Below are 144,179 nucleotides of genomic sequence, written 5' to 3' on the forward strand. Positions count from 1 at the left end.
GTGCTACATAGTAATGTATACCTGTTTCAAAAGAAAGGTTGACAACACCTTAAACTTTTTTCTACCGGGAAATTATACATAAGATTAAATATCATCTTAACTCTTTGCTGTTTATTGAGAGAATGGCAAAACTACAGATAAAGGACAGACTCAAGGAAACAGATAATAGACAAAAAGAAAAAGAAAGATATACTGTAACATTTGTGTCTTTTTCATGCTTGTGTCTCACCACTCGAGGGGGCTTCAGTGAGCAGCATGGGATGAAATGCTCTTTGCCTGGCTGAAAGGAGTGGCCTATGACTCTGACAGTCACACACCAGGGTGGACACAGCAGTGGCTCCTCTATTTGCTTATTGTCTTGCAGCACCTGTTGCATGGAATTGTTCTGCTTGTCAACAGAGAGGGGAGACAAATTAGAAAAGGCCTCTGCAGGATTATTAACTGACATATTTTTTGAGACATTTATTTCAAAAAGATGGGCACCATCGCTTGATGTGATGGAATTGTTACTGTAGATAATAAATATTACCTTATAGAATGCAAAGCACTCAAGTTGTGCTGCGTGGAGAGTATTGAACTGCTTGGGGTCATAGGTCACTCTGAATGAGGTGGACTTCAGTGGAGCCAAGTCAAATGCCAAAGGAGCTACAGAGAACGGAGAGTCTTGGGGAACAGTCCACACCAGGCTGAAGCAGAATCACATGCAACAGAAATCAGACTGAGCAAGAAAAACAATAAAACAGAAATTCTAGTCATGTTTCATATAGAACATGTGTGCCATAGTGAGAAGCCACAATCATGACATGCAAGGGTACCTGAGTTTCCCCCTGGTGTGGTTGGTGATGGAGACTGACTGAGAGGAAGTGGATGAAGTCAACAAAGAGGAGGACATTTTGTGATTAAATAGTAGCTCACTGGGCACCATGGATACATGTGGAGAAAATAAAGAACCGCAGGAGAGGGGATCCATGTACCCCATGCAGGTTTCGTAATATTCCTCCATGGGAGTTCTTGACATAGAACCAGCACTGTCTGGTCTCTGGTGTGACTGCTAGAGAATGACAAAGAGAAAGAGTCACAATACTAGACCTATACTGCACCCTTTCTTAGTGACATCTGCTGTTCATAAGCAAAATCTGCATATATTTCATCTGCCTTTAACACTTTACCTCCTCCAGGGGGCAGAGCACTCCCTGTTGGTCCAAGGGGACATTATGATCTGGCTGCATGGCACTGGGAGTGTCTGGCAGGTCCTGTCTGCGGTACCAGTGGAGCTTGTACAGAACCAAGTGTTCAGGTTTCAGTATGGCTGGTTGCTGATGCTCTGAGTGACAGGTACCAATCAGGTCAAGGAACATGGGGTCCTACAAAGGAGATGAGGTAGGTCAGTAGAATAAATAGTCTTGATGGGTTTTGTGCATGCTGTGAGTGTGTATGCATCTTCATATTGGCTCCTACCCTGTGCAGTATGAGACATGCCACTCTCCTGTGATGTGCAATAGGATATGTGGGCCTATAGACTGCCTTCAGTGTAATATGGCTCTGTGGGCGTAAGGTACCATTTGCTGGATGGATGCTGAAAACACTGTGCCCGCTACAGTCCAGGTCCCATTGGTAGATAGCGTCAACGGGCGAAGAATTAACCAGCTCCACTGTCTGTACGACTGCTTGTCCTTCTTCAACACAGCCAAAGTCCACCACAGAGGATGACAAGGAAACTTTGACACCTCCTTATAAAAAGAAATATTTGTTTCATACACATGTATCTCATTCTAGACTCTGAGTTAAAGTTGAAGAACTTGGTAGTGGGGTTTAGATTGTTTGACTTTCTGTGTGTCCCGTACCTGTACAGTTTCCAGTAAGTTTAAGCAGATTTTCATTGAGTGCCCCTCTACATTTTAGAGACAGGTACTCTACGGCGACAGTATCAACCACAGCAGGAGTATAGGTGACTGTAGCCCGTAGTGAGCCACCAGGCGCCACCTTACCCCTGGTGACATCACATCTGAACTCTGACCCCAATAAAGGCACCCCATTGGACAGGTGTAACAGAGAGAAAGACGCAGTTACCTGGAGGAAAGGGGCGAAAAGAGAGATGAGAGAGAAGGCCATTGAGAGTGTACATTTGAATTTGTGTATCTTTCTGCACTACTCACAGGAGAGGGGTTGAAGATATCGAAGTGTTTCTGCAAACTTTGGCCGACTGCCACGGAGCCAAAGTGCAGCACTGGACTACACTGTTCTTTTTCATCCTTGGTACTTGGATTTCTCAGCTGAAGACATGGGTACTTGGCTGAAAAATAAATTAGAGGTAAGATAAGAATCAAGTACAGTCAGGTAGTCAGAACCACATACATGGCATCCAAAATCTGTAGATCTATTAATCTCATTTAGTCCTGGCCCAGCTGTGAGTTACAGTACCTAGTCCCTGTAGGAGTACAGTGCAGCAGCTCTCTGCCTTGTCCCCTTCTTCTCCAAACCAGCAGCAGGCCTGTTGCTGGCACACCAGTGCCTCTTGTGGTCGGAAGATCACAGTGATGGGACACTCTTGGCCGGGCTTCAATAAGCCTTGCTCAGGGGCTAGCTGGAACGGTGCTGTGCACTGCCACTGGAAGCATGTCTGGAGTTTACTGTGGGAAGAAGAGTATGCAGAGAAATGTGGAAGACACACAAGAAGGAGAGAGGGAGAATGGGATTTATTAACAAGAGTACAGTGAAGTCAAAGGGGAGAGAGTGAAGAGTATGACATCATTTGTTTACCTCCTTGCTGAAAAGCACAAACACACAGGTGAGAACATGAACACACAAATACTTAAAATAATTTGTACAAAACATTTTTCATCCCTTCTTTTCTTCTGCATTAGTTATATGCACCTGACATTCTTGAGCAGGAACGTAGTATGTGAGGAGTGCTGAACAGCACAGAGTGGCAGCAGCACAGAGTCGGGCAACTCCAGGGCATGGCAGGGAATTATGGCACGGAGGCATACTTGGAAGCTGCCATCTTTACCTTGAAACTCAATGCTGTCTTCATACTCACACTGTCCCAAGCAGATGAAGACATTAAACAGGTGAAGTAGATCATGTTACATGTCTTTAATTATTAATTTTAACTATGAATAACAATCTGTATATGCCATATATATCTTTCTCTGCTCAACAAAGAGTGTAGATCCATAAAAAATAATAATGGGCTAGATTTTTGTTACTGAAAGTCAAATTATTTAGACTTACAGTACCTGACCATTTTTAATGAAGAGACTGCAAACGTATTTGTCTGGAAAAGTCAATTCAGCCCACATATAAAAGCCTTGGGGGAACAATACTTTCAAACTACTGATAAGATCTACTAATAGTGTGTAAGTTTGTGATGTGTTACCTTCTGGAGTGGTCTAAAGATGACTGGCATTGAAAAAGAAGTCCCTGGGCTGAGAACAATTGTCTGGGGAATCATGGTGGTGAAAAACTTGGACACAGGAGGCCTGTAAGGGGGCAAAGATAAAATATGATAGATTCTGGATACTCTTAAAATGTAGAGTGCAGTGTTTGAAACTAGTGTGTGTTTGTAAGACCTGACGTGTAGCTTCTGCAACTTGCTATGAATATTCTTTAACACTAATGTCTTGGTGAACTCTCTTCGCAGGTCCCAGTCCTCCCAGACCAGCTCTGGCTTAATTTCCAACCCTAAGAAGCAGCTTCTTTGGCTTGACGCTTGTCGCTGGTGCTTTCCACCCTTTTGCCTCTGGTGTATCCCTGGATCCTGAAGGGTGGGGCGTTGCAGAAGATGTGAGTTTAGAAAAAGATAAATAACTTTTCAAGTAACTGCAGAAGATACCCTGCAGACATTATAGATTGAACATGTAGTATTTCATGTTTATTGCAGAGCTTACACGGCCATACTAAGAGTCCACATTCTCTAGGAGCGCAGAGTTATGTAATTCAGACTCAAATGTTTTGTGCTAGCATGATATTGTGGGAGAGACCAGTAAGGAATCATAAATCAATCGATGTGTCAGAATAACTAATAATTAATACGCAGATTAGGTCAATTTTATTTCAGTCCACCAGTTAATGTGAAGCTATTGTAACTGCTTTAGGACATACAAAATATACGTTTGCTAACTGTGATCAATTTCATTAAGGACTTGTATGGTGCATCCTCTCTGCCACAGGCCCTTCAATACCATCCTAATTATAGGCATATAAACAGGCAGAGAAAAAAGACAGACAGCTTTATAATAAAATATAGACTTAATAGATTGCTGTGGCTAATGGACCGTTTCGGTTATTCAGAGTGTGATATAGCTATAAACGGATATAAACAAATTTAACACAGAAGTTCAGTGAAACTTCAACAAAGCATCTGTTAGGAAAAACGAGCTACAAGTTCCTAATGATACCAAGCTGTTTAGATTCATATGTGAGTTACTTTGATATCTTTCCCAGAGGTGGAGGGCGTCCACTGTGCTCCTGAACCCCGAGCCTCAGCTAACATGGCTGGAAAAAAGAGAGAATTTAAACATTTAACACATTTAAAACATATAAGACACAGAGGAAAGTTTCTGGTTGCTGGCGTGTACCGTCGTTTTGAGAGTTTGTAACGTTACACAGTGGACATAACGTTATTTATACCAGCCCCACAATAAGAGCTGTCTAAATCTAACGTTAACTTACATTTAAGACCACGTTGACAGGAGTGTTTACGCTAACTATTAGTGAACAGATATTGCTGAACTAAACAGAACTGGTCAAACAGACTCGCGTTAGACTATTTCTAATTCTTACCTTCTTTCAAAAGTCAAAGAAAATAGCTTTCAAACTACTTTTTATCCCATCTGAGTTGTGAAAACACCGCTAACAGTCACCTGTATGCGCAAGCGAAGTTTTGTCTGCCACAATGTTACCTTGGCAACAAGCAATTGTTTGCGTCGCCATAGTTATTACGGCAGCCGAGGAGGGCCACTTGCAATTTGCGAAATGGTGCTACGCAATGGAGAATGTAAATATATGGAGCATGATGTGAAGAGTTAGAATTATTAAGAATAGTAATAGTAATTATTGTCCTTAATTAATGGCGTTATTACCTTCGAACCAGAAATAACCGTTTAATTGTAAATTACATATATTGGCATTCACTCTCTCAGTCTGAATTTATTGGACATATAGAAGACGGGCTCAACAACACATGAACTCAGCTTTATTTTTCTTCAAGTTGTTCCTCTCCACACAAAAAAAAAAACTACTAGTGTTGATTTTAAAGTGAAATATATTAAATTCTATAATGTTAAATTATATTGACAACATAACACGCTTAATATGAGTTCACAAAATACAGGGAAAATGCCATATTAATAGTAACTTTGAAATACAATACGGGCAGACATTTCTTTGTGTGTGTGTGTGTGGCTTTAACTAAATATAACATGCAGTTTCAAGAACATAATACAAAACATAGAGTTGAATATTGTACAACAAAAGTTCATGACCACATAGTCAAAACAGTATTACAATAGCCACTGTAGCGTTTTTCTTGCCACGCATAATGCCCTAGAACTTTAACGGGGTGAATATGAATCCATTATTTTGTAAATTCTTCTTACAGATATAAAAAGTTGAATATTAGTGGAATATTTGTCCAGCATTTGTAACAGACCAGGACGCACTGATAACAATGTAACACTCTTTACAACATGAGTCTCCAAGTTAATTTTTATGTCTCTTTTTCCACTACCCTCCATGAAAGTGCTATTACCCCCCAGTACATACAGTTTAAGTACATTTACATTCATAGATAAATTAGTCAATTGCAGAAAGGAGCATAAGCTTTCAGTTTGTTTTTTTTAAATTACAAGTAAATCATGCACAAAAATTCCCGTTGTAAGTCTTAATTATTTTTGGATTCTGAAGTCATAACTCAGATGAATTACTAAACCAATAAATGTCAAATTTTCATATCCAGCCCAATGTGTATATCTTTTTGCTAATTTGGGAGCTCCAGATACACATATGGCACTTTGGATTGGGCTGTTAACTATGAATGATCCTCTTCATGCCACAATGTTTGTGCACCAGATTGCACTGTGTATTGTCTTCTCAAGAGTAATAAACATAAAAAGACGTATAATAAAAGCATGCTGAACTTTATAACTATGGGAAAACCCCACATCTTGTTCTTGGGCCACCCTCCTCCAGCTCCTCCTCTGAGTAAGAGCTGTAGTTCCCTGTTCCTCCTCCAGCATGCCTCATGAAGCCTGCAGAGCCTAAAGAACCTGCTCTCAGCACCTCTATCTCCTCTTTTTCATCTTCATCCTCCCCTTCAACCTCCTCTTCGTCCTCTAGGCTTGAGCAGTGTGAATCACTCTGAGGCTTGGCGTTATGTATATCCATCCCTGTTCTTTCCGTGTCAGTCAGTGGGGATGTTGCGTTTGCTTGTTCCTTGGCTTTGCGACTTCTCTTCCACTTCATACGTCTGTTCTGGAACCAGATCTTAACCTGGGGAAAGACGACAGGAATCATGAGAGTTAAACTGTGTAAAGACATTGACTTATGTAGGTTTCAAACTAAAATGTGTGTTCTCCTTCTCTTTAGGGGGTTTATTGCAGGGGAGGAGAATAATTGCCAGTGGTAAGTAAAATGGGCCAGGATTTCACTGGGTTTATAATTACTTTAGGTTTATTAAACAGATGTTTCACCAAAATAATATAAAGTATTTTTACCTCTTTACCTTTGTGGCCATGCAAAAAATTACATCATAGCATCATATAGAAGCTACAGTATGTTGTACAGTATGCTTTAACAATGACTGCATTGTAGTATCAGCTGGTGACCAGTTTCACACTTTTCTTTCCACTTGCCATGCTGCTGACTGCACATTTTGTAGCATTATGGTTTGACTAAATTAGCCTGAAAAACTTTATTATGATTTTTCCCCCAATATCCATTTTGAGATAGAACTAAGCTTTTTTGAAGTGCCAACAGATTCAGTTTTAGACTTTCTATGGCTGATAGAACTGATATTCTGGGGTAATGCTGTAGCAGATAAGTGATTTCACTGTATTCTTTGCAGCTCAATACAGTAAAGTGGATCAGCATGAACCTGTGTATAATTTGACAGAGACTAGGAGGGGTTGGAGAATATACTAGATATATACTATACTATAACTAGAATAATGTACCATTTCTTACAGTAATTCAATAAAGCATCCTACAGGCTCTGACTCACCTGAGTCTCAGTCAGCATGAGCGAAGTGGCCACCTCAAAGCGTTTAGGCCTGGACAAGTACTTGTTGAGCTTGAACTGGTTTTCTAATTCCAGCAACTGCTGGCTGGTGAACGCTGTCCTGGGCCTCCGACACTTCCCGAACATACCTGCCTGGCCCGGGGCTGAGAGAAGAAAACAGACAGAGGCAGAGACAACCCGGAGCAGAGAGAGGGGTTATTATTTATAATCTGTACATATTTACATTTGTATCATTTTCATCTATTTCTATAAAAGCAATACCCCTATTTCTTTGATTATGAATGTTGAACCTATAAGTGAAATAGGCCTACAGCAGCAAAGGATAGAAAAAAAGAAAGAAAGAAAGAAAGAAAGAAAGAAAGAAAGAAAGAAAGAAAACCTTTGACAGATGTTTGACAGATGTTTTTCGAATAAATGTCCGAACCATTTCATTGTTTGGATTCCTTAGGCCTACCTGCCTGCCTGTCTTCCTGCCCATATATCATGCTTTAACGTTTATTGTTGTGATGTGAGGTCGTGGTGAGAGGATATTGCTTTGGAGGGGTAATAAACCATCACAGAGCACCATTACCTTAATGAAAACACTGTAAATGTTATCAATTGATTAAGTAGTAGGTCTATTTCAGGTGTTACCTTTACCGTAAATGCTGCGCTTTATTTTTATGAGATTAATTGTCCTTAAGCGACAGCATCTCAATGTCACAGTGTCAGGGTCCTTTCAAAACCAACACACAGGTGTTAGGAGACATTAAAAAAACAAAAACACAAATTGGTTTTCACAAGGAAACATCTTGGCGTTTACTTTAAATTGAAAATTTAAATAAAAGGAAACAATGTATGATCCATTTGATTTTAATCTAGTCTAAGCTGGTGTACTGTTCATATATCCTGTATTTTAAGGTTTGTGCGTAAATTAGCACTTTATGCATGTTATTATTATATATATTTTTTTAAAATAAGACAAAAGAATACATTGTAATTAAATATTTACTCTACAGTTAGACACATAATAATAGGCTATGACATAATTATTATAAAAATGTCGAGTAATATATTATTATTATTATTTATTTTTTTAAGCTTAACTGACTATGACCTTTAAAACTGCCATGCCATTAAATAGGATTGTTCAAACTCTGATGCCCAAATTCAGAGGTGGATAAACATGATGCACTTTGGTTCTTTCATAAGTTACACCAACTAAGAATGATAAAGTTTTTAACTGCGGGAGACAGTGAGATCTGGCTCACCTCCATACTCGCTCACTCTGGGTATCATCATCCCGGCTCTGATCCAGTGCTCCAGCGGGAACGTCGCGGCCATGGTGGCCCCCTTCAGCTGCTCGGGGTATGGTTGGACCAGCTGCGTGAAGCCGGGGTACATGAAGGCGTGGTGCTGTCCTCCGAGGGCCGCCAGAGGGTACATGGAGCCCGGGTGCATTCCGAGGAGACCCCCTTGGTGCAGAGCACTGAAGCCTGTCTGGGACAAGTTGAAGAGCTGGGATTTTGACAGGAGTCCTGGCTGGACTAGAGAGGAGTTTGTTGGGTTTAGATGAGGGGAGGGCGTCTCTGAGCCGCGGTTTGACACCGGACTGCCGCCGGGGCTCCTGCTGTAATACAACCCCGGGGACGCACGGTCGCTGTCTGTCCTCTGTTCCACGTCGTGCGCCAGAAGCGCATCAATGCGAAAGTTTTTAGATTTCTCCATAGTGGTGGTCATCCTGTCCCACGACGTCTCCAATTAACAGCAGATGAAAATTTGCTTGAAAAACAACTTCTGTTCTAGTTAATATCTTGGATTCACAATTTTAACCTGAGAAATAAACCGCTCTTTTGAACTTTAAATCTCTAATTCTTAAACACTCGAGGTCCGCTCTTAAAGTTAACAGAGTTAACCGCTATTCTCCTCTTCCCTGACGAAATGTCTTCTTACTGACCCACTCCACTTAAGCCCTGTGCGTAAAGACCACTTGACTCACTCCAGCAGTTAGCTGAAAAATTACTGGCACACAAAAGCTATAAAGTTTGCTCCGTTGTGATTGGCCAGAGCCCCGCAGCACAGGGGCAGGATATACTCCTGCTTAAAACAACTTCATTAGGCATTGATTGGTGCACTCATATATCAGCTCTGGGTTGAATTTCAGACAAATACAGCAAAGTATAAGTCTTAACATGAGCGTTGTGACAATAACTTAATGATATACCAGGAGGTTCAAAATATGTTCTAGTTATTAATTCATTCTTAAGCAGTGTTGGGCTAGTTATTCAAGAAATGTAATAAATTAATCATTACTCTTTTAAAAAGTAATATAATTACTTTATTTATCTGTCCCTGCCAACAGTAATTCGTTACACAACTAGTTATATTACTTTTCTTCTACTCCCTAGAGAACTGGTCATTGTGTCCTTTCTCAGATTTATGGCGATTCAAATGCAGTTTTGTCTGTTGAAATCAAAGTAATGGAATATTTCAAGCTGCTGAATTTTTCCGTCTTCCAGACTAGTTTCCTCCACGATTACTAAAATGAATCCAAGGATATGATTGGATTGTTGGATTTCAAATCAGTAGAGGGTGACAAAAAAAGTAATATTGTAACTAATTCTTTGTTGGAGGATTCACTGTAATATTATTACTAAAATGTATTAGTAATTAGTTACACTACTAGTTACTGAGAAAAGTAATATTATTACTAGTTACACACTGTGACTGCATTCACAATCCTATTTTTATGTAATACTATACATGTGTGCCTTTTTTTTTCTTCTGTCTTTCTTTTTCATGTCTGTTATCTGTGTGGGAGTTTTGACCTCATATTTCATCCCTGTCTGTCCCAGGTGTGATTCAGGTGTTGCTTTCACACACACACACACACACACACACACACACACACACACACACACACACACACACACACACACACACACACACACACACACACACACACACACACACACACACACACTTGAAAAGTATATTGCGTTAATTACTGTAATCTCACTTTAGACAGATGACAGAATTCATAATTTTACAACTAACTCTTTATTAAATTTTACTGCTTGCTAAGGTTGACAGAAACTGAACCGTTCTTATCAGTTGCTGCTGCTATGATTACCGGTCATCACCACACCATGGAGCAGATAAAGGGCAGTAAAGTAACAGAAAGTAAACTAATTTTCTCTCCCTGCAGATCAGAGCCACACAGAAAAAGTATAGACAGGTGACACAAATCCGGGTGACACAAAGGGCTGTTGTAGTTGTCTGGCATTTATTTACTTTAAATATACACATAATAACATATAATATACATTCATGTGCAAGACGTCTTCAAAAATATATATAAAGCAAAGTATGACTCTAAACCTGCTTTGCAGAACTTGCTGATCTTCCCGTCAACCCTTCATTAAATTCAACATAAGGCGTCCAAGTTGCATCTGTGTAGACTTCAGCCACAGTTTAGTGGTAATTCCCTGCACCCGGTTTATACAGGACTGATAAGAGACAGTCGGAGGCCTGGGAAAACAAACTGTTCTCTCTTCAAAGACAAACACACCAACACCTGCTGAACTAGCCAACACATAAACTAAATGGCCTACAGATGCACATCTGTGTGCAGGCATGTGTGTATGTGACGACCATCAAGGCAAATGATTATCTGAGTATTATTATATAGCGGTTTTCAGACATTAGAAATCTGAATGGAAAGGGTTTGTGTATTACTGTTATGACTTGTCTAATGTTTTAATGAACTCATAAGTATCGTTCCTCATTTGAATTATACATATGCATGAGGAGGTTAAAGGACGGTTTTCAGGATAGCCTCTGCCTTTGAATAATTTTGCCAAATGCACTGTATACAAACAAAATGTGGTCAATTTGAATTACTTTGTTTAATAAAATGAACTGTATTGCGATTTAGGCCTACCCCCTGATAGTCGACTAAACTGTTAGTCGACGGGAAGAGTCTTAGTCGATCCACTTTTCGTTGCTAGTTTGTAGCGAGTTGATTTGTAAGTGACCTCATACATCATCCATGTACAGATGAGTCTGTGAGTAATTCTTTTTGTGAAGTTGGGAGTTATTTATTCTGTATTTTTGAGCGACGAGACATGTGCAATGTTAGAAATAAATAAACTAAACGTTCAGTCTCCTTGCTGGTTGTTCCTGCACCTTGTTTTTGCACAGGTGTTTGCCTGTCCATGTTCATATTCAAATCAATATAATACATTGATTAAATATATTCAGCTAATACATTTACAATTTACATCTACCTAAATAAATTTAAGTTAGCTTAAACCACATGAGCTCCACTTGAGTTAAAAGCTGAGACAGCAGTTGCTGTTCTCTGCTAAGCTAGTTTCATTAGCTTTAGCTGGAGTTTAGCTGGGTTTTTAATCTTCATCTTGAATTAATTTGACTGTGTTATTTGGAATATACATATGGTATACCTGGAATTTTATATTTTTGAGTTACATATAACAGCTCTGGGGGGAAATTGATAAGCTAAGTCAATATAGCTTCAGTTAAGGCTAGCTGTGGCTATCTCATCAACTAGCTTTCACTTTAAAGTGCTCTGTTTCTTTAGCTGTCTGTTGAAGTGTTTTCACTGACAGAGAAAAGATTAAGAAGCCAGGATGTAGTTCCTCCAACATTTGGAATTACACTGTTGTGTTATAGATGAGCTGGGAGTGTTTTCTAATTGCCATGTTTGGGTTCCAGCCACCTTACACACAGACAGGAAAGCAGACGTATTTGCATTCACAGGCACTCTCACACATATACATACACACGTCGACAAAAGCAACAATGCAGACGGCAAAGTCAAACTAGAGCAAGAGCAAGTCTGGGTGACAGAGAACAACTACTCAGGCTATAGATCCTCTCTACTCTTAGCTGTAAAAGAACCATTCATGTTGCCTCTATTCATACACAAATGTAAAAGAGGTTAACGCAGTGGGCGAATCTGTCAGACCTCTATAGTTAAGAGGCAAAAAGGTTACGCCATTCTTGCATGTCGCACCGGAATATGGGAGAGGTAGAGGCAGAGGCTAAAGGAAAACTGATTTCATGAAATTGATTAAAAGAGCTCTTTTAAAAAAATAAATTATATATATATATATATATATATATATATATGAATTGCAATTATATTCTTTCTGCAAAACAGCATAGCATTAATAACATAACAAGTGATAACTTCTCAAAAATCAGTAAGACATTAATTTTCCTAATTTTATCAAAATATATTTCAGATTTTAAGCATGTTCGAGACATTAGTGACCCTCAGATTAACAGGGCCAGTGTATTTGTGAAGTAAAATATGACTATGTATCCCAGGAGACTTAAGGTTAAAAGAAAATCCCCCAAAATCCCCGACAGATAGAGTATAATAAAGCCTGTTGTTCTCCTGCTGTCAGTGTCCTATTGTGGTTTCAAGTCTAATATCTGCTTTTGGTTTGGTATTGTTGTATCTATTGTCATGTCCCAGTTTTGCTCTGATTGGCCTAATGGGCCGCAGGGGAATAGAACACTTCCTGGTTGTTCAGGGTTGCAAGGTTCAACGTCATTCAAAATGAGTTGATTAATGACGGCCGTCACAACTGAGACCGCGCTATAATGAGGAGGACAAGAGGGAGGAGCGGAGGAGGGGAAGAGGAGGGAAAGCAGGGGAGGTGGGAGGAGGAGAGCTGAGATTGGATGATTATTACTTAGCACAGTAAACAGTGAGATGGCAGTACAATGAGATGAGGCTTCAGGGTGGAAGTGGAGGGAGAGAGAGGAGAGGAGGCACATAGCTAATTAGTCCTGAACAGAGGACTGTGAATGAGAGGAGGAGACAGACACACGTAAAGCTGGTTAACACACAAAGACAGGGGCAGTGACAGGGCGGCAGAGTGGTGGCTGCAGAAAGTAGTTAAACATCTGTTGCTCTGTGGGACACCCAGACTGCTCTGCAGGGTCAGGTTCCCAAAATACTCAGTACCCACATAAGTTCTTCCTTTAACACAAAAACATTATGGCTGTAAATTTGTTAAAACCCTTCTACAAAAAGTGTCTTCTCTGTAAAAAAGGGTTGGCTAAGTGGAGACCATTTTCTTCATTTCAAACACACACCGATGGAGTGCTTAGTCCTTGGAAATATATCATTCTATTGAAAGTACAGATGGCAGCTTGATTCTTTTCATTTTTTTGTGCCATCATCTTTAAAGGAGTATCTCCTTCCTCAGGGTACCCAAAGTATCAATGAATCAAACTTCCACCCCTTATACATACTGTGGTCAGGAGTTTTCAATCACCTGTGTGTGTTTTAGAGGAAAGAATTCCTCTTGAAGGCAGTTCATAGAAATCTATTTACTAGATATGTAAGCATCATGTGCCAGATCTAATCAATCACAAATTATATCTATGTCTATATCTATCTTGTTAAAGATAGTGAAAAAAATCAAGACTGCTGCAAGATTGATGGGCATAGTGGTGATGTTGCAAGTCAACCAGGTGAGATTAGCCCATTAAAGAAAGCACTTGCCTGCTGCAATAAAATTAAATTAAAGGACCAATGTGATTTAGTGGCATGTAAAGTGGCAAAGTTGCAGATTGCAACCATTTGAATACAGCTCAGCAAGTGTGTAGGAGAAACTATGGTGGCTGTGCAACATGTGAATAACGCAAAAGGCCCTATCTAGAGCCAGTGTTTGGTTTGTCCATTGCGGGTAGAAACATCGGCAGAAACATCTCATTCTAAGGAAACAAAAACACAATGATTGTTATTTTCTGTTGATTATACACCTACCTTTGAATATTATATTCCATCTATGCCAATAGATCCTGAATGTCACTCGTTGGACCTTTAAATCTGACTTGATGTTGGTGTAGGCAGAAAAATCGGGAGCTCACTAAACCATCTTGTGGGTTGCTTGTGGGGAGTATGAATATACAAAAGTTTCGTGGCAATCCATCCAACAGTTGTCAAGATATTTCACCCTGAAACCCAAAAAGCAACCTCATGGTGAGGTTTGAAGTCAGGAGACTTCATCCTCTGGGGGCCTTGGAAATCTGTAACATATTTCATGGAAATTCATCCAATGATGAGCTATTTCAATCTGGACCAAAGGGGTGGATCCGACCAACCAACCAACATACATACATTTTTCTTTTTTGTGTGTGTTCAGACTATAAACATTTCATTGAATGATAACAACTTCTATCCCCATCAGCTGCTTCCATTCTATGCATCTTTTATACGGCTATTAGTCCTGCTTGTTTAATCTAGTCCTCATCATTCTCTTCATACCCCTCCATCCTCTCGGAGTGGAGACAGTTCAATTAGCCTCGTGGTCCAAGGACACTCCCACCAATCCATGTCTGTGGGGTTTAATCAGATCGGTTGAGTGCATGTGTTTGCATTGTATGTGTGTGTGTGTAAGGGTTACGGTTAGGTGATGAAGGGAAACACATAATTCTTTATGACCATCTCACCTGACACTGCCACATCATCTCTCCTGTCCTGTTCTGCTATTTCTCCTATTCTACTCTCATTGCTCCAGAACCTGAAGAATTCAGCTAAAAAACACATAGATTGTTCAATATATGCGTAATAGTGTGAGGAATGAGAAGTTTCTAACTCTGGAAGTGAGTGCAGAATACAGGTTTCTTGGTTATAGTCTGTGGGCATGTTGTTACGGTGTGTATGCAAGAGAGTACTAAAATGACCTGCATGGTGATTTATGGCTTCAAAGCAATTTGGATAAAAGAGGCAATAAGCAATATTGGAGACATGTGTCCTCTAACAATGACATCTTTATTTGTGGATTTGATTTGCTTTTGTCAAGCCACGGTGTTAACTGAAAGATTGTCCACGCTGCTTCTTTTTGAAGCATGGATATAAAATATAAAAAAGCTGAAATCCAAGAGCCAGTTTCTTTATGTGTTAGCTTATAAGATCAGTCAACAATGAAGAGCTCCTAAAATCCTGATAAAAGGTTAAAGGTCTAGTGTGTTTATATACATTTACATTACCATCTACTGGCAGAAAGGGAATGTAATATTCATAGTTATGTTTTTAGTAGTGTATAATCATCTGAAAATAAGAATTGTTATGTTTTTGTTTTCTTAGAATGAGCCTTTTATATCTACTGATGCTGTGGGTCACCTTGAAGGCCGCCATGTTTCCACAGTAGCCTAGGAACAGACACACCAAATACTGGCTCTAGATAGGCCTGCTTGCATTTTTCTTGCGTTTCGTGACCATTATAGTTTCTCGTCTGCCTTTGGAAGGTAAGGGTCATGCGAGGGAGTTGCAACCTCCAACTACAGCACTAGATGCCACACTAGACCTTTACATTTCTGGGAGAGGAATAGTAAGAATGCCTCACAAGCACCAAAGTAGGTTTTCTACTTTGATTTAAAGTTCATAATGATGAAAAGGGAAACATTTGCTTTTACATGTTTTCCTAATAACATTATTTTCACCTGATGATAATATGAAAAGTCAGTTCACTGCCACAATTAGAATGACTGTTTATGAACAGCTAGTGGATTAAAAAGCATAATGTAATGCAAAACAGAGGAAACACACACAGAAATAGGCTTTGGGAATCTAGCGAGTGACAAATGTGTTCGTGGGCTTGTCTACAGCGTGTGCTTGATTGACTGAGGCTATCCAGGGGTTAACAGGGGGATTAGCTTTACTTTAATTGGTCGTTTTGACAGAGGCGGGACTGACAGGCTTAGAGGAGGGGCTGTCACTTCTTGATGTATGTTGTCCCACACTGAAGATGAGATTTCATTTCCCTAATTGATCCCTCCTCACCCCTTACTTACACCTACTCCCATTCTTGTTTTACTCAACCTTCTGCCAGTGTCTCTTCTGTTTCTACCCTGCCTTTGCCCTCACCCCAGATGTTGCTTGTCTAATGGCAGTCTGAACAATTTAATTACTTACAGTGATACGCAATGAAAGACCAGGTGTTGAACCGATTAGCATCATTAGAGTCCATATGAACTCCTTGATGAAGAGTCATTATTCCCACTGAGCAGGCTCTGGACTAACTAAAATGTGTGTTTGACACCTCTGCCAGCCAAATAAATAAATGGCTATTTAGCCCCCAAGGTAAGTAACAGTTTACACACTGAAGAGCCATGACTTTTAGTCCAGTTCGGGTTCTGATATGTACTTCACATTCAATTTCAGGGATCTCTGGACTAACATTAAAAAAGGATATGTAGCCTTGGGGCTACTGGTGAAAGGATACACCTGACTGAGTTAACCATGAGCAAAACACCACCAGTTTGAGCTTTTTTTAGACTTGTTCCTGCCACAACTAGATGTAATGGTGGCAAGAAGAAGGGGGTGGACAAAGCACAAAGTACAGAGGAAGTTGATGGGAAGAGGAATAATTGACAACATTATGGGCCCCATGAGATGACAATTTCCTAAAGGTACAGGGATGGTGGGCAGAGACACACACTCACACACATACTTGCTCAGAGCTCAGGCAACTGAATTGAGCAGGTATCCTGCTCCTGTCTGTAAATGAGCACCTAACGATGTGTGTGCAGCTATTTGCTTATCCATATCAGTTCCACAGCTGCTTGTGTTCACACATACATGCAGACATACACACACACACAAAATCACTTTAGTTGGTGCAATGATGAATGAGCATAAAGATAGTGATGATTTATTATTTGACTTGTTCAAACTCAGTGATGTAACAGCACAAAAAGACATGTTTACTTAACTATTACTTCTTTTTTAATAGAAAAGGAGATTACTTTACAAGACAGGATAGAGCAATCTTACCACAAGATTTCTGCTGGTGAATGTTACCAAAGCTCAGTGGATATTTCTCAAACACAAGCCTGTTTCAGTGTGGGAGCAAAAATTTCTCTAAAACTAAAGCCAACTGTCTAACATTTTACCAGAAAAACAATCATTATGTCCAGTCAAGGATAGGCTACTTTCTTCTGACGTGGTTCTAGGGATGGTTGTGTTGGTTGGTCGGTCCACCACTTTGGTCCAGACTACGTATCACAACAGAGAGAATGGATTCATTTTAATCACTTTGGTAATCCCTTAAAATACCTGCACTTCAGCCTCAGCTGTAGTTTGTTTTAAGTGCTTATTAACATATGTTAGCCATGCTATAATTCTAAACTAGATGATGGTGAACATGGTAAGCATTATATCTTCTAAATAAAATGTTTAGAGCCTTGTCATTATTAGAATGCTATGATTTCATTAAGTATAACATGATGCCAAAGTAGGCCTATTCAGTCTCACAGAGCTGCTATTGGCTGCAGACTCTTTGTCTTGTTAGACGGTAAAAGATACTACTGAAAGAAACAAACAGAGGGAACAATATGAACAATATGAGTGAAAACTTCAGTTCATATCTCTTAAACTGTGTGCAGTCAACAATTTGAATCATAATATCAGGTCGGAATATTGGTGCTACCGGGCAATGGCCCTCTAACGTCCTTTGTATATCCCATGTACATTTTTTTATTTTGAAAAGCAAAAATGTAAAATTTGTGTAACAAAATTTTTGAAAATGTTTAATTTAATAGAACTATGATATATTTGTGTGTAAGTTTGTAATAAACCTTTGGCTACATCCAACTCATGATTATATTTAGACTTTTGCACATATATATAGGAAATGATTATAGTGATCCCTCCTTGCTTCACCCATGTTCAGCTATCCACAGATGGTGCAGCAGAAGCCCAATCCAAACCTTAACTCCCCTCCTCCCTCCATTCTTGCCTATTGACGTGATAATGGCTACAAATTGATGAAGCCATTGAGCGTGCCGGTGACACAAGGGTGAGTGGGGACACAAACTCTCCACCACCCAGTAACAGTCATTAATCAGACCTCTTCCAGTCCTTGTCCCTCCCTCCAGACTCCCTGACACACTGCCAGGGGCAGTAATGTAAGACTATGTGTGTCTGTCCCCGTCTGTTGGAGTCCATCCCTGTCTGCCTTTTAATTCTACCTCATCTCTGTATACTTTTTCTCTGTGACTGCATGCTTCTATGTCTTCAGGTCAGCATCAGTCACAACAGTGCAGAAACATTATAAAGAGAGTTTAACTGGAAAATGATTATTTTAGAAAAGAAAAATGCATAGTTTTGACAAAAAATATGACATTGCTAACCAACCATTTGGATAAATGACCTACAAGATGTTACATTTACGTATTTTAACCTTAACTTGGTTTTTAAAACTACATGGTATAAGATAGAACATATGGGAAAAACAAAAATAAAAAATGACCTCCAAATCTAGACCACCTTATTAGTCCTTTATGGCAGGAACACAAAATGAATTTCCTCCAAATGACAGATGGGTGGTTTCATTTAAATCACAGCATAGATTTATGCCAAAGTAAATCAGCAAGCTGGTGGCCAATGTGTTGACATCTACATCCTAAAACTCCCTCACTCAATAATGAAATCAGCCTTGACGCTGTGACAGCTCAATACAGTCAATGCGGTTAACCAACTTCCAGCACACGTAGGACGTGTTTGTAACGTATCACTGAGTAGATGGTTAGAGAGAACAGCCTGAGAAAGGTTTCTGATGTTACACGTCCCTGGAGGCTGCACAATATGCTAATTAAATTACAATAGTAAAGTCCAATATGGCAATATCTCATGGTCAAATATTTTATGTAGCAAGGAGGTTACTTATGGAGATTAAATTAATGGCAGAAAAAAGGGTTTGGAGAAAGGTGGGAGGGAGGGTTGAATGTTGAATTTAGAGATTCATTAGTTCACACTGAACTTTGATCTTGTTGACTCTAGACAGCAGTAAATTCTAGACTTGGAAAAACCCAATGGTAATCATCCAGGGGCATAAAAATGGCAGCTTCCTGGATTCAATATTATTTGGCTTATTTGGATCTCCCCTACAGTGCCAGGTAGTGGCTTTCTTTAGAGAAGCAGGTCAATCGTGCAAGCTTAAAAACCTTTTCTGGGAATATGTAATGTTAATGCATTTAAGCCTGATGAGTAACTGACTGATGAGTAATTAATGCATTTAATATATGCGTAGTCACTAAGAAGATCTCACATCAACATCAAGTATTTAATGGGCAATCTTTACTGTTTTAATAGCATCTTGACCAATTGCCAGAGGACTTCTGGGAGAATATTTCCTCCTTTCAGACCAGTCCAGACAATCAGTGCTTCTAAAGGGAAGTTATTGTTGGCTCACAAGCTGAATTTGACTGACCCCTAGTGTCCAGTGGCAGTGCCAGCTATGTCAGGCCCGTTTGAATTCAGGAGCACAAATAGGCTAAAACTCCACAGTCACGAATCTTGGCCGAAAATTTGATGACGGAAACACAAAAAGATAAAAGAGACTCTTTCAAATTATAAAGTCAGAAATGAAATATGGATTCTGAAAAAATAAAAATAAAAATAAAAATCAATACCAGACTGTACAAACTGTGCTTAAGGAAGTTTGACCTTCGGTAAACAGTATTGTTTTGTTATTTAAATTATAGAAAGAACAAGCTGCGTGCAAAACCATAGACATCCTTATTGATTTGAGCAAGAATAGTACCACCTACACTTTTCAGTGCACTGATTAAAGTGGTTTGGTAACCTGTGTGTGCTTGAGCTGAGGCAACATTACAAAACTTTTAAGCTGGCATCAAAAATAAGTGGTGGCAATCAGCCCAAAGGAGGTTGCAGGAAAACAGCAAATTATCAGACACAAACACTCTTCCAGGTCACCGTTTATCTTGACTGCTACTATCAGGCAAGCACTATCGAAGCATCAAGGTACACACCACTTTTCAAAGACAGCTTTTATCCCCGAGCAATGACTTTATCCCTAGTCAGGGACACATAGCCACAGTGTTGTTGTTTTTTTCCCCTACTCATTCATGAACACTTTCCGTAAGTTGTTTTTTGTTGTAATACTTCACTTTGTTAGTATGGTCTATATTCTGTGTATATGATATATTATTCAGAGGACAGCTAGGGCACAGCTTGAGTACTGGAGTCATTTTAATGCCCTTTCTTCCTTTCTTTTTAAATATTACAGTAGATTATGTTAGCATATTTAAGAGTGGGGTGGTACCAAAGCTTTATTAAGCCCATAAACTCAACTTTATTTTATTATATCATTGAATATAGATGATAATTTCTGGGTAGACAGTAGTAACCTAAGCAGGTGCCAGCATATTTTTCTAAAGTGAATTCCATACCTGTAGCACTTACATTTTTTTCTTTATTGCCTGTATTGCCAGCAGCACTACAGTCCACTGCAACTGATAAGATTTTGGACAGGATGTGAAATCCCTTAAGGAGAATTCCCAGACTCACTCAGTTGTTCGCAGGCTCTACATCTGGCCGGTCCCATGAAACATATTAGCAGTTCTGCTCGGCAACAGAGGCATGTATTTTGAAAATGGTTTCGTTGCTTTACTTAGAAAAACATTTAAGTAAAACAAATAAGTTTTGACTACTGTGTATAGCAATATAACAGCAACATGCTATGTAAAATTTACACAAATGATACTGAAGGCAAAACTTCCCTACAGTTTACAGATTGGGGAATGTATCCACATTCCTGTGGAGTGAAGTCTAAATAATAAATTGCAAATAAGAAAACATCTCTGTAGTTTAAAGGAATAAAGTCATAAGCAAAAAGGTAATATTCTTATCATCTTCTATAAGGAATACTTTATAAAAAGGATCATAAGTTGCAAGTAATGTATTTCAAATTTTTGGTCTTTGGTCACATCAGTAAAAGACAACCTCCTCGTCCTCCACTGCCCTTACTTGCTACTTTTTCTTGTAATGTCATCTAAATTCCACAGGAGGTCACCAAAGACCAATCTCAAAGCAAAGTCATCACATCCCAATTGTTCCAACTCTAGGAGATGCTACTGTATGTTCATCATTCACTAGATAATGCTCATATCATTTTGATCTCTCTCAAATAAAACTCAATTGTATGCTTCAAGTGGCAGTCGCAGATTCCAGCAAATCTAAGGTGAATAAAGCAGATTTGATAAATGTCTGTTATGATTTGGAATAAGATATTTAAAAAAGTAATTCAAATACACAACTGGTCTGCTACAGCAAGACACTTATTGTGTTGATTTGATGCACATCTGCATCACTGTTCTGAATTCTACAGGCTTCGCAGGAGATGGGATTGTGCATTGTACAAGTCCTTTGCACTCCCACTGAGTGTTGGATATCCACTGGGAGGCTGGGACTCCTCCTTTCTTTCCCAGCCTACAGAGTGGTGGGAACCGGGTACTGGGCAGCCCAAAATGGTATGCTATTTTTACCACTCGGTGCTCAATCTGAGGGCTGCTCCCTGGAGACCTGTTGCCGGCAGCTCTCCCCAAGCCGCGGAATTTAACCCTAGGACAGCTCTCCCCAGAGGTGATGGAAAACATCTGGCCAGCTGCTTGACTACAAGGCCTGGTTGTCCAGCCTCACTGCTACCAACCCCCATAAGACTTTTTAGCCCTGGTCCAACTCCCCTGCTGATACTGCTGATTTCCTCACAGAAATGCAAGATTTAATAATCTGATGCACTGATGGCTGATTTCGACTGTTGCCTGCACACCGAGGGTTCCCTGATAAGACCATTCAAAAGACTCAGGACCCACAAAAAAATACCCTAAAACATTATGCATCATACAGTACTGATTTAGGGCCAGAAGTGTAATTCACAGATAGATGTGGATGACTCCCAGAAAAAGTAGCATTGCTGCAATAAATGATTAATAAAATAAGAATAAAGAAGTCACAGAATCCCAGAATAACAACATTTATTATTGATTTTTATTTAATTTAAAAAAGATTACTTGTAAATGTTACACTGAGTTCTACTGAAACATTTCCATCTTCTGTCTCTCAGCACAGGTTAACATTAGGCACACAAGAATGCAGACATCATTTTGCAGTTTTAGCCATTGTTCAAATACGAAATAGAGAAGAGAGAGAGAGAGGGGGGAGGAAGATGTCACCTTAGCAAAACTGCACTGAAACTGTGTAGTGCCAAGGAAGAGAATACATCAAAAGCGGCATTCAGCTCAATGGTTCCCGTGCAAGGGATAGCAACAACTGATTGCTCAAGTCCCTGTGACGTGTGTGACATTAAAAAAAACAAACAAAAAAAACAACTCACAAACCGAGATTTCCCGGATTGCAGAACGTGACTAGAGCAACTTTGGCTGTTATTCCCTCAAAGTCACCAGAGTAACATCTGGTTGGCTTAAAAATCAACAGTACAAAACCCACTACCAGTATATCCACATAAAGATTATTATAGTCAACATACTTGAAAATATAGCACTCTGTTGCTTCTTTGAAAATCAAATTTGGCTTGTGCTTAAATATATGTGTACCGAATGTGTACACGAGTGTACTAGAAAGTTGTAAAAGCTGTAACTGGTCGATGTCTTCAGACACATCAAGAAGCCTACGGTCACTTTATCTTAATATTTGGTCTTTCCCCTTGAAAAATACACATTAGGTCAGAGTGGGTCAAGCACTACAATAACTCAAGCTGCAGTGGCAAGAAACTGCTATTTTCACAAACACAGCAATAAAAGTTAAGGATACTAAAGAAACCCTTTGTCCATGCCAGGGCTACAGCCTATAGAGCCTACGTACAGCTTATGGTACAGCGAGGGCGAATGCAATGGGTTCTCACTACAGATAGAAGGAGAACAATCGAGACAAAGCATTTTATTTATTGCACACAAAAGAAAAAAGATCAATATCAAGGGTTTCACTTAATCTGGTGAAGACATTATGGAAGGTGTGTATACCTTTGTTTCTTCTGGTTGGGTACTTTTCCTTCCACTGGAATGTCCGTCCTGCCTTTGTCAGTATTGTTTAAATCAAGTCCCTCGTGAAGCGAGGGGGTTCTTCATTGATTCGTTCGTGACATTCTCCGAGTTAAAGATATGAATTCAGTTTACAATAACTCTGTGTAGATTAAATAAAAGCTTGGGAATTATCACAAATTGTACTGCGCTGGGAGAGGAAATGGAGGTTGATCACATGTGCAGTGTTGTCAAAACTTACACGAAATGGCCACTGCAGGTTAACAAGCTCCCTTATTCAAAAATGTTTGGCAATGATATTGTCAACACCGGTAATCGATGAGGGTCAGTCACCTACATGGTTTTTCTATGTTTGTATTTGTACACCGATACGTGACAAGTCATGGGACCTGGTCAATGGCACATAGGAATTGTGGATACAAAAACAGTTTTACAATTATCTAGCAAATTACATTTGACGTCTCAACTGCCCACTTTTTTTTCAGAGAAAAAATATATATATAGAAAATAATACAACATACAATCAAATTCATTTTCAGGTCATCCTCTTTTGGTTACACCGAGGTGAAAACAAGTGCAGTATTTAAAGTTCTTCGGAGAAACTAAATCTGACAGGCCGAACCCAAAAGTTCCCAGGTCATCAAAAATGTTTAAGCCAGAGCTGCTTAAAAATGGATGAGTCAAGGCCAGTTGAGGCTGCAGCTTGTCACAAAGTTCTTATAATGACATTTTCTCTGAAGACTAATTCAACATACAGGCAGAACAATCATCATCAACGTCACCACTGGTATACGGAAGTCTCTTGTGCACCACCAACATTTCTTTTTTTCCCCCCATTCATCTTCAACTCTTTACCCAAAGTTTTACAAAACACCAGTGAAACATTTTACCAAATTTCTGTGGCATGCAACCGAGATAAGGGCTTTCTATGCCAAAAAAGTGGCACGTGGTTACAGCTATAGTGGTGCCATAGTAAATCTGAAAAGAGGAAGGAAAAAAACAACTACACAACAAGCCAAATAACTGTCATTTTTGGGCTCAGGGTGGGCACTGGGGTGATGGTTCTTGAGACGAGAGGTTACGGAGTGGGTGGTGGTTCGGTGTTTAGATCGCCTCCCCAATCTGAGTACAAGGGAACAGCACTGGAGACCAGGCGGTGGCAGCTGCACTATGCCGTTGTGGGCACCGACACCTCCAGCAGGCGGTTGTTCTTGCGCTTGCAGGACACGCTGTTGCCGTTCTTGGGGGCTCCCTGGATGAATTTCACGCATACTTTGTCTTGCTTGAACTGCACCAGAAACCTGTCGCACAGAAGCATCATTAAACACCATCCAGCTCCTTTGACCAGAATAACCAAATTTTGGCATTGCATCTTACTCGTCTGAGATGTCAATGTTGAGCTGCTCCTGGTCTGCGGCTGTGGCCCCGGTGCGGTGGAGTTTGGTGATGATCTCAATCAGATGTTCACTGCTGAGTAAGAAGTCTCCTTTGGTGGCTGAGGCTGACCCCTAAAGCAACAGTTAGTAAAGGTTGGGTATATGACTGCAGCCTCACTTCCACTGTGTGGAAAATGCTATCTAGTGTAATTTTTCAGTTTATAGTAGTATCCATAGATATTTAAATAAGTCACAAACAACACAAGTGCATATTTTCTGCAATAGAGACCCTTTAATCATGACCAATGCAGCTGCTCTTTCACTATACAGCAGTTAATTGTATTATTATGTATAAAATATACCTTTTTTTAATTTGTTCTGTACTTTCAGCAGTGAGTGACAGATAAATGTAGACAAAGGGCAACCATTTACTGCATACTGCCAGTTAGAGTTAGAAAATTAGCCTCATAAGCCAGCCATAAATCGATACTCATACATTATAAAACCATAAATCGAACAAACAGCTACAGAAATGATCTTAAGTTCCAAGTTCAAGTATAAATCAAGTATAAATCTAGGAACACTTTTAGGATGCCCCAGGTCTCCCTCACCTCTTTCAGTCTGAGAGCAAAGAAGCCGTCACTCTGTGTGCTGACTGACACACTGGCGAGGTCTGGAAGAGGAACGCTGGCCTTCACCTGGCCGGTCTTCTGGTCGGCCAGGACAACGCTCTTCTTGGTCAGCAGGAAGATTCGAGCTGTACCCTGCAAACCAGAGGAGAAACTGTTCACCCCACTGTCTGTCATTCTAACATTGTGCTACATGTCAGCATTGTGCCAAAAGCAACTGCACAGACCAAAATAGGTTTAAGTGCGTTTTTGGGGTGTTTCCTGTGTCTCTCTGATCTTGAAAACTGGGACAGGGTAAAGAGTAAAACATAATACACCTGTCCAGAGATGTCTGCTATCTGCTGGAACAAAAATAATGCCAGTTGTTAAAATGTCGAAAAACTTCAGATTGCGGCACAGCTGGGTGAAATACCCATCAAAACAACTTAATGGTTTTGAGTTCCACTAGATCGGCGTGGAAAAAGTGGAACTCTTGACAGCAGGTCAGAATGTAGCCACAGCTTATACTTTGGACTTTTCAGCTCTTACAACAAGCTAAATTGATTGTGAATATTGTAGTGTCGGTGATGTTTCTTACCTTGCCATTGGCCCTGTTAATCTTGTTGACCACATCAGCCAGCAGAACCTTCTCATCCACAGCGCTGTTGAGTTTCTGATATTTGGGGTTCTTGGTGATCTCCAGGTAGTCTCCTTTGAAAGGCTGATTCACACTGAGACAAAACACAAAGTCAAAGACATACATAATACATTGTGTTTACAACACGTGTTACACATATACCATAACATAATGAACAGTACCTGCTCGGGTAGAGAGCCTTTTTATCCTTGAAGATCTTGCTTGCCTCCAGTTTCTCCTCATAAACTGCCTTCTTCTCCTCTGTGAACTGGCTCCTGTATTTCTTGCACTGGACACAGACATAACAGAATATAATCTATCAAATAAGGGTTGTTGTTGTTGTTGTTGATGATAGATATTTTGTACTACCTAAACAATATTTTCTAATTTTCCAAGTTTCTTGTGAGGCACTGCTTGTCTCATCTTTGTATATATTTTATCAGTAGTTGACAGGATCACTGCCTCAGGCGTTGAAAAAAGGTGGTTTTACCCTTTTATTGATTAAGTGTTACAGCCTGTGGCTCGACTGTAAAGATTTTGTCTCATATTGTGAGTTAAATGCTTGACTGAAGCCGATGCCCATAATACTTACTTCATTCTGCTACGTGCCTGTCTACCAGCTTATACAATATTCACTCTGACAGCATAAATCATGAAATGAAATTTAAAAATGGGTGAAGGGGACAGATGGGAGGAGAAGCGCTGTGGTTATTTGTGACCAACCCTCCAGAGATGGAAGATTCTCCGCAGCTCTGTGTGGACTCCATCCAGAAAGAGGTAAGGCCTGGCGGGCCAGTTCTTGTCTATGGGTGACATGGAGGGCATGGTGCTCTTCAGGCCCAGGAAGTATTTTTGCATCTGGACAAATGGACATAAATGAGAACTGTGTGGCAAGGGAATTGCAGGTTGAATGAGATTCTAGCAAATATTTGATGAAAAGAAAATTATTCTTTTCAGTTTTTGTGCTTTTAGTCATGTAAATATTCAAGTCCGACTTACAATTCTCTGGATGGTGAAGTCATAAATCTTCTTTCCAGCATTTGCCCTGAAGAATTTTCTGTACTCTCTGCGGACCTTTTACAACGAAAAAAACAAAACAAAAACAATAAACCAACTGTCAATCGCCTAACGCTATCCATTAGTTTGATGTGAAACAGGGAAGAAAAACATGATAGGATGGTGATAGTACACACACAAACAGCACTGAGTAACAGACGTTTGTTTAGTCACAAACAATGAACACCTGGAACAGACAAAAAAAACTCCAAGCTCCTGGAATTAATTAAAATTACAATGATTACTGAATGAATTAGTAAAAAGTCAATGATGGTTATGACAAATGACCTTCATGCTGACCTTAATTGCACAAATTGAGATGTGAACAGGTGCGTTGCGAGGTGCAGGGTGGGTCAATTAACATGATGAAAAGATTAACACGGTGACAAATGACCAGTGTGATGACAGTTATTCTTTTTAAACCGGACAGACACACAACATATAATCACCAAAAACTAGGACACACACGGACGCTTTACACACCTACAGACAAAGATAATACTGTTGGATACACAAAACAGTGCTGCTTTAAATGGGGTTAGTTGCACAGAAGCAGACGGGGGAAGACGTTTAGAAAAGAACAGATCAGAAAGAGACAGCGATGGAAAAGGTATGTAAAATTATGGAAATACAGGAGAGAAGTTTAACCATAAACTATTTTAGCCTGGTACATCTTTGTCAACTATTTCCTACCAAAGAAATTGTTCTTAAAACTGTTGGATCTGAGGGCTGTGGCTTATAATGAGTAACCAGGGCCTGGTTTCATTGTTTCATTGCTTTGAACACCTCAAATTAAATCCCATTCACCTCCATTGCACAGGAGTGGTGGCAGGAGTCTCAAAACCACTTTAAATTAAATATATTATGCATGTTTATTTTGTGTATTTAGGTGATCTACACTTTTAAGATGAGCTCACAGTTACTGTGTTAAATTGATTTCTCTGGGCCACATAGGTGATGTGGAGGTCAAATTTTGAAGGACGGCAAGTTCTGCAAGTCCCACGAGGGCTTCGCTGCAGAGGAAATTGGGATTTCGGTACTGGAGGAAAACATGGGGGGGAAAAAAGAGTTGACTATATAATTATTACAAATAGGAAGACATTTGTGCTCTAGTAATCTCAAATTGTCTGTTTTATCTGGGGTTAGGGGGTTAGCAGCACACAGTTTAAAACAATGCCATTATAGAAGTGTGATCACAGCACTCGGCAGAGACTGGCTTCCTGCAGAAGTGTGCAAAGTGTAGATGGTTGAGGGGGATGAAGAGGGTCAGGGGTGATGAGTAGGTGGCAGATTTGTTGATGGCTGCGCCGTGGGGCTGGAAGGTACCTTGAGTCCTTGCCAGTAGGCCCAAATCACAGCGACAGCGTGCTTACGCCTGGCCTCTTCCTTCAGTCTCCTCAGCTCCCTGCGAGCCTGTTCAGGAAAGTGGGCGGCGAGAGAGAGAGAGAGAGAGAGAGCGGGAACAAATGAAGCAAGAGACGATGAGAGGAAGAAGATGGAGATCGGTTTGCCTGAGGTCAGCAAACAACACACACACACACACACACACACACACACACACACACACACACACACACACACACACACACACACACACACACACACACACACACACACACACACACACACACACACACACACACACACACACACACACACACACACACACACACACACACACCCATCTGTGACCATCAAGAGACTGTAAAAGTACAGCGCTACTGCTCCACACTCCAGAAACAAATATGGCACACTGTGGGTCTTATGAGCATTTATCAGGAGAACTTCTGGAACGGAAACAGACTAAGTGCTTTTTAGTGCAACTTTGAGTGTAACAGGAAAAGAGAAAAAAGTCAGAACAACTCAGGCAGAAGAGATCACCTCAACGTTTCCATCTAAAAAAAAAAAAAAGACAAACAGTACTGCAATGCAAAGAGTCAACATGCATCAACTACACAAGAAGTCATGCAGACGGCAGGCGGCATGCACTGGTGAGGCATGGACCATGGAGGAAGAAGCTGAAAACACATTAAAAAAAATGACCTTATCTGTTACTGGTGTGTGTGACTGAATCTTCCAGGGAATGGGGTTGCACATGTAACCTTCAGTCACTGACTAATCATTGAATAACATTATCACCTGGCTGTAAAGACAGGCTTTGGCTCCCTGTTTTTGCTTCAGCATCCAGTGGACGGGTGTTGTACTGTATCTGAGCGGGTGTATGGTAATCTGCCTTACATCATAAATTAAATGTTTAGAATGGGTTGAACAAGAATGATGGATAAGCTGGGGGTAGGGGCGGACGGGCGGGGGGGCGATGGAGACGGCGAGTCACATAGTCACGGCAAGTCAAGTCAACAGGCTTCCCAAATACCTTGGTGCCCTGCCAGCCGGCCCAAATGACCGATACGGCATGTTTATTCCTCGCCTCCTCCTTCAGCTGACGCAGCTCTCTCCGGGCCTGATGAAAAGCGGTGGCAGTTGCGGAGGAGGTTAATTTCAGTGACAATCAAAAAACTTAATTGTCCCAGGAGAGGCACTGAGTATGTGTGGATAAAGCATTATGAGGAGACACTGACAAAAGACAACAAAAGATGTCAAGAGGTGGGACAACGGGTGGTTAACATCGACATGCGAGCAGCTTTTCGCCACATTTTTAGTCTGCACACGATCATGGTTTAGAGGAAAGAAAACCAAAAGAAAGATTATTACTACGTTATCTAGAATGTCATAAAAATGCCAGCCAATATAAAGCTTTTGTGTTCATTAAGAACAAAGGTCATACAGAGAATAATCTTCAACAGCATTCATTAATGATGAGTCCTTGAAATAAAATAGTGATTCTTCAAAGGGTTATCCTTTGAGCTATCATAAGTAAATACGTTAAGCAAAGTAAATGCTGATAAGATAACGTTGTGTTGTACATGCAGACTACAACGTCGGAACAGCGACTTTGGTTACACACAGCCGCTGTGGTTTTATAAAGTAGCAACATATGTGCCGTCATATTGATATAATTCCATGCTTAAGAGTTTCCTGGTGTTCTGCTGTTAGCGTATCAGCATGTTAAAGAGAGACTTCTCAGCATGAGCTATAGTAGATAGCACTGTGTGGGGGGCACTATATGAACAAGCTGAACTAATTAGATTAAAAGAAGAGGAGGGCCACATTTAAAACACCACATTAGCTAGAAACCAAACCAGAGACACCAACTTAAAACATGTGCGCTACATGTAAGGATCTGAGTGTGGCTTCTTTCCAGAGATAAGTTTGGCTTTTATAAATCTAGTTTTGATTTGTAACGCTGGGACTGGGAATACAATTTTCAACAACAACAACAACAACATATAAAAGCTAATCCTATATGTGACAGCTACAAAACAGAAAACAAGACAAACAATGATAAAGGCACACTAATCAGGCCAGTGGGAAACGGAAGGACTGGGATTGAGGTTTATTTAGAGGGGCTGCTACTCTATTAGGCAGTGTCATAGTAGGAATGGGATGGGACGGGACACAGTGAACAGGGATGACAAGACAGCTGGGACAGAGACACGCTACGGCTGGGTTGAAATACCTTGGTTCCCTGCCAGTATGCCCAAATTACTGTCACAGCATGTTTATTCCGCGCTTCTTGTTTTAGACGTCTCAGCTCCATCCGAGCCTGACGGGATGCGGTGGGCGTTAGGTAAGACAGGTTGAAGACGTGAGAAGGAAAAGAATTAAGAAAGGAAAGTGAAAGAGGAGTAGGGGGGGAAAGAAAAAAAAAAGAGAAGTGGCAGTTGTGTGATCAGCAAAAGAAGCAGGATTCAAAGGGAAACAGCAGCAATAACACCAAGAATAGCTTTGTTAAAGAACAGAATTTTTGTACTACTGTTGGGCCATTACGCAGGAACACTGCATAAGGTGTTTAAGGCGAGACTGTTACAACTTCAAGAACAGGATTTTTTTTCCCAACACAATGATTAAAAAGGCTGTATCAAACCCAGGTTGACACTCCATTGAGGTAAACACTTCACTCTCTGATATCTCTTTGCACTTTAATGCATCAGTACCTGGGTGCCGTGCCAGAATGCCGAGATGGTGGTCACTGCCTCTTCACATCTCTTCTGATATTTCAGCTCTCTCAGGAGTTTGCGGGCCTGGTGTAAATATAACAAGCAAACACTTTAATGTTTTGTTTTTTTCTGTCATGATTTATGCATGTCTGCCTGCTACGTTTTAAAACGTCTAAACAGATTGAATTCACAGGAAGGTGCACACCTGCCATCCTCTGGTGTAGGACTGCACCACTGTGGTGGCGCTCTTGATCTGCTGGTATTTCTTTTTTTGCTGTGAGATGGAAAGAGCAAACATAGGGAAATTAACAACACTAAATGCATCCTTGCTTTTCGCTTTATTTTGCTTTAAGTGTGATTTTGAGCACATTTCCTCAAAAAAGCCTCACCGCATATCGGCGGTACCATGCTGCCACAACTATCTGACTCTTTTTCAATAGCAGGAACTGGCTGCGGCACTTCCAGCCACGGTAGATCTTCTGAATGAGTGTGGCCAGGTCTTGCAGGCATTGCCTCCTCCTTTCCTCTAAGAAGAAAAGCTGTGGGGAAAAGGAGAGAATTTACTGCATAAGATTTCCTTCTTGGACTTGCAGCAAGATAATAAAAAATGACCAATGTGAATCAACTGATCTTCATCAGAGATTTGGGTACAGCATTTTATGGTCCTGCTGTAAGTGACTGCAATTTGTTCATCTGTAGGCATCCAGAGTATCTGGGTTCTTTTGATATTACTGCTTTGCATACACATTGGAAAACACAATTTCTCAATAAGCTATTTTTATGCAACGCTATCTCACTGTTAATGTAAGGTGAGGTAGGGTAACTTATTTACATATCACATTTTACACATAAATACCCTGCTCAAAGAGCTTTACAAATTGCGCAACAACAGTAACAATTAAACTACAGCCATGGCTGCATTTTTATTAACAGACAAAAGAAAACATGGATTCAAGTTCACTCAACTAGACTATGTAGCTGGCTTGCAGCTGCAGATATATAAAGAGAGATAAGTTGATGAGATAGAAAAAGCAATTATAGAAGAAACAAATTCTCCCAGTATGAGATCATGTTATTCCAAGCTTTGTTTGGTCTTTTGCTGGGTGGGTAGAAAGTCCATTCAAACGCTGCAGGCTTCAGCAAATGAAGAGCCTACAAGCGCTGCGTAAAGAAGCTCATTTCCCATGTTAGAAGGGACAACTAAGTGAAACCATGTGTTTTCAGAATAGTGGTTGCATGCTAATTGCCAAAGTGGGGGCTCCAAGCGCAGCCCACCCTGCTTTACAAACATCTCACTGTGCGAAAACAGGGCAGCTGAGCACACTGGATTCAACCTTCAGATATTCAAACTCAGCTTGATCTACAAGAGTACACAGCAGATGTAAAACCTGGCTAGAAAACATATTTAAAAAGGGATGCAGGGGTGCTTTAGCTGTGTTTTCTACCGTTCTTGGGTTCCTGATGAAGATCTTGGAGCGGCCATAAGAGAACTCTTCTGTTGGGACCTGGAGGTCGGCCATCAGCACCTCCACTCCTTCCCTATGGGGAGCAAAAAGGGTCAGATGGGTTATCCAAAGCATACTTGACACTTCAAGTGGCTACAAACAACATGAGAGCAACTGTACAGAAGTAGAGTGAAGATTGGGGACAGATCAGCAAGCAGAAGAGAACAGCATCGAGGATGTAGAGTTTGAGAAACAGAGAGAAAGAATGATTAAAGAAGAAAAGAAACACATCTAGATAAAACATGTGGACGCAGGAAATAAGGAAACCACACAAAGCATTGAGGGATGGGTGAACAACAAGATACCAATGTGTGGTAGAGCAGATATGAATCAGTGCTTTTACCAGCACAGAAGATGAAACATGCAGGCCTGGCTCATATGGAACAGATGAGGCAGATAAGGATGAAATGTCTCAACATGTTGCTCAGGGAGGAAAAAGGCTGGTATGTGACAAGAACAATAAGAGGTGCTTCATGTAGTGTGTGCAAATGAAACTGAAACTGTGTGTGTACTGCATGTAATAATAATAATAATAATAATAATAATAATAATAATAATGAGGAAGGATAATAGCCACAAGGCAAGCCGCCACCAAAATTAAACTGTATTTTTATATATAAAAAACTAAACAAAAGCCTTTCCCTAAACGTACCGTGTTTATGTTTATCTTAGTTTTATATCTCTATAAATGTGTCAGTATGCTGGGTAAACTGTTGAGCTGATTATTTACTTCCTTTAAACCTTTGTATATCCTGAGAAAGTCATCCGAGTTCTTTTCCAGCAATAACCTGCCTTACATTCACACAGCTCCATACAATCACACCTGGGAGCTGACCACTCCGACTACAGTCTATTAGTGCTGGTCACAGTCCCTCCGCTGGGAGCAGTCTGAGTTACAATGCCTTAGTTAAAGACACATGAGAGTGTTTTTCAGTTTCTGCTCTCACATTTTCTCACAAAAACCTCAGGGATTTTATTTTTTTTTTAGCAACCTTCCAGTGACAAAATTCCTTTTCTCTACTCCCCTCACCTGTCCTACAATTAGCCACCGCTTCAGGATAAACACAGCCATTACCTGGCAGGCCCTCTCCAGTGGGGCCATGTCCGTTTGCAGAGCATTTTGTAGCGTTCCAGGCAGGGCTCGTAGGCCTGGCGGAAGGCGTAGCCTGCTCTCCTCACACGGACGTTTTCCATCAGGCCAAGGTAGCGCGCCTGATGGCCGACCAGAGACTCAGTGAAGATGTGAGATGCCTTCTTGTCATTGGGCTTGATGCACCTGGGAAGTAAGAAGAAGGTTGTTCACACCAAAGTTAGACAAATGCATGGAGCTGATACCTTTAAAAAACAATTCAAATATGGGCTGTTGTTGTTGTCCACCTTTATTATGAGAAACATGCATAAGTTAGACTGACAGCACTGCACTGTTTCTCCATGGGGGACCATTTACCTAAATTGATTCTGGAGAAACATTGTATCAGTATCAACTACAAAGGCTTTGGTGGACAGTCAATTTCCAAAGCAATTTGTTTAAGCAAAACAATGTTTAAAACATTTTTGCCAATCTCACACACAAAATCCTAAACTGGCAGGGTAATAACTGATATACTCTGACAGGACTTTACCGGATGTAGTTTGGGTTCTTGGTCTGTAGGTTCCTCATCAGTGTGCCCACTGAGGCTTTGAACTGGAATCCGGCAGTCGGTGGTCTCTTCAGGTTGACTTTGGCTGGGTTGCCCTCGGGAAAGAGCTGTTTGATGAGGCTGTGGGTGGCCTTGTACATGGCCTGTGACAGGTCCCGGTATAACAGGTCGTTGTTCTTGTCAACAAAGCCCTCAACACGGTACAGCACCTTGATATGAACAGGAAACACAGAAATTACTAAAACTGTATTTTCTATTTATAATGCAAAGAAGCACAGCTGAACAAAATGTCTAACTCCTCCCTTTTGTACTTTGTTTCAGTTTTTAATATCCTGAGTGCACATAAGAATTTAATTGTCTGACCAGATGATATTACTATCTATAATTGCATTTGTGTTTTCTGCACTCCCTTTACAGCATTGTTAAACATCTTGCATTTTATCTACAAATCCCTTATTGTTCTGAACACAGACTCGTGTCCAGTACCTTGCCGGCGTAGTGCTGGATGCGGAAGCAATTGTGTGGCAGGCTGTGGTCGGTGAGGAACTTTGAATTCTTGCTGAGGCGACTCTCAAAGTGCTGGTGTTCGGCACAGATTGTGTTCAGTTTGTCCAGGAAGGTCTCGTCGGTGACCGTCCCCGGCCTCAGGCACTCCTCGTCCAACATAGCCAAGATTCCATTTTGGTGCTGGACATAAAAAAATAAATTACCAATCATAGTATCAAAGTGTTCAATACTGAAAGTTAGATCTAATATTAGTCTTTGTTACTGGCCTCTTGCCACTGTTTTTTGATCGATAAAAACACTGCTACAAAAAGCAGTCAGACTTGAATGTGGAATTGGTTTGTGGTGGAGAACTGACTCACATTCTCAATGAGGTCGCAGATAATGGCATTATTGAAATATTCAATGTTGGTCCACTCGATGCCCTGTAACAAAAGAAATGAAGGTCAAAGGGACAATAGCTTTTCTATCTTTTACCAGAGCTAACAAGACATTTTTAAACACGTCAACTGGACTCTCACAGAATTAAGAGGCTGATAAAATAACACCCTTGAACCTGCCTGCGTTCCACACCTGCTCACTTGAAAGAAAGAGTCACCTAATCAGTGCTGTTCTCAAGTACAGACTTACATATTAGACATAACTGACAATACTAGTTGCAGTGCAAAGAATAACACAGTATGTCTGCCTTCCATTTTTATTAAACCTCAAACACACAGTAAAGATTGTTATTTGTCTGTTCTGTTTTTCCCTGAATATGAAACAGGGAGATATTTGTTATCTGCAGTTAATAGCAGCTAATTGTCATGTGTATTCCCTGGTTCCTCTTAAGTTTGGGACAACTTTTTCTTGTTGTATATTAGCATAATCTCCTAGTGTCAATAGTGTCTCTCTACTTAAAGAGTAAATGGAAACGCAGACAAAGCATTTCTTGTATTTGTCATTTGAAGTCAACAATGTTTAACACAGAAAAAAAGTTCAATGTATGCATCTTGAATGTGTCTCTAAATCTCATCTAAAACCTCAAGTGTTACTTTGTTATAAACTGAGGTTATACTACGGCTAGACACTTTAATATCACTACCACTTAATGTTTGCATGGTGCATTTGGGCCTGATGAGAACAAATGTTCTGGAAAACACTAAATGGGCGAGGTCCCTTTAAAATTACAGTTCTTATTCCTTATTTAAGCTTTGATCATGAACCTAAGTGCAGCTCTTACAAATTATTAAAATCAGCCTAAATGTTGGTACATTAATCTTCATGGCCATATTTGTCCTCGCTGGGTTGATGCTATGTTCACCAAGGCATGCTCTCCTGCTCTGTCTCTACCTCAGTCTTTCCATGATGTGAGTGGGGACATAACACAAAAGCCCTTCAGGAGAGGAGAAGGAAAACATTCTCCATCTTACCCTCTATAAAAATCCACTTTGCCGACATGTAATTCACAGCTACTAATGGGTGGGGGAGCCCAGCTTCGGTTGATGTAAGCGATGTGACAGATATTTTGAGTGGGAGGGCACAAAGAAGGTGTGGCTTAAACAGACGGGTGACTGGCCAAATTCCTGATTGGTGGTCCTCCCTCCTTTCCCCCAGCGCTGTGGTATTTTCCCATGCAGTATACTGGATAGAGGCCAGGAGTGGAATATCATTGGTGGGTCTGTTAGTAGGGAAGGGGTGTGGGGGTCACCACTGCAGCACTCACATACATAGAGCTTTGAAAACAAACAGAGCTTAAAAGGCCCCACAACGGGGGGAGTGTTTACTCTCGCTGTAGTGAGGGATCACTTCCGTCCCCAAGACTCCACAGAGAGGGGGGAGACGGGTAGAGAATAAACCCGGAGCATGATGGACGACGGAGACGGGCATAGGAGGCGTAAATGAAGTAGAAATGCGTTTGGGTCAAGGGCAAGAATGTAGGTTTCGCTGAAATAGCACGAGAGGTTAAAGAGATGAGTGACGTGACCAGGTTGGGATCGTGCTTTGGGGGGCTTTGCGATGATGAACTGTCAACACAACAAATTGAGCGCGGACATGTTGAATGATGCAGATGTACAGTTGCAGGCCAGAGTGTTTCCAGTGCTACAAGCTAGGATTGATGGGGAATTTATCCCACTACCAGTGTGCTCATGAGTACATAGATTATGTGTGTGTAGTATGTTGTGTGAGTATACTGACGTACCTCTCTGACATACTCCTCCTGCTCCTCGCGGAGGGTCAGCTCGATGAAGATCTGCTGCAGCTTCTCGTTGCAGTAGTTGATGATGAACTGCTCAAAGCTGTTGTCCTGTGTGGGCAGAAAAAAAACATTCAGTACCAGCTATTGTCAACATTTTAATACATATATGAAAGAGCCTGTTAATTCATTATCGTTCTACGTTATTGTCAGTGAAATGGCTTTTTTCACTGCAAAATTGGAAATGTGTTAAGTTTCTGCTGTTCTTCACAAACCACTATGGTTACGAAATGCTTTATCAACACTGTTCCTCACACTGAACCTTCCTGCCCCATTCTCAAATATCATTAAAGCTCCAACTGCCTTTTTTCTTATCTGTAAACATTCATAAGCATAGCCGTCTCTTTCGCCATTTCCATCTATTTCCTGCAGTGATTTATTAAACAGGATGGTCGTACCAATGTGTACTGATGAGGAGAGCTTACACTATTGTTTAGACACATTTTGCTTGAGCTTCTCTGGAATTTACATTTAGTGTCAGATCTGGAGCAGGAGTTAAATTTAATCTGAGGACAACATCCAGAGCTATGCAATTAGTCAACAAAAAAAATCATTTTCAAAACCTGCAAACCTTTCTTCTGACTACTTAAAATGATCTCATCTGACAGCGTACAAATAAAACTTTTTTGAGCTTTGGGGAGTAGGGTTTGGGGTCATACATCGGCTATTATACAGGTCACCTTGAACAAACTATAACCTGCAGCTCACTTCTTCCACTCAACAATTTCCTACCTCATAACTTTAACAACCATCACTGAGCAAACACTTCAATCTGGAGGGTGGTACCATTAAATCATGATGATACACCCTTATCAGAACAAGTTCCCGCAAACCATGATTTCATTAAACATTAAACTTATATCAAAAGCCGTAACCATTTTTACTCCTTGCATTTCTCAATTATTATTGTTGTCAATTATGACCTCTGAGTGGTGAGTCATGCTTCTTGGCAGATGGCCTTATTGTATGCTGGGTTAGGTTAACATTAATTTGCTAAGGACACAACAGTGGTTAGGGTAGCATGTTTAGTCTAAGAGCTCAGAGTGAAGGAAGCTGCAAGGTTTCTCAGTGACCAGGAAACAGAACACACAGCCATAAGGGGATCAGTTATTAATCTTAAGACTTCATTTCCTTATACTGAGAAACCAAAAGGTCAACTTCACCCCTAACAAACACTCACACACACACGCACACACACACTCAATAGCATGTCTACACCCAAGTGGCAGCAGACACCAGACTGAAATGTAGCACAGTAAATTATTTCAGCTGCAACTGTGCTGTTTTATGAAAAGTGGTTTATAGCAGCTTGAGGAAGAAACCATCTAAAAACTATGTGTGAAGTTAATGGTCTCCTCGCTCAAGAGGTGTTGATTCACTTGCCCCAAGGTAAGGGAAAGACCTTGCGTTTAATATTAAACGTAACTAAAGTTCAGTGGAGCATTGGCATACATACATATACACATATTTACCAAATCTTTCCTGAATATTAAGGCAGTAAAATTGTCATTATAAACTTAAACCTCATTATTAATTTAATATACATTTAGTTTGTTAAATTTCCACTAGACCACCAAAACATCTCAAAGCATCAGCCTAATCTGTATTTGTTCAAGGAATATTCAGCATTTGTGGTTATTTGCTTTCTTTAAAAAGAGTTAGAGCATTGTAGATGTCATGAAGCTACACTTAGGAGACTGTTAGCTTAGCTTAGCTTAGCATACAAAACTGAAAGCAAGAACAAACGGCTAGCATGACCCTGTCCAAAGGTTACGAGGGCCTCAAAAGCTCACCAAGTGTTAAATGATAAAAACCTACGTGTGAAAACGTCACACCGTGGCTTTACAGGGAGTTTATGTGCGAGACCATTTCATGACTGGGTGCTAGTAGCCGTTTCTCCCCGTTTCCACTCTTTATGCTAAGCTAAGCTGTAGCTTCATATTTATCACACAGACAAGAGAGAGCGGTATCAATCATCCCATCTAACTCTTAGAAAGAAAGGGACTAAGCGCAAGTCCCAAAATAGTCAACTATTTCTTTAAACTAATGTCTTTTATAACCAGAAAGCACAGACATTCAACACAGCAGCAACACACTCCAGTTTATTAAGTACACCTAGCTAGAAGAAATGCAGTCTCATACAACAACCCTGCGATAAATCCCTCCGTCTAACTGTAGTGAGTCAACAACAGCATTGTTAATATAAATGGTGAGGATAAAATATTTGAATTTTAATATAAAGGCATAAACTACAGCCTCCAAAATGACCATACAACTTGAATAAACACCTCTCTAAAAGCTGAACATTATACAGTAAGCATTATGAATGTAAGGTTTATTGCAGGGATGTTGTATTAAACTGCATTAGTTTTAGCTAGCTGTAGCGAATAAACTGGCAACTCAGTGTTATGCCATTCTTCATTCTAACGATGCAAAGGAATCCTTTAGCATCTTTTCAGCCGAGCGGCTGTGCTGCACACCGAGAGCTCTGAATTGTCTTTAATGAGGAGCTGAATTAAGTCGGAAAGGGTTTAGATCACTGCATGCACACTGGCACAGCAAACAGGCCGGTGCAGGTGTTACTTACTCCATCCTGGTGACTCAGACACAACACAACGGTCAGAGGAGAGGAAGGACTTGAGAGTGAGTGGGATGAACAAGCAAGGATTATGAAAACAGAAACATTTGGGGGTGGTGTGACCGAAGGCATCAAGCAACAAGGCAAGGACATTTATTTAATCACCATATACAGTGCACTGAAACTCTGTCTCGCATGTGTTAGCATGCACATACTAATTTACATGCACCTTCATGGCCAAATGGCTGGTCCCTATGTTATTAACATAATGGAAAAAATGCAATCCCTACTGGTGCTGTACTATGTAATGTTGCTGAGGTATCAAAGACATTCTGTTTACTGTGCAATATCTTCGACAGGGAAGCCATAACATGAATATGATGTGTTGAGAAAGTGCGTTTCCTGTGTGTTGAGCAGTTCCTTAATGTTGTGGCCATTTTTCTCCTGTGAAATGCTGATTTAAGTGTTGAAATCACATAAAAAAAAAACTATTTCACCCCAGGGAGGAATAAAGCCGAACTAATCTGAACTGAATGTGGTTTTATCAGCCCTAAGTTACTGTTGATAAGCTCCTCGCAGGTACCAAAACACGCACGTAAAAACAGCCTGGGGCCAAATCCTTTTCAAATGTAATAAAATGTTTGGGTGGTCAGATTCTGACCTTGTGGCTAATCAGAACGAGGAGAGTGGGTTTGATCTGCCATTTTCCTTACCTCAAATATCTCAAACCCATAGATGTCGAGCACACCCATGACCTTGTGGCGAGTTTTAGCTTGTGCCTGCGGGGAGACAATATTGTCAACATCAGAAATACATTATGACTGATGTACTGGTTAAATCAACTGAAAAACAATAAAATATAATCAGGTACATTACTTACTTTAATGCTTTCATTGATCCTGGTAACTAGCCAGCTAAACAGACGACTGTAGAGATTTTTGGCAAGGGCGTCTCGGGCATAGTAGGCCTGTGAATAAACACATAACACTGGTACATGAGTGCATTTTCACTACATCTCTGTACACCCAAAATATCCGTCTTTGAAGAAATCCCGAAAGCTAATACTTGAATTTCCAACATGTCAAAAATGTACAAACAGAAAAACAACCTTTGCTTGTACAAACGTACACTGAATCATCAAAACTTTAGCTGAAAAGATTCAAGGACAACACTAAAACAGGCCAACATTATTTCTTCTGAGGCCAGTTTAATTCTCTCTCTTCTCTTCCTCTTTTGCTTTTGGACACAGAGGGCCCATGTTTGCAGCATCCACGTTACATGAACAGTCTCAAGTGAACTCACTAACCCCTACAATATGACCTACATTTGAATTTCCAGGAGGAGTTCGGCTTATCTATAATGGAGAGGTTTTTCATTTAGCATTGAGATGGATGAGAGTCGGCAGCCAGAGGAGCAAGTCAGGGGGAAGAAATGGCTCTTTATCTTTTTATGCACTGCGAGAGTGTGTGCGCGCGTGTGTTTGTGTGTGTGTGTGTGTGTGTGTGTGTGTTAATGTCAATAACAACTAGGACAGATATGCATTGGTATTTAACTGGTGCAAGACAGATTAAGCGAGTTAAGCGATCAAACTCTGACCTGGGCCACATTCAGGGTAGTGGACACTTTCTCCATCTTAGCCTCCACTGTGCGGTAGCTGAACGCTCTTTCCAACACTGTCTGTTCGATCCCCAGTAACTCACACATCTCCTTCAAATCTGCAAACATGTACAAAAACACTGACAGTAAACAAACCACTTCTACAGGATCAAAGGATATAAATCCAAACCCTCTGATCATTATTCTTATTTTATATATTTTGTTGCAGAAAACATAAAGCTGGTAGATCAAGTAAGTGACAATGATAAAAGATCATCAAAGAAGATGGCAATGTGTGTTTGTTTTTGAAGATCTAGATCGCCAGCTGTATATTCCACTGATAGAAAACATTGTTGGGACACTGTGATGCTTTACAGTTACTTTATTGTAATTTCAAACCTCTTGTAATCATATGCTGAAAAAATAAACATCAAATAATAATTTCTTCTTTATCTCAATTAATTGTAATAAAGTATACGATTGCTTTAAGAGTTAAAGCAAAACATTCACCTGTGTTAATATCTATGGACTTTATGGAATATGTAATCAGTATCACACTGATAGAAATGGAAGACGTTACCTTGAAAAATAAGAGCATAAGACACGAGCAACGTGTTGCAATATGATTGCAACAAGCCAGTGATGCATGTGGAAAAAAAGAGATGTGCCTTTTTTCAGCAAAAGTGGCACTAAGATGGATCATGCCACGGCCATGGAGGGAAATATGTAAATGCAATATTTGCCTAAAGAGAACAGCTGTGGGTGTAATAACACAAACAGCTTTTGCCACGCATATCATAAAACACAAATATGTATTTGGTGAGGGCGACTGCTGAAGAGATTAAAGCCGCCAATAGGGGGCAGTGGCTCAACATCAGGCCAATTGTGGGTTAAAAATATTCACAAGAAATGAGCAGAATTAAAATCGGATCAAATGAACACAATTATTCAGCTCGTCCGATATTTATCCAATTATAACTAAACAGCCAGGTGGCTCAGGTGTTCACAACTACATCATTCAAATTAAAGTGGAATGAGTTATTAAAAGGTCTCATCCATCACACTAACCATTTTTGTCTTTAATGCGGCTCTCGTCTGAGCCGTTACAGCGTGACTCTGGCTTGAACTCTATATTGCCGAGCTTCAGCACGGCCGCCACCAGCTCCAGCACCGACTGCACCTCGTCCTCCATGAAGCCCACGATCTGCATGGCATTCTGGGAGGGACAAACAGGAATAGGTCACAGATTAATTACCATTTTGGATCAAACATGGAGACGGGGTTGCAAAAGGGAGCTAAGCCATAAATTAATTGTAATGTGATGTCTATGGTTGTGCAAACAAACCAGTTCAGTAACAAGATGTTACTATTGCAGCCTGTCAGCACTGTAACTGGTGATGTCATGATAGTAAATTTTACAAACAAGGCTATGCACGTTGAATACAAATGTCAGCAAGCACAAATGGTTTTATATCACCGATCAGAGTTGTATTCATGCACACAGGAATAGCTAAATAATACATTTGAGATTGAAAGATTGAACAAGGCGGTAAGCTGTGCCAACCAGATCACCATGTCTTTTAAAACTTTAATAGTTTCTTCAGACTGATGTCTCTATTTTGAGGGACTCCGTGTTAAAAATAAGAGAGTATTTGATTTACAAATTCACATTTGTCAAGAAAAAAGGCGACAAGCAAAAGCCCTCAAAACACATCAAATCAATCTATCTTTATAATCTGCAAAACACCCAGTTGAACACATCTTGAACAGAATCATGTTCGCTGTGGTACTGACGTAATTTCATATTTGTTGAAATCAAACCAAGTCAAAAATTCTAAATGTAAAACTAAACATTAAACTAAATGAAGGGAACAAAGTGTGGCTGTCTTTGGCTTTATGACAGACAAGGCCACGTGGGGGGACTCATTGTTTAGAGGGAATGTCCTCTTGTGTTTCCGGTGGTGAAATGCAGCTGTATGGGGAATACTGTGAAAATTCAATGTGAGAGGTGATGAGAAGCAGGATGTGAAATGCAAGGAAACAAGTCGAGTAGGATGTGACATAGCAGACTGCAAAGGCCTTTACAGTAGCTGAGTAGTGCATGCTGGAGCAGGACTGATAACAACTGAGCGCTGTAGAAATAGTCTCTGTACTGTAGACACAACATTATGTACAGGATAAGAAGCGGTGGCAGACAACACACAGACAAGATCTTGCATGATTGTAGACAAACTTGTTTAAACAAAAGGAAGCACCGGGCTTTCCCCAAAGAAATGCTGCTGCCACTGTGTTGTTACAAGCTGAACCACTGTTCTTGTCAAAGGCTGCACACGGAATTTTCCTGGGTTTAATAAATGCAAACCTTAGTAGTTCAGGTTTTAGTTGACTTTCAAATTCAGGTTCGCTTCAAAGTTCATCTGGTTATGCAAGAGGCGGTAGAGAGTCTGGTGTGGAGTGCTTTCACAATCCAGAAGACTGACTTTTATCATGTGCACTCTGTTAGTTTTGTTATGTCCAGGAGATAAGGAGGAATCAGACCGCCTCTACCCTCTGTACAGGATTTAGCTTAACGTGGCATGATGCAACAAAGGAAAATCGGTGCTGAACGCTACTGGAATGTGGTGCTGTTTGTGATGAGTGCGTGTTCTTCTTTGGTCTGGTTTTTGTTTCAGTTCACTTGTTCAAAATTAAGGTAAAGTGCAATATTATTCAGACAAATATGTGTGTGCGCTACTCACTCTGACTGTCCTGAAGTTGGCCGCATCATCCAGCCCATTGACTGCAGCAGAGTCCAGGCTCAGGTAGTTGTATTTGCTGAAGTCCCGCTCCAGCTTCAGCTTCTCTGTGACACACAAACCATGTGGTTGCTATTTAAACTATATATTTGTTTAAATTAGGTTGGATACAGGCAATTTAAGCCTCATTTACATTAAATGGAAGTCACGCAACTACACACTCACAGCTGGAGGTGCCTGATAAAAAAAAAGAAAAAAGAAACCTGCATTCTTCAAAGAACATCTAGAAAAAGAATCCCTTGAAGGTGCAAAGGTTAAAATGTGCAACACCGAGACCTTAATACAAATTTGTCCAACCTTCAGGCCTGTGTCACTCCAAACATAATTTCTACATGGGCTTTTACTGCTGTGAACATTATTCTGGGAGATCAAATGGCCCTCTTAAAAGCCCCCCTATCTAGTAGCAAAGAAATCTATTCCTCTCGTGGGCGCATGTGTCGGATTTCATTAGTGGTCACATTAGCTACAGCTGAATCAAGCCCCTCTGATGTGTGTGCACTAGAGTCAGCGACCATTACATTGTTCTCCTGTGTTCAGGACATAAAACAATGCCCTCCTTCCACAGAAAAAAAGCAAATAGGGGGAACAGGTTTCACGGCTACTCTTTGTTCTCTGCACTGTTTGTTAGGCAGGAAGATTGGGTCATTAATGCTTCAGCCATGTGTCTGTGCAGCTGCAAGCTTGCTGGGAAATATTCATGCTAAATCTTAACAAAAGGAATGGCATGCTGGTGCTTCCAGGTGACAGAGGTCAACATAAATATATATAAAAAAAATCTAAATCCTGAAATATGGGAACACAAACTCCATGCTCATGTTAACCATCCCAACCATCTCCATCAATGGCGAGTCTAGTTTCCTCTGAACAAGACTGCTTGCCAGCTACTCTTACGTTTGGAATAATTTCTATTCATGGGATATACACATACCTGCTCACAGGATGTAATGAATCAGACAAGTACGCTAAACATATAACAACCCCAGTTTTGGCTGAGAAGGGTGGATTGAAATTTTTCAGTATTACAAACTGCCATTTCTCTCAGATCCAGGGGCCCTTTATACTACAGGTCTACACTTACATTGATGCTCCCATTTCCAGCCTTTTTACAACTTACTGAGTGTGTCATCGGAGGCTCCAGACAAGAGCTGATAAAAGACGTGGAAGTTCCTCTCTCCTCTCGGCTGTTTCACCACACGTGACTTCTCCAGCAGATCTAAAAGAGTAAAGGACAACAAAAGGAAATAATGACATATGAGGACAAAAAGTCATTTCCTAACAATAGTCTTTGCAGGAAGTGTTTCTGTAGTGATTCACTGAGGTGTCCTTGAGTAGGAAATATGGGACTGACCTCCTGTAGTAAGTATTAAGGAAGCCCAACAGCTGTATGGAGCTCAGAGGTTCAAACTACTGTATGTTTTTTAGGTTGTCAAGGTGACTGAGTTGATTATTGGTAATTATTTGCACACACACGCACGCACGCACGCACGCACGCACGCACGCACGCACGCACGCACGCACGCACGCAACCGGAAGTGTACAAGGAATAAACCATGCAGGGATATCAAACGTCAGCCCTTTCTTCTGGGCTACTGACCAAGTGCAACAGTACCTGATTAAAAGGGGACCCATCATCTGCTCACCGCATTAGACTGAGTATGATTTAATTAAAGACCAACTGCAAAGCTCAGCATGTGAGGCGGCTTGAGATCCTCTCCACTGGCTGAATAATAGCATTCAGTTTGACTGCTTACAAAACATCTTATTTTAGGAGACTAAAGAGTTTATATTATACTGAAGTTGACATTTTAGGAAGAAGAAAAATATCCACATGAACTGCCATTTTAGCTACGATCAAATTTCAAGCCAAAGAAGAAAAAGAAAAGAAAAAAAGAAACTGCTCCTGGCTTTGTAAATCTTCAGACTTCACAAACTCTGACTCACCAGTCTGTGGGTGCTGAGAGGACAGAAGTGCCACTTTGCACTGCATCTGTGGATACACTGCAAGCACCTAACTAGAGAGCCCTACACACAGACCTGGGAGTTGTTGGAGTCAGTGGTGGATCAGGCTGAATTGTGAATCTGTGGCACCCACTGGCGATGAATCACATAAGTGACTCTATAAGAGCCAGCACATCAATAATACAAACATCCATGGCTGGCTGGCTGGCTAGCAGAAATACACAGCTGCGATCAAAGATGCAGATATATATATATATATATATATATATATATATATTTTAATATATCTGCTCCAGTTTCTTTTTACTTTTTTGTATAGTCTCTGATTCTTCTCATCCTAAAAGGGGACTGAAGTGAGCTTTAATGTCGTGTCCAGCCAAACCGTTTATCTCGTGGTTGCTTTTTTAGAGCCACGGCACATTTTCTGCAGTAAAGCATCCTGATAAGCATTTATTGCATGCTCTGTTCACAACATGTTCTCTTTCCCTGAGATAAACAAACACACATTAAAGCAGCAATGTGGGAACAATATCCTGTTATGTTATGATGGAAGGCTGTGGCAGTTTGGCTGCCAGAAAACTTCTTACCACTCTATCATTACCAAAGCTACTGAGAGTTGACTTTTCAAAAACACACAGCTATCTGATCTCAGTTGTAGGCATCACTGAGGGCTTGAAGGGTGTACAATTAGGGGGAAAATAATGAGCTGAGAGGTGAAGAGAAATCCATCCAAGCTTTCCCTGCAAGTACATCCTCATCCAATCTGTCTAGCCAGCCGGCCAGCTCTGTCTGAAGCAGTCACATGTCAGTGGCCCTTCTTCACAGACCGTGCCTTGTGTTGGACTAACTTGAGCCCACAGACAGAGGTTCATTTGTGTCTCGAGCCATCAGCTCCTCTCTTTGTTTCTGTGACCTCTGGTGGAGAAGTCAGCGCAGACAAAACAATTTGAACAGAGGCAAGAAAAAAAAAGAAAAAAACTGGGGGAAAAAAGAGCTGTGTCAGAGTCAGGGAGTGGAGGGGTGTGCTTTGTTCAGTGTGGAAATGAGATTGATAATGCTGAACTGAAACCAGTTTATAAAATGCACAACTGCACCTCAACAATAAAAAATAAATAAATTGAGCAGCCTCTTAAACTGCTCTTGAAGATAAAAAGCAGATACTTGTATGTTTAATTGAAGTTTTTAAATTGTGTTACAGGGAGAAAAAGCAATCAGTGTCAGGTTGATAAGGACACGAAGAAGAAGAAGAAAGGCATGTGACTAATATGATAAAGATTAAGGAAACATGATGTGTGTAATTCTGCATAAACATTTACATATATGTTTAATTTTAAAGGGCCTATTTTATCTCAATGCTACTCACAGTTGCTGATGACTCCACCCAGAGGATCTCCTTTGAAGTCGAACTCAATGTCCATGTACTTTCCCTGTGGATCAGTAACATACTAACAGTTAAAACTGAACTCATATCATGTTAATATACAGTGTTCACTGTGAGCTGGGCCCAAAACCCAGCTCATGAGTACAATTCAGTTCAGTGAGGCTCTTTGCACAACCCATTCAAGTTAAAATTACAGCAGCAGCTTCCAATCACAAACTACTATGAAATAACTGGCCTCCGTGGAGGGAGGGGAAAGCCCCCACGCCCCTCCCTGCCAAGTTCTTTCTACTGGAAGACTAAAACACCCCCCCCTCCCTTCTCTTTCTGTCTGAAACTTGGAAATTAGAACATAGAGTCCTGTGTGTTTGATTCCCTCCCCCCCCCCCGATGTATTAATAGCAGACATGTCCTCAGAACAGGCCAAACTCTACTGGTGAGTGGGCTCCAGCCAAACTCAATAAGTCCGCTGCACTCAGCAAAATGAGGTTGAGGTGACAGTTTGATTCATAGGTCTCTGGAAATGATGGAGCTCTGATGGACTGGTATCTAGTGGGGAGGCCTGAGGTCCTTGTCTAGAGGTTTATGCCAAGGTTGCCTAAATATAAACAGATCAGGGCCATAATCCTTTATAATACTCCCTGTTACAACTGCAAGTCCAAGCACTGGCATGTGTTTGTATGTACTAATGTCGGTGGATGACTGACTAATAGTGTGAAAAGGAAAGCTAAAATTGGGAGTGGAGCAATACTTTGGCAGTTCGCCTGCTAGCTGCTACTGGCTGGTATGACCAGTTTCCATTAAAAAAAAGCCCCTTCAATTGTATGGCACCTGGACAGTGTGTTGAAATTAGACTTTTAGATGTACTGGAAGTTCTTCAGATAAACTGAGTCACTTTTTGAATTTGCAGCTTAATAAACTAAGCTAAATATTTGAAAATTAACATGTAGAGAAGTAAGAGAATTGATAGGGAGTGATCTGATGTAACGTCATGTCTTAAAGGAGGAAACTGAAACAGGCTGCTGCTGCTGCTGCTGGATTGGGCCTCCCTGAAAGCTACCGAGCCAGAAAGTGTGAGAATGCCCTCATGGGAAAACAAAACACACCCGTCTCTTTTCATACTGCATGGAAATAATTTGTTCTCTGGATTTGTGTCTGTCTAAACAAATAGAGGTGCAGACACTGAATCATCTGTATGATGCTATCTCGGTCTTCCATACAGATAAGCATTCAATTTCTTCAGCTTAGTCATTCTCAAAACCACAGAAAGTTGTAAAGTTAATCATAAAAGCAAACTATCTGAAGCTCAACTAATGAACAAGCACTACTGTGTTCTGAGAAAAGAGTACAAAATAAAAAATGAGTGCAATCATACAGGCGTGTGTCTTTTTTTGGGGGGCAGGGGAAAAAAAACGATAGGTCAGTGTGCCTGGTATGCGCTGGCATTTGGCCACGCTCTGCAGTTGATGAACAGCAGCGCAGATCAAAGGCCACGTCCTGTATGCTGTATTGAGAGAGCATTTACAAAGCCCATTTAACATGTACGAATGCAATATATCAAGGGTGCAAGGGGTGCTTTAACTGACCAAGTGCGTGGGCTGGTGTAAGTAAAGATCCAATATATATCTTCACATTATATGGAAAAGATAGCAGAACACACATGTGACAAACGCTCCCCGCAAAAGGATGTTATTCCCTGTTTTTGTTTTCATTTGCAACCGTAGAACTACTGTAACATTGCGGACCCTATTTGTAGTCCAATTTAGCCAGAGCCAGACTGACGCAAGCAGACGAATGAGAAATCCACTGTGTAAAGAAATTAAAAGAAATTCAGAGAAGGACACAAAAGAAGGGAATTGAACACTCTGGGGCTTATTTTCAAGGAAAAGAGAAAAACATAGATGAAAGTGCCTGATTACGCACCATCTTGAATGAAGTCTGAATGAAAACATCCAAGCCATGCATCATTTTTAGCAAATCAGACCTTGTTAGAGAAGCAATCATATCATTAAAACAACACTAGCTGTTAATCAGTTCTGAAGGGGATACTTACAAATCTGGAAGAGTTGTCATTCCTCACTGTTTTGGCATTTCCAAAGGCTAAAAAGGAGGAAAAACATAATGAAACGTGATGAAACCATTGCAACCAATGCATTCATCGGCAAGTAAGTCATCGGGTAAAAAGTTATAGCCAATATATTAAACCTAATCAGAGCTTGTTTACAAATATTCCAAACATTATTAATGATCCTTAACATTGTGCCTCACTCCAGCAACCTGTCAATCATATTAGGGCAGGATGTTAAAGCCATTTGTACTGATGAATCCCCATAATTCTGCATGGATTAAGCAAAGAACCGGGGCTTTCCAGGCTTAGAAAGGACTGACCCTTGCAAAGTGCTTCAATATGTGGCAATGCTCATAAACAAGAACAAACATGATGTCCAAACAGTGTTGTAAAGTATGATTTTTACGTGTGCGAGTACATTTAATGAATCACAAAAATGTGTGCGTATGTAGGCTTTGGGCTATGTGCATAAATTTGCCTTTTACAACAGCATTTTTCCAATTCCAACTACTCTCAATTCACTTCACATTTCTAGATTAAAATGCTATTAATATGTCATGCATCACAGTGCTATTAGCTTAAGTACTTAACTGCTGATAACAGCTGATTAGCGCGTGTTAAAGTCTACCGTTAAGAAAGCATGGGAAATCGGAGCACGAAATCAAAAGGAATAGAGGGTGACAAAGAAATGGAAGAGTCACAGAGAGGAAGCATCACAGTACGAGTAGCACGATAAATGTGCTCCCCCCCTTTTTTTTTTTAAAGCATTTTAGCAATTAGATCGGCAGGAGCTAAACTCTTGCAGATGTGCAGGGTTTCTGCAGCGACTCAACCAGGGCATACAGCTTCATCATTCATGGGCATTTCCTGTCCGCTGCCCCCAATTAAAATACAGCTGTTCCTGTGCCAGCAGTGAGCTGTGGGAATGAGACAGTATGTATATGTGTGTGTGTGTGTGTGTGTGTGTGTGTGTGTGGTGTACTGTAGAGAAGTTGAGGAAATAAAAAGTGTGCTACACAGTATTTATAGGACCCCTAAAGTTATTTTACCGATCAATTTATTGGTCTGTGACAGCACAATTTCCATGTTTTTGTCATTGCTTACTTTTCATTTTCTAAAAGTTGTGTTTTTTGCAGTTGCTTACTACAAAATAGACAGCATCATTAACTCCATTGAAATACGAACTAGCCGTGATAAGTGGCTGGCTGCACATCATTTATTTGTCCCAAATTTTGGCAAAAGACAGCTGCTTTTCTCATCTTCTGCTTTTTGATTAGCCTTTGAAATGGGACAGCGTTGTCAACCTGTTATCACGGATTCAGCTTCTCAAATTGTGAACTTCAGAAGATCCAGCCCCTGAACTGGGAGGCAGCTCGAGTGTGAACGGTGCTCACTCACCCTCCAGCACGGGATTGGACTGCAGCAGCTGTTCCTTGACCTTATTCACCTCCTGGCCCTTCCCACACACCGCTGCCACATATGACATCACCAGCTTACTGGCCTCTGGAACACACACACACAGACAGACAGATAAATGTTAAGTCGAAGCCTTTGCTAGACATTACTGAAGAACAAGTGTGACGTGCCCACCCATCTCACCATTCCCCATAAAATTCCCCTTACCTCATCCCCCCTGACACCCATCGGGGCAGGGTGGGGATCACTCATTAGTCTGGGGTACAGAGCAGAGGAGGAGGCCTCATATTTGAGACCCACTTTGTTTAGTTAGATGGTGACTATTATTGCATCATGTTATCATCATTCAAATTATTAAGTTCTCTGGGAACCACGACCTGCCTGTTCATCCACTTCTCATGTTAGAACTGAAGCTGATTTGAAAGACTTAGAGAGTGCGCTGGGAGTGACGTGTGCTCCCAAAAAATGTTTTCTGGTTGAGAAACTGAACACAGGCTCAAAAGGGCATCTTGTGCTGTCTGAAACAAGTGACATGCCTTGTAGGATGACTGCTGGCATCAAGATCATCTCTCCTGTCCAGAGAGATGACAGTGACCCAGAACTGATGATGTGTGTGAAGTGCCAAGGAGGGATAGAAAAGAGCTCGACAGTAGTTGCTGGTACAGACTGCTGATGAGCCTGGCACACGAACTCCAGACATGCTCATACATTTAGGGAAGGTTGAAGAAGATCAAGAGTCACTGCTTTGCTGAGTAACAAGGTATGCACCGCTTTTATCTTCACATTTTTATCTCTCAGGGTAGCAAAATAAACTCTCTTGCAGAGAACAGGAATATGTTATGTCTCCTGTGCGCTATGCTGGCATCCGATAATAATAAATAATGTTTGTAACTCCTATAGAAGCCACAGCAAGACAACCCCCAGCCAGACATGAATGCCAATGACCCATATCGATGGGGTAGGCACATTTTCGATGGCCTTATTCCACTACAAAGCTTTGGGGGCCGATGAGATTAGCAAAATCCAAATTTATCTCCTTGGCTTGGCTGAACAGCCTCTTGGAGTGGGGTTTTTAATATCCATGAGAGGTTGAGAGGGCCCAAATAAAGGCTAGAAACATCAGGCAAAACATGATCTGTCGAACCCTACTGTGCTTTCCTTCGCTTTGTCCTGGGTCTGTCACTGCTTTGGACTATTGAAATTATCACGGTTATTCTGGAAAACTGACAGTCGTATACAGTGTTGACAGCAGCTTTTGTTAAAATGGTTGTGAGGCTTCATGGCTGTTGATGTTTGCTGCCAAAGTTCATGCTACAGAGAAAGTTCATGTCGTGAAATCTGAGCTCCAGCCAGAGATCAATGCACCGATAGTTCAAAACCATCAACAGCATGAAAATGGTAAGTTATATTATCAATACAGCAAAAGGGCACAGGGTACACATGTGCCGTGTTACTATTCATGCAACAAAGGCAGCAGCCCTATCTTTGTGAAAAATTCAAATTGAAGTAAGAATTGAACAGCCATACGGGGAATGGGACGTAAGTATAAGTTTTAACTTTTTGCCGTATGATATTAAAGACTTATATATTCCAACATAGAGACAATGCTGTCATAGTAGGCTTGAACGGTATCTATTTCATTTCACCACGGTGTATGATGGTACAAAACATGAAAGTTGAGCTGTTGGTGATAGAAGAAGTCATTGCATGTGACACTGTCTAACCTACAATGCTCTGTGCCTAATATGCAGCAATGCTTCTTAAACATGTATTGCTGAATCAAAAAAACATATGGCCCATAGCATAATGAATAGATAGGAAATAAGTACCCTTCTCCCGCCTTGCTGGAGAACTGGGTGACACTTGTTGCCACGGCAGATACTGGCACATCAGTGGGCTGAATGTAGATGATGTGCAAACCTATGTGATAGTTAATGTTGATATAATTATTTTTCCAATATTGCCCACCGCTTGATTAAAGCCACATGGCCAGTTTTAATTGGAACCAAATGGACATTGTAATTACAAATCACTCCCACACTGAGGTCTGTAAATCCAGTGTGGTTCATAACAATTTTCTGGGTTTGAAGCAGACAGTGGGATCCCCACCAACATCAAGTCCAGGCACTAGTACAGAACTATAAATGCTTATAGAGAGAAAAAGAAGCATTCGATAAAAGCAGGAATACTAGAATCAATGAGTCAATAAGCGCAAGGGTCGAGATTTATAGTTTTCAGTATGAATGTGCGTCTGTGTCTTTACTGTACAAAAGAGATCATTTGTGATTAGTTTGGTACTGATTTTTGCAGTTTGTGCTCTGCCAACTTAGTACGGCTATTACCTGCGACACAGCACTGCCAAGACCAGGAAATTCCATTCCTCCTGGGTTTCTGTAAGGTATGTGAAACTGCTCCAGAACACGGCCTCGCGATTATAAAAACCAACAGAAATAAAGGACGAGAGACACAGTTGCCTCTAGCATCAGCAGGCTACATTTAGTATTATAGTCAAACGCATAGTCTGCAACAAGCGTTTCAGTTTCTTAACAAGGAAATGTGGATGTTGACTGTAAGAGGAGTGTCAGCACTTGCTGTGACACTTCATGTACCAACATGTTCTCAAAACACTGGCACCAAGCTGCCTTTTAAAAAAGGGTAGATCTGATCTAAATCTGCACTGTGACTTTATACATAACAACCCTTATCTTAAAGCGGCCTTAAGAAATGAGTTTAGACTACACTTCACTAGTAACCTTTTGTTCAACACTACACACAAGAAGAGCTGAACAGACAAGAAGGCCTGATGGTACATTTGAACCCTCCAGGGATTTATTGACCAACTACTGGGTAACTTGTTTACTCTATTCTTGATCATTTAAGGGTTTTATTTTGCCTTGGCTTCTCATAAATTAATAAACTTTCATGTTCATGCTGGGAACAGATGCATTACTAATATCGGTAGCCTTAAGGTGTGTGTTTCTGCCAAGGACATCTGTATGAATATGTGTAACTGTGTATTTGAAACAGGTCGATGCTGGGCCAAAGCGTACATTGCCTGACATCGTGGGTCAAATTTCCTCTGGAATGAACAGACGTTGAGTTGAAAATAGTTAGCATTTGGCCACTCACCGGTTTTCCCAGCCCCACTCTCCCCTGTGATAAGGATGCACTGGTCCTTGTCCTGGTCCCTCAGTGAACGGTAGGCCTCATCTGCCAAAGCATAGCTGAAAGACAAAAAAGCACAAAGTCATAAGTCTTCACGGTAAAGTACATGCCCTCAGCTTACATGATATTGTTTTTTTCCAGGATATTTTGGGGGTGATGTAGAGATAGTTTAGAGAAACATGCTAGTGTGCCAGGCCGCATGGCGTCCATCCTAATCAATACCATGTGGCTTTATTGGAAATTAGGTCGCATCTGTAAGACAGCCACAGCAGCTTAATTTAGCTACACTGGCCGGTTCACATTTGGGATATGGCTTTGATAGTTGGAACACTGGCCATTTCCTACTCCTTTTCCTAAACTTGACTACTACACAAACGCTGCCAAAGCTCCTGCACTGAAAACAAAGAACATTTACATGCTTAATAGCCAATTTTTTCCTCATGGAAACTAATTGTCACATAATAACTTCAGGAGTTTTCCTGTTTCTTTAAAAAAAAAAAAAAAAACATGATTTGAACCAAATCTTATCTAATTATACCCTGGCAGGTGTTTGAATAATGCACTGAGAATGTGAAATAACCCTTGTGGATTATTGAATGATAAAAGAGGAATGCCTATTATAAAATGAAGCCTATTGTCATACATTCCAGGACAGTGATACAATGGGAAAGTAGGACTGATTACTGCAGTTTCACCCCCCACTGAATTCCAGAACAATATATTATTTGTTCTATATAGACAATCCTTTATGATGGTTTGAGAGAAGGGTGTGGATGGTGTGAGGGCAATATTACAATGACAACTTTTTATCTTGTGAGGCACAGTGGTCTATAATTTTAATGTGATACACCCACAAAGAAGTAACACTGAAGGGTGAGGCTGCAACAACAGCTTTTTTACAGCTTCCATTTGGCATGAAAACAGTCGTGTGCATTGCTGCAAGAACCTTGTTCTAACTTTCTCCTCCAGCAGGGCACGAGACTGCAAATTAGACTCTTCGCCTTTCTTCGCCCCCCAATACTTTGGCATTCATTACTCAGGAATTTTTTCCACAGCCAAGTCTAAGATTGGGTGAGTCTAAGAGAAGGTAAAGTGGATTCGACTGTACTCTAAGACCTCCACGATGAGCCCTGCAAGGTTTAAGGAGAGTCTTTTGAGTCCGTCTGTGCTCGTAGACCACCAAAGGAGGGAAACTGGGCTAAACTATTGTTCTGCCATGCTGAGGTGTCCTTGCACAAGTTGATGAATCCCTACCAGCTCTACAGGTGGGTTAAGTCTAAATAGAACTTCATGTTCTTAGCTTCAAAACCATCAAGGGCTTAATCTAACAGCTTTTTAAATCTCAAGCTAAGATCAACATCTTTAAGTTGTATGTTTCACATTGAGTACAGGGTAAATATAGCTTGAGGTAATTTTAGAGGAATGCATCAAAATAGTCTCTCCCTAGTGTCTAATTTGGGCCTTGCCTGGAGGGTGGGGGCACTCCAAGTCTCCCAGGTCTGACTAATACTATTAATCAAGTATTTATATGCACTAAGTGTACTAGACATGAATGCAGGAAGGAATGTCTGACATTTACAGATGCTGACAGAGGTTTTCAAGCAGCACTACCAATGGGCTTTATAGCTGGATCTGAAATGAGGTATCAAACTCTGAACACGGTTGCTGAGGTTACATCAACTTGTAGAAGCAATGTTGTCAGAATCGAGCAAACTGCACTTGGAAATGTATTGTGGCGCCAACCAGCAGGCTGAAGCACTGGTTAGGCAGGGTTCAAAGTGATTTCTAAAGGGAGATGTTCAGGCTGCATTTAAAGCTGTATGCTGAACGGTTATGCAGCATCATTTCAAATTTGATTATTATCTAGTCCAACTTCCACAAATACACCAAGACATGGAAAAAGCAGCTAATGCCTAAAAATGTCTAAATCTAATTTGGGGGGCAGCAACGAATGTATTAGTGGAGTCAATGCGGTGAGGAGCAGAACTTGTAGCATATAATCACACACTGAACTAACACTGACCTCCAATTTGAAAAGTAGCTGATTGCTAGTAAGAAGCCATGACTGAGAGGGGCCCAGAGATGGACAGCCAGATGAATGCATTCCAGGCCACAATACAAAGTTAAAGCTCAAGCTGGCTAATGGAGCTCAGGGTTCTGCACCATCACACATCATTCTGGACCAGAGCCCATGAAGCCCCACAACCAGTTATCTCCCTCATCAGGCCCAGTGTGGCCCTCCACCAACAGGCCCTCAGGAGAGGGGGTACACTAAATTCCTCATTCCTAAATTCATCATAATAAAAAACCCTTGGGGTAAAGCTGCAGTAGTTAGTTAATTCGGCTTGTCAAATTACTTAAAATGTGTACCCTGTGTGGGATTTTGAACGTTAGAGGGACTTTAGAGGGAAGCTTAAATGTTACATTTTTGGTGTCAGTTGTATCAAATAATTTTTTTTCCCCCCTGTCCATCAAAGCACAAGCCTTCCACTCAGAAATCCCCACCCCCACAATCTCGGATCACAGCCCAACCTTCCCTCTCCTGCACACAACCACGTTTGTATGGATGAGACTCGCCACAGCACATTACGTCACTGCTGAAAAGGGCAGCACAGCGCAGCAGATGTCTGCTTTGTGAAAACACTCCTGTTGCCTGACCTGATCCTGACAATGAGCAAAGCATCACACAATTATCTCGCCCCCAGAGGAGGCCAATGGGGGGAGTGTACCAGATGAAGGTGAGGGATGTAGAATAGGAGTGGGAGGTCCTTTGCCAGGCACCCACCCAGTAACCCCCCCCCTCCCCCGACACACACACAGAGCTAGTCATATGAATATGAATGGCCATCACATAATCACAATATGAATAGAAATCAGGAGAACCGGGGGGCCACACCCAAAATTGCAGATAATGTACAAGTTTAAATCTTTAACATTTAAAAGAAAAAAAAAAATCCAAGCCACAACTAACTTCTCACAAGAACCTAAATCTGTATTTTTATTCCAACATACAAAAGAAGGAAAAACACGGCAGAATTAAAAATAATGTACACCCCTGTGGCTAGAACACTGTGCTATCATTGGGACCATGAAAGCAGTATGAAAAGTAACTGGCTGTACCACTTCACAAATGTGGAAATCAAATGATGATGATGAAGCACCAAGGTCACCATCAAAGGCAGAGGAAGCAGTGAGTGAGGCACCAAAATCCCAAAGGCCTCCCTGATCAGTGTGCAGAGCTGGGTGTGCGGGGTTAGGCTGGGATAAGGCCTTGGATCATAAGTGCTGCTTGGCACCTCCCCTTCACATCTGCCTGCAGGCTGTAATTTGGGCTTGCACGTGGCAGCGGTGAACACAAAGCCACACTGGCATGAGGTAAGCAGTAGAAAATAGTCTAGTCAGTTCTTTTTACTACCAACCTCTGGTAACTGGGGCACAGGAGGAGATGATGGGCTTGCAGTGTGTGACCTGAATCTTAAAAGGGTGGAGTACTTTGAGGGCAGATTCAGTACACTTTAAAGTCATGATTTGTGGATGCTAATAAAGCTGTAATGTATGGGCTGGAGCGTAGCCCACCCAGCTACTGGGAGATGACAGGGCTTTTGCAAACAATAATAATCCTTCTCAGAGAGTTAGCCATTAGGGATCGAATTATATGTTTTTGGCAGGACCAATGCAGATACCCATTGTTAGTAATAAAAGGAAACCAAAAACCGATTTGGAGCATTATACATTTAAAAAAAATTTAAATCTTAGTGTCAAATTTTTGAATAAATGGTGGAGTGTGACTAAGTACATTTGCTCAAGTAGTGTACTTAAGTACATATTTGAGCAGCATCCAGTATTGCTAGTCTGTTACTCAAGATGTGTAAACAATCAGATCATCAGCTGTGGATAAAAGATCTGGGACATTGAATGAGAATCCCAAAGACAGAGAGAGAGGGTACATCAGAGCCAAAGTGGCCCATTTTTGAATTAATTTATTTTATTTTATTAATCAGATCTGAAAAAAAATTACAATACTGATCCAATACACTCCACTGATAATCAGTCTATAATCATTAGCCACTTCTGCATTCTGATACACAGCACATTTACATCGTCCTTTAAAAAAGTAAAATAACAATAAAAAGACAACTTTGTTCACTTTCCAGGCCTAAAATGGGTAAACTCTGTTCAGTACTTTGATGCTAAATCCAGCTATTATTCTATTGAGTGTTTGTATGCATGGGGGGGGCAGTACAGTTGCCTGTGATCTCAGTGTGATCTGGCTCCTCCAGAGGCCACAGGAAATCCGCCTGGCGCTGATGGAGCAGCCAAGGAAGCAACCCTTTCCTGATGCTTTATGACCAGGTGGAAGAGTGGGTGGCTGTTATAAGTTATACACACACACACACACAACACACATATTTCTTGCATAAATTCAGTACAGTGGCATGCATTCAGAGATTGTTGGCGAACCTGCTGGTGTGGGTGGGCAGGGAGCAGATACACACAGATAAAAGATCTGGGTTATGACAGATGTGGCCCATCTGTGTACTGGTTAAGACAACGTGTGGCTGTAACAGGTGGTTAGGAGAAGATCAGCACACAGGGCAAGAATCTAGCAAATATCTGACTCAACGTCTCGTATTCAAAAAGATGCCTCTCAATGTGCAACTTACAAGGTGCAATAAAAAAAATACATCTAACTCCTTAAATTAAAAGCCCAGAGTGAAGTACGGCTGCCACAGATCTCTAATTTATTCAGCACTCAGTAGAGGTTGTGTGAGACCTCTGCTAAATTACTCATTGATACTCCCCCACCCATACATCAAACTTCGAGGGGGTCCAAGGCTTTAATTTACTTTGCTGCACAGCAATTTAGTGTTCCACAGCAGGGGAAAACACAGACTCAAGTTGTTTGTCTGATCCTTGGAAAAGCAGGAAATAAGCACGCTGAGTAAGGTAGCAAAACATCCTCAAAGCAAAACTCAAACAAAGACTCTTCTGAGCCTCTTTTAGAGGATGTATTTGAATCAGCATGCAGCATAAGTAAACCCAGAATATTAAAATGACGACCAGTTATCAGGTTTAAAAAGTGCTAAAAGGAGTTGACCAAACTGTCTGATTCAAGGTATTGCATACACTGATAAATGATAAAGGCCTTGTGCCTTTGGCTAGAAGATATAAAAAAACACACACTTAAAGAAAAAAAATACACAGCCACAAGTGCGCAGCCACGGACAGGATGATGGAAACAGAGGAGCAAGAAGTCTTTTTATAGCCCAGAAAGCACAAGCTCTGTCGGATTGACGGACTTCCTCTCTTCATCAAGCTCTCAGCCTTCCACTATGGCAGTGTTCTGGTCACTTGAGGCTCTCAGAGGCCTTGCAATGAAAAACATATCTTGACTCAGCATTAGAGTTCTTCAGACTGACCTTTGGTTGAACAATCTGTACTACGCTTACAATGTGGTACAAAAAAGGAGTCTAAAGAGAAGACCTGATTCTGAGGACTAACGATGAGGATGTTTGTCTTTCACATTGCTGATTGCAGTAATAAATTGTGGATAATTATGGATAGCTATTGTGTTCAGCTCTACTGCAGGTGCAAAGAAATTATGTATTTTCAACATCACATTATTTTGTTATTGTTGTTGTTGTTTGTTGGTTGTTGGTTTTTTTTAAATACAAAGAATGCTGCGATCTGTGATCCTCTGCACACATACTCACACACATACAAAAGGCTGCATAGAAATAAACTGTTAAGCCTAATTTAGCACAAGATCACTTGGCATGTCATCAAAGAAGCAAACGCCTCAGGGTGACCATGTGACCTACTGAGCCCATTCAGACAACAGACAGAGTCATTGTGGGTCTGACCGACAGCGTAATGTTGGTTCCACATCGGCACCACAATGGTGGGTGACACCTTCTCCTCCAAACACCAGGAAATTGAGTAGGGCCACACACACCGAAGTGTAAGTGGAAGGGAATAAAGTTGCCATGTGGTCCTTTTTCCAAACCAAAAATAAAACGGTTGGCAATTAAATATTGCGGTTGATAGTAGGGATGTACCAACTTTTGTGTCTCACGTCTTTAATGAGAAGAGAAAAACTGTTGCAACAAGGCAGAGATGCTTATTTTTCCAGATCAAGAACAACAAAAATACATAGGTATCAGCCCAGAACATGGTGCATCCCTAGTTGAAACGCAGGAGAGAAATGGCCCTGGTTCCTAAGATGTAAGGAAGCTGAAACTGTCTCAGCTTTTTGCAGCTGGGTTCACGTAGCAGCAAATCACAGCACTGACATCACACAGGGCGTTCTGCAGCATTTTATAGCAGAGGTGGGCTGACTTGGCTGACATAAAGACCACCTCCAAAAAGGAATGAATACATCTTCATCATAATGACACATCAACCTTTAGTGAAAATGAGCAATCAGTTATGACACGACAGTGATCAAACTACTTATTTTCTCCTTTTTCTTGCTGTAAAACTGTACGCTAGATTCAATTAAAAAAATAAATAAAACTTTTTTGCTCCAATAGATCAACTCTTTAAAACCATGCAGAAAAAGTAGCTTGGCACTGGAGATTAGCTGACACAAGCTTAACCCCGCTGCAGTGTCTGGCAAATTAGATTTCCATTAGCATTTACAGTTTTTCTATGTAATGCCAGCCTGACCCTTTGGGAGGTCTTGGCCAAATTTCCCCAGCCAGCTGAATCCCCAATCCATACGAATCACTTCCAAATCTGTTGGACAGCTTGTTTGATTTCATGTGATCAATCACATGCTGCCCCACCATGATTGTTGACCAGCCGCACTTCAGCAGTACAACCGCAGCTGCTACAGTCCTTGGTCAGGTTCTACATTATCACTTCAACTACAGCACTACTGTGCAAGACCAAATAACCAAATTTGCAAAAATTGAAGCCTAAAAAGACGATACGGTTGCAGTTTCACCCAAAAGATTTAACATGACAGTAAAATGTATTTTTGTGCAGATAATGGCTACCTAGCACCTGCAACAAAATAATTAATAGAAGTACATGTGCCTCTGGATGATTGCCACAAAAAATACATTAAAAATGATAGGAGTCATTGTATTTGCCACCGTTTTGCTATGCCTCTCACGTGTTGTTATGCAAGCTGTGTACACAGATAAAAGCTCAATACCCATTGTTCTGACTATGAATAGAGAGAGAGTTTACAATGGTTTTTGAACAGTCACAGACAGAAAGGAAATCTATAAAATAAAATCTTGAGTTCACAGAAGCAATGAATGATAGTGCCGGCAATGTTTAATCAGTATTGTGTTAAACTATTGGCAGGTAGATGCATTATCTTTGAAAATACAGGAATTCATAACATTTCTCTATTAATGATTGCCTGAGGCTTAGTTATCTCAGGTACTAGGTGCTACCAAACAGAACCTGGTTCATACAGAGGAATTCAATATGCAAAATGGGGGAAAAAAAGGAATAAAATTAACATAAACAAAAACGGTATGGTTTTTTTTTTAAACGGGCATCAAGGCCCTATGACAACTTGAAGCCTGTGTTATAATATACACCATTATAATATATGCATTGTTTCTGGCATGTTGCCTTTTTCACAGCTTGAGTGGGGAGAGATCAGAAGTAACAGGCCAAACTTGAACCAACATTTTCTAATGTAACACGCTGCTTTGCTCGGGATCTATAAGCTCTGGAGGAGAATTAGACTGGGACTGTGTTTCGGCGTATACAAATGTTGTATTAAAATCAGTCAGTGTGAGAGTGCTGCCTGTATACACAAATTGATTATAAATGGTTGCATTATCCAATTTAATACTTTTGCATTTTATTCTTGGGTTGAAGAGGTGGGTGGAAAACACACACACACACACACACACACACACACACACACACACACACACACACACACACACACACACACACACACACACACACACACACACACACACACACACACACACACACACTTTCCCAATCATCTCTCTCTAGGTTCACCGAGCTCACCATTACGCCAACACACATGCTGGAGAGGACTCGCTCTACCCACCTGAGTCAAAATGCCATTTCAACAAGTGCCCACTTAAATCTACCTACGTACAGGTTCTGTGATGCAACTCATGTAGGCCTCCTTGGAAACAGTCCTTTTTTATGTAACACCAAAACAGTGTACACGTGGCATAAGCTTGTTACCAAATAACTGCAGCTGTAATGGATTAAAAACGGGGAGAATGTACTAGTACATACTCTAGTACTTGTAGGTCAGTGCAGTTTAACAGTTTAAACAAAATAAAATTCAATGCTGAATTTTTGAAGGTAAGATGAACAAAAAGGTACGGGGCTAATGTATCTGAACTGACCAAATAAATTCTATAGGAAATTTACAACATGTACTTGCTACATGTACTCTAGCTGACGACACTGGAAGGGAAAACACAGGTATGATGCCATACACACAGGAAATGGCTCCAAAGTCCATCCTACCCAGGGATAGAGCGGTAGGTTACCATGGGTCTTTTATCTTAATCCAACATCCTGCATGTAAAACGACATCCAGTCTTATGCTTATTTATCCGATTTGAAATGACTCATAACAGTACCACAAATGGGTAGTTGCATAATAAAGCATCATTAATTTGTCCAATAATCTTGGCAGCGGCTTGATAAAGAGATGCCTGTAATAATGCCAGTTTGATAAACACGCCAGAGTGACAAGTGTTAAACACTGTTGTTTATTCATACATGGCTGTTCTTGCACTGGGAAATTTAGCTAAATATATCGGACCACTGCGAAAAAACACACGCACAGCTCTATGCAAAGGGTCGACAGAAATCTGATAACCCGCTGGGAAGCACCATATAGGTATAATGTACATTCACAATATGCAGGGCGAGCTTGCATGGAGGGAATGTTTCTGCTGTGATGCTGATCAGGCAGACAATGAGTACGAATAACTTGATTTAATGCAGTCATGAGATCTGATCTTATGAATTATTGTCATTTTTTGGAACATTCAAGACTTGCTTTATCATGTCGACAAATATCTTCAGTCAATTTTGTTGTTTTCAGGAGAAAATAGTGGGTTGTCTTTGCCATAACTTCCAAAACCCACAGAAAGACCAAGGCAGAATACCTTGACATCAGTTAAGGTGCCTTTGCCTTTGCTGCACTCTAGGACACTCAAATTTAGTTGAGGTACTCCGTTAAGGTTCTCACAGTAAACAGTGACTATGTTATATGTAATGTAATACATAGGCATCACACTGTCAGGTTCAGCATGGTAATAATTAATATCTATCGTCGAAGCATTTCTGACACCCACGCACACACACAGTACATACACAGCAAAAAGTGTTGGAGCAAGCTGTTAAGATCGACCCATTGCTCTCGAGGTAAGATGTTTCTGGAGATGCCTTTGAAACACAGAAATCAAGGCACGAAAGAACACATTAGGCTACGATCTACTGAAATTACTCGTTAGCTAGCTTAGACCAACAACTTAAACAAAACCAAACTGTGCTATGATCGCTAGATTTTATGAAGACGTTATCATATCATCATAGGGCTTTTCATATAGTAATCAGTTAACCAAGGGAGTGATCAAATGGAAGTTAACGCCTTTTGCTTTGGCAGGACCCAATATCATTTTAAGACAATGCAAAGGCAGAGTACCTTAACTTCCAAAAAGGGTCAAAGGTCAAGTTTGACTTCATTTATAATTTTTTTTTGCTTCACTGTGTGTAGAGGGGAGGAAAACACCTGCCAGTTCATTAGGAGGCGCCTCATCTGGGTAGTTTGCTAAATTGGCTGGCTGAGGAAATGACGGGCACATGAGTGGTCCTCAGCTGGTTTACATTCAGACATTTTCTGTAAATCTGAAGTATTCCAAATGGAAACCAATCAACTGTTGGACTGAATGCTTCAATTTCTAGGTAAAATTTCAATAAAGTTCTGGATATTGTTTAAGATTTTCAGTTCTACACTCTGTCGAGTTAAGGTCTTTTGTCTTTGTAGGACAAATAGCAATCGATGGTTTAATGCAGTCAGTGCTTTGTGTTCTTAGCCAAGGATGTTTATACACTGCAGTTTCTGCAGACATTCTAAGGATATGACTTATTTACTGTGGAGTAAATAGTTGCACAAGAGCAAATGGTAAAATCTTTACCAAACTGAGTAAAGAGACGCAGAGCTACAATCCCATGTGACCATCATAAGTCATGCTACGATGATGCATTGCAAGGACACACACACACACACTAAGAAAAAAAAAGAATGATCCACTCATAGGGAGATTCCTAGATGTCAAAACTCTATAACAAAGCAGATTTCACAGTCAGGCTGTCATAACCATGTGCACAACAGCTGAAACCCCAGACATAAGCCTTGCATGTGGCCTCTTTGCTCCATTAGCCAGTCGTGATGCCCCCTATAGCCAATGCTCTAGTGGCAAAAGGTATTGAGTGCAGAGAGCATCGGGGGTCTCAATACCTCATTAAACATCGGGGAAATACGATCCTACCCTAGAGACATGGGGCTAGTGGCCTGTCCACACAAGCACATTTCTCTCAATCTGTGTCTGGCTTGGATGGCAAGGGACATACAAAAGCTGACTCGAGGCCATCTGTAATGCAGCTCTGCATGGAGAAAGGCCACTGATTAGTTCATCTCTAATGGTTCGACTGTGTGTAGAGGGGAGGGGAAACACCTGCCAGTTAATTATGAGGCGCCTCATCTGGGCAGAGAGCAGATTGCTAAATTGGCTGGCTGAGGAAATGACGGACACATGAGTGGTCCTCAGCTGGTTTACAGTCAGACATTTGTGTGAATTTTAAGTATTTCAAATGAAAACCAATCAAATGTCTTATATTATAGTATATTATATTTAATAAAATGTTGGACTGAATGTTACAATTCACAGATAAAATTTTCAATATAGTTCTAGATATTGTTTAAGATTTTTGAGATAATCTCCAGAAATTAGATTATTGCTGTCTTCAATCATAACAAGTTTCCTATCATAGCTGTGTGGTAGCAGGTACATTCTCAATAATACCTTTTTTTTAAGTCTTCACTTGACAACTGCAAGGAAAATAACCTGACTACATTCAGATGGTTTGTTACACAGAGACCACACTCGGACCCTTCTCGTTAAACCGCACTCGTAGCTCGTGCCGTAGTTCCTGAACTGACTGGACACAGGTGCATTGCTTGAAGCCTGGCGAGATCGATTCTGTGTGATCTCGTGATCTTACGAGTCCAGCTGTTTCACATGGTTACAAGGAAACATCTGCTGTCGGATTTTTTTCTTAATTGACAAATATGTACTGTACCGGTCTCGGGCCTAGGCAAGAGCCACTGTTATAGCAATAACTATAATTAAAATGGAACTTAACAGGCAATTAGTCTACAAACAACTTTAGAGATAGGACACCAGCTGCAGCTCTCTTCTCCAGCTCACACACACACACACACACACACACACACACACACACACACACACACACACACACACACACACACACACACACACACACACACACACACACACACACACACACACACACACACACACACACACACACACACACACCTCTATTTATCTGGGGAGTACAAGAGCATGTGTCCTTACTTGTGCTCATGCAAGAGACACAAAAGCACTGTCATACATACACAAGGCATTTCAGACATCCTTGGAGATGCAGACTTAGGGATGAGACAATGGTGATGCAACAGCATTCATCAAAAGCAACACGTTCTCAAAACTAATCCTGCTCGGGCACCTTTTCCCGGCTTTAAATCAATACCCTTAAGCTACATTAATCTTTCATCTCATCCAAACAGACTATATACAGAATGTTCAGACAATTCCCACGACACCAAGTTAGACAATGAATGAACAAGTCATACACAGACTGTGCCATTTGTTCTGAGGACAGACAAGGACTGGTTATTGTTTTAGGGACAACATGCATTTGACACATCAGCTGACATTTTGTCACGGATGTCACGACTTTATAAGCACATTATTCTGCCAGGAAGTCAGAAAACAGATGTGTGACACTCTGTCATGGTGTTGCCCATGACAATGTTACATAAAATCTTAAACCTTAGACTGCAAGTGGGTGTTGCTTATCGACACAGTAGTGTTATTTACACTGTCTGTGGGGGGTATATGCCGGTTTTGAAGGGGGTTTAGGGGTTGAGCACTTATCTGTTGCTTGTTAATGGTTCTGTAAAAAATCTCTGCAGTGACAGTAAGGTGAGAAATTCAATGAAGCCAATAGCTTTATGCTAAGAAATGCAAAAGAAAATTGTGTAGTTTTCCCCACACAGCATGTCGATGGGGCTTCATGTACACGGCCCGACATCTTTAGAGGGGGGCTATCGCAAATCCAAAACACCCAAGTGAACTGCTCTGGCCTTGACTGACGCAACCTGTTCTGAGCTGCTGATTTTATACTGCTCAAGTGTCTAATGAGGATCAAAGACAGGAAGAGGAAGGTTCCTAGGGACCCCCTGTTGTTAACTTAATTAAAACCCAACACTGATCCCCTTCAGTCACTGTGGTGATAATGCCCCTCAGCCAGTTGAAGCTCAGCCATGCAAAAAAAACCAGGTCATTGAAAAAAAAAAAAAAAACTTCTTGTGGTTTGGTTATTTTATATTTGAAAATACTGACTGGACATAAGTTTCCCCTGTGTTTTCTTTCAAAAATGATGCCTTCTTTGTCCTTCAGTAGTCAAATGAATTTGCTCTCAGGCATAACAATAACATTTAGCTCATTTTTTTTGCACATTCAAAAAAAATAAAAAATACCCTGTGTAACAAATTTGTTAAATGTTCTGTCATCTCAGTATGCCAGGTAGTCTCAAGCATTGTTTTTTTCCCTGCTGTTTCTGCAGAAATATGAGACTTCTATGGCCACAGTAAAGCAAGGCTGACTCTCACCAAGTGATTTACAGAACTTTGGTATTGTATAATAAATCTATTTACTGTTCACCTTTTACACTGATACGTTGGGCTTAAAATGTAGATTTCTCCAAACCAATGTGAAGATAAGTGAGCGCTCTAACAGGGGGAAAGTGCTTTGTGTTTAATGCAAACGTCAGGGGCATACATTTAAATCACCTCTAGTGATGCATGCTCGCTGCTCTGATTTGAATACCAGTCAAGTCAAATGTATTTAAATTACCCCATCCAAATGTGTTTCCAAACCACAGCTATCCAACTGCTTCGAGGGAAAAAAGAAAGAAAAATGCTGTGTCTGATGTTGACATTGTTCAAGTTAGATGAGAAGATCAATTTCCTCTCTGTGTGCTCAATATGGCCACTTCGTTTGAGCTTAAATTTATCACAAACTGTGCAACGAGGTCGACACAACTAGCCTAGCTTTGTTGTCCGTCTTCCAACACGTGCAATAATGTCTTATTTAGACGTACGTGTGTTTTTAAACTTACAGTACCGTGGAGGTTGTGTTCCCATGGTGAAGTTGCTTCGACGTATTTGTGACCAATTTGAAAAGCTAACAAGACACACTAACGGCTAACGGGTCACGTTTTAGAACAATTTTACCCCGCTAGTTATTGTGCTAACCAACGCTAAGTCCCAGGCTTATATGCGTCTTTATTGAGTCAGTTACACAAACATGGGTTGCTAATAAATTAATAAATGAATTAAACTAAAAAGACATGATGGTATAGTGTCAGAGCTACCAAAACTTAAGTACAAGAGCGATAGCATGAACTGCGATAATAGTAGGGCCATTTTGTCTGCTAAACATGACATGGAGTTGAGAATAACTGTGCTGATGCATTTGACAGGACTGAGGGTTTAACATTGCTCGAGGACGATCAATGCAAAGCCAGAAAGCTTGGTCCAGATGGCCTGACCGGAGGATTAAGATCAATTTATGTAGCGTGTTGAAACAATCTGCCTTTGACTAGCATTTTAGGACAAGAGCCTGTCCCGTTAAATAGGGCTTAATCTTCTTTACTTAAAGACTAATGGTAAGATGATTTTTAACATGTTTGGGCGATGTACATTTCAGTCGATAGAAATAATTTTGTTGACCTTATGTAACTGACTCATCAATCACTAGAGATGCAGGCGATAGGAGTGAAGAGGGATGTTGCAGGCTTCTTTCTAGGATTATTTAAAACCTATTTGACAATGCTTCTAGATTGGACATACATTTTTTTTTTATATATTTTCTAATGCAGCTGGTCTGGTCTTTGGTCAAAGGTAAAATATCTAAACCACTCTGGTTTAGTCTGGGTATGTGGATTCACAGGTGGCTTAGACATTTGTGTCGGTTTTTAAGTTCCAGCCACATCAATTGGACCGGCTCAGGCAAACAACAGCAAAGTAATTGGGTATCATGCAAATAACAAAACATTTTAAAAGAAAATGGGGTTTGTTTAAGTGAGAAAAAAAAAAAAAAAAAAGGACCACACCATTGTTTTTGCATCTTTAGCTCAATCTCATACGCTTTACCACCGTCCATTTGTCACTGCCTTTTTAAGACAGCCATTGGTTTCAGTTCATGTCAGTATGGTATGAAAATGATCTTGCAAAGACAAATGGTTGCCTACTTAGCCTTTAGCCTTTGGTAACTATCCAAATTATCTTGTGGTATTGCAGTTAAGAGCAGAGACCACTTCTGAAAGTTCTTGTCCACTGCCAGACAGCAACATTTTTCCTAATATTAACAGTCCTTAAATTACCCTTCTAGCAACATACACAGTTGGTTATTATGCTGGAGTTTTTAATTATGAGGCTTGTAAATTATCTGGGTCCAATATTAATAATCCATACAAGGTTTGCAATACAGTGCACAGAAACAATCAGTTGGGAACACGTTGGACATTTTGGCATCCATGTTATCACAATATTGGTTCAAAGGCACTCAAGTTTCAACAACAAGGTTTTACAGTAAAAAAAAAAAAAAAAAAAAAAAAAGCAATAAAAATTCTTAATACACTTCTTGTGCAACATCTCTGTTTAAGGCATTAATCAGTAACAATGGACTGTAGGTAACTATGAGAAAGCCTCCTTGTACCCACCAGTAGTTCCAAGCAGTATACAAAAGAAAAGAAGGTCAAGACCGGCAATGAAAAACAAAAAAGCCTGAAACTGTGTCATGTCAGTTCTGTATAGCTGGCTGTAAAGTAAAGCCAAAGAACTTGCTTTTGTCTGCGGGGAGTATGTCTGCTCTGGGACAATGTTACTCTCGCTCTTTCAGTCTGTCTCTCTGAGGGGTTTTGCTGCAGCCTAGAGACACAGCAGTCTAATTGACGAGTGCTGGGCTTTGTTTTATCTTGGCAGCCACACAGCAATGCTGACTTAATGTTGCCAATGGACAGATGGCCTGCCACAATGCTGAATGGCCAGCAGAAGCACCAGACTGACCCTCCACACAAGAACTAGTGTCCCTCTGATCTCAATCCCTACCCCTCCGCATTAGTCTCTGGGTCCAAATTGATAATCCTTACAAAAGGTTTGCAATGTGGCTTCAACACATAAATGGCAGTTCCGGCTCAAAACATTCAACATACAAATATACATAAATACTGGGTGGTTTTGGAAAGGACTGGTGAAGTGGACTCACATGTGTGGACTAAGTTCATAGAAGTTCCTGTTCCGATACTCTTCCACTTTGTCTGGTGTGTAGATGGGCAGGGACCTGTAGGGGTTCATGGAGATCACCACACTGCCAATGTATGTCTGGGAGGGAGAAGAAAAACAGTTAGTGTGAATCCACCTGGCCTTTTTTAGTATTTCACAGTGACTGACAGGAGTGCTGGTTTCAACAACTTGTCCTCCCATGATCCATCTGTCCATTTGGTTTTTTAATTGTTAAGTCGAAGTGGGAGTAATTCTGCCTCTGTCAGCCTTTCCCAGCTGGGCATTCTTAATGCATTGTTGAGGCATGCAATGCCTCAAGTGAAACTGCAGACACGTAAAAACAAAGAAAAGTTGATGGAATCTGTGGGCTGGGCAGTAAACACAGACTGCAAAGAGGTCAAGGTGCTGAAGGATGTTTTTAGTAAGTGTGTGTGTCTGTGTTATGAAAGTATTCGTGCTGTCACAGCAATGCCTCAGCAATTGGTGTTAACAAAAACTCCAATTAAAAAAAAGGTTTTGTTAAGAGCTTCCCATTAATAAACATGAGTCAATTACATAATAACAAATTAGAATGCAAGATATCTGACATTTCAGCAGTGGGTTTCTGATACATAATTGGCAAAAGTTTTCTGTTTTCCATTTTCACATAAAAGAACACCTTTATGTAACATTCGCACAGGTCTGTTCAACAGATAACACTCAGATATTTCTGAGAGCACATGTAACCAGCCATCATCTTCATCACCATCCTCCTACGCTCAAAACAAAGCCCAGATAGCACTTTCAAACATCCACCTGAAACATTTTCTTTGCTTTTCACAGTAATGGCTGTTGCATAACCCACTCTGACAAGAGTGGAGCATGGCCTTCCCTGTGGCAACACCACAACCTCCCACAGCCTCTCGTTCAATAGCCCACCCGAGGCAAAATGAGGCCTTTTCAACTGCAGAGGACGGGTACAAAGGGAAAGAGTGTGCATAATGTAAATAAAGAATCACGTGTTAATGAGGGGTTCTCTTGACCAAAAACAGAAAGCGCAAAACACGCATTTTCAGCCTCTGTAGATCATTAAGAAAATCACAACGTGTGAGGGACTGATGATTATTTCTTCTGGAGATCACATCATAATGACTGTGTGCTCTTGTGCTCTGATGGGGTCTTTGTGTACTCCTATTCCTTTTCCATTCTTACTGCCTTCCCTCTATTAGTACCCTGCAGCTCTCTTTTCTCTCGGCAATCATTTAACCTTGTCCACTGCAAAAAAAGACTGTGTAGGATTTTCGTCAAAACTCAAAAAAGTACCATGTCTATCAGATCAGATCAATATCGTACGCAGAGACTCTCCATATTTCCCAGGTAGTTGGTAATTTTCCTGCAGTAGGTTTTCTTTGTTCATTTCTACACCTGCTGCCCTGCTTGTTTAAAAACTACCATCTGTTCAGTCACTAAAATTATAGCTGCTTGGATGGAACACCACATGGCCCAAAACTATATAAATGAAACTTTTTCTTGTCACTCAGCTTTTCAACTGAAATGTTGAAAATGCATCATTTCAGGATGACAGTTTGCAAATATGTGCACAAGACAGCGTTGATATGACTTCTGTTAATTAGAAAGTTGGCAGGTGCTTGGGTCTAGGGTTAGTTTATTAAAAATAGGTGGTGATGAAACCTCAGCAAATACGTACAAAACATATGTAGGTATTTGGATCCCTTAATCTGTCGATTAAAAAAAACCACTAAATACTTAGACACTAGCTACACTTTATTTAGGAGAATTTATTTCGGATAAAGATCGGGACTGATCATCCGGCAACAGTTTTGGTGTGAAGGAAAAGAGGGCAGTACACCCAATCATGCAACTTACAATGCAGAGCTTATGGTTGAAACAAATAGGGCTTCGGGAATTAAATAAACTCATGAGAAACTGATTCTTCTTGCTCAGAAGAAAGAGGAAGAGTCAGACATAAGCAGGGCAGCAGTTAACAGGATGATTTTCACTCTCTTTGATTTTTCACAGAGTTATTGGATACATGATGCGCTGTCCCTCTGGAATACAAAGCCATGTTTCTTCTGCTGTGAGTTGTCATATGATAGTTTGGGGTGGGGGTTGGGGCCGTTTGTGAGGAATGATGCCACATGAGGGAAAAATACACTCACATGCAAGGATTGTACACCACAGATTTATTGGATAAGTATAGGTTTCAGCTCTTTTCCTGGTCATCGCTCTTGAGGTGCAGCCCATGCCACAAAAAAAAAAAAAAAAAGCTTCCATTATAGACTTCGAACCATGTGATTTACCTTTCCATGAAGATGCCATTTTTACTTTCACTTCATAGGCAGTCAGCACTAAGCTAATAAAAAGGTAACATCAGAAATATAAAGATTTAGCACCGGTGCAATGCAAGCATCTCTTGGAGGAGCGCAACTAATTTTATTTATTTTTCACAACTTTGCATGTTTAACCAGCTCCACAACATTTAGGTCAGCACCACACAGGAAATAAAAAGCTCTGAGCTTATAGTTTTGGACAGAAAATTGAGGGCATCTGAAATGTGAAAACAGCATTCCCATTCCTCAGCAGGATGTGGGCTGCATCTCGACGAAATATCTAGCGCACCACTAAGGCAATCATGGCTATATGAGGTGACATCATCCCCTGGGCCCTGAGCCCTGTGAGCCAACAGCGACCAGAGCTGAGCTGTAATCATCCAGGCTGACATCTAGAGCAGCCAACCTGCAGAGAAGAAGGATCATGGAGCCCATAACCAATTGTCTGATGCAGGCATGATAGTTCAGCTTCTAGAGATAGACAGCCAGCGAGCCTGCCGGTCCCGTCTTGTCCCTGAGCTCTGGATTTCATGCCTCATTTAAAGGCATCATCTACATTCTTTGGTGATGTGATTTATTGATTGGCTGGTTACTGTGGTCTCTATATCTGTGCCACCTCTATAGCCAAGACTAAAATGAGTGAGGGAATGGAGGAACAATAGAGTTATGAAAAGTATCTACGCATTTCCTTAGGGGAGCAAACTATGTTGGTCTTTGGAGGCAGGGAGAAACAGAAGTAGAAGTAGTCTAATGTAACACAATATTGTCACACTGCTACTCGAATGGGCTTCAGTTATATTAATGCAATCATTATTTTAAGATAAAATGGTAGACTTACGTAGATCTCATTGTGGTCAAAGCGGTTCCTCAGGTTCTCGATGAATGACTCTTCAGACAGGGGTTCTAGGAGGACCATGTCGCCAACCCCAATCATGTTATCTAGAAGTGACGTCTTCACCTCCATTTTGGCTGCAGGCGTTGCCCCCTGGACAGAAATACAGAGGAAGGAAGAGATACATCACACTTACTGTAATTTAAAAAAAGGTACCCTGTGGAGTTTCACAATACATTTAATCGTAATCACAATCCAAAGTGTGATCTTTAAGCTCAATTTTGATAGACTTGAAAGGCAGGCCTTTTCTACAATATTGCATTAAAGTTACTACATGTTTAATCTGAAGTTGTCAACAGAAGCCACAACAATACTTTAAGTACTAACAACTCAATTCCACTGTTTAGACCCAACAATCACCCAAGTAAGAGCCATGTGAAGTCATTTGTCAGCATAGCCATATACTTGGTTACATTACACTATTGGTTCGTTCACGTCTAGCAGATTCGCTAGAGGTTATGTGAAGTTTGGAAACAGAAGTAATAGGACATTAAGTATTGTGAGCTCAAAGTGTCGCCTGAAATGTAGATTATGGATTTAGAGCACAGTCTCGATGTAAAATTGTCAGATTACCCAGCCGTACGGTAATGCGAACATCGCAATGACCCAGCAAAGTCAGCGAAGAAGAAAACTGCTAGCAACACGGATGTAAACAAAGGGTGATTTAAAATATCCTTTAAAAATCTTCTTTGCACATGTTTTATGAGGAAGAAACTGCACTTGTACTCCCCAAAACAATGTGTCTTTTGCAAAACACTGCTTCAAGAAATGTATCCCTTTATTACACCTATTAGGCCATCATTTTATGTGTGCTGTCCATTATTTGTGAGGTCTCTGGCAACGTTTTTTTTTCAGAGGCATTTCTCTGATCAGAAAATAAACAGTCCTAAACTTAGCCAAAGCAAATAAACTCTGGGATGGACATGTTTGTACAGCAGTGGTTTGACTCCAGGGGAGGAGCGGGGCCTTTTGATTGGCTATTCAGTTCTGTTCTCCTGCGGCATGTAAGAATGTCCCATAGGCAATTACATAACTAAGGAACTTTGCCCTTGACCTCTGAGTGTCTGTTCAGCTGGAATCTGCTCCTGTTTCAGGGCTTCTTATAAGTCAAAGAATTCATCCCCCAAAAAAGTTAACTGCTTCATAGCTTTTCTTTTTTTTTTTTTTCCAGCCGGCTTGCTTGTTGAAGCAATATAATATTTGTGGCCGGTAAAGGATGTGGGCCGCAGTGCACTATGACAAAGACACTGCTGGTGGTGGCAGTTTTCAGTCCAGTGTTGCCTCCCATCTCCTTTGGGACAGTAATCCCAATGCTATAGGGCTGGAGATAAAAGAGGGGCCTAGAATACATTCAGGGCCTTGATACAGGGCTTTGCTGTACTAAAAACCCAATGTCTGCTGTTGTGACAGACAGATGAGGCCATGTAGTCGTCTATTGTTCACTGCTTCTTAGTACAGACATCTTTTTTTGCATAAACAAACACTGGCTGGTACAGAATTAAAATATGACAAAGCTACAAATGTATAATGTAACTGTTTCAGATGTGCTTTTCAATAAATAAAGCAGCGATGTGTGTGGAGGTTAGAAGATGATCTGAAATTAGCTACCATCTGGACACCTTGAAAATAAAAAAAATCTTCAAAGATTACAATCACATAAATATCTGATAGAGATTTCTGTGACAAGTTAATGTTGGAGAATTAAAAAACTAGATCAGAGGATAAAACAGTATGTGATCTGCAACAATTGGCCAAAACAGGATGACTCAAAACTCCCAGCACTTCAGCACAAAACCCCTCTATGAGCTGTCAAATCAACTTTTAGCAGCAACTTCAGAGCAGCATGACATTCCTGAAAAAAAGAAAAAAATGTTTCTCCTGTGTTGCTTTCCACTTCACTTTTTCCCTGGCTTCTGTTCCCCTGCAGGGCACAGTGTTATTGGCCCATAAAGAAGTTGCCCAGCTCTTAGTAGGAGGCAAGACTCTAGTTCCAAAAGCACTCACTCTTACACTCAGCATGAAAACAAATCTTTAAAAAAGGTGGGCACAGACAGATGGGAAAGAACACTGAAAAATGATTGATGTCCTTTTGCAATTAAAACATTTTAAAGGGCTTTAACAGCTCAGTCTTGACTCAGACAGATGTACAAAGCGGGGGGGGTGTATTTGCTTACTTGTCAACCCACCGTCCACAGTCCTTCCAGGTGATGGCTCATGTCTACCAGCTGATTTGGTTGTGTGCAGTGCAGTTTTAAAATCAAGTTATTAATTTTTTTATGCATAGTTGCTGATTGCAGTTGCCCTGAAACAGCTCTGTTATCTCACACAATATGTGTTCTTTCTGGAAGGTTGCTGCAGTTTAAACAGACTTAACCCTAGAGTAAGAGATATATATATATATATATATACATACATACATATACATACATACACACATATACATATACGCGCACACACACACACACACACACAATGAACATGCAAATAAACTGAAACCCTCACAGAATATCAACCATCCAGAACATCAGATAATGTATGCATTAGCCTGGCATAATCAATATTGTTCAAACCAATACCACAAAGTAGTTAACAACCCAGCGACTGAAAACCCACTGCCTGACAATAAGCGCATAGACTTGCTGCATTGAAAGTGCTGAGTCTAGTCTCTGGTATGAACAAAAACAAGCTTAAAAAGGACATAGCCTACTCCTCAGTGAAAACAGATGCTGAAGCCTGTCGGTGACCTGGGGGAGAACACTATGTGTCCATGTCGCCCGAGTGCCTGCACCATTCTGACCAACAACATATTGCATCTGTCTGCAGCCGGGATGCCGGATGCCCTCAGCTCCTTTGCTGATAACCCACTACCCCAGATTTGGAGCTGGCTGCTAGGCACTCAGTGACACAATCCCATTAATAAGAGTTGCTTCCTGCTGCTAACTGTTGTACTGGATCCAAAGAGGGAGAATGAGAGAAAACCTGACAGCCTTGATTAATACCCAGGGGATTATCTTCACTGTTGAGTGGAGGAGAGATGAGGAATATAACCACTCTATGTTGGTAAAACATTGATTTTTTGTAGTTTACCTCAAACGAAATGAAGGACGCAAAAAAACCCCTCTTAAATACACTCATTTCATCAGTCTAAATCAAAGTGACCCCACTATGAACCTTTAGCGAATTACCCATGAACTGGATTAGAAGTGCCCTGCTTTATCAATCTCTCTGATGCATTTTGCATCAGAGATTGATTAAATCTCTCTGATGCATGTTCAGGACATAAGCGTCACATGTGACCACGTGGTTTAGCTGTTATTAATCTCAAATCAAAATCTCATGAATCAGAGATGTAGTGAAACTTATGGTAAAAAAAACTCTGTCTGGACGCATGTCACCTTAACAGAGAGCACTCTCCAAGACCTGACTGGCACAGTGCCTGTGTGCAGCAGATGGAAGTGGTTTACACAACATTAAAGCTTGGCACATTTAATGCTGACCTAATGTACCAAAAACATCACCAACATTATATTATGTTAGCATCTTTCAAATAGCTGGATCTGTGTGGACTTTTCTGATTTGTCTTTGCAACACTTTGCATGAATGATGGCGTACATGTAAAGAAGAAATGGAAAGTGTTTTCAAAAGGATTCCCTAATTACTTCTTGCTACATTTCCTGGTACAACTACCTGTCATTATGCATCATCAGCTATCAGCATTCCCCTTCAACCCCCCCTCACCCTGTTGTCACGCAATATTCAGCATGCGGGCAAGATCAACTAGGGCACAGCTTGAAAGTCAGGAGAAGGGCACTCACTGAGTCACTGTTTTGATCCTACATACGACATACAGCACAGTAAGTCACAGAATTACATTTTAAATTGAGTTTGATAGTTTGATAATTCCCACAGATTAAAATGCAACAGGAAAAAAAAAAAGTAAGATTTTATCATCAAAAGTTGATAGGGATGGGTGGGCTGGACCTTGGATTTCAATGCATGTAACCAACATTATTATGAGACGTGCTTTGCCTCTTGCCTCTGACACTGACCCAGATTTCACTGCCAGATCAAGCTAGGAGGAAAACATGAAAAAACACTATTAAATGTACATGTATTATTTACAGGCCCTAGGCTGAAGCCACGTGTTCTGCTCTGTTCTTCAGAGGAAAGTCATTCAACCAAAAGGTCAACAGCCGTGAGGGCAGCCATACTGGTGTAATAGTGAAAGTGCTGAAAAGTTGAGGCAATAAAACAGCTGTTACTGGTAAGGATGCATGATGTCCTTTTTTTTTTTGAACGAAGAAGCTCAGAGAGGCTATCAATTTAGAAATGGTCAATATTTTCATCACAATCAACAAAGCAAGCTTGCAGTCTACAATGACATGTTGTCTGTGAGAAAGCAAATGGGTATTGTGTGAGCTACACTGAGAGATGATTGGCGTCATTCTACCTTGGGAGTGCTTGTTTGAGAACACAGTGGCGTAGCTATGTGCAAACAAATGATAATAAAATCTATTATGCACCGTAATAATCTGTAAATTCCCCTCAGATCAAGCTGGCCTTGTCACGGGGGCAGGAGAGTCACAACATCACAGGCTGCTGGCAATGATGGCGATTAAAGCCCTCCCTAATGGAGCAGCAGCGGGGCATGGGGCTGTGCCAAAGAGCAGGCCAGGACAGAGAGGACCAGAGAGCAAGCTTGCTGCCTGAGAAAGTGACCCTGGAGCTCAGAGTCCTCCACACCGCTCCAGGTGCAAATATGCATGAGAGTGTGTGTGTGTGTGTGTGTGTGTGAAGCAAAGGTGGGCACACAACCAAACTGGCTCCGCTTTGCAGCCGCGCTGAAACAGACTGAACAAACTGAAAACATTTTTCAACAACTTGCGCTTAATGGCTTCTATTGAATGATTTCTGCCCTCTGTCGAATGTGCACACATGTGCGAGGCAAACAAGAGTTTTCATAACACACAAGCATCCAGCCTGGTTAAACATAAACCTGTAAACCAAACAAACGCTGCTCTTTATTTACAATACAGCTCATACAGCAGGGAGACATCAAGACTGGTACATTTGCAAAACATGAGCCCTCAGCTGGCAATCAAAAAAGGACAAAGGAGCCAACAGCCGTGGGATAATTAATCTACTAAGCATACAAAACCTTGATTGAAAAGAGACAAGACGACCGTCCGATGTGTTGGCTTTAAAGGCTCTGAAAACATATTTTCAGCTTCTTACTATGAGCGGTGGGATCCTACATGATTACAAAATAATCTGCCAAAGTTGGAACCGTTCTGAAAATGTTGCATGAGAGATTTGAGGGTTTTTTTTTTTTGTCTATGCTTCTAACTGATTTAAAGTGGGCGTGACAGTTAACCCTGTACTGTTTTACATAAAAAAAAAAAAAAACTCTGCCCATGGACTTTTGTACAGTTAATATGATCATCTGTTCAATCAACTATCATATAAATACACGCAGAAGAACAAGGTTACAATTTTCACTGTATTATAGTACATGAATTCACTCCAGTATGAAAATGTTCCCCAGACAAGCTCCGCATTACCAGTTTTAGCATCGTCTGCACAACAGGCCGGCAAACACTTGGTCTGGCTTGGTTTCCCATAAGTGAATGGAGAAAGCAGCTGTACTGGACTTAACAAATCAACAGTGAGCCGAATCAGAATGTACAGCATTATTACTCTCGCTCCGTAGGGAGGCAAAGGGCGTAGAGTTTAAGCAGTTAAGTTGAATGGAAATGGGAAAATGTTCTGAGTCAAACAGTTAAGGGGAAAGTTCTTTGTTAGGATGGTGAACTTGAAGACAACGTTTGATTTTTTTTATCCTTTCAACTCCAAAGTAACAAAAAAGAAACTGTATAACTAACAAATGCAAATGAGATCTAGTTTATTGCAAAGTTGATGAGAAACTGAATTGGAAATGCAGCTACATGTTATTCAGGGGACTTTTTTTTATGCTTCCTGGCTTCAGAAAAATCTTCCTGTGAAAAAAAAAAGGAGGCTGCAAAACCAGTCTCTCTTTCGCTGAAGGCTTTTCATGGTTCAATCAGCGGGGCTGCACATGTGGGCCCCTGTCTATCTCTGTTGATGCAGGGCTGACACAAGACGCACGCCTCACTACGCTAAGCTGCACGGGCCAGACAAGTGCAAACACTATTCATCACCATGGCACTGGCTGGGAGACTTTGGCCCTGTATACACAACACATTAGACCCCAGCATCTCATCCGACAGCGTTCATGAAGAGGCTTTTGGCATGTTTTTAAAAAAAAAGCACTGATGCAACTCAAAGCGGGCCAGCCAACAAGCTCACACAGAGGAGAGCTACTAGAGTGGCCAACAGTCCCACACGCTGTCGCCTTCCAAGTCTGAGCTAAATGGTTGTTACTTTTTCCAGGAGTCTATCGAGCAACTCTGAAGGCTTACCACACACACTACCTTTCACAGTCATCTTACATCACTGTTTGTTTGATCAGCGCGGGTAATAAAGTTCCCATCTGGTTTCCCAACTCAGACTTTTCTCTTCTGACTCTGGCCAACAAAGAGGCGGGACATATTTGTGGAAAGCCACAAAGAGAAAGACACTAACCTTTTCTTTTCTTTTCTTTTTTTTGTCTTATCTGATCCTCTGGGGATTTTAAGTTCACAAAATGGAATTAGAAAGTTGAAAAAAACTGCCGGATTCAAAAGTCAAGCCAAGCCTAGAAACAGTCTGGCATCAAAAGGAGCAACACACTAGAAACATCTAGTATCAGTTTGTAACATCGCCCTTTAATTCATGTTTTAAATCAGTTATGGCCCACTTTAGAAGCATTTCTATAGGCTACATATGGAAATGCTCATAGTTTGAAGTAAACTGATTCATGCAAAAGAGTTAAAGTCAAGATGACACATTTGATTTATGCACAAAGTATGCTACATGCATTAAAACCACTTTGATATTTCTAAACTTCACGCACATACAGCTGGAATACAGGTTCAGTGGCAGCAACATTCCTCCATTGGCATAACGATGTAATCTATTTTTACATTCTGTATGTTTTATCTAATGCAACAACAGTGTGTTTTAATGTTGTGGTGTGATGCAGCTTTTCATCCCATAAAGTTACCCTCTCCATGTTTGATGAGTTTCAGGCTGGATCTCTCAAGAGATTCCCAGCAGAGAGAAAGCAGGTCAACTCTGACAAGACGCCACTTTGGGATGTTTCTCAGAGAGGTGAATAGTTGTATTCATGCAGTCCATGCTGAGCAGTAATTTATTCCAGGCGGCAGCATTAAGATCTCCTAAAACCTGGAGGCGTACCGCAGGCTAAACCCACCTTCAGTCAGTTCATCCACTTTCAAAGCTGACGTTGATCTTTTTTCTGTGTCCCATAAAGCCATGGCTTATAGTTTACATCATGCAGGGATATGATTTTAATGAAATAAGAAACTTTGAATGATCCCAAAAGTGAAGGTCAGAGTTTTCTGTTTTCATTTACCCCTTGCACAACTGACTATGACGCCCATTTGACAGAGAGCTTCACATCCACACATTGTTCAGGTTGTGTGATGATACCACCATTCGCCGTTATTGAGCCGGATACTCGCTGCGCAGCGCTATGCCAAACTTTGATAACCAGTTGCCATATCTGAAAAAAAGACTGAACTCTAAATGACTACTGAGAGCTGACACATCTGCTACAGCCCCTCTGCGTCGGGTTCTGCAGCGGTTTCACTGTTGGATTTACAAAGACGGCGCTTATAACCAGCAGATGTAGACAATTAGCGACCATCACTTTTCATCTCACATTAAATGAACCTCTGTTTGGGTTAAGGACAAACAGGAGAAACTAAACTCTCTATCCTATCAGTTGTATCCTCCAACAAAGTACAATTCGTTCACAAAGGGAAAAAAGAAAAGATAAACTAAACTAAACAAAATCCCGACCCCAACCCCCCCTCCTCCTCCTCCTCCTGCTCCTGCACACGGAGAGAGGAGGAATGAATGAGTTGGGAAGCAGACGGTCTGGAGACAATGCAAAGTTAACTTTTGAGAAAAGTTGCATCGAGTGCAAGAGTGTAACACACACACACACACGACCCAAACGACAACAAAGGACTCACAATTGTTACATTTTCATCACCCATCCGAGCAAAAGCAGATGCAAAAACTTGCCTCTTTATCTCTGCAAGAGTGCTCCCTCTCGTCCTAAATCCACTCTACGGACAAAAGTAGGATCCAAGAGGTGATTCTCCAAGGCTGGAGTGGCTCCTGAAGCCCTTCCCCGGCTGTCTTTAGTTCAACTCGTATCTGCTGTGCCGGATGAGGCTGAACGTGGCTCTCATCTGGATCTCAGCACTTTGAATGGAGCTCTGAATGGACTTCAGAGTGCGGGGTCCGCCGGGCGTAGGGAGTGGCTGGAGCGGCGTCTCTGGGCCAGTCCAGCGTCCCCTAATCACCTCCTGCGCGGGGAGGTGGGGCTGTGATGCTTTCAGATGTTGTCGGAAATGTTGCTACTACATGTTTTTGTCCACATGAAGCATGAATCCCCCTTACTGTGATACATACAAAGCTTTGCACAACAGTTTGCCAAGCACAGTTAATTTATAATATTAAACTTTACATACCAAAAAAAACAACAATAAAAATTGTATGCCTAAACCCAACCCTCATAGGCCAAATGGCGGATTTTTTTCCTTATCTACGACGACTTTCTGGAAAAGTAATGAATAAAATACGCATGTGGGATGGATGAATGTACTGATAACTTATGCTACTTATGTGGTTTATTTATTTTTTTGGAATATGTAGGAATTCTAAAAAGATATTTGACCAAACAGGGTTTACAGAAGTTCACGGAGTGAGTACTGAGATTTACGAGGTAACTTGTAACGCAACATTAAAGTTTTCCCTTCAAGCCAGAGACAGATGCAGCAACCACCCGACAGCACAACACCCCCCTCCTGTGTCTTAACGCTAGATAGCAGCGACTAGTTGACCCGTTGTGTAATTATACTAACGCTGGGGCAGTTTGGAGCTTGAACAGAGAGGGGCAGGAAACTGATCCTGATACAGCTTCTTGTTTTTTGTTGTTGAGGGGGTGAAACATTTCTGCTAGCCTATTCGTTTACCCGTTAACTAAAGAATATGACTTCCCACTGTACAGGGGTGTTAAGGTACAATGGTGTTCGTTATTACGCCCTCCTGCTTTATGGGCAGAGACTAAATGCAGTCATTTCACATTAAATAAAACATTCACGGGTAAATATACCACGGTTAATTCCCCTCCGACGTTTTTTCTCCGTTTTCTTACATTTTGTGAACTGTACTCTCCCCCCACACAAATGTAACGACCCACATGGACTCTAATGCGCATGCGCTGTTGCTCCTACAATTTCCTCCTACCTGGAACCTACCGACGGTATTAATACTTTTTATTTCACGTACTGTTTTTGCTCATAAAGAGGATTTCGGTGAGTTGCTGTCGTTGTTTTTGTGTAGTGTAGTGTCTAGCGATGGTGACACATGGAAGCGCATTGTGGCACTGCGTCAGGAAGACAAATGAGGCTGACTGTAGTTATTGATCGGCTAACGTTAGCTAACAGCAACGTCATTAACGTTACCCGGTGACATCAGACACTGTCTGTCTGTCTGTCTGTCTGTCTGTCTGTGTCATTTAACACCTTTAATGTCGCCGCTCATGCACTTGGTCTCACATCTTGTGTTAAAATATTATAAACAAACGTTAGGTAATATAACAGTGAACAGCAGGAGGCACACGTCCAGGACACAGTGTGGTTACTTCTTACTGTAACATTAATATACATTAATATACATTAATATACATTAATGTTAGTATTAGTAATCTGATACTGTGATATTGTGTAAGGCAAAAAAAAACAAAACAAGGTTGACTAACTCCACTGTTGTACCCTTGTTTGTTTCCATTACAATTATCTTTTAATTAATGCCAATTGTAAATATTAGACTGTAGTGCTGCACAATGTCTGCAGTTGTTTAATAAGCGTATATGAGGTGATGGTTGGTTTAATTGTTCTCAGCTGTGTGTAAAGCCTAATAACGCAGTTTTCATCTATTGCTGATAAATCTTTTTTTCTTTGGCTTTGTCTTCCAGACTGTCTTTTATGAGTAATCAAAGGCAGCAAAAGCCTACGCTAACAGGCCAGCGTTTCAAAACACGAAAAAGAGGTGAGAAACTTTGTTGGTAATTTTATTTATTTATTTTTTTTACAATCAAGCAGGTGAAGAACACCTGCTTGATTGTCTTCCATCTGTTCATAGCACTGACCTCTCTATCCAGCAGCTTACTTGCTTGCAGTCACAGACACCGACATATGATTGTAAGGTTTATTCGCTGAAGACCATCCTTGTTTGTTCACTGACGAGATATTTAATACATTTTTAAATGTCACTTTGCATACTAAAGAAAGCTGTGGCCCAAAACTGTTTTAAACTAATTTAATTTAAGCAGTGTTGGGAGTTTTTCACACTGAAGAGTAGGCACACATACATTTCTTGTTGAATAGGACTTACTTAAAATGCCTTATGCAATGCAGAGGATATGTAAATGTTTGTTTGGTCATGACATGTGTTTTTAGAAGAAGAGGGGATAAACTGAAGTAAATACATGTCTTTTCAACAGATGAAAAGGAGAGGTTTGACCCTACCCAGTTTCAGGAAAGCATCATACAAGGTCTGAACCAAACTGGCACTGATTTGGAAGCTGTCGCAAAGTTCCTCGATGCATCTGGTGCCAAGCTTGACTACCGACGCTATGCTGAAACTCTGTTCGACATCCTGGTGGCTGGTGGAATGCTGGGTAAGAGGCGGGGCTCTTCCATATTTGTTTTAGTATTATATTTTTTAAAAAGGCCTTTTTTCAATCATTGGTTTGATGGTAATAAATTCAGTTCATTGTACATCTGAGGACTAGGTGTCATCAGACTAATAATACCCAGGAAAACAACTTCTTCATTCAGTTTGGTGCAACCATAGAGACAAAATCATACAAAGTAAAGCAACTCATTGGAGGTATGATGGTTGTACAAGACTCACAAACTCACAGAAAATGTGTTTCCTTTCAGCCCCAGGGGGTACCCTGTCAGATGAGGTGACCTGCACTGAGTTTTGTCTCTTCAAAGCACAGGAGGACATGGAGACCATGCAGGCATATGCACAGGTGAATACCATTAAATTCCTCAATCCCTCATTTTTCAGTGTTATCACAGTACAAATGATGGAATATATTCCTTTCCTTTCCGTTCCCTTTTAGGTCTTTAACAAGCTCATCAGGCGCTACAAATACTTGGAGAAAGGGTTTGAGGAGGAGATTAAAAAGGTTTGTCGTTTGTTAGAGGCATTTTACAGAATCACATACTACTTTTCCAGGCCTAACTTTTCAATTCATTTCAACTCAAATTTAAAAAGAAATTGGATCGACTCAATTCAGCCTACAGGATTGTGCTTATATGTTTGTTCTTTCGCAGCTGCTGCTGTTTCTCAAGGGCTTCACAGAGTCTGAGCGCAACAAACTGGCCATGCTAACAGGGATTCTGCTGGCCAACGGCAATCTCTCTGCATCCATTCTCAGCAGCCTCTTCAACGAGAACCTTGTCAAAGAAGGTACTTACTTTTCTGTCTTGTAGGCGTGCTTTGTTGTGTTGTTTGTTTTGCCGATAAGGAAGTAGGAGCAGCTGGACTGAGATGAAATTAGATCTGAAGTGGGGGAAGAGTCATTTTGTGCCTTCAAATTAATCTTGAAAAACAATATAAACCATATTTGTTTACCTCTTTAATAGCTGTGATTGTTTTTTTTAACTGTTAAAATAGTATCCTCTCTTGCCCTTTCTCGCATATTGCCTTTCCTTCCCAACATCTGTCTTTTTAAAATGCGTAGCGTATTGTCTTCATGATGATTTCCTAACAATTAATCCCAAAATTAATTCTAAAAAGTGAAATCCTTATTTACTCTATTGTTTAAAAATCTGCCTACATTTTCCCATCCTAACTGTAGCGCAGATTGTGCACATAATGGAGCAATCAAACAGTACTGATCAAAAAGTATCAAATCTGAATCTGAAGTCATCATACCAAAAATGTTAATTAAGAAAATCGAATTGTTCCTGCACTGCATAAACATGACTAAAATTCTTCCATATGAGTGGATAAACGTGTGTGTGTTTAATGACACCACTTGCAGACTCATTTAGCCATGTTGTACATTTAGGTGTTTTGTTTGTTTTGTTCTTGTTAATTAATACCTCAAAATCAGTAAGTGCCTGCATTACGCTATTATTTCAGATTACATAAATTTAGCAAGCATTAACCTTTTGCATTTCCAATGACAAGAAATCTCCATAAACCATTGTAGCTGGTGTCAGTTGGCAGTAACAAATGATGCAACTTGTAACTGGGCAGACACACAAACTGACAGGCCAAGCTTCCCTCCAAGGACTGATGCCAACAAAGGGCAACTGATAAAGCTATCATACGATATGATTTTGACATTTAGAGAATTTTAAAAAGATATATCAATCTGCCGTCCAATGTCATTTTTTAGATTTGATACATTGCTCAAACGTGTTTGATAAGGATTCCTTAAACTGGAGAACCAATCATTTCTATCGATATAGATAGGGTTTGGAGATGGATTTATAGGTAAAGCTATGTACGGAGTGGAACATTTTGCAACTTGGAAGAATAAAGTTGACAGATTATGTAACAGGCAATGCTTCTAGACTTATTCAGACATATCTTCTGCTCTTGTCTACTGCAGCTTTGACTGACATGTGCTGACACCAATATATCTGCAATAAGCTTACATGCTTTGCCTAACATCACTTCAAGACAAAAGTTGCACTTGTACCCACCAAGAAGAATTCATCCAACAGCAGATATACACGTACATTTTTACACCAAAAAAGAACCTGAAAATCCAGCATTATGCATAAACAGTAAACTAGTCTTATCACTTGTGTCAGTACCTTTAAAGGCCTCATCACTTGAGTGTTAATTGATAATCTCTGAAAAAAGATTGAGATGGTAATTTGAGCAAGTTTTGCTTTGATTTGGAAGCCATATATCTTCTTGCTTGTCAAAAACTGAATGATAGATAGCTTTAGCCCAATAGCACCCAACGACCCTTAAACCCTTATGATTGATAGAAGTTGTCTATTTCACATCTGCAAACAGTATTACTGAAATGATGTTCACTGAAATCTGTTTCTTGTTTAGGTATACGTGCATATTTTATACATCTATGGTCCAAATTATTTTTTTGTTGTTTTTCTTAAGCATTGTTCAAGTTAAAACCTGTCTTATAACATCCTGTGGAGGTGTTTACCAGTGTATTACTCAGGCCTAGCTTTATCCTGGCAGGTCTGTTAGCAGCAGCTGACACATCTTTATCCATTTGTTCAGGTGTTTCAGCGTGCTTTGCAGTAAAACTCTTCAAATCCTGGCTTTCTGAAAAGGACATTAGCTCGGTTGCTGCCAGTCTCCGAAAGGTTGGCATGGACAACAGGCTCATGGTGAGAATAACAACTCAAGTATAACATCTTTATGACACCAAGATGCGGTCAGGGTCAATAGTCTTTGCACTCCATAAAATGCACAATAAAATAAGACTTATAATCAGCATGCATTTAGTTCCAAGCTATAGTGGCATCCACTATTCAATTAAGAAGGCTTGTCTGACCGAACAATGTCTGCCTCAATATTTGACTGTGCACTCTTTCAGGAACTGTTCCCTGCCAACAAGCGCAGTTGTGAGCACTTCTCAAAGTACTTCACAGACGCCGGGCTCAAGGAGCTTTCGGACTTTGCCAGGAACCAGCAGTCCATAGGTGCTCGAAAGGAGCTGCAGAAAGAACTTCAGGAGCAGATTTCACGTGGGGACCCCCTTAAAGATGTAAGCCTTCTTCATTGTCTGTGCCCCCTTTTTGTGTTTCACACTTTTGAGGGTAGCCCTTAAGATTGCTTTCTTCATAACTTCTGCCCCCTTTTTGTCTTGAGGAGTGTCGGAGAACAGGATGCAGTGAAACAATAACATGTTGCTTAAATCTACTCAACCTGAACATAATTCTCTGCTCCTGCAAGCCTCTATATCCTGCCAGTGTACCTGAGACTTCAGCCGGATTTGATAAGTAATAAGCCTCAGCATATGCTGGCCATGGTTTGCCTGCTTTGCCAATAACGGGTTTTCCATCTCTGGGCTTGGGTCTTACAGATCATCGCCTACATCCGAGAGGAAATCAAGAAGAACAACATCTCCGAGCAGACGATGATTTGGCTCATTTGGTCCAGTGTAATGAGCTCCGTGGAGTGGAACAAGAAGGAGGAGCTGGTCACAGAACAAGCCATCAAACTTTTAAAGGTGAAACTTCTGTTATTATGGCTCTGCTTTTCCTCGACCCTGTGGCAGTCGGGACAATGCGATCGGAAAACGAGAGATCTAAAGAAACTTATGGATGTCACTCTTAAATTGTGCCTTGAAGATGTTTCAAAATCCAGGCTGCTGTTGGCTTTGAACTTAGCAATGAAAATAATTGATTTACTTACCCAAAGCCATTGAAAGTGGAAGCAATATAAGAAATCAGAAAAACATCCTGGATGTTTTTTTGTCCTCTGTGAGGTCAGAGAAACCTCGACCTCCAGTCCTTGTGTGAATCTTAACCATATCTTTTCTCTAGCTCTACTCTACTCTAACATTTAATTTCCCCTGTTTTACACTCAGCAATACAGCCCACTGTTGAAGGCTTTTACTTCCCAGGGCCTCTCTGAACTTACTCTCCTGCTCAAGATCCAGGAGTACTGTTACGACAACATTCACTTCATGAAGGCCTTCCAGAAAATTGTTGTTCTGCTCTACAAAGGTATTTGTGTCCCTGGACTCCCTTTCCCCTCCTCACATTTGTGGAGGAAAAAAATGCCATTTTATAGTGGGAAGCTATGTGTGAATGATGCCAGATGGCCAGAAATTATAGCCAAAAGTTTGTCTTGATTGATGTTGCCAACCTGCCTAGCGACATCTGTTTTTTTCAAGCACCTGCAGGCGCATTTGTGCTGTTGGCATCGTGTTGAATAGAACTTTTATTTATTTATTTTCTTGTTATTTCTTTCAAAGCGGATGTCTTGAGCGAGGAGGCAATTCTGAAGTGGTACAACGAAGCCCACCTTGCCAAAGGAAAGAGTCTTTTCATTGAGCAGATGAAGAAGTTTGTTGAGTGGCTCAAGAACGCAGAGGAAGGTGAGCACCTCACAGTCTCCCTTGGTTCTGTCTTAGTTTGTGATCCTGGTTCTACCTCCCACAGCCATAGGTTGCCAAAACGTATGGCATGGGGGATCTCATTTGTGCTGAGCAACTGTATTGGGCTACTTTTTTCTGTCCCACTTTTGACATTGGTGGTGATGCATGTAGAGCTGGGCGATCCATTGATTGGTTTTATATTTTAAAAATCGAGATTTAAGCTACAAATGATAATGTGGGGAAATACAGCTGCTAAGGACTAAGTAAAAGAAGCCCCAATCAACTCATACACGCACAACGTAAAATCAGTCATTCGGTGTGTTTTATTTTTTGGGTCATTTCATCCAGCCCTAGATGCATCAATATTTGAGCACAGTGTTTACAGATGTTTACTTTTTTTTCCCAGAGTCCGAGTCTGAAGAAGAGGAGGCAGACTGAAGACCTCTAGCTATAACTAGCATGTTGATTTGTATTTTTACATTAACATAGCGCCAGATGCAGTAGAAGGATTTGTTAAAGAAGTCTGTCTATATTTCTTTTTTTTTTTTTTTCCCCTTTTCTATTCTATTACCTCCTGGTATCTAGTTCAACTGTAATGTAAGGGCTTAAATATTGCTTTTATTTTCAACATGTTTTCTGTCGGAATCAATACTTGTACTCTTCTTTATACTCCTTCGGGAGCCGGTCACAGTGCCACATTTAGCTAAATAGATTGGAAACCCCTTTCATTAACAAAGAGGGACTTTTTTTTTTATTTTTGGATAGATGGTTCCCTTTAAAATAGCCAGTTTGGAGGCATATTTCACAGCTATTGTATTTAGTCATGGAACTCTTATTTGCCAGAGGTCCATCTGTGTAGCCATGATATCTTGGTCCCCTGAAAGGCAAACTGTTTTTGTAACCTCATTTCACATTAATGCCAATTATGTGACATATTTTTTTTTTAATTTTTTGCCAGTTTTCAGATTCTGTCTCCATTATTGGTGGCAGAGATGTGCCATTTAAAACAGCAGTGATGATTGTTGCAAAGCCCCATAACATGAACATTCATTGTTTTATATTCTTATGTAACAGAACCATGCCAACCAAGTTTTTTTTTTTTTTTTTCCTTTACAGTTTGACTTTTTAAAATAAATGGAAATTAATGGTTTTCATTACTGCTGTCTTTACTGTTACGTATGGTCACATCAAATAACTATTATAGTGTGAACATATTAAGGGGAAATATTATACAGTCATATACACAGGCAATCATATGGAAAGGTTCTCGTAGAAATTCAGCTAAATCTGTTGTGTCACAGATCAACCTTTTGTTCCCTTTAAATTTTCCATTGGTTGATCTCCTCTAGCCTCACCTAATCAAGTAATCAAGAAAGGCAGCCTAGCATGCGTGACCTGAGGTGCAAACAACCAACTCACTCACCTCACTTCTATCCCACTTTAAATGGTAATTATGGCTCAGTCAAGCATGCAAAAATGAGAGTGATATGGTGATTCAAGATGTTATGAAAAACGGAGGTCCATGCACATTCATTACGACAAGTCATTTTACAAAGTCTAAAAAAATGGGCCGCTCATTTAAATGCTATGCCGCAAAAAAAAAGACATTTTGAGTGCATATTTAACCTCATGCCTAGCCGGTGATGTTCAAGTGTCAGAAAACTTGGTTTTCGATTTCCTCAACCAATATTTCTATATTTGATACTTTTTACATTGGTAGGCCTGGGCTTCAAAGCAAGACCATTATCTCTACCCTGTGTAAAGGATCCATTCATGCATGCTTGAGCATTTTTGCATATCTTCCAGAGAAAAACTTCACTTCAGCTGCAGCTATTATACAGTTATTATGCAGTTACCAAGGTCTTGAGTGCAGTGGAGTGGTTATGGTTAGAAGTACAATACGCACGTTAAAAAGAAACTGAATGACTGAAAAAGAATTACACAGGGGTTAAATTTTCTCAAGTGTATTTTTTCTATAAAGACCCTTAGACACATTTGATGAGGAATACAGTCCAAGTCAGCATGCAATTTACAAATAGACTGTACAATACAGCAGAACACAAAGAACATTATTGATTGATAATCAGTTTCACTCAGTACCAACAGATGGCAGTAAGTCCTTAAGAGATTCTTCCTTCTCCTATTAAACCCCTACACAGTTTAAGAGTCAAGCTCAAATAGAAAGTGCCATTTTGAAGAAACCAGACTAGAAAGTATTAGACACAGGCAGAACTACAAAGTATCCGACGAGTATTTTCTCAGCCTCTCTGTCCCAGGAGGATTTGTTTGCCTTTTGGTTTTATTTAGTCGCTCTAAAGAACATGAAACAATTTGGGAGAGTGACATGCCGGCAGGGGGAAACAGGGCTGCTTTTGAGATTTGTGTGTGGCAGAATGTGCACATTTGCGTGCGTGCAGCACAGAATGGCAATGATGCCGCACCAACCTACTCCTTCCTGTGCAAAGCACTGAGCAGTACCATCTTGGTGGGACTGTTATCTGCTTGTTACCAGCGCTGCCTCACTTCACACCACACACAGAGAGCTCCTCCCTGTGTGTTATTTTGTACAGGCACTGAGCATAGCTGCATATTGAAGAAGGCTCTGGTATAATGAGCTGTACACACTGTGCCCTGACACATCTGTTTGTTTTTTCATTCGCCATTTTTTAAGCAATTGCATAAGCTGCTGGGAATACAGTAGACTGTACCTGGTTTCGCAAGTGAATCTCAAGGCATGTCAAGGAGTGAAAATTGGTGGTGCTACACATACTGTACAAGACATAAACCTAAACATAGATGTAAACTTTGTCTCTCAGTGACAGGGAGGCCATGGTGGCTGCATTCCCTTATTGACTTTTTATACATGGCTTTATCTCATCATCCTGCAGCCACGACAAAAAAAGGTTGGGATTGGATTTTTATTTTTGTAATTTTGAAATCTATTTTTTCTTTTCAATGACATTAAATAATGTGTCAGAGAGGAAAAAACAGAACACTGACTTAATTTATTTTTGGAAAATTCTGTCTCAGTTAGAGTTCCCACTTGAACTGAACAGACCAGCACAATGTGCCAGGGAATGCCAGGGGAGTTGAGGAGAGCAATTATTCTGGATTTCACACTGCGGCTTTGGTCAGTAAACATGACTCAGACTGCAATGCAGAACTCATCTGAATAATGTCAGAAAACAGAGGGAGACAGGGCAACATTCTTTTGAATGAGAAGAGCGACTTGAGATGATTTTTAGTTTTTAACAAAAAAATACTACCCCCCATCCAACCCATCCACTGCACCGTGATTTGCTGAGCACAACAGATGCACTGTTTTTGTTTTGGGCAAATTGCAAGTGATATCTGTTTGCTTTGCATTTCAAGAAGCTTTGTGTCGCAGGGTAGTTTTTAATGCTCTGCTGCTTTTGTATGTGTGGAAGACCACTCTAATGCTGGGCTTAGCACCCAGGTGAAATATGGAAATGAGGATCAACATGTTGACTCACTAAATGCTGCCAATTTGTCCCTGGATCAACTCTTGCCAAACATCCTAAAGCAGTGCATCCTCCCGACCTCAATGAAGTCATATTATGGACAACTGAGCACCTCTGTGGCAGGAAATAGCCGCTAAGCTCTTAAAACCAAGAGGGCTGAAGAGTTTTTTGGTTTATAGGCGGTCAGCCGCTGTTGTCTGTCAGATGTCCCCACTCAGCTCGTGCTGGTCTCTGTCCCTGGAATTAACACTGCCATCCTCACCAGCTTCGTCTCCTTGAGGCAGGCAGCACATAGCTGCCTTTTAATGTTGTGAAACCATTATACTCAAGGTTATTCATCATGTACAATACTCCTGTTTTAGAGGCAGCTTAATTAAAGATGACAACTATTAGGTATGAACCTTTTAGACCAAGGTTGTTGCCTGACTGAAAGTGCTGTCCAGTCTTTGGGCTTTGTCTGTATACCTTAAACTATCCTCTCCTTATTTATCTTGGATTTAATGTGTCATGATTTTAACTTGTAAAATAATTTGTAAAATTTTGGTAATAATAATTGCCATACAATGCCAAGTAACTATATAATGTACAGGTAGGATAATGACAAATGTACATGGAAATTGTAATGCAAATTTGTTACTAATAGTATGTAGGGCTTGCAGATAAATAATGTTTAGTTGTTAAGACCCAGTAGTTAACTTGGCAGACAGTGCTGACAGGATAATTTATAGACCAACCTTTCCATAGAGTGTGAGTTAGAATCACATTATTTATGTCAAACTGGATGGAGCCAAGACAAGGCCCCACCTTTTTAACAACAGATTTATTGTAGGTAATGAAGCCATAGGGCTAGACATACAGGTGCAACTGTGAGGGTAGGTCTTAATACACTGCAAAGGCTACTTCTTTCTATTTCAACCACCTGAATACCTCCAGTGAGATACTGCTTTTATATTTGTATTTCACTTTTTTGTCTCAAAAACACTCAAGTGGTCCCAGTACTTTCAGACAAATAAAAGCAGTTGCATTTTTTATGAGATTGCACAATGTTTCTTTTAATAGAGTATTAATAGGAAATCAACAGGAAGCTGGAAGATTATTTCAAATGACCCAGCTGCTATTGTACTCCCCCAAGAGCTCGTGCACATGCTATTTAATAACTATGGTGTAAAGGCAGAGTTGTAGCAACAACAGGGCTTGGCTATCCTTTTAAAATATCAAATAAGACAGCTAAACAAACAGTAGTCATTAAGGTGAGCACTCTCCAAAATTGGGTGAAAGGAGTTATAATTGAATAGGTGAAACGTGCAAGTTGTGCTGAGAGGGTTCACTGATGGTCACCACCGCCTCATATAAAAGCATCTTCACTCCCTGAAAGCCTCTCCGCCAGCTTATGCGGACCACACAGAGTGTGTGTAATGGCCTGGCTGTGAGAGTCCGGGGATTTAGCAGCTAGACTTGAGTCAACACTGAGGCTCATCACAAACATCATTACTTTCTCTTGGCTTGTCCTTTTCCCTCTTCAGTGGCCGAGGTCTGATAGCTGTGTACAAACGACAGGGAGCAAAGGGATGGATGGCCTAGTTTGATAAAGAATTATCAACTCAAGGGCTGCCAGTTACTGGGAATGCGCTCATCCATAGCTCCAGATCGAAAGAAATAAGCTCCTGTGGCATCTTGAAGACGTTACCATCTGACCTGCTGCTTCTCACGTTGCATATTTCAAGGGTTTTCACTCATTACTCATACACGTAATCAGTGTCATCAGGGCTTAACAGGCCACTGATGAAGGTACAGTCGCTGCATTCAGTTAGAGATGTGCAAGAAGTGAAAAGGAGGGGTGGCCACTTTGACAGAGCCCTCATGGGAACATCAAAGCTACATCACAACACTTTGGCTGTGACAAACTGCACTGATAACTTGCAAATGGAATGAAAGTTTGCATCTCCAGAATGTTTTTAACGAGTCTCCCTGGAGTGCGGCATAATGACTGTGGAACTCTGGAATGGAGAGAGAGAGTGAAAGTGTTCGGTCTGCATGCAGCTCCCTGCTTTCTTTTGCCCGTTTATGCACCAGCGGCTCTAGGGACTCAGACAGGCTGTGAAAAGACATGAAAAAGCCTCTACAAAACTGTTTGTTTTTGTAAGGAATGGAAGAGTAGGGAGGAGGAATCCACTTAATATTAATATCCAGTTGCATAGCAAATATTCAATAAAACCCACCCATAATAAACAACACTGAAATGTAAAATGTAAAACCTCACCAAGGACAGATTAGATAAGCAACAGGAAAAGCTTTTTGCACAATTTTATTGTTGACGTGTATATGTGTGTGCAATAAGCAACTAAACAGCTAACTGGCACTAAATTCTACACACTGGTCCTTTAAAGTTTTCAGGCTGGGTAATGAACTGTATAATACATAGATGAAGGGTAATGCCTTTTGACACTTCAACCCCACAAAAAAATACATAGATACAACTAGCTGTAACTCTCATGATGTTTTGCTTTAGCCATCTGGTTGACACTCCCTCAGTATCAACCAGACACTGACAGTAAGTGCGACGGTGACCCACAGATTGCCAAATGAGAGTGCAGTTATTGCAGTTTGGTTTGGTTTTTAGCTCCATTTCGTAGTAATTTCACATAAATTCTTTCTTTTTCCGACACTAATTGATAAGTTATTTTAGCTTACAGGCATAATCACAGAGAGAAGTACGGTGGCCGACAAGGGCAAACGCGCCGTAAACGTCAAAACGCTGCAAACACGGGAATGATGCAAAACCAAAAATACACAAACACATAAAAACAAATGCAACAGAAAAATGCTGCAATCACAGAAATGAAGCAGAAGCAAAAACTTACAAACAAATATTTAATAATATTATAATTATATTATAATATTATTAATATTATTATCTTCTATAATATTATAAAAGATTGCTTTGCGGCAGTGATATGAACATGGGAAGCCCCGATACGTACGTACCTGATAAATCTTTATGGCAATGTGACATTACATAACTTCTCTTTAGTTGAGCAGGGCGAGTAGAGGCAATGTAACTTATACAACAACATTAGCAACATTTAATTTGTTACAGCCAAAAAAATCCAAATCAAAGTCATTGTTAGAACAAGGTACAGCATATTGTCCAGTACCCAAATGCAAGTAGGCCTAAATGTACTTGTAATTGGTCTGACAAAAAGTGCTGTCGGTGCATCCTGAACATTAACATTACTGTGACTTTATATCAGCTAATGCAGACAGCTAGATCAGTTTCTTTATTTGTATTCTAGTCTAGTTAGCTAGACTCTTCAAAAAAATCTGAATTATATACAAGGTCTGCCTAGTGATGGTGTCTCCAAAGATTTATTTGTAGAAACCTGAGTAAATAAGTAAACATGTGATCTGAAATCACAGCTCACAGATGACTTAACCAATGACGACTAAACAATAGCAACTGGATTTGTCTTGAACATCCACAAGGCTTGATCAGCTCCACTGAAAGTAGGAATTATCCAGCATTTAAACCTCTGTGTCAGTCACACCCTTATGTAAGTGTTGCTTGAGCTATGTGAGAGTATGAATTGCTGTGAAATTCTAGGGCAAAGTTATTATTACAAAGCTTTAAAATCGGAGAGGTGAAGTCACAGTCTTCCCCGTCTACTGAGAGATGCTTGTCACAGCCTGACAGTAATGGATTCCTTCACACCTCTTTTAAACCATCCTTCTTCTGCACCCAAGTTTAAAGATGGCTTCCATAATGCTTTTTAATTGTAAATAAATGTATATAGTTTACAAAGCGCATGTGCAGTTAAGGTTTAAAGTTGAATTTAGGTTGAACGGTTTAGGTTTAAACTGCAACCAAAAAATATTCCCCTCTTCAAAGTGAATTGGGCCTGGTTGACATTGCACATTTTTACACAACATATTATATGAAGGAACATACTCAATTTACTTAATAATATTACAAAGGAAGGAAAGAAAGAAAAAAAAAGACTTGTGTCAACAAGCAGACAGGAAGCTATGCATATAGCTACTGTACACGAATCAATGAGTGTAATTAAAAAGTAACAGAAAATAGTCTGTGTGGTATATTATTTTGCACTGTCAATGTTGCTACCTGGAGTTCTGTGATTGAGTACTGATGCCTGTTGTTGTTTGGGATGTTGAAGCTCAAGTAAAGACGTACTCGTACCGTAGCCTTGCCTCTGTGTATATTGTTGAATACCTTACTAGCCTAACCCACAAACAGTAGTACTAAAGAAGTATACATTACATAAAGTTACAACATGGTCTCAGAAGTTGCCGTTACGGAGTGAGCCGAGGACGGTACGGTGAGTAAGCTGACTGAAGATTAGTCGATAGCGAACAGGTGGCGCGAACATGGAGCAGTTCAAACCCCCATCGCCGCTGATACTCACAGACAATATAGCTGAAAACTGGCGCAGGTGGGAACAACGGTTTCGGCTGTATAGGATCGCTTCAGGTGCGTTGGACACAGAAGAGACGGTCAAAGTAGCCATTCTCCTTCACACTGTTGGCGAGGAGGCACTAGACGTGTACAACACACTCACAATTACCCCAGCCGGAGCCAACGCAATGATGGAGGAAGTTCTTAAAGCATTGAAGGACTACTGCAGCCCGCAAAAGAACGTCGTTTTCGACGTCATCAATTTTGGTCACACACGATGTCAGCGGGAATATCGGTGGACAGATTCATCACGGAGCTACGTCAGAAGAGCAAAGACTGTCGAAATGAAGATGACATGATTAGGGATAAATTAGTGTTCAGCATAAACGACACTCGTCTAAAATAGAGACTGCTACGTGATAATGAGCTAACTCTGCGTAAGGCCATAGACATATATGTAGATCTGCAGAGCTCGCCAAAACACAAATACAGGCGATGCAGACGTCACCTGTCGTCCACGAAACCTCAGTGGATGCATTAAGGAAAGCAACAGGGCAAACACGAACGGGTAGCAGGAACAAAAGCAAAACAAGCAGCAAGAAGCAAGCAACAATTGCCTGCCATAAGTGTGGCAACGAGCACGGGCCTCGCCAATGCCCAGCTTATGGAGCAGTGTGTCACAAATGTGGAAAAAACAACCATTTCTCAAAGGTATGTAGAGCAGGCACTGAAAAAAGCAGCAGCTATATGACAAAGACTGTAAATAATATAGAGAGTGAAGTGGACTCTTTATACATTGGAATGGTTCATAATGATGACAAAGAAGTGGCACACCAAACGAAAGGCACTGTGTGGCACAAAACAGCCACAATCAGAGGCGTAGCGATTAATTTCAAATTCGACACAGGTGCTGACGCAAACGTGCTTCCCATGTCCATGTACCGGCAGCTACCAGGTCCCATTCATATGTGGCTCACAGAGACGGTGTTGATTGCTTTTGGTGGAGCCTGCGTATCCGCAGATGGTGTTGTGTCTCTAAAATGCAGGACGACCAAAAGTGAAGCTGTGCTAGACTTCCATGTGACCAGCCAGGCAGACAAGCCGATTCTGGGTGGAGATGCATGTGAGGAGCTGCAGCTGGTGAAAAGGGTTGAGGCACTCACAGCAAAGGTGCCGCAGCCAGGAAAACCTCCAGCCACCAAAGAGGAGCTGATAGAAAGGTACGCAGATGTCTTCACAGGACTGGGCGAGTTTCCTCGAGTTCACCACATACACATTGACCCAACCCCCGACCTGTGATTCACGCCTGCAGAAACGTTTCCCTCTCTATCATGCACTCGCTGAGAGAGACACTGAAAGACTTACAGAAAAGGAAGGTGATAACACCTGTCAGTGAGCCAACAGACTGGGTGAACAGTCTTGTTGCTATAAAGAAAAGAAACGGTTCTCCATCCTTGACGAAAAGGATGGGTACTGGCAGATTAAGCTAGACGAGCCATGTCAAAGTTATGCACCTTCAACACGCCGTGGGGCCGTTTCCGCTTCCTCAGACTCCCATTCGGATCAAGTCTGCCAGCGAGGTGTTTCAGCAAAAGAACTGCGAGACCTTCGGCGATATCCCAGAGGTATATGTCATAGCAGACATCATGATAATCGCTGCCTCATCAGAGCAGGAACATGATGAAATCCTGCAGAAAGTAATGGAGAGAGCAAAGGCAGCAAAGGTGAAGTTCAACAGAGACAAAATCTAATTCAAAGTCGACACAGTGAGATATATGGGGCACGTCATCGCGGCAGCAGGACAGAGGGCTGAGGACGCAAAGATCAAAGCTATTGTCGACATGCCAACCCCAGAAGACAAACAAAGTCTCCAACGCCTGCTGGGAATGACAAAATTCCTGGCGCAATACATACCAAATGAAGCCTCACTCATGGCGCCCCTCAGACAGCTGCTTAAGAAGGATGTAGCATGGCAGTGGTGCCCACACCATAACACAGTGCTACAGACACTGAAGTCTACCCTCACATAAGCTCCAGTGCTGAGATATTATGATCACAAGAAGCCACTAACGCTACAAGCAGACTCCTCAAAAGATGGACTGGGGGCCTGTCTGCTGCAGGAAGGTCGCCCAGTGTGCTATGCCTCACGAGCACTCACCGACACCGAAAAGAGGTACGCACAAATAGAAAAAGAGTTGCTCGCTAGAGTGTTTGCCGCCAAGAGATTCCACCAATATGTCTATGGTAGACCAGTAACTGTGCAGTCTGATCATAAGCCTCTGGAGGTCATCGTGCGCAAGCCGCTAAGCAAGGCACCAGCACGGCTGCAAGGAATGCTGCTACAACTACAGAGGAATGATCTAAGCATCACATACACACCAGGCAAACACATGTACATCATCGACACACTCTCACGCGCTACAGCGAGCAGGGATGGCGAAAATGTTGATGAGAACCCCTGTGATGAGAGAGTTCTGTATTCCTTGGAGGGCACAGATGCCCTGAGTGAGGAAACACTCAGCCAATTGAAAGAGGCAACCGCAGCAGACAGCGTGTTACAAACTGTGTATGAGAAACACATGAAAGGGTGGCCTACGAAGAAGCGTAGCCTGGACAGTAAACTACACAGCTACTGGGCAATGCGGCAAAATATAAGCATACAAAACGACACTGTGATGGTCGGAGACAAAATCGTCATACCCCAGAGCTTCAGGAGAGTGATTTTGGAGAAGCTTCATCTCACTTACCAAGGAGTGCAGCGCACCAAAGCCAAAACACGAAAAGTCCTCTACTGGCCTGGCATGGCACAAGATATAGAGACAATGGTGGAGAAGTGCATGCAGTGCCAGCAGCTACAGCCCAAACACCAGGCAGAGCCACTTGTTCCTCATCAGATCCCAGACCTGCCATGGATGAAAGTCGGAGCTGATATTTTCGAGTTGAACGGTCAGTCGTATCTTCTGACATTTGGACTCAAAAGGACAAACTTCACAGACACCAGAGACAGTTGACACACCACCACACACGTCTGTGTGGTATATTATGTTCCACTGTCAATGTTGCTACCTGGGGCTCTGTGATCGAGTACTGATGCCTGTTGCTGTTTGGGATGTTGAAGCTCAAGTAAAGACGTACTCGTACCGTAGCCTTGCCTCCGTGTATATTGTTGAATACGTTAGTAGCCTAACCAACAAACAGTAGTACTAAAGGAGTATACATTACATAAAGTTACAACAGTGTGTCACATCTCAAGCCACAAGGAAGGCTTAGGTTATTCCTGTAACAAGGAGCATAAAAACTTCAGGCAGCTTCATCAGATTTTGAATTGATTCTCGCACAGCCAGAATACAAGTACCATGACCTGAGAACTCTGGAGCACTCGTAGCTTTCAAGCATTATATCTTGTATCACAAATGAATCAAAACGTGGGAACAAACTGTATCTCATGTGCACACAATAATATTTCAAGGGCTCAGTTTAGTAAAACCTGGCCTCAATATATATATATTTTCTCTACATGGCCACTGCGGGGCTCAGTAAAAATGACATTGGGTAAAACACACATTTCCCACCAGCCCTTCTGGTGCTGTTACCTGGAGCCCTGGCCTCCTTTTGGAATGGGCCCCAAGGGAAAATCATTTTCTTGTGATTAATATATAATTACAGTATATTTTCAAACATCCCACATGGCCTGAAAAGTTGTCCTTCACTGAACAAAAAATAGACTGACCTGATCAGATTATATGCTATCTGGGGTTCTATTATAAAAATGTTCAACAATGATTTGAGTCATGAATGACACTTTCTGTTAATGCATTTGTGAAAATGTGCAGAACGTGTTGCGGGTCACCATGGCAACTTACAATTTGTTCTACACTTCTACATGTCTTCACACAATTTATTTCCTGATTCACCTTTTGTTTTTTGTCATTATATAAATAACATGCAACTTCCTTTAAAACAAGCAATACGACAAAATAAAGTGAACCATTTATAATACTACATATACATATAATCATTCTGTGACTATTTTGCACATTCCTGCAAACAGTACAGCTCTTATTTTTTTATTTAAATAACGGTCATATTGTACATATTGTCTCTCTTTTTATATTTGTATATATTTTTCTATGTTTATTGTTATGGACCAATTTGCCAATGCAAATTCCTTGAATTGGCAATAAACCCGGTTCTGTACGGACTCTGGTATCAGTTAAATGGTAATAAACATGTTGTGTCTTTATTCACTGAGGACTTTCTCTGTTAAACCAGACCATGATCTTTCTCTAACCTTAACCATGATGTGCTGTAGATGCCTAATCATGAACACAAAAGAAAGTGTATGCTATGAGTGGATATTGTTTCACAAGATTAAGATGTTATGGCAGAAAACAAATGAAATACGATGTCAGTGAACATTTAGCTAATATGCTCAGTATCAACATTTTTGCAACTTGCCATATATGTTAATGAAGGACATTTCCCCTGTACTGTACTGTACGCTCCTATCCACCATCTTTACTCACTACCCAACAAACAGCAAGCAGAGTTAATTCTAATAGGCTTATTACTGATATCGCCTTATCCGTTGGTGTCCAACTGTCACACACTTGTCGTGATCTACAATACTTTCAAAATACAATTATTTCACAGTCATTCTAAATTCTATAGCAGACAACCAAAAAAGAAAAAGGAATGGTGAAAAAAAAACACATAATCACACATTCACTTGGCTGTAGTGTACAAAATTGCTTGCTGAAGCAACACTCTTACACACAAACTGTACAGAGAGTCAATTTTCATCCTCTTGCTAAAATCTGGATCAATCACGTGACACTCAGGATTGTGTTATTCTTAGATATTGCACACAATATGCCCAATAAGGACATTTTGTCTTTGTCACTGATGAGATGAAAGAGGTGAAAGCCATCATGCCTTATTGATTTCGCCTTTCAAAGCAAAAGATGAAGAGGGATAAACCAGGCAGAGAAAGATTTTTAAGAGACAAGCCAGATTGTGAGGCTGCAGCTCAATAGCTAGAGCATGTCGATTATTTCTCTTGCATTTGTGTATTTTAGCACATGAGGTTTCGTGCAGCACATAACATTCAGTGTATGCTTTTTGAGTTGAAATCCAGTGAGTCCACATATGTTTTCATTAAGTTAATAAAACTCTTCCCGACAAAGTCATAATTGTATAACCCTTACTACTTTTGGTGGCTTCAAGCTGAATTGTGTGAGGTGTTATGTTTAATTACTCAATTAAAAAAATATATATATTGTGACTTTAACATGTTTGCACAGGTTTTTCCCTGCAGAACACCTGACATACATTATAATACAGTATCTTGCCCATGCATCATTACACACCACTGAGCAACAGGTCAAAAGCATCCCAGTTAAACCAGCTTCATTGCTGACACATAGTATGTCGTTGTAAACATGTTTTTTATGACCAATAAACTGTTAATCATGGGGAATACAGCAGTAAAACATACTACACCATTGAATAATTTAGTTTTCTATTATTACAGCTTCTTATTCTACAGAGCCAATTCTACAATCCCAGCTTTGATATTTGCTTATCCCAGGGTTATCCAAGTCAGTGTTGATTTGTACAGATAACCTAATGCATTTGTAATCACAGCCTGGACTTTAATTTGCTCTGATCTGACCATGCCATTGTTCCTCAGACCCCTACAGTTTAAAGATCTTGCAAGGGCAATTGAGTTGGTACAGCACAGGGTTTCCATTTCCATTAGTTCCCCTCAAAAACATATCCAAAACATGATTCATTAAGGCTCTTGAATACACAGAAAGCCTTTACGAGTTGTTCATTAAGATACAACACTTTTATGAACTGAGCTGAATCACTGCACTTACTTTTCCATTTTCCAAACTCAATTAATTCATCATTCCATACTGATTCAAAATTGTTGTGGTCAAATATTGCTAATCTATCTTTTGGATGTAACAAGAGCAAAGGGCTACTCTTGTGGTGTGCACCTTTGAATTTGTCTAGATGGCAAAGATGAATCATGTCTGAGGGGTAGAGGCCACAGGTGTGACTTCCTTTCGCCATTTTGAAAATGTAGCAGAGATCGAAGACCTCTTCGGTCCGTGTATCTTTTGGTCATTGGATTTTCCTTTCAGAAACGGATATTAAAACAGAAAACAGTGGTTATTGATTTCGTTTTAAAATACAAAAATTCAAATGAAATACAAGGCCTTTCTTCATGGTCAATGAGGGAAGAGCAAAATTTAAAAATGATCGATTTTCATTTTCTATTTCATATAACAAAAAATAAAACACTAAAAACAGAAACGGAAAAAGCCGTTTTCATATCGAGACCGGAGTGTCATTTACAGGACCGTGCGTGTAGAAAACAGTAGGCTAGTAGACTGCGGTCAATCCAGCCGTGAGTCCGATCCCGTGGTCAAATTTGCATGATTACTGCATCATTAGAAGTGTAAAAAATGCTTCACCCATAGCCTGGAAATATGAGCAATATGTTTTAGAGTACCCAAAGATAAAAAATAGGAATCGGAGGTATAAATATGGGACTTATTCTTAAATTTCTCCAAATTGGTGCCGAAAATGCTGATATTAGTATGCTTGTAGTCTCCATGTGTAAAAGTCAAATAACCATCAGTAGCCAGGAAACACGAGCAATATGTTTTACAGTACCTCAAATATGGTCAAATAGCAATCTCTGGAGGCATAAATATGAGGCTTTATTTTGGCATTCCCACACTGGTGCAGAAAGATACTGATATAAAGTGTTTTTATTGATAATGGGTGCATGAAACACTTAATGTAACATATTTTATTTTAAATGTAGGTTCGAATTATAGCTTACTGTTCTAAATACCTTTATTTTGAAAACCATCGGAAGTAAATACGCTGTTTCTCCGCATTTACCATAATGCTGAGAATACTGACACGAAATTTAAGTGCGGCTGTTTGACCACGGGATCGGACTCACGGCTGGATTGACCGCAGTCTACTAGTCTACTGTTTCTTCTACACAGCACCGTCCTGTAAATGACAACATCCGGTCTGAGAATATGAAAAAAAGGCCTTTTCGTTTCTGTTTTCTAGTGATTTTATTTTTGTTATATGAAATAGAAAATGAAAACGAATCATTTTTAAATTTCGCTCATCCCTTTGACCATGAAAAAAAAACGCCTGTATTTCAATTTTAATTTTGTATTTTAAAACGAAAACAAATAACCACTCGTTTTCTGTTTTTTAATATCCGTTTCGAAGGAAAATCCAATGACCAAAACATACACGGACCCTCTTCTTAGAGCGCACGTGGCTGTTTATTAGTAAAATAGGCCACAAATTTAAACATGCAGTCATTAATTACCAGCACAACATTAACTTACCCCAACAAACTATCATCTTTTTGTAGGTTACTCCAAAAGTTTAAGGGAAGATGCTTAATTGTTGTTGGTTGCAGCTCCAGAGATTCTTTGCAGTGCAAGTTCAGTTACATTTGCAGAGAATAGTTACCAGATTATGAATCTTGAATCTTATTGATTTTCTTTGTTCATTTGTTTTTATTTTATCTATCTATATGTCTTCTTAATCTAGCTTTAGTATATCTTTTTATTATACATATTGTTAAACCTGTTAAATCTATTTGATTGGATTTAACCATCATTTTTATCTTTATATTGTATTTTTAAATTCACCATATTTAGTTTTATTTCATTCTGTCTTATCATCGCCTTGTCAGTCATCTGTGAAGCACTGCACTGAACCACACTGAACTGAATGAAAGGTGCTATACAAATAACGTTTGATTGATCGATCCAGTACAAGTGTAAAAAGACTGACCATTATGGAAATTAATAGGAGCTTCTATAGAATCTTTTCTATACTGAATGTCTCAGTAACTGCTCCCAACTTCAGTCTCAGTCTCTCTACCATCCCACTGGCTCATAAATAGACCACAAATGTGCATTCTTACAATACAGACCTGATTTGAGAACTGGCACAGCAGCTGGAGTTATAGCATGCTATCATTTTCTTTATATTATAAAAAAAGAAAGAAAGAAATCTTATTTTTCTCCAATGTCGTTGTAGAGGCATTCAGTAACAGCAAATATCTGCTAACTCATTGACTTAAGACTAATTGTGGTACTAGTTGGCCAATTCTTTGTAGCCTATACCATTTATTTCACTGTGGAAAGAGAGTGACTTTTTTTTTCTTCAAATTACCAGTTTTCCATGACAAATTTAAGCATATGTTTAGTGTTTATTCTCGCTAATGTGACATAATGTTACATTAACAGTATAAGGTTTTTTGATGTTGCCTGCTTTCTGCCCATTTCTCAGAAGTTAAGAGTGTGTCAATTTGGACAGGTGTGTGCTTGAGACAATCACAGCAAAGGTCAGGTCGAGCTTACTCTCCACTCTGCACTGCCCTGTCTACTCTCCTGCATCCCTATATCAATTGCACAGATTCCATTTGCCATCTGAGTGCCACTTTACACCAATGTTGTAAAATTACTATGGTGGAAATACACCATAAGGTACACCAATTTATTATCTGATGTTTTGCGGAATGAGTTAATGCTTGTGTTTTTGAAGCGCAATCGCAATCACAATGTGATAATCACTCAGAAGGAGACTTAATATTTTTAGTGCAATCATCAAAAATAGGTTTGGCATGAACCGAAATGCTTTGGGTTTGTGGCCAAAACAAAGGAGTGCGGACCAGACTGCTTATTTAAGCTTGAGATCTCAGCAGCCACTGAGGTAACAGTGACTGGCATGATTAATAACAGCCGCTAACCCCTGCTAACATTTAATATAACCTGCTAATATTGTTCTTCTGTGCAATTAGACAGTAAAATATTTCTGATCATATCTTATGTATAAAAGTACACAAGGTCCACCGATGATATGAAAAACCTGAAATGATGGATTTAAAATATAAAAGTAACACTAAAAACAGTTTAGCTATTTAAAGTATTTGCTTTTTATTATACTTTTTTAGAACATGGTGGATAAAAGTATGGTCTTTTCTCATATTCTTCCTTTATTCACTGGAGTATTTTACCCAAATACAAATGCAACATTTTTTATTCCCATATCAGCTGCACCACAGAGGGCCTGACTCAGCTGAACGAAGATGTCTAGAAATCTTGTATGTCTTTTCATCCATAGGACGATTTGAATTAGAATAACTGTTGCAGCTTGTAAGCTGGGTAAATGTATTGAGAATCAGAATAAGCAGCACGGTTAGTGCCTCAGCGAGCACCCAACAAGCCCTGATTTATCTCTGCTGGCTGATAGGAGACAGTGGGACTAAGTCATCCAGACGGTGTGTATTAAAACAGCTGCATTATAACTCCATAAACCACACAAAAAACAACAGTGGAACTGTAACACACTGCTACGGGCGCGCAAGAGTGCATTGATGTGCAAGCGCCAACACATTCAACAGCAAAGTCATTCATTTATGGAATTGGCATAACAGTGGGCATTTTATAATGAAAAGTTTGCCATAAAGCAAACATTTGTCAGATTTATGCTCTTCCAAAGAATTACACTGGAACTGTTAAGCCACGCTCTGTGAAAACTCTACTGCTGAAAAATGTGGACATTTTATCGAAATCCTTTCAGAAATGTAAGGTCTTTGCTTTAATTCAGAATTCTATAAAAAATATAAAATATAAAGTACATACTTTCTGGGTGTATATGTGTATAGGTATATGTGTACAATATCTAAGTAACTATATATATTGTTTTATTGTATGCTATTATACTTTAAGTATTCGTATATATGTGTATAGCATGAAGGGGAAATTTATATTTTATTGTACAAATTTCATAAATAAACCTAGATACCTTGAACTAAGGTTGTTTTTTAACGTAACTGGCTGCTTAGACTGCTTTTCATACATCTGTACACATAACCCCAGTGACATCTGCAACTTGGATGTTGTAATGAATAGAAAAAAGAACTCTGTTCTATATTCAAAACTGTATCAAGGGAAAGCAGAGCAAGCAAGTTCTGAGGCTGTTATAAAAGCACACAATATGGAGATCTGGGTAATAATGTCATCACTGGCTCTTAAGAAAAGCGGCCTTCTTCTTGAGAGCATGGCAGCTGGACGATGTGAATAGACGAGGAAATATCATACCTAAGATGAAGAATGAGATGGAGATATAAAAGATGTAGTGCATGCCCTCATCAGCCTGCCTCTATGTCTATAAAGGTGAAACTCCCATCTCTTTGAATAAAACATTCTCTTTTCCAAAGTGTGTACTTGGACCAGCATCAATGAATATATCAAGCTTGGCCAAAAGTTTTAAAATGTATACACCCTGCACTCCACTGTGGGATTCTGATCTCCATTAGATAGGAGATATGAAACACATTTTTCCCCCATTGATGAAACAATTAATACAGTACATGGATTTGAGAGCCAGGGCTAGAAATCATGCTGTGACTATGTAGAAAAGTGGTAGGCTTGAGTGAATGCACAAGCCGATTTGTTGTGTAAATGTCTTCAAGTGCAATGAGTCTTCAGTTCAGATGATAATATTTGGGACTTGACCTTTAGCAGCTGTCTGTTTCTGTGGTTGATGTTGCTCAAGCAAACCTCCAGCTGAAGGAATACAGTACTAGATTTTAAACTGAGTAATTATATAGACAGCTCTTGTGGCCAGTGATACACAGTAATTGGTCTAAATAATAATAAAAAATACTTCCACAATAGAATAATTTGCTTTTTAGGCTTAAGAGAATAGCTCAAGAATTTGGAAAATGTATCAATCAATCAATATCAGTCATGTCAAGTATGCTAGAGTCAGGATGTAGTTAGTTTAGGTTAACATAAAGAATATGTCCAACCCATCCTATATTTCCTTTGTGTCATCCAATCAAAAACAGATATATGAAAACAGCAATTTATAGTTTTAGGAAAGTTGCATGTGGTGACTAGCAGTTTATCCATCCGCCCTGCAGCACTTCTGCAGCTTAATAGATTGGGTTGCCAGTGGTCTCTAGAGGAGGTCACAATGGACACAGGTACCATGGGACTAAACATGGCAAACTCACTGGGATGCCAAGGCTCTGGGAACTCTCTTGTCCTGCCAAGAAATAAGTTTAACTCCCCCAAACAGAATGAGAATTAGTCAGCCGTAGAATTGTTTTGTTGTAAAACCACCAGCTCTCCGAAAAGTAAATAAGATAATGTATCGAAATGTTGAACTTTTCTGTTACAACAAAATAAACTGATGCATCTGGATGTTCAATTTTGAAACAATCAATAAATAATCTTAAGTTATCAGAGAAACAAGCAGCAACTCAACATTTGTCTGCCTGAACATCAGTAGAAAAATACAGATTTTTTAGATGAATGTGACGACCCATTCCACCTTGTCTTCCTGTTCCTGGTTGTTTGGCTTGCCTTGTTTTCTGTGCAGGTACTTTAAGTGGGTGTGGCAGAGGGTCGTCTACTTTTTTGTGGTGTTTTTACCAGTTTTAATCACTGGGTCTGTTTCTTTTGGAGAGGAGGAGACCTCTGCAGATAATCTGGCTCCCAGTAAAAAACCTCCTGAACAATGAACGCTGAAGGAATTCTTACCGGGAGACTTGACTGCAATGATAATGGTAGTTAAGACAACAACTCCCATGATCCCACGCTACTTCACGCTGTCACCAAAGTTCCTCTTTTGTTATGGATTTGATGTGAAAGATCCCCACTCCTGTCACTTTAAGTTTCATAGTATACACTGTGGACTAGATAGATACATTATTTAAAGACAAATAATTGTTATTTGTTTTGAGGAAAAATCGATGTCTGAAGAGTGAAAATTGTGGGTGTTTAAAATATTTTTTTTGTTTGACAGCTTGACCCCACTCTGTGTCTGATGTCACCCACTGTAACTCCATCCATTGATTTGAGTGGGAGAAAATTCCACAAAAATATTTTTTTATTCTTGTTCCTGCAGCTGGATGTTTCAACCTTCACTGTGAATAATGATGTGTGTGCAGAGTTTGACACTAGAAAGATGTTTCATTTGCTGAAAGTGCCAAGTTTTTCTGTGCTCATTAAAAATCTGATTTTTAAAAGGCGGGCCTAAGAGCATGATTTGTGACATCACAAATAGTTTGGAAGCCAATCCTGGTTCTGTATGCAACTTATTCAAGTGTCATGTGGAAACTCCTGGGCACATGCAGTGAGAATGGACTTTACAGTGAAGTGGAAAACACTTGTAAATGTCCAACGGTTCAAATATAGATTCTGGATTTTTAATGAAGGAGAAGGAGTAGATTTCATTTCAAAGATTTTAACAACATAATTGAATTATCAGATATAAATTATTGTGCATAAGAAAAATCTACATGTTAAATGTCTGGATGGGATCTTTTAATATTTCAGAAATGATAAAAGATACAAATACTAAAATATGGGGTTTAACTTGGATTAATACCCTATGCACAGAGCTTTTCAGGGGAAAAAAAAAGTGGTCACACATTGAAACTACTTTAACAAATACTTTTTACTGTTATGCATTGTTTACCTTAGTAATTTATTTACACTGAAATTCTCTTTTCATGAAGTGTTTATACAATTTTATAACCCGGTAGCTGACAGAATAATCGTTAGATTTTATTATATTTTTAAACCACTTAGTGCAAAGTATCCAAATAGTGTGAGCACCAGGGCATCTCCCAGCACCATGCTGCTAAAAGCTCTGTCTTATAAATTCAGAGGGCCGTCACAGAAGTCCTGTATATATCCCATTTACATTTTACTCTGTCACTACTTTCAGAGCCCACTCTGGTACTCCAGCCAAGAAGCGCACTGTGCAGCCAAACATTTGATTTGTGTATAACAGCAGCCAGTGACATCAAGTCCAGCTGACCACCATCAAGTTAGCCAATGTTTTTCTATGAGGGTGGCAATAAAAAGAATTAAGTATAAAAGTATAAAAATAGATGTGATGAAAATGCCACTGCACACGATGAACTCATTCATCTGGAATTTTCATGGATGATCACAGCTTTTTAATTCGAGTGTTAAATCTGCACTAGGCACCTTTACACTTTATTGACCTCAATCAAGTACAGTGCCAGATAACTGGTTTATTTTTGAAAGTCTGTAGGACTTAATCACCATCTCATTCTTAGTATTTCAAGGTGATGAAACAACAACAACAACAACAACAACAACAACTATTACAACCACCACTACAGTAGTTCTAGTCTACTACTAATTCAAAACTGGCTAATTCAATCCACTACTTTTACCTAAATCCAAGTTATGCCCCCTGTGAGTCCATCTGTATTTAGTATGTTGTAAAATAAATGGAAATATAGAACCACAGGGTATATCCAACGGCTGTGTATGGAAATCCAAGCTTAAGTTGTAAGTCCACTGCAATCCATCTCTCTTGATTGATAGCAGGCTTGTGAGACCTAGAGCTCATTGTTAATAAGACAACAGATAGGAAACGTTTGCAATGTCAAATAACTGCCTGTAACGGCCTTGTGATTTATGTGTGTGTGTGTGTGTGTGTGTGTTTGTGTGTGTGTGTATGTGTGTGTGTGTGTGTCTGTGTGTGTGTTTGTATCATACCCATGTCAACAACAGTATAGTATAGGTTAATTTAACATTTTGAGGTAGCCCTTTGGTTGTCAGGTTTAGTTTCCATCATTTTAATAGCACTCTGAAACTCATAAATTATTGATATTCCTGACTGCATTTTGGTCTGTAGTCCAGTTCAGCTCTCTTCAGAATTAAAAGCATCTCTAATGAACATGTGAATAAACCAGATGAAGTTGACTGAATTACTGTATACTGGTTTACCAAAGGACGAACAAAATGCTCTGATATAGATTTAACCTTAAAGGGATTTGAATTATTTAAGAGGAACAGCTATAAAATTTATAGTATAATATTGTGCATTTGCAAAATATTGTACGGAGAACAAGATTTAAAGCTATGGGAGAGGAGGATATAAAGAAGAGCTGTACTATGTCTTGTATGCATGTATATGCTATATAGCTCAAAGGCACTCTGTAATGAGGTCCTCACCTGCAAATTCCCCCTGGAAGTCAATAGGAAAATAGACCACGTATCAACATTATGGAGCATGACAGCAGAATCATGGTCCTACACTTATTTATAGTCTTGATTTAGATGGACTGAAGTAGCCTGAGGTAAGAATATTACATAAATTACAAAGAATATTTGGCTGGGCAACTGTCAATGATAATGATAATCGTGTGGATCCTTTTGAGAATATGTTTACTGAATAATAGAAATTAAAGCTTTTTATCTGAAGAGTGGCATTAACTTGGAATTTTTGTGTTTATGTTATTTTTAATAACCTTCGTCTGTTGCTGCTGAGAACGTACAAAAATATTGGATTTGTTATATTAAAATAGTCCCAAAAAGGCAGTGGGCACCATGAATGAAGATTTTATTAGTTTTATTCTTTGTCAAACTGCTCATTAAGTTCATGAGTTCAGAACTATTCAGTCATGGTTTTACAATCCTCCCCATAGTCTCTCATTGATTTTTCATACGGTACACTACAATCTGAACGGTGGAAAAGCTGTAGGAAGTTTTAGAAAGTTAGTGAACGTATAAATGTTAAGCAGTAGGAGCTTCTTCGGTCTCTGATGGCACCCGTAGATATCTCCCACCAAGCCTCCCTTGTGAAATCAATAACCTGAACCTGTCAGATTCAGCATGATAGACGACTTCACACATTGAATGTGTGTCCAGTCCACCAGTGCTCACTGCAAGCTGTAGGGTATATACCCTGCTGGAGATATGTCGCTCCAGTATGTTAGGAATTGTGCAACTGCACGAATAATGAACGTGCTTCATTCTTCTTTAGGGTTTTTAGTAATGACTGGCTAGCTCAGAATAATCACCTGGCTTTGGAAAATGCTCATTTTTACCTTCCACACTGATGTGCTGCCGTGTGCCTTCAGGGGCCCAACAGCTTGAAGGAATCACAGAGCCTTCCGAGGAACTGAGTTGAAAGGTTTTCCTTTACATCATATGAAACCTGACTTTCAACCTTCACTGTTGGCTGCATAAGGAGAGAAACACAGCAGCAGTTCATTAATTATATTTCTGACTGCAGTACCTTATGAGCAATCCACAGAGTTCTCATATAAATTATCTTTTTTTTTTCGGAGGTCACACTGAAATAGAAAGAAAAATGGTACAGTGGTGTTGGAGAATGAGCTAGCGTTCTGCACCAGTATAACACACATTGACCGATGCTCAAGAAAAGCAAATGTTCATGAGAGAGAACACTGGACAAAACATATTAAATAATCAGAAAGCACAGCATATACAATACAACAAAATTCCATAAGTCACATTTAAAAATCACAAAACAATAAAGGTCACAACACAATAACAAAACAGGGAGCACAACACAACATGGAACAGTGGACAACAATTTTTTCATTCCAAGTTCTTAGAAAATCAAGGTTTGATGCGCTGACTGAGCCAATCATTTACATTACAACAGGAGATCAGATCATGTTCCTGTTACTTGTGGCGTTGCTTCTCTGAAGAGCTGTGGCAAATTTAGAGTTTGAAAGTATGAAACAGATTTAAATAATAATGCAATATTTCAAGGGTATTCTCAACATGCTTTGATCAAAGTGCCTGTTGATCCCTTAAACAACTTTGAAAGAAGACTGCATGGTTATTCCTAACCAAACAACATCTATGCATGGGGCCATTATTGTCGCAAAACTATTTACAAATGTGAGTGAATCTGTGTGTGTGTCCAGATTTGAAAAGGTATTGAGATTTGCATAGACAAATATGTAAATGCATGTATAGACGTAAATTAATGGCTGAGAAGTCTAAGTATTTGCTCCAAGCTGGAAATATAGACAAGTCATCAGTTACAACTCAGGCAGGACTCTCGATTGTCTTTTTACACGTGACTTTTGCTACACTTCTGCCAGAGATCTGCAAATACACGCAGTGATTTGTATGTATGAGGAGTGATTTGCACACATTCACAAATTTTAGTACGTGTTTACAGATTATTTTACACACTTACAAATCTGATTACGCACACACGGATTGAGATGCAGTTACACAACTCTCCACTCATATTTGTAAATAGTTTTGCTATAATAAAGGCCCCATAAGCATCAGAAGAGCCATCTTTTTAAAGCTGCATGGACATGGCCAGCTGTTTGGATACAGAACTACAGTATGCAGTTGACTTTTATGCAAAAACATGGCATTATTTTACTATATCCTATCTGAAATCAATATTTAACAATCATACAAACGCATATACATAGACATAGGCATACAGAACACATTCATTTATTTGTATCATCATTGTTCTCAGACTAAAGCAGTAGCATAATACTGCATCAGGGTGCTACAGTACATGTGACTCATGCAGTTAAAGTAAGATATCTGCCATGGTTTCTGCCATGGTGCACAGTGTTGCACGACCTATAAACACAGAGACAAAGCAGCCAGTCTTGCACCAAAATAAATCTTCCAATTCATTTTCTGTGTTGGAGTCCGCTTCTTGTTGCAGAGATAAGGCACTGCGATGCCCTGTGCTCAAATATCTCAGAAATCTCTGTCATAGACTCACAGACCACTGATCTTTTATTTTTAAATCCCACAGTGTTTCTGTAGAGACTAGATTGAATCTGTCATGTAGCGTTTGCAAAAATTCAATATAAAGATAATTTTAGCTCACATTTCACCCCTCATCTGTTTGTAAGTTTCTATGTCACTCCAGCTCCTCCCACTCTTCTCAGTTTTTGACTGAAGTTTTTGATTTCCCACACTGTCAAAGGACAAAACCTCATCAAATTATCTTAATGTTCACTTTGCATCCCGTGTTCAATGAAACAGTCAGATGGTGGATATTGATATTGATCTATCAAAGCATCATTTTGTCTTTAATATTCATCATTGCCCAAACTGCCACTTTTCCCATTACCATACTTATTTTTTCTGTGTTTTAAATTCACAATAAACATTGCTTTTCATCCCAGTTTGCTCACTCTGAATTAAAAACAGTAACTGGTGTCAAAGCTTGCCACCACATAATGGTGCCAAAGTACTTTGGTTTACATAAATGTACGCTGGAGCTTCAAATTGTAGATTTGCTTGGATTGCTAATAAAATAACAAATGAATAGCAATGTTTACTGCCTTCTGAACAAATTAAAATTTACTGATCAGTAAACATCATGCTTGATTGTGTCCTGTATTCCTGTTAAATGTCTTGGAACCATGGATTATACAGTATATATTGTTATCGTTTTGATCATCCTATTGGTTAATTCAATTATGTATATCTCATAAATGTGACTTTACCAGCTCTCCAATGACTTTAATATTTTTTTTTACCAAAATGTATGTTCAGCAGTGAGCAAACAATCTACCCTACAGATTTAAATATAGCTCTCAGTTTTCAAAACCTGCGATCTGCTGGTACATTTGAATAGATTTTCCTGTTTAATAAAAAGATTTTCCTCATACCTTATGAATGGAACTCAGATTAACTTCTGAATACCATTTATTTCAGTTTGTTCCTATTTTCTGTGTATAACCCTATCCAGAGGGTATAACATGTAGACCTACATTAGGCAAAAGTAGATGAAATTACAAAAAAGCAAATGGATGCACTGTTGATTGTCCACATGCTATTACAATATAATTTCATGCACCTCATGCACCTTTTGTATTTTTGTCCAGTACTAAACTTATAATAATATCCACACTATACTTTATGGATAATTTTATTTTTTTCTGCCCATAGTCTGCAATTTCCTAAAGGTTACCGGCAGTGCAGATGCATTTGTGCGCAGAATTGTGACAAAGTTGGCATCATTTTAAAGGTTAGAAAATATATAAGTAAAGCATTAACTCCTGGACCCCTAGAAATAAAAGCTCCTCCTCAGAGTGTATTTTCTGCCACTGCAGGGACCAGTTTTTATCTGAATCATTAAAGCAATACAATATAACATAGAGCATGTATACATTTTAAAAAAAACATTGTTGGTGGTACATTGTTGGAGTTGCACAGAACAGAAGGCTTTTCATTTCTTCTACACATGTTAAGGAGATATTACTGAGTGACAGTAATGTGCAATAAATTGATACTTAATGTGAGAAATGAAATGCAATTGGTGGCTGTTTGAGAGCATATTGATTTATACATCATGGTAACTGCTTGGTGACAAATTGTAATGGTAGCACTGACAAATCTCACTTGACTGCACTCGGGCTTCATCTGTGTACAGTGTATGAGACCTGTTAAGTGCCACTTTTTGAACCAACTTCCTATTAACAGAATGCTGACATCAGCAAAAAATCATGGGAGTACCATTTAGAGGAGGGTTGGGAACAGTGAGGCTGTGTGATTAGTCAAGAATAAGAGCCTGAAGTTTAATTAAAGTCATCAGGCAATTAGGAGCCAGCACGATAGTGCTTTACAATGCATTTCTGTCTTGTCCATTACCCAGGCTTAATCAAAGAAGTCCCTTACTGATGTTACAAGCTATAAATGTTCCAACGGTATATGGGTCAGCCACATGGAGACTGCTGTTGAAAAAGATCATTTGTCAATTAATTGAAGACACACCATTTATTTGTAATGCTGAGTTTTTTTAGAGATCGTATGCATCCTCTAAATGTAAAACTGCAAGTAAGCTGTAAGTAATCAGGCTGTACTGGTATTTAGATTTACCTTAACGAAATAGGCCACATTAGGTAAGCAGTGGGCCTATTAGTACAAAACATTTTATTGAGAAATCGTTACTGAAATGATACCAAAATGGCTGTAGTGCACATAATTTAATCTACTGCCATAAAAAAAGTATTGTTCTTTACATTGTTTCCCTTTAAGTGCCTTCTAAACTTTTAAATGATGGTATATTTATTGATGGCTAACATGTATCCATGGTTGATTGATTGCAGGAGTGTGAAGGATGAAGAACAGCGGTGGGGAGGTGCAGACACAGTATCCACATTGATCTGCAATTGCCTGTGTGCCAGACACAGACATGCAGTAATGGAGTGTGAAAGTGGAGAAGATGAAAAGTAACAGATGAGGAAAGATGAACTTGACCAAGTACACAGCCGCTGTGAGACCCCGGGATTCATCGTAATGATTCAAAAGTGTCAATATTTATTACTGTAGCTCCATTAGTAAAAACTGAAGCTCATTAATATGTATACAGCAGCTCCGGATGACCTTCACAATTACCGTTGTTTCTGTTCCAGTTATATCACATTGAATAGGACATATGAAAAACTAGGAGAAAACAACATTTCTTTGCTATCAGGTATATGGATTTAGTCTTTTAGCATCTGATGGGGTCCCGTTACTCTGTAACTGAAAAGAAAAAAACACGTCTGAGGTTACAGTATTGAGTTAAATCATAGTATTGGATGTCTCAGCTTGTGTGTTTCTTTAGTCAATCAAGGTAGTTAAAGATTGGCAGAACAATTAAACAAGAAGATACAAGGGACTATAAAAACAGTAAAAATGCCCTTGGTTGGATGGCTCTAAAATCACCCTGAAATATATTAGTTAATAATATAAATACATTTGCAATATACTATTATAATGTAATGAATGGACTGTATGAAATGTAATGAAAGGTTTCTAAGATTATTTTCTTTTTCAGTTTATTAACATTGTCTCCTCATTTTCTGGTTTAGCCCTGGATTATCATTTACCAATGACCTGGTGGCATGTCTCAAAATGTACAGCAGTGGAATAGTGTATAAGTGCAGTATATTTATGAGTTGCTATGATATTAATATTCTATACATACACCTAGGCTGTGATTTGTGCAGACCACATATCTAACTTGGACTATATGCTGTGTCATGACAAACAATATTATGTGCTCAGAATAACAACACTGCACAGAACAATATTAACACAGTAATAGTGATAATCTTAACAGTTAGTGGAAATGTAGTATTCACATTATGTTTTGCTTTTGTGCTTTTCATGCATTATCAGTGATGTCTTTGATTTAGCTTGCTGAATGTTAGTAAGCTAACATTGGGGCTGCTGTTGCTGCTGGCTATTTGCTCAGTTTTAGTTTTTTTATGCTGTGCTTGTTGCTGGCACCGCTTGAGATTCAATTTATTATAGTATGAATTGCTGGGGTTTTATTGCTGTCAGGCATACTGTAATGTCTAGTGCTGCTGCTGCTAAGTTTGTTCCATAATGGTGCTGGATTTATGTGTAGCCTATTCATATGCATGGTATTGATTGCAAATTACTTTCATGTAGCAGATAAGCTAAATTTGTTGGTTGTTTGGTATATAAAATATTTTAAATTATGTTGAAAGAAATGAATTATGAATATCTATATTTATGGTCAAAAGTGTTCATAGGCATATTTTTCCCAATAGGTGGTTTGGATTTTTTCCTACCAGCTTACTGCAATAAAGGTCCTCATAATATTGGATTCATGAGAAACACACAGAGTTCAGCACAATAGGTCAGTACTTGAATTGGAATAGCAAGGTGCCAGTACCTGCATAGCATTTACATGCAGAGAGGCATGAATCATTGGCAAGCATTATTAATTTGAGGGTACTTATTAGTGATTTGTAATTCAAATTAAAGTCATTCACATGCACAATTTATAAATATAAAAAAAATCCTGTATGGCTCTGTATACCATATATTCCACTTTAATTCTCCTTGACCTTAGCTCAGCCTTCGACACAGTGGACCACAATGTCTTAATCAGCTGTCTGAAAAAACTATGTTGACATTAGTGTTATTGCCTTCTCTGTTACTCTTATACATGCCTCCTGCTCTCATGCTCCTCTTATTTGTGGAGTCCACCATGGGGTCTATTCTGGGTCCCATCTTATTTACCATATGTGCTTCCCCTGGGACAAATCATGCATAGCCACAATATCGTTGCACACTGTATATATTTTCAATGCTACTCGTATGACATGCAGTTGAATGATTCAAAATCAGGTGTGCAGGTGACTAAAGTGCTGCAGTCCTGCTTTGCCCAACTGAGACATTTAACCAAGATTAGAACATTCTTTTTCTGCAGATTTAGTAATGGTCATCCATGCTTTTATCTCATTCAGACTTGACTACTGCAAACAAGCTTTATTCAGTTAATGGAAAATGAAGCATCCAAAAAAGTTAGCTTTACTACTTAATCAGGACTGCAGATTGATGAGACTCATCATGTGTGTCCTTCATGTTACCATACTTCAGTGAGAGCAAATAAACCATGTGTGGAGGTAATTCACTAATGTCTTCTGTCTCTGAAAGTTCACCACCACAAAACTCTGCCCATTTAAATGGAAATGACCTGGAGATGAGCAGTGCAAGCAAATCTACAGGTGAAGGATTGGATGCACATGAGCCATATTTCCAATGAGATCACTTTGCTATTTATGTACTGCACTTGTTTTTGTTTTTCTGATCCCTACTCAACTACTGTAACCAATCTTGCACCACAACAAAAAAGGGAGAGGCATCAATGACACACAGATATATCTTAAGTGGCGTAAATAGTACATAAGCCCTCGTGGCATTGTTGTCTCTTTCTGAAGATGTGTTGGAGTGCATTCTGAATAGTTCATGCCAGAGGCCTGAGGCCATGAGTCAATCAGTGTCTTGGAGCTCATATGGCAGCAGCCAGCTCTGACATGTTAATTAGTGATGACTTTCCCTTCTGGCTGCAGTTGGAGACAACAGCAAAGGTGAGATACTGTGGGAAATATGCAGGAAACTTCCTAGAGCTCAGCTCAGTATTTGATCTGCTGGGATCATTTTTATCCTTTTTCAGTTTCATTTATGGAGATGAAAGTGGAGTTTCTCTGACATCTGCAGTGCTGACAACATGGTGAAAAGGCACAGTTTGGCTGTGAGAGTTTGACTTCATACTCATATTTCAATTTAGAATAACTTATTTTCTTTCAATTCGTGTTGGTTGTACATTTTAATGACACTCTGAATAAGATCAATGGAACTTTATAAAGGATATTAGGGCTAAACAATGGTAATACTGTAAAATTAATTTCCTGAGAAATGAACCAGAATGGTTATGAGCACACACATCTAAAGTGATAAAGGATTTCTTAGTGAAAGCCCTGTGTGAGCAGCCTTCATCTGACTGAATGAGGAGCCATGTTTAGACACCTTGTCCTGTCCAATGTCATAGTTTCTCAGTCTCTGAATCAAAACATGAATTCTTTATGTAACCCACATTGAAATGTGACAAATAGAAGTAATTGATTAAAATGCATAAATAAGTAAATTCAATAAAATGCATTCATGTAAGAATCATTTAATAATTGTTTACCTTTAATTTAATGGAAACAGTTAAAAGTATGGCTGTAAGAAATTCTCATGAACTTCCTGTTTAAGATACTCGCTGCCGTTTGTTGCCATAGCAACAACGAGGGAGCAGAGAGGAGAAGCAGAGAAATTAACGAGCAAAATACTGAATAATGAAGCTGAAAAGTAACACCTGCCTAGTCCGGGATTCATGAAGATTTTATATGAATAAACACGATTTTTGGTGCATTTCAATTATTTTCGTTGAAGCTTTGTTGTAGTATAATAAACGCTAGCGAAGAGCTAACAGTGTAACTGGGAAAAGCCATAAACATACCGTTAAGCAGTTAATATTGTTTGGTTTGTTAAGGAAATGATGTATGAATGTATATTGTGTTAGTGGAAAAATGTGGAAATGTATTTTGTGTAAATGTTTTTTCCCTGTTTGAAGTTGGACTTGAATGTTGCTTCTTCTGTGGTGCGTGGAGGATGATGCACACACACACACACACACACAAGCGTGGGATACAAGATGGCGAGCCAACCCATGGACCCAGGAAGTTTCTAGAGACAACTCAGCTCCATCATGCCAGAAAGGATCTGCTGTGTACAGGTGGACTGTTGGTAAAGTCGCTGCCAGAGCGGTAGGAGTGTTGGGGTTATTCTTTTTTCCCCTCTTCTCTCTTTGAACTGAACTGAAATACAAGAGTGGAACTGAGCTTGAACTGAAATAAAGTATTACTTCATATTGTATTCTGTCTTCATCATTGTGAAAGTTATGATTTATAGCATAAGTGTTTGATTTGAATAAGATTTTTGGAAATGGTGTAAATATTCTTTGTTTTCTTACTTGTAAAGGGAAGAACAAGAGAGTTAACTCAAGGAGATAGAAAGAAACCAAAAATAGGAGCAACCTATTAACATAAGATAAGATAGTTACTTATAGACCGGTCTAATACAAAAATGGTCTAAACCAAATTATTTCAAACCTAGGTGGAAAAAAAAGGGGAAAGTGAGTTCTACTTTACTTTTTTTGTTACCTGCAGGACTATTCACTGGTTCTAATTTTTGTTATGTGTATTGTCTATGTTAAATGTCAGTAAACTTCCGGCTTCTGTATTTAAGGTACCTGGTCTCTGGTTTCATTTTGTGTTGTTACCCCACTCCGTACCTAGAACTGGTCCAGTAGCATTAATAAGGTTGTATTAGAGTATACATGAGCTACATTTAGGTCTGGAAAAGGGTGATTTTTCAATTGAGAGAGAGAGCTCAGTTACCCAGACAGGCCTGCGATCCCAGTGAGCCTCACAGAGAATACATGCCACTGATTTTAATAAAGGCCTCAAGCCACGTACGAACAAAACTTATAAGCATCAGACATGCTGACCTTTTATGCAGTCTTTATTTTTTTCTTGTGCTCTTAAAGGGGAGCATGCGAAAGCCCTTGAGACCACCAGGGAATTAGCTCATAATTAAAGCAAGCTGCACATTACATTGTCCAGTCCCTGTGGCAGTACATTTTGTTAGCTGCACAGGAAGCAACATTGTACCTTTATAGTTCTTGTTGATACCCTCAAATGAAAGAAAGTCTGTCACTTTCTGATGCCTTGATTCAAAAAAGGGATTATCCTCCCAAGCACGCTAAATGAAAGGTCCAACCACGCAATATTTCTGACACAAGATTTTACAAACTAATACCTTTCCATTGATTACTCCTGTGGGTTGTATCCATGTTACCATGTCCTTATTATGCCAGTGGCCTTGGCACATGAGAAAGGATTACAGTGGAGAGAGACTTTCTGATGGACCCTCTTTGTGGCTTGAGAGTGCAAATCTGTTGTTCATGTTCAAGTATATCAACTATTTTAACTTAACATCAGTGTATTTGTAAGGAACTTGCCAGTGTAATTAAGTTGTCACACACCGAGACACCGACACATGTTCTGTGTTAATCTTCAAGCCCAACTCTGAGGACAAAGCATGTTTGTGTGTGTCTTTGTGCTATTGTACTGTAAGTGTAGCCATGTTCATGCACTGTACATACTCGTGTCATCTACATTCCAATGGCGACTATGAATATACTATTCTCTCCACATTGTGGCTCCCTGCTGCTCCAAAGTCTGCAGACCAAGGGCATAACTGAATAATGCAGTAAAATATAGCCAAATAGATTACTGAGGTACAAATGTGATTGTGAATGCATGATAGCGTGTAGTGAAAAATCCGCAAGGCTCGTCATTATAAAACAAAAGTCCTTTCCAACTGTGCAACCATGATTCAAACCGTGTTATGACTGTCATAAATTGAAAGCAATTCAAGCTTGCAAATCAAGAATCAGTTAATCAAAAGTACAGTATATTTTAACCCAGAGGGTGAAGAATGTAGTTTAATTTTAAAGTCAAGTTATTAAGATGTGGGCCAGGCATTGCATAGAGTGATTGTTCCAGAGTATTTTAAAGGTCCTGCAGATGATTTGAATTTCATACAGTGTAATTATATGTCCACGAATAGCCCCAGTAGTCCATGAATTGCATACCAGTAGGTATAACATCAATTGTATTTGTACAAATGTAAGTAATACACAAATAAGTGTCCTGATTTTCGAAATAACAAACAAGACAGGGGGCAAGCACGACAATCTGAAGCTGAAGCTTGGTGAGTATTAATTAATTTTTATGAGTACTACTTACTAGCTTTTCCCAGACCCTTGTACTGTATCCCACTGTCTTCTTCAGTAAATAGAACCTGCTCAGGTTCCAATCAGGAATCAGGAACGACTTGACAATTGATCATTCGTACAGTACTTCCCTAATAATTCCAAATGGAGGACTATATAGTAGATAATGATCAGTTACTAGAGAACAGACTGGAAGAGCCCATATTAATGAATTATTAGGTAATGATTAGTTCATGAATATCTATGTGTATAATCTATCATATTGAGCACTTTCTTTAGGAGTCACTCCTCATTAACTCTGAACCAGCCGGTAAATGGCACAAAACTAGTAATGACGCATTCATTATTAATTACCTAAACATTAGTTACTGTTTATGTGCACCCCAAGTAGTGCTACATAATACTGAGTAGTTACTCGAAGACCTTTATTATTATTATTATTATTATTATTATTATTATTATATTATTCATCAAACTGAGTAGTTACTCAGTAGTCCCTCATTACTTAATCATTACCTTATGATTACCTACTATTTTGTCAGTCAAGTGTTTCCACACCAAAATGGAAAATCAGAACGTTGCTTTGTGCAGCCGGGCACTGTCATGTTGAAAATGGGAAGGGCTTCGCCCAATCTGTTACCATAGTTAGAGGCACACTGTGGTCTGTGGTTGTATGTAGAATTCACATTTCCTTAATTAAAACTATGGTTTCTAACCTAACAATTAAAATAGCCCCAGACCAATGCACAGAAAGATATAGACTTTATACTATCCTTTGTTCATATGTGTTAGTGTATGTTTTAGATGAAGCTGACCTTTAGTGTCTTTTTTCTGTAATATTAGGAGCCACTCACAGTTGCATTGCACGTTATTGCAATACAATTAGTATGCAGAAAGCCTCTCTCATGCTGATGAATAATAATGAAACAATCTCAAAATGCCTTGTAATTTTGTTTTTCTGACAGGATTGTGTGTCAGGCAGAGATGGGGACTCGAGTTTGCGACTCGGACTCGAGTCGCACTTAAGTCATGGTAACCATGGTAACCATATTACGCATTGGGTGCGCGCCTCGCGGCCTCATGCACTGGTACCTCGGATGACGACTATGGCGACCGGCGTCACACCTGCAGCTGCAGCTGAACCATTTGTGATTACATTTGGTTATAAAAACTTCAAACAGGACAGCACCAACAAAAGGAGCGCTGACTGCAAAGTCTGCAGTACCCGAATCAAGGATGCTGGATCCACCACATCAAATATTATCAGGCACCTGAAAACTCAACCATCAGTCACATTAGCGCATATAGACGGTTAGCTCAGCATCAGCTATGTAACGTTCACTTAGCTTGCTACTAGCTTTGTAACTGAATATTTGAATAGATCAGTGAATGTTAGTTTGCTTGTCGCACTTGTTTGCATTGAGTGGCGTTGACATGACGTAAAAAAAAAAAAAAAGTCGGGTAACGTTAATCATCTACGTTGCCACCATCTACTGGCTGACGTTAACTGTAGAAAAATACATAGTTATACTGTCGGCTTACAGGCAGGTTGCAGGTTAATTGTTGACCACGTAACGTTAATGTTACAGGTTTACCAGGTTACCATTACACTGAGTTTAAGTGAGAGGATAGAGGAATGTGTCATTAGAGAGTGTAATTAAACAATACAGTTGCAGAGTGCAAACCTTTAACTTTTTTCAATACAGTTTCCTTTAAAGGAAAGCATTCATTGTGTGTTTTCTTCATATTGGATTTCAATATCCTGTTTAAAGTGATCATATAACAAACAACTAATCAGTACTGATACTGTATGCTAATAGATAAAGGAGTGATAATAATACAGTAAATGCTTTGAATTTCTTAGATATAGCTGTGCAGTATTCTAAGTAGACCGGATAGCAGCAGATGACAGAAGGCTCATTACAACCAGAAGAGACATATGACTTTTATTTTTTAGAGACTTGAGACTTGACTTGGACTTGTGACCAAGGACTTGAGACTTGACCAAGTCTCACCCCACAAAGACTTGAGACTTGACTTGGACTCGTGACCAAAGACTTCAGACTTGACTTGGACTTGCAAAAAAAGACTTGTGAACATCTCTGGTGTCAGGTGCAGAATTTAAGTAGCTGCAGGTTAGCTACCCTAAACCCATTAAAATTTATTATTTTTGTAGTGAATCAAGTTACATTTTTAATAAAACATGTGCAGTACATATATGTAAGATTCATTTCTGCAATGTTGCATCTTTGCATAAACAGTAAACAGTAAAAGAACAGAAGTGTTACGTTCTGTGTTGGTACTCGCTTCCACGAGCTACACACAATACAAGTGTAAAAGATCAGGAAAAAACAGACTAAATTTTCATTTTCACTGACTGCTTAGAAAATATGTGCCTTGCACCATTTCCCCAAACAATTCCAGATGGTGGTAACAGGCGAGTGAGAGGCACATTGCATTCAGAATTATATGCATACCAGCCTTTGACAATCCCTCTGTTCCCGTTTTACTTTGTAAGTCATCTGGATCACTTGCTCATTTAATTTAAAATACGTGGCATACGCTAGCACAAAAGCTGTTATAATATATGCAAAACACTACAGCAACATATTCATACAGTGACACATTAATGTATTCTACTGCATCATAAGCTCCGACGTTACACACTGGTCAAAGTTATTGTTGAAGGTCTGGAAAATGGAAATTAAGACAACTGCAATTTTATGGAGGAAGGAAAAAGATGTTGGCAAGTATTCGCTGAAAGCTCTGTCTGAGAAATGGGGATAAAATCGTTTAGTTGTCAGATTGCCACCTGGTATAACATATGAGGGAGGAGATGAGCATGAAATCCTCATAAACCAAAATGCAGCAGTCTATCATCAATGTGAGATGAGAAGGAAATGTTTCATGCAAGGTCACAGCGAAGCAAGTGTGACATTAAAAACAGCTCAAGACGTTAATTCACTCTAAATGTGCCATTTATATGCCATGGAAAGCTTACCTGACAATATATGCCTTGTAAAGCTTTGTGCAAAGGTCATTTGGAAGTTTCTCCGACAGCATTAGAAACTTTTAGGGGTATTACTTTGTTTAAGTGTTGACAGCAGACATCAGCATAGTGCAGTGTCATTTTTCGCAAAAACCTTTTTAATATTTGATCAACTGCTCGCAAAGACATGATGGAGTCTGATTGCGATACATTGCCAACTGATGGCTTCATTTGTGAAGCAACTTTTTTATGTTGCAAGTACAATAAAGAGTCTGGATTTATAGTTATTTATATGGGCAAGTTCTTTTATACGCTTTGCAGACATTTGCTTCTATAATTTGCTGGTATTGCATAGAGGTTGTGTTGCAAGCAGGCTGTGGAAAATTAGACTTAAATTTATCTTTTCAGTCATCCTCGGCACAGTGACTTTGCTTGCTTTTCTGTTGCACGGATAAAGTAGAGTCCCAACCGAGACTTGTTGATCTGTCATGGCCGCTGCACCGGCTGTGTTCAAAGACATTTAGCTGTGGGGGCAGTCAGGTGTGAGGGGTTGGACCTGGGAAGTCTGATGTGTATGAGCAAGACAATACCTGACCTTGGCCTGACTGTGTGAGCTGCTTGGCAAGGAATGTGCTCCACTGTGAATGCAAATGAAGGGGATGAGCGCAGAACAAGCTACCTGGAACACAGAGTCACTGTACTCTGTAGTCGCTTCTTTAGCATGCAGCTCACTCCAGAGCTGTGCTCTAATATCATCCTTGTTTTCTTATAAAAAGTATTTCAGTCCATAAAAGTGCATAATTTGGGCAGAAAAAATAAGGCAGGGGGACTGAATGAGTGATGTAAATGGTATCTATTCTCTGTAGACACCAGTGCATCCTCACTGGGGCACTCAGCCAGATTTTGCCATAGGGGCCCCACCATGCTGTTTGCATACCAATTGTCAACAGCCACGCTCTTTGCCCCAGTGCTGATGTGAGGTCTGCAATACAACACATCTGTCTATTACTAAGTTTTTTTTTTTTTTCTTCAGACCCTCAGCTTGAAAGTCCCCCTATCATTCTAATATAAACCCACCTTAAAATGAATGACACACACTTGCAAATACAAACAATCTATGAGCCTTTGATATGTTGGCCTAAAGGTTTGAGAAGCGAGCTTATGACTGCTTGTGGTTCAGTGTCACAGGAAGGCAGGATAAATCTGGGTGGACAAAGTGAAAGGCAGCGGTTGCACCTCCTTCATTACCAACACTCATGAGCAAGGCCCTTAATCCCAACCGCTTCAGTGGAGCTGCTTAGTGCCCAGATCAGACTGGGGTTGTACAGCAGCTTCCAGGTGTGAATGTGTAACTGTGTGACTGTGATTAGGGTGCTCCTGAAAAAGACAGCATTGCTCAGTGAAAGCCCCCTGAATAAATAAAACATGGCATACAATAGCTGCTCATATTGTTAATGTATAAATGCTGATTTTAGCATCAGGGAACTAAAATGACTTAATTAACTTTAGATAAGATTGTGGTCGAACAGGTGCCTCAATTTCCTCCCTAAGAACTTGATGTAATAAGTAGATGGAAGCGTGAAAACTCTTTGTAGGCCTCAGGTCTATTTTCTCCTGTTTTACATGAGCTCCAGTGATAATGAATTGGGCTCTGTGCACTGCCAAAATCTGGTTGACCTACAGAGCAGTGGTGGCTGAATGCATCCTGTGTAGACACTGTGGACTAAATCTGTTGCTGACATGCTGCTTTAGCTTGGCAGCCTAATGAAGACAGGGTGTGATTTCATGTCTATACATGTGGCATAAAGTGAACAGCATCACTGGAGTTCATGTAAAATGGAAGAAAATAGACTAGAAGCATAAAAATACGCATCGGGTCTCATTTATATAATACCTGGCCTGGTCAGGTTGCTGGATTGATTCATATAGAAGCATATCTGTTCCTTCACACGCCTGTCACACCACTTCCTTGAATGTAAACATATCATTTGAACAAATTACCAGTGCTGTCATTTCTCTGGAGAGCAAGCAGGCAGTCCTACAAACAAGGAGGTCCATGACTAACTGAGTTTCTGAGTGATGAAGTTACGCCGCCGGTCCGGTTGAGCGATAGAGTTTCCCCACTGGCCATTGCTCTTTCAAAATGAATAGGCATGAATGAGCCTGGCTGTTCATATTAGCACCGGTTAACAAGCAATTGTGCTTCTTTTGCTTTTTAATCACACATACAGTTGATCTTTATCATAACCTCATGCATTATGTCTTCATAGATAAGCAGGTTGTCACTTCTTCTGCAACAATGAAATTAAAAGAACCGTCTTTTGATGATTGCAAAAAGAGGCTGCTCTCCTGCCTGTCTCTCTCTCTCTCACTCTCTTTCTCTCTCTGTGTGTGTGTGTGTGTGTGTGTGTGTGTGTGCTTGTTGTCCCTCTCTCTGTTTTGACAAAGACAACATCACAAATAGCAGTGGTACTGTGTCTAAAGTGGATCAGCAGAGAGAGGCATAGGAGAGCTCAGTGTCAAATATTGCAGAGATAGAAACAAATGAAAGAGCAGGGAGAGTTAATAGATAATTAGTTTTGTTATAATTCAAATATCTTAAGATATGAGTGTATTGTTCCTTCAATGTTTTTGTGAAATGTTTGACTCAAATGTAGCTTAACCATGTCATATACTACAGGAAAAAAAAAATTGCAGATGAACATTTAATGTCCAGGAATTCACATTATTATTTTTATCATTATTCACATTATTACATTATAGACACAACCAGTGATGATACATAGTACAGCTATATAGCCTTGTTAGATTATAGTCACATAAGTGTCACAACTCAGGAAACACAGTACCCAAAATGCAAACAGTACACAAAAGAACGGAAAATAACAAAAGGTAACTTTAAGAGCTTACTCAACAATAAATCAAAAACAGGCAACACAAAATAAGTAACTGAGTTCAATGGACTCTGTTGAACTAATAAGAATGATACAGTAGTCCTTTATCCCACCCAAGCAGGTGAGTTAACAGGAAAGTCAAAGACATTCCAATCTAACATGACTCTTTACAACCCCCCACAGTCTTGAGTTGAGGTCTAAACAACTAAAATAATTATAATCACCTGTGTGCAGGACCTTTCACATTCAGTTCTATGTTACTAAAATCCATTTTTAACTTCTTGAAGTTCAAATAATAGAACTAAACTAGAAGTAAGCTGGCCTGCTTGCTGGTAATTCATTTTCATAAAAACATGTTTTATTTCCTTTGCATGGAGAGAATTTGCTGTGCAGATTCCATACTGTTACGCTGTGTCACTTTACAAGGGCAGCATGGAGCCCTGTGCATCTTTGTGTACTGTATAGGACCAACCATACATTGTGTCTTCAGAGAACTACTCACAGTTTCAGTTTCAGCCTATTCATCACAATTGTGTAATGTACGCTATACCATCTTTAAAGCGTATTTCCTGTGAATACCTGTGAGGTTTTAAATTTGACAACTACGGGCAGATTAAGTCATCCTGTTTTCATTTTGACAGAATGTGATTAGAATAAGCTTTAGACTATCCCTCATACTTAAACTGGTCATCAGAAATGCAGTGCAGCTTACAAATACTAACGTGCAAATTTAAAAGTTTATGACTCACTTCGTCAACATGGGAGAGAAGAAAGGAGGTACACTGTTGAGATACTAAAACCGTATTAAAAGATTATCACAGAATGGGAGAGAAACAACCGGTTGCAAGGTATTGATTATAATGTGGAATTAGGGTGGATTAGCGGCAGGCTTTACAGTTATACTTCCACATTAAAGGCACGCCCCTAGTCTTTAGGGACTAGATGTGGCATTTATTTTTCAGTACAGAACATAAGTGTTCTGAATCCAGAGTATAACAGCTATCATAGGGTGACATTTCTGCGGATATAGAGGAGTTCCTTAGGGCTGAACGATATATTGTAAAAACATCATATTTAGATTATTTTGACAGATATTGTGATATGATTCACTATGAGTGTGGGAATGATCATTTTTGCATTACAATTTTCATTTTCACTGAAAACAGACATTAAAATCATGATAATGGGTTAGCATTTCTGGGGGTATGTACAAAACAAACAAATGTTTTCTTAAATCTGGAGAACAAGATTTGTAGGCTCTTTAGAGCTACAGTAATTAATTATGATGCTGTTTTATCACATTTTACCTTTTTCAAAAAATTGCAGCTTCAGCGATTTGCATATTGCACTTGGCCACATTGTGATTTCAATAATACTTCAATTTATTTTGAGCTTTACATTTAAAGTAGACATGGAGACGACCAACGTGATCCTGATCACCAGGGGAAAAGAGGTTGTGTGTGGCTGTGTTCAGGTTGACAAAGATTTACCACCATACAACATAGCAGGATGGAGACAAACTCTTTAGAGACTGTAAATAGTAATGATGCTATATTTATCAGTTAAGGAGTTAAATCACTTAAATATATCTCATGTCATGTACACTCATGGTCAGAGTAATACATTAAAATGTCCCTGCAGTCGGTGATTTCTCAGATCTATATAAGAAATGTGAAAATTGCTCCGGTACCCTCAGAAGTACCTCCATAGTGTAATAAGGAATGGAATGCAAAGCTCCCCAAGTATAACGCCAATGTTCATGTAAAATTAAAATTGTAATTGTATATAAACGTGAGATGAATTAAACTCTTTATACATGGCTGGATATGCTCTCTGAGATCCCACATAATTTAAGTTTTATTCTACTAAATTATCTACAGACTGACCAATTAGGAACCTCAATTTGTGGCACAATGGTACAGTGGTAAATGTGTTTGTGCAGTGAGTACTGCATTCATCAACTGATTCTCATTAACCTTAAACTGTGTAAATCCATCTGCTCAACACAAATGACATAATATAGTACATGCAATATATTTCAAATATATTATGACCAATTTGCAGTAAAAACTGTAATTAATGTTGGTTGTTCTTGCATGATTGTGTCATGAATCATATTTTGAGCCTGGGCTGCACTGTGGTTTATCAACCTAGTGACTAACATGTCTAGCTGGTAACTGGACCGTGAATGGCCTTAAAAGTTATGAGAAAAATTACAATTAATCCTAAAACTCACAAGCAGATGAACAATGAATGTAATGTGTTCTGGTATCTGAGCTGAGAGGATCAACCTGTTGGATAAATTCTGGCTTACGTCTGAATAAAGCCCATTTCAACAAATTTGACAAATCAAGAGGAGTTGAGGGCATGAACTACTTTTTTCAAGTATTGGTATTATGATTCAAGGTTTAAATGAATTTATTTTTGGCTATAGTCCTTCCATGGTAGAAGTGTTACATAAAAGCACAGGTTAACAGCTCAGAATTAAATGAGATGATTTTTTTTGTCGACACATTCATTATGTAAAAGACAGGAACAACCTAGTTTTAGAGGTCATGGATATTAGTCCAATCAGCAAGACTGAGAACACTGTTGAACACCTGCATTATTTTTCAATGTGTCTGATATTGAACACATGAACTGAATATAGACACATCCTTTAAAAAAAAAAAAACTACAGTAAAAGAGAATAAAGACAGTTGTTTGTGTGTGAAAAAGCCAACCCTTCTGGCTTTATGTCTAAATGTCTTGCAGGCTACAGGGCTGTTGCCATAGTGAGGTAAAGTAATGTTAAAGAGAAGTTTACATACTAGTTTGCTAATTTTGTAATAATGACAAGACAAGATATTACAGCTAACTTGGTGTAGTGAGACCGCAAGATTAAAAAGTATAGATCATTCATAGGTAATGTGCAAGCATTTATAGCAGCAAGCAATGTATAGTTAAGGGTAAGTGAAGGCAATAAATGATGAAAAATCTCTCTTTAAAATGGCTGGGTAATCTATAAAACATATAGACAATGAAAATCGAATGTTAATGCTTTGCTTATTGTAAAACATGACAGCACAAGCAGACACTTTTGAATTACAGGAGAACGATATTTGTTTTTTGTAAAGTGTGAAAATGTGATTCATAAGCTCAATTACTGTGGTGGAACCTCGCTTGTAAGCCCACTAATAACACTGTAAAGGATTTCACATTTAAGCACTTTTGTCAAGAAATCTGTTTGGCAGATCCTGTAGAACCAGTTATATGTTGAAAATAGGCTAGTCATTATATTCCATTTAAATACAGGTTCTAATCTACAAAACATTGTCTTATCTGGGGTGTGCTGTTATCAGATCCAACAACAAACTGAAAGTTTGGGATAACGGAAAGTAAAAGTCACATGCATGTGCTAAATGAAATCAATTTTATTTACCTAAATATATATATATATATCTGGTTCCCTGGCCAAAATCTTTCAAATTCTGAATAAAAAGTAAGGAGTCATGGAGTTTGAGTAAGCAATTTCTCATGGTTTTGATACCTTTTAACATTCAGAAGCCGTAAAAAAATGTTATTTTTCCCAAAGCCTGTGTCATAACTTGTTTCAAACTAGTGTTCTGAGATTGAATAATTTCTGTCACAGGGCAACTGCTGACTGTGAGTAACACAAACATCTCTGCTTTCATTGTCAGTGTAAATACGTTCAGTTCTACTCTGCCATTGCAAAAATGTCGGCGGCACCTGAAAACGCAACAAATAAATCACCCCTGCAAATTTCTCTATATAAGCCCATAAACTACCAAACGCAATTGTGTAGCTCAGTATTGTCAGCCATTTACACTTACAGGGACCTGCAACCCCTAAAACTATTTTGAGAGGTGTAATCCACCTCAGTGAGCAAGTCCTTGAGAATTGTACTAAGTGGTAGATTCATATTCTGAACTGACAGCTGTTCTTTAGATGCGGCATTAAATATATTAAACTATTGTTCAAAGACAAACTTATAATGATGTCTTACATTTGCATTTAGCAAATTACAAGTAGTTTAACTCTCAATTAAGGAATAGTATTCAGTTTACTATAACTATATAAAAGCACATACATGAAACAATAATTTTCTCTCAGTCTTGGAAATTCTCTGACTGGATGTACAATAAGTTTTCTCAGGTGCTGAAACAGTGTCTGACCAATGAAAATGTCAATTTCAGGACTGAAATAATAATATCTAAAATAGTTAGGTGCTGTTTGTGTCTATGAGGTAAAATACTGTACAAGTGATTTGTGGAAAATGGGCTAAAGCAGGGGTTGACAAAAGACCCTATTTGCAGCAGACACCTTTACAGAAAAAACACAGGCATAATTAATAACATTAATGGTGACTGTGTTTCAGTTTCAGAGAACTGGTATTGTGTGTGCTGATTCACTGCCATGGCTTTCTGGGAGACTTAAATTGAATGGGCCTATTAATAATGTTATTACTATTATATGTCAACATGTCTGGAGTGAGAAAGGGACAGTTTTTCAAGACTACAGGGAGCACCGGCCTATATGACTGAAATACATTTACATTGATTAAATAATCTTGGATAAAACTGCTAAATCAATGAAATTATTTGGTTGATATTTTGAATCATAGTCCGTGTTGCACCTCTTTATGTATATGATGCAACATGATTTCAGGATTTCAAAATGGAGCGGTGCAATACAAGTTGTTGGGATACTGCTGGGATCTTAGGAGTTGTGTTGCAAATAGATATCTTAGGACCAGCTGTTTTTGTGCTGCAAGTCACTTTACTGGTAATTCTGAGGACAAACTTAGACCTCTAGCCTGTAGGTTGAGAATTGCTGCTATTACACAAGACTGTCCATTCAGTTTAATTTACCTAAATTCAATTGGAAATAACACCTGGTGGCTGCAGAATAATCCCACAGAGTTACACTTGTAAGTTATATTTCAGTATTTTTCCTCCTATCCAGTTTTTAGTATTAAGTGACATTTCATGTTCTGTGAATGAAATCCATTATGATGAATTCTGATGATGATCGATGCCATCAATCCTATGCCTATAGGAACAAAAATAGCAGGTGCAGTTGGACACAAAAGAAAAAAAAGTGCATGTGTCAAGTACCTACCACTTTCTGGGGTTCTTGCTACATTATAAAAAGGGTCCATTGTATTACTTTCTGAACTGTACCGCATGAAAGAATCGATGTATAAAAGGAACAACGTCAGAGGAGTAAGTGCTTGTCTATTGCCGTGTTCAAGCCATTTCACCCTCATTCATTTCAATTAGACCACTGTGTTTATGCCCATTGCATTTTTTTTTATGCAGTTCCATCTTTGATCTAACATACACTGACCCCTATTTTCCAATGGCAATCAAGTGGTGTTACCATGAAACTTTTAAGATTGGTTTGCTTTCTTTTAAGGTAGATGGTGATATAGTTTTAAGTATTTTTGCTTTACAGACCAAAACATTATTCACCTAGAGTTTGAATCAATCATTGGGGAAGCCAGAGGGGTCATCTTCCTACAATATGCACAGAACAAGTGGTGACTGATTAGCTTTTAATTTTGTTATAAGCAATATTGGAACTAATACTCATACTACTCATTACCATTACAGCTATATATGAAGTAAAGATTCAGATTTCACAAAACAATTTAAAAACAGAAACTCCTGATGGCGATTCACAAAGTGACGAACAAAAAGACAGCTGACCTGTGGCTTGTTTTACTGGTGTAAAGTACTAGTATATATCCAATGAGTGGTCTGTGAGAGCTCAAACTGCTGAAAAAGTTGATGCTGGTTCTGATAGATGAAGATGTCAGAACACACAGTGTGTTGCGTATGATTAAATTAAGATGGATGCGTCTTTAAAGATTCATTGTTGATATAAAAATAAGTCAGTTTTGTTGACGTTCGGTGTAAAAGTATGAAGAGTGTTTGAATGTGTGCGTATTCACAATTTCCATGTAAAGTAGCTACAACTATAGGTAGATGGGGCAGAACACCCAGGTATGCGGTTAAAATAAAATCCAGTATTCTGCACAGTATTTCGGTGGCAAAGAGCGTGGTTACAGTGTTGGGAGGGCAATTAAACTGCACATTATATAAACTACTGTCTTTGAACTCAACCATGACAACAGTTTTGAAAGTGTTAGAAAGTTAGACTGTTGACAGACTTGCTTTGTTTTGATTACAGTATGCTATCATTGTCTCTTCATACACAGAACCAAAACTCTTAATGAAGCCTGAGCAGAGAAGATAGATCAAGCGTCAACACTTTTTCAAAGTAATTATTCTGCCCTAATTAGGTGGGAACCTGGTTCCACACATAGAAACAATTCTAGGTGAGAATTAATAATTTGATGTTATGCTTCTAAAATAATTCACTTTTGCCAGATAAACATCCAGTAATATAATTAGCTGAGACAGGCATACATCGCAGCAGGGTAAGATATGCACATGCCAAAGAACTGGACTGGTGATACACTTGGCTCTTACCTCCACGGCCTTTGAATTTCAGGTTACACATAGTGTTTGCTTTGACCCACTGAGGTTGTTTTTCATGTAGGCTATAGGTAAAAAGTAAGTAAGTAGAAAAAGTGGTCAGTGTTATGCTAAGTCATTTCTCTTTAAAGAAAGTTCTGATGTTACACCAGGTTTTCTTTAGTTATTTTTACAACAGTTATTTCACTAATTTCATATTCAAGTTAATTTCAAATCAAATCAAAAAACAAATTTTGTTAAACTAGACTTGGGTTGCCCAGTATAAAACATTGACGCTCTAACTGCACAGAGAGATCCAGTCCAAAAAATACCTCAATGAATAGAATGTTTTTTTAACATAATTAACCAAATCAAACTAATATAGTCAGTGGAGCCTCCGCTGCTTGTACATTTTTTTAACCTCTCAGATTATAGATTATATTGTCTGCCCAAAGTTGTTCAGGCAACATAGACAATAACAACAGGCAATTAGATGCTGTGGGAAAAACCTGACCAAAGAAGTCACTGGTTTAATGGCCTAATATCAATAATAATGGCACTAGGGAGTTTTGACTAAATATCCTGTCATTGTCTTTATTTATCAGCTGTACTCACTGCCTGAAGTTAAATACTGGATATCATTAATGTTTTCTCCCGTTTGGGACACAAGGGCAGAATGGAAAATGATGCAATTTCAACATGTCAAATGGTTGCTGAAGCAGTAAGGAGTGCCCACGTCATGCTTCAACAGAACTTGAATAATAGCTGTTACTTCTCTTACACCTGGACAGCTTTGGTACATCAGATGTTGCTTAGCAACACTGTCACTCAGGTTTATGAATGCATGTTTGCGTGTGAGCGAGTGTTAGTGTAGCTTGTCTTTAATCAGTGCTCATGCAAACAACTTCCATCATCATTTCAGTAAGGTTTGGACTGGTTTCTTCATTTGGAATATTCGTCAAGTTAAATTTAGGCCGGGTGAGTGCAGCAGCATGCATGTGGTTTCATGCCTTGCATTCACAAATTTCCCACCAGGAAGAGCCACATGAACACAGTTCCCAGTGGTAGCCTTTCAACACTTATGCTTACAGTCAGAATGCAGCCTGCTGTGTTGTTATTGGCAAATAACTCTCTTCCACCCTTTATGGTGAGGTCTGAGCAAAACACATTATTGTGTACTGTAGGTCGGTTGGTCAGGTTATAAGAATATTCACTGGAGTCCCTTTGACTGTGAACAGTCAATACTCTACCTGTTTATGGGTGGCACATGATATGCATTAGCTAACTACGTGATGCGGAACAGTACAGGCAAACTGATCTGAGCTCTGAATCAGTGGAAGCAACTTACTCAGCATCAGGAAACACAGCAGGAGGAGCAGCTCTTGTAGACACTGGAGCGTAGGGAAGCAGGTAGGAAATATTTTATGCTACAACATGTACTTACCCTCTCAGTAGTATGTTGTAGTCTGTTAACCAAAGTGACAACCAGCGGCATCAATCATATCAACTCAATTTATTTATAGCACATGCTAGGTTACATCGCATATGCTCTGCATAGAAATGAGAAGAAAGATATATAAGTGAACAGAAAGAAGCTATCTAAAATATGATGTGAGCATCTGCCGGAGACAGGGAGTGGTTGGTTTGTTTCTTCGTCTTATTCTTTGTATCAATAAAAGTTTGGATTGTACGTGTAATACGTGCCTCCCTTGTTAATGGAACTTTGGTGGCTCTGTGGGACACTTATTTACCACTGTAACATTTTGCAGTAGGGAACACACAATCATTTTTAACCAACAGCTGGGCAATGATGACTTTGGGAGAGTACTGCTAATTTGTATTTTTATTATTTTGAAAAATAAATGAGAAAATATTGTTACTAGATGATGATGTGAGAAAGAGAGAAGGGGAGAGTAGAGCTACCAGTAGAACATTAATATAGCAGCAAACAACTATATGCTATGTAAAGATACAGTGGAGACATAGTGTCCTGAGATGAGAATGATGTCACACTCCTTCCCCATGTGTTGCAACCTGCTTGTGGTTTGTTTACATAGTAGGGCTGTCCCTTTATTTTCGAAATTTGAAAATTTGTTGGAACATCTGTAATTTTCTCACTCTAATGACCTGTTTCAAAATTCAAATTTAAGGGCAACAGACCGTTTGAAGACATTTGCCTTGTGATCTAGCAGAGGGTACTCCACTGTCAGGTTGACCTATGGCATGCCCTGTTGACCTCTTACTAAACTAAGCAGTAATGTTGTAATTGTTTACAACTAAAATGGAGGACACTAGCAAGCAAAGCATGGAGCAAAGTCTTCCTGAACTGACATTATTTCCCCCTTCGGAAGCTCGTTTAAAGGCTCTCACGGATAAGAGTGGTGGAAGCCCATGTCTTTACCTTATAGTATAGTTTTGTTTTTCAGAGTCATGTCATACATTTGTGCTATGTGTTTATAGATGATCTTTTCAAAGTCATTCTAACGAATTGCGAGTCATTTCAAATTTGTGATTTTTGGAAGAAATTGAGAGCACTTATTAGCTGGTCAGCTCCATGTGCATCTGAGTAGAGCGGCTGAAATGGTTGTTTTTCTCTTTCCATAATGTTGTCATTTAGAATACCAATCTGAGCCTGTCAGTGGTATTTAGAGGACATACTTTCATGGCCGCATTTGTCCCCAAGGATTAATGTTTTTGTTGTGGCCATTGCAGTTCCAGATTGTAACTTCCTCGCTTCACACTCCCCCTCCAAGCGCGAAGGAGAAACTGTGGTGGCAGCAGCAAAAATTTGAATGGCCAGTGTTTGGTTTAGAAACATGCCGGTTGGTCCGTGTATGTTTTGGTCATTGGATTTTCCTTTCAGAAACGGGTATTAAAAAACTGAAAACGAGTGGTTATTTGATTTTCGTTTTAAAATACAAAAATTAAAATTGAAATACAAGGCGTTTTTATTTTTCATGGTCAAAAAGGGATGAGCGAAATTTAAAAAAATATTTGATTTTCATTTTCTATTTCATATAACAAAAAATAAAATCACTAGAAAACAGAAACGGAAAAAATACCAGTTTTTTCATACTCTGAGACCGGATATTGTCATTTACAGGACGGTGCTGTGGAGAAGAAACAGTAGGCTAGTAGACTGCGGTCAATCCAGCCGTGAGTCCGATCTCCGTGGTCAAATCAGCCGCACTTAAATTTAGAGTGTACAAGTATTCTCAGCATTATGGTAAATGCGGAGAAACAGCGTATTTACTTTCGGTTTTCAAAATAAAGGTATTTAGAACAGTAAGCTATAATTAAAATATGTTACATTAAAGTGTTTCATGCGCCCCTGATGAATAAAAAACACTTTATACCAAGTATCTTTACTGCACCAGTGTGGAGAAATGCCAAAATAAAAGCCTCATATTTATGCCTCCAGAGACTGCATATTTGACCAAATATAAGAAAATATGGAATCTGGAAGTATAAATATGGGACTTTTATTCTTCAATTTCTCCACATTGGTACAGTAAAAATGCTTGATATTAAGTATACTTGTAGTCTTAGATGTGTAGAAGTCAAATATACCATCAGTAGCCAGGAATTATTGAGCAAAGTGTTTTTACAGTAGCTCAAATATATGAAAATACCACTTGGAGATACAAATATGGACTTTTATTTTGGTATTTCTCCACACTGGTGCAGTAAAGATACTTGATATAAAGTGTTTTTTATTCATCAGGCACACAACACTTTAATGTAACATATTTTAATTATAGCTTACGGCTCTAAATACCTTTATTTTGAAAACCGGAAGTAAATACGGCGTTTCTCCGCATTTACCATAATGCTGAGAATACTTGTACACTCTAAATTTAAGTGCGGCTGATTTGACCACGGAGATCGGACTCAAGGCTGGATTGACCGCAGTCTACTAGCCTACTGTTTCTTCTACACAGCACCGTCCTGTAAATGACAACATCCGGTCTCAGAATATGAAAAAACAGGCCTTTTTTCCGTTTCTGTTTTCTAGTGATTTTATTTTTTGTTATATGAAATAGAAAATGAAAATCGAATCATTTTTTAAATTTCTCTCATCCCTTTTTGACCATGAAAAAGAAAAACGCCTTGTATTTCAATTTTAATTTTTGTATTTTAAAACGAAAATCAAATAACCACTCGTTTTCTATTTTTTAATACCCGTTTCTGAAAGGAAAATCCAATGACCAAAACATACACGGACCCCGGTTCAACATGGATGTCCTCTATGGAAAGTGAACCCCTGGCCTTTGTAGATGAAAACAGCTCATTCTAAGGTAACAATAATAAATATGAATGTCTTCCATTTCTGCCAGTAGATCCTCCTAAATATTACACACTGGACCTTTTTTATAGTTTTCAGTTTAGTGTAGTGCTACAGTATTTTTGTCACATCTGAATGTAGCTAAATCTAACTGAATGCAACATTAAAGTAACTTTCACAGCCATTCAGACTCGAGGATTCAGTGTATTTTGATCCTTACTAGTGAGCCTTTGTTGGCCTTAACCACAGCTTACAAAAGGATCCACACTTATGTATGAATTCCAATGGGACAAAAGCAAAACAGTATCTATACACAGCTGTCAAAAAAAAGTGAAAAAATGAATCTCAAAATTGACTATAGAGTCTAAAATGTGACCTTGTTGCTTAGAGTTTTGTTTTTGTTGTTTTTCATTTGGGTTGATTTCTTTCTCACAGCAACCCAGTAGCCCACAACGTGAATGGAAAACAAGCAGCATTCTAGGGAATGCAGTAAAAATTAATGTGATATGCCTCATTGCTGAGTTGAATAATGGTCCCTTTTCATTCTCTGGGATGTTTATGTAATTCATTTAATCAGTGTATGCTTGCTCTTTTCTTCAGGCCATTACAGAGGATTACAGATTACCTTTACCAGCTGTAAGCTGTGGTGTCATTCAGCATTCAATGCATTTAAATCAAGCCATTCTACCATGGCCAGCCTGTTCAAAATAGTAACTGTTTATAATGGAGAAGATATTCTATATTCATGAAGTTGCTCTTTATTGATTGTTGCAGCCTGCAGTTTTCCAGCAGAGGAGCTGGTGCAGGAGACCGATATCAGGCTGAGAGAGGACCTGAGGAGGCTCTATTATGTCCCCAAAGTCATGCTCACTGTTCGGAAGGGGAGAGTTCAGTTTAATTAGGGAAGCTTAATGCCGCTTTTTACGAGGCCTGGAGGGGCTGCTCTCCTCCTCCTCTTTCTGCATATTCATGATTCCTGTGTTGTTCGAAGGACCAAAAAAAGGAACACCCTGATCACAGCTCGGAGAGTTTAGTGGTAGAAACCCGTTCCCTGCATACAATGTTGATTAATCTCAGCATCTCTGATCAAAACACAATAGTAAGACACCTAAACATTGCCTCTTTATTCTCATTCATAGTGCATATAAATCTAAGACTGGTAGTTTTTTGTACTACTATTACCTTTTTATGCTACTGTACTAATGCTGCTTTCACATTGATGCACACAGCATAATTTAATAATATTTAATAATGTCATATGTAATAATATATAAACATAAAACACGGGCCACTTTTCTGCAGAACCACTACTTTTACATTTGATGCCTTAATTGCATTTTGCTGATAATACTTATGTACTTTCACTTAAATAGGTTTTTGAATGCCAGACTTTTATCTCTAATGCTATTATGCTATTTTTACTCAAGTATAGGATCTGAGTATGCTTAGACTGTTTAGGTATTGTTTATGTCAAATTGGAACCGAATCTTAACTATTCTAATAAGTCATCCCACGTTTCAATATCACCCTGAAATATGTCAAATGCAAACACAAATAAGCACATCTACAGGGGCAGCTATCACCAGCAATACTTTATAAAAGACACCTGAACAACCGGTTGTTTTCTAAACCAATTAATGCCAAACTAGCAGACTGAAAGCAGAGTCGCATGAGGAGCTACTGTCACAACATGATCCCAAAATAGACAGTTTTATTACCATAAGAGAGACCAGTCGATCTGGAGCTGAAGCCAGAGGGGGCTGCCACATGTCAGGCAGATGACAGCCTGGACATGATTCTAATTGTTTTCAATGATTCTGTTGGATTTTAATCGCCACAGAAGTGCAGCAAGAGAAAGAAACAAATGTGTGTTTTCTTGCTGGAGCTGCTACTTTTGGAAAGTCAGTGTGCTGCTGTGGGACAAAGACTCAGACTTGGGGAAATATTTGCACATCCAAAGTGGTTATCTAAGTGCAGCAGAGTCGAGGTTACATATCATAAATTGAGGAAACTTCAACACACCGCACTTGCATAAACTCGTCTTCAGCAGGCATGCAATGTTTTAGTGTTCCCCACAGAGTGCAAGGCCTGCAGCACTGAAACATTAGTTTTGGAATAAAACGTTGAAGAACTTTGTTTTTGAGCACTGCCATATACAATAGATACTAACAGTCGTGTATCTTCTCTTCATATTTTTGGGTTGTTATCTATATCCTCAAAACATTTTTACATTGATATGATATATTTATAGCTTTGTGTACAGCTTGACATTACTGAAAGCATCACTTCTTTCTCTTCTATTGTATGAAGCATAAAGCATTACATGTCTGTCAAGCTTGGGAAATAGATTGCTTTCCATGTCTTGGCAGAAATGTAATCAATGATACAGTGGATTCAAAACATACCCTTATTGACACTTTGAATAGTACAGCATGTATGTTAGCTTACTCTTTCCAATAACTTGCTTCATATTTCTGTTCAGAGGAAATTGGCCAACATGAGTGGCTGTCAAACTAGAGTTGCTATCAAAGAGACTTTTTTGTTCCCCATCCCACCCCATCATTGCACCAAGAAAGAGGGCTTCACCCTGCAAGTTACTGTCCTTTTCATCTCAGTGTGAAGGTTTTGTATGCACTTTGCTATCAGGGCTTTTAACAAGAGGACAGTCGGCACCACGCTCTGTCACCACTCTTTATTGTTTCACATGAAGTGGCGAAGTCCTTCACCAAACAGCCGGGGCATTGCAGACAGCGCCTCCAGGTCCCTGAGGAGGTCATTACGATAGGGATGAGCAGCTCGAAGGAACTGTAAGACGGACAGCAGAGTGACAGCAGGGGAGGACACGATACAATGTGAAGGAAAAATATAAATTGGAATGTGCTGAGTTGAAATAGATCAGCTTTCTGTTAAAGAAGAAACTTTTGACAGTTTGGGATCTTGCTTGTATCAGCACTCCTCCAGTTGAACAAATATGAACAGAATATCTTTCTGAAACCCAGAACCTGTAAAAATGTAAATTACTGCCTTTCAATTGATTTCTATTTAAAGTATAAATGTGTACTCAAGTAGATCTTGAGTAAAAAATACAGGAAATTATGCCATTTGCGGTTTGTTTATAATAAATAAAAGATGATCTGAGGAATTTTGCAATTATAACCACCATACTGTCAAAAGACATGACTCAGAGATTGAATGGGTGAGTGGTGGCAAAAACCTTGTAAAGCACTCTGGATAAAAGTACTATATAAATGTAGCCATTTACCATTTAGAACATTGTTTGATTGACAGATGATCTGTTTAGTTCGGTTAAAAAATGTCATTTTTGCTCCAGATTTACTGTACTGTATATATTCTGACACCAAGTGATATATTTAAACTCAAGTCTCCAAGTTTTTAATGTTGCACACAACTGTCAGTTGTAATTTGCTGTGGTGTTTTGCATCTTTTTATACACATTTCGCTAAAATCCAACCCGACATATTTGGTATATTTGGAAACTTTCAGATCTTCGTGAGAATGTAAAATGCAGTTCTATGAGTTTAAACAATATTTAGCTGCACACCATGAGTCTGTACTTACTGACTCACTGGTGGGCAGCTGCTTGTTAAGGGGTGTTGAACAGTACTGCTGGTATGTAGTTCAGCATAAACTATAATTCATGACAACAGACCGCAAGATACACTCTCCGATTTTGTTACAGGAGCCCCAGACTCCAAAATGTGTGAATGTGTTTGAATTGATCAATGAGCTGGGAGGAAGGTATCTGAGAGGACTATAGTGTGCTTTTATGGAAGCCCTAAAGGGCCATGTATTCATACATTTTATGTCCTCCGTTTTCCCGTGATAACGAGTTGTCGAGTTAGATCTCGAGATAACGACTGTGATATGATAACTGCGGTCAAGCCAGCCGTTACTCTGATCTCCGTGGTCAAATCAGCCACACTTAAATTTACAGTTATTCAGCTATTCACTTCTGGTTTTCAAAATAAAGGTACTAAGAACAGTAAGCTATAATTCAAACCTACATTTAAAATAAAGTATGTTACATTAAAGTGTTTCATGCGCCCATGATGAATAAAAAACATACTTAATATCAAACATTTCTACTGCAACAATGTGGAGAAATGCCAAAACAAAAGTTCCATATTTGTATCTCCAAGTGGTATCTTTTCTCATATTTGAGGTACAGTAAAAACTAATTTAATGATCAGGTTCACAGAGGATTAATCCTGACTTTTCATGTAGTGCCAAGAGCAGGTCAAAGTTTTCCCTTTTCCAGTTAAATATCTCAACAGTTGCTAAATGATTTGGCACAGATGTTAATTGTCTCTGGATGATGTATGCTAATACCTTGGTGATCCTGATTTTTTGACATTTGTGTGTTTGAGTGAAGTGTCTCAGCAATATATTAACAGACATTTGGTACAGACATCCATGCCCCCCTCAGGATGAACTGTAATGACTTTGCTGATCTCTGGCTTTTCAACAGTAAATCTGGGCCAAACTGGGTCAACATTTTAATTTGTCCAATACTTTATGTTCAAGTACCAGAAAATCTAACATTCCCATCAGCGTCAGCTGCACCGTGTGTTTAGTGCTAAGTAGGAAATGTTAGGTTGCTAACAAGCTTAACTGAGATGAAGACATTGTAAACATTATACTTGCTAAACATTGGCATATTAACATTGTAACTGTCACTATGTGAGCATGGTGATGTTAACATTTAGCTCAAAGTGGCATGGCTGTCATGTTTTAGGCATGATGGCGATGCTTTCCAACCATGACCATGTGATCATAGGGTGACCAGGTGTCCCACTTTATGTGGGACTGCACAGCATTTTTATGCCATATTCCAGCTCCCACATATGGAGATGATGTCCCACGTTTTGATTTGCTCTAAAAATTCAAACCACAGCATGAGAGCTGCTTTTCTAAAATCTGTTTTTATCCAATGGCTATAAAGAACACAGGGAACGCTGTCATCACAGGGCTGTTTGATGTCAATTAAACTGGTCACACGTGGGTCAAGTGCAGGTTAACCTCTCACCTTCTTCGCCACACTATGCCTGACGGAGAAATTACTAGTCACCACAGTCACAAGCTATTAATATTTAGACGGAATATGATGGAAACAACAAAGAAAAGAAAATGCAGCTACAACAAATATGTTAAACTACTTATGAAAGTGGAAGGTGACTATATAAAGACTACTGCATAAGACCATAACATCTGTTAAACTTGAGCCTCCTTTTATGCTTACTGTATTTACTTTTAGCGTGGGAGTTGCATTGAATAATATATAAAATATATTAAGTCCTTAACATGCTAAAGGAATCTGTAAAACTGCATAGTCTATTGTGTGCCACTGATTCAACCAGAGAGCAAAGCATAGAGATGTTAGGAGTGAAGGTATGGCACAGAAATGTTAGATAGACATTGTAACAAAATAGCTCTCAGAAGGAGCAATGGGTCCCACATTGTCACACAAAAATATAGTCTTTGTCCCGCATTTGGTTTGTTGGGCTCAATAGAGGCTACATTACATGCAGTTAGTGCGGCACAATTAACAGTGCAAATAGTGCTGAAGGGTCAAAAACGAATTTAAAAAGTGAAAGAGAGAGACAAAGAAATAATTCAGGACTTCCCTTGCATTAACTCGCTGTCACAATGACATCATGACATCATCTAAAATGTAAGGTCAGACAGGAATTTAAAGTTTGAAGGCACTTTAGATGTTAAATATTCATTCTTTAATCTCAGACTTGCTCCCTATCTTATTAGGCTTTGGGCTGCTTTCTCAGGGAAAGCCTCTGCTATAGGCCAGACACATTAATGCTTGAAATATTCCTGATTTTCTTAAAACCAAGTCCTGAAGTGCTGTTAAAACACACCACACATTTTAAACTACTGCAGAGGGAAGATACAGCTGCGCTTGCAGACTGCAGAAGCCAGTGTCAGGGGCGTCATTTTTAATACACTCATTTATTAGTTGGATTTTAATTATTTGGAAACTCCCAGTCGACTGGTAAAGAGGTTTCATGAATATATATATTTATTTAATCCCTAATTAGTCTCTGTGTATGTAAGTTTTCCATCTTCTTTTCGTTCTTTTTTTTTTTGCAGTACAATCAATATTTATACCTTATTCTGTGAGACCTAAGTTGAGGGTGAAATTCATATAACCCAATTTACCCACTTAATATGAATGGCATTTAAAAAGAAAATTAATAATAATATTTCTCAAATGCTCTGCATACAAGATAATCATGCCATAGAACAAGATTCTTCCTTATCAGTGCCTGATTTGTAAACAAAAGGGTGTTACATAAATGTTAAACTGTAAAACTCTATTTTCTATTCATTCTAAATATATATTACATGAGTATATAGTGTAAAGGATTTCTACAGCCAAGTTCAGTTTTAATTGAGCAGATTACAGATTTTCTGTTAAATTATATTTGAGATGTTCAAACAAATCACAAATTCCTGCTTGTTTTTTTATTTTATTATATCTTCTTTATTTCTCCTTTATTTCTAGATAATTCTAGATATGTCATGTCAAGTCAACTTGTGTCAGTGGTCTCATTATGTAAACTAAGAACAGAAAAAGAACTTCAGTGCATTATCATTCTGTTCTTGCTACCTTTAGTAGTCAATGCCTTCATCTCCTATTGTTAAAATTACTCCCTCTCTTCTGGTCTATAGCAAAGACCCCTTTCACTGTTGTAATAAAATGCATCTAAACAACATTATGTACTTTTTTAATTATTATTATTGGCTTATTAAGATACCAGAATTGTCAAACTTCTAGTAAACAGCTTGGACCATAGTGAACATCCAACCCCTGGCTGTGCATGTCTGTGCACTGTCCATTTGATTTTA

General features: G+C 39.6%; 4 protein-coding genes across 13 annotated transcripts in view; 1 reads left to right on the forward strand and 3 right to left on the reverse strand.

The window, feature by feature from the left end:
- Positions 1–4,919, reverse strand: part of cfap65 (cilia and flagella associated protein 65) — a 12,587-nt gene extending 7,668 nt beyond the window's left edge. For 2 of the 5 annotated variants that reach the window (XM_051404217.1, XM_051404214.1), the window contains exons 1-13: positions 4,786–4,918; positions 4,430–4,497; positions 3,573–3,760; positions 3,380–3,482; positions 2,875–3,041; positions 2,422–2,630; positions 2,157–2,293; positions 1,845–2,070; positions 1,459–1,730; positions 1,170–1,364; positions 816–1,051; positions 530–686; positions 230–385 (exon numbers count right to left, since the gene is read on the reverse strand). In XM_051404217.1, coding sequence (XP_051260177.1) covers positions 230–385; positions 530–686; positions 816–1,051; positions 1,170–1,364; positions 1,459–1,730; positions 1,845–2,070; positions 2,157–2,293; positions 2,422–2,630; positions 2,875–3,041; positions 3,380–3,482; positions 3,573–3,760; positions 4,430–4,495 — 2,112 coding nt within the window. In that variant the 5' untranslated portion in view covers positions 4,496–4,497; positions 4,786–4,918. Of the gene's footprint in view, positions 1–229; positions 386–529; positions 687–815; positions 1,052–1,169; positions 1,365–1,458; positions 1,731–1,844; positions 2,071–2,156; positions 2,294–2,421; positions 2,631–2,874; positions 3,042–3,379; positions 3,483–3,572; positions 3,761–4,429; positions 4,498–4,785 lie in introns of all 5 variants that reach the window. The other 3 variants (XM_051404215.1, XM_051404216.1, XM_051404218.1) reach the window with 3 other exon arrangements.
- A 256-nt stretch (positions 4,920–5,175) lies between these two features.
- On the reverse strand, positions 5,176–9,203 carry LOC127365775 (motor neuron and pancreas homeobox protein 1-like). The gene is made up of 3 exons (XM_051404220.1): positions 8,491–9,203; positions 7,223–7,383; positions 5,176–6,492 (listed from the first exon to the last, which is right to left on the reverse strand). The coding sequence occupies exons 1-3, from the start codon at positions 8,957–8,959 to the stop codon at positions 6,148–6,150; spliced, it is 975 nt and encodes a 324-aa protein (XP_051260180.1). The 5' UTR covers positions 8,960–9,203; the 3' UTR covers positions 5,176–6,147.
- Positions 9,204–22,033: 12,830 nt separating this feature from the next.
- Positions 22,034–80,960, reverse strand: myo1b (myosin IB). 5 transcript variants are annotated; one of them, XM_051404548.1, is made up of 32 exons: positions 80,660–80,960; positions 72,434–72,580; positions 69,249–69,364; positions 53,605–53,699; positions 50,458–50,562; positions 49,045–49,091; positions 46,977–47,040; positions 44,769–44,867; positions 43,598–43,701; positions 41,928–42,075; positions 40,860–40,978; positions 40,144–40,230; positions 39,977–40,042; positions 36,632–36,736; positions 34,812–34,874; positions 34,432–34,632; positions 33,928–34,154; positions 33,381–33,581; positions 32,246–32,339; positions 31,190–31,339; positions 31,006–31,074; positions 30,798–30,884; positions 30,320–30,406; positions 29,117–29,203; positions 28,069–28,155; positions 26,686–26,760; positions 26,410–26,544; positions 25,869–25,975; positions 25,648–25,780; positions 25,053–25,205; positions 24,443–24,573; positions 22,034–24,366 (listed from the first exon to the last, which is right to left on the reverse strand). In XM_051404548.1, exons 2-32 carry the CDS (start codon positions 72,557–72,559, stop codon positions 24,234–24,236), a joined length of 3,501 nt encoding a protein of 1,166 aa, XP_051260508.1. In that variant the 5' UTR covers positions 72,560–72,580; positions 80,660–80,960; the 3' UTR covers positions 22,034–24,233. The 5 variants fall into 5 exon arrangements, with proteins under 5 accessions (XP_051260508.1, XP_051260510.1, XP_051260509.1 ...); XM_051404550.1 differs by lacking the exon at positions 30,320–30,406; XM_051404549.1 differs by lacking the exon at positions 29,117–29,203.
- Positions 80,961–81,433: 473 nt separating this feature from the next.
- LOC127365953 (eIF5-mimic protein 2-A) lies at positions 81,434–88,906 on the forward strand. Of its 2 annotated transcripts, none has more exons than XM_051404557.1 (12): positions 81,434–81,905; positions 82,620–82,693; positions 83,148–83,324; positions 83,590–83,684; positions 83,778–83,843; positions 83,992–84,127; positions 85,925–86,034; positions 86,244–86,414; positions 86,733–86,879; positions 87,240–87,378; positions 87,630–87,752; positions 88,159–88,906. In XM_051404557.1, exons 1-12 carry the CDS (start codon positions 81,853–81,855, stop codon positions 88,188–88,190), a joined length of 1,323 nt encoding a protein of 440 aa, XP_051260517.1. In that variant the 5' UTR covers positions 81,434–81,852; the 3' UTR covers positions 88,191–88,906. The 2 variants fall into 2 exon arrangements, with proteins under 2 accessions (XP_051260517.1, XP_051260518.1); XM_051404558.1 differs by having other exon boundaries at positions 81,436–81,957.
- The last annotated feature ends 55,273 nt before the right edge of the window (positions 88,907–144,179 follow it).

The sequence above is a fragment of the Dicentrarchus labrax genome, unplaced genomic scaffold (genome assembly GCF_905237075.1).
Source record: "Dicentrarchus labrax unplaced genomic scaffold, dlabrax2021, whole genome shotgun sequence".
NCBI classification, from domain to species: Eukaryota; Metazoa; Chordata; class Actinopteri; family Moronidae; genus Dicentrarchus; species Dicentrarchus labrax.

Coding starts and splice junctions, on each gene's coding strand:
- LOC127365775 (XM_051404220.1), bottom strand. CDS start 8,959: ATGACCACCACTATGGAGAAATCTAAAAACTTTCGCATTGATGCGCTT. Junction 7,384..8,490: donor CAGAGTGAGCGAGTATGGAG/GTGAGCCAGATC, acceptor TTCTTCTCTCAG/CCCCGGGCCAGGCAGGTATG. Junction 6,493..7,222: donor TCATGCTGACTGAGACTCAG/GTGAGTCAGAGC, acceptor GTCTTTCCCCAG/GTTAAGATCTGGTTCCAGAA.
- myo1b (XM_051404548.1), bottom strand. CDS start 72,559: ATGGAGGTGAAGACGTCACTTCTAGATAACATGATTGGGGTTGGCGAC. Junction 44,868..46,976: donor GGGTGGAGTCATCAGCAACT/GTGAGTAGCATT, acceptor TTACTCTTTTAG/ATCTGCTGGAGAAGTCACGT. Junction 34,155..34,431: donor TCCAGCACTACGCCGGCAAG/GTACTGGACACG, acceptor GTTCATATCAAG/GTGCTGTACCGTGTTGAGGG.
- LOC127365953 (XM_051404557.1), top strand. CDS start 81,853: ATGCGCATGCGCTGTTGCTCCTACAATTTCCTCCTACCTGGAACCTAC. Junction 82,694..83,147: donor TTTCAAAACACGAAAAAGAG/GTGAGAAACTTT, acceptor TCTTTTCAACAG/ATGAAAAGGAGAGGTTTGAC. Junction 83,325..83,589: donor GGTGGCTGGTGGAATGCTGG/GTAAGAGGCGGG, acceptor GTTTCCTTTCAG/CCCCAGGGGGTACCCTGTCA.